Genomic DNA, 144,179 nt, shown 5'->3' with positions numbered 1-144,179 from the left:
ATCAGCATTTTTTTTTCTATTTGCATTTTGAAATAAACTTTTTTTTAAAACTAGATGTTTCAGTTACAGATTGAGTCAAAAAAGAGGCAATGTTGGAAGAATGAGACTAATCACATCATGACCTAAAGTGTTTTGGTGAATTAATAACCATCATTTCACTACCATATGAGCATGCAGAGTAATTATGTACATATATTAAATAACTAGCTGGCTGATGCTCTCAACATTTGAAGAGTTTAATGTTTTGGAGAGTTTAATTATACAGTTAGTTTGTATTATTTATGACAAGAACAGTTCATTTTTTTAAAATATGTTTGGCACTAACCATGACTGTGGATCTCAGTATAGAAAATAATCCAATGAAACAAAGTATCGTAATTCAAAATATGGCATATTTGGCACCCACCTATAAAATGTGTTTTGCGGCGAGGCTCTTTTTTTTTTATTACATTTTGTATTTATTCAAAGCAGGTAAAACTGGTCCACATGGACCCTGACAACATAATACCATAATTAGAAGGGATAAAACATACTTAAGCTAATGTGAATTTCCATTAAAGATCCCAAACAATGTATAAAGTTGCCTATGGTCCCCGTCGGGGACCATAGGCATTAACTCTTGTCATTAACTCTTGTCTCAGTAGAGCTACATAGTAGGCATGTGCATTTCGTTTCGTTCCGAATCGAAATTCGGACGAATTTTTCATTATTCGGACATTCGGATGCATATGAATTCCCGAATTGCAATATTAATGAATTTACCGAATCCGAACGAACGTTTTCGATTCCGAATCGAAAACCCGCGGACGAAATTCGATCGGAATTCGAATCGAATTCCGATCGAATTTCGTCCGCGGGTTTTCGATTTGGAATTCGAAATTTTTTTTTTTTTTTTTTTTTGGAATTCCGATCGAATTTCGTCCGCGGGTTTTCGATTTGGAATTCGAAAAACATTTTTTTTGGAATTTCCGATCGAATTTCGTCCGCGGGTTTTCGATTTGGAATTCGATTTTTTTTTTTTTTTTTCGAATTCCGATCGAATTTCGAAATTATATTCGAAGAGAGAATTTTCGAATTCGACCGGATTTTTCGAAATTCGGTCGAAAACGAACGAGTTCCGAAAATGAATTTAACACATGTAACGAACCTAACTTAACGAAATTAATTAAATAACGAATTAAAACGAAACGAAACGAAACGAAACGAAATTTTCCCTTTTGCACATGCCTACTACATAGGCATCTTTATTTGTTTTCCCTTCAAGTTTAGGGCCAATAGGGCCGGTTCGCCCCGCATTTTACATAGATAAAGTTTGGAAAAGAAAAGAAAAGAAAAAGCAAATTGGGGAAAAAAGAACCAGAGAAGGGGGGATACGCTATTAGTGCTCCACCAATTCAAGGTAAAGGAGGGAAGAAATAATACATAATAAAGAAAAACCAAGAAAGAGAGAAGAAGAAGATAAAAAAAAAGGGAGTGGAAAGCGGGTGCGAGTATGGAACCAGGTAAGGCTCTGCAAAGACACCTCACTACGGTATCTGTCTTTGTATCTTATTCGCCTGGTAGCAGAATAATCTCTCAAGGGTCATCCCGGTTAGCATCCAAAGACACTCCCCTGAGGACCATACCTTCATCAGAATATTTAAAAATATTCCACTTTCTCCACGTCTCTGTATATGTCTCCTGTCTGTGTTGGCTAGTAAGAGTCAGGTCTTCCATACGATCAATGTCGTCCACCTTCCTGAGCCACTGAGCAATGGTTGGCGGATGCTGAAATTTCCAGCACAGTGGTATGCAAGCCTTAGATGCGTCTAATAAATGGCGTACCACTGATTTCATATAGACCCGCGTTGAAAAAGCTGTTGCGTGGAGCAAGAAGAACGCCAGGTCATCCTCTAGTGGATAGTCAGTAAACATCTGAGTTATGCGTCGGACTTCTTGCCAAAAAGCCCGTATTCTGTCACAGGACCAAAACACACACCACAACACACACCACCAGCACAGTTCCGATGATGTAGGGAAAAGTTTGTGTAATAGGGCTGGCGTCCTGTACCATCGGGTCAGGATTTTATAGTTAGTCTCCTGCGTACGCATGCTCACGGACGATTTGTGGGTGAAAAAAAGTATATGTTGTCTCATACTGCTGGTAAAACAACTGTTCAGATCCCTCTCCCATTTACTAAGGAAAGGGATCTGTCCGTCCACCGGGGGATTATTCAGGATGTTATATGTCAATGACAGAGCGTGAGGGAGGATCCCGGATTCAGTGCTAAAGATCTAAAACGTCGTTAGAGGTGGAGGTGGCTCGCCGGGCGGTTGTAGGCTACTTAAAAAATGACTAAGTTGCAGAGCTCTCAGATAGTCCAGGCCATAAGGGCCTGAGGGGTCCATAAATTCCATGGGCCCCTTCCATTTGCCCCCACTACTAAAATGTGATGCCTGGTGTAGCCCAGCCTTCCGTAGTTCTAAAAATGTCTTATCACTCAGGCCCGGTGGAAAGCGAGGATGTCCTATCACCGGTCTAAGGTATGAACAGTGAGTCGAAAGATGTGCCTCAACCAATAACTGTGCGCAAGTATTCAAGGTCGTGCCTATCAAGGGGTGACGTCTAATTTCCGAGGGCAAGTCCGCCTGGCACCAAGGAGCCCTCCGGAGAGGAACCAGGCTCTGGGCCTGTTCTATCTGGGTCCATAATTTATTGTCTGCTTGACGACATCAATCTAAAAATCTATTGAGATGAGTGGCCCGGTAATAGGTGTGAATTTCTGGTAAAGCTATAACGACGTGCATTTTCGGTTTGGAGAGCACATTTCGGCTAATGCCGCGTACACATGGTTGTTTTATGCGATGTAAAAAAACAGCGTTTTCTGTGATGAAAAAAAACTACGTTTTTGAAACGTCATTTTGCAAAACGACGTAGCATACACACCATCGCTTTTGTAAAAAGCTCTATTAAAGCGTGGTTACGTCAAGCACGTATGACGTCACTATAAAGGGTCGTTTCCATGCGGAAGACGGCCTCTTTTGCTGATATTGTGTTGCTGCGTGTTAGTAAAAGTTTGGTGAGAAACGATTCATGCTTTTCAGTGTTTGTGCTTTAAATTTCGTTTTCTGTCGTACAGTTTGTGTATTTGTCGTCGGATCTGTGATACAGTGCTTGTATTGAGGACGTATTTGTTTTGGCAGTGTGTTCTTGTGTGCACGGTGCTGTTTTGCAGGTCGTTCTTCAGAGGCCATTCTGTACTTCAGGGCGTAATTTTGAGTCCGATCTGATTTGACGACCGTTTTCTAGCCATGTTGCGGGTACGTTCTCGTCGTCGAGATCGTGCTGTGCTTGTTGTTAGGATGTGTGCTGCATCCCGGCAACGGTCCATGAACAGGGTGAGGAGGAGGTTGTGGACCAAGAACTGGTTGCTACGCAGGGACCAGTTCTGTCATATGCCTCTGCTGCGGGAGCTCCGAGAAAATAACCCTGATGATTTCAGGAATTTTCTTAGGATGTCTGACCCCGTATTTCAGCAGCTGTTGGCTTTGGTGTCGCCTTAAATCACCAGGCAGGACACCAATATGCGGGAAGCCATCACTGCTGAGCAGCGGCTAGTTGCTACATTGCGCTACCTTGCAACAGGGAGAAGTCTGCAGGACTTGAAGTTCTCGACGGGCATCTCCCCACAGGCTCTGGGCCTCATAATCCCGGAGACCTGTTCTGCCATCATTCAGGTTCTGCAGGAGGACTATGTTAAGGTAAGTGGTGTCCTTTCAATGCCCAAACTATATGTCTATATTGTCTGCTTATTTTTTTAAACAAAAACACTCCCTAATTAACCTGTTTGTAATATGGTGAGAATGTTCACTTTGTCTCCATGTATGCTGTTTTTAGAAATATTTTTTTCCCTACATGTATCTTTTAGTTAGTCAACCTGTCCAGCATTCTATTTTGTGGCCAAACCCACCTAGCCTAGTGCCTATATCCCCCTTTATTTGTGGCCTCCATTGTAGTCCCACCCCCCCTCCCACAATTTTTTTCTAATATCTTGCGAAAATATATATTTTTTACAAATATTTTTGGGGGTTGTTTGTCAGGTCACAAACTCATCTCGGGCCCCCCCCCCTCCCCCTAATGTTTTTTATTGCACATCAGAGGGGGTGATTAATCTTCCAAGTGATCCCATATTCTTTGGGTATATGAAATGACCTTATTTTTTTTATTGGGATCCCTTGAATGTTTTGAGATATTCTGTTTACAATGTTTGTTTGAATGTATTTTTTCTTATTTTTCTATACAGTTCCCCACCACGCCACAGGAATGGCAGACTGTGGCAGCGGACTTCTCCCAGCGTTGGAACTTTCCGAACTGCGGAGGAGCCATTGATGGCAAGCACATCCGCATTGTGCCCCCACCCCATTGTGGATCCCATTTTTACAACTACAAGGGGTTCCACAGCGTTGTGCTGATGGCGGTGGTGTCTGCCAATTATGAGTTCATGTACGTTGATGTTGGGAAAAATGGCCGGATGTCGGACGGCGGTGTCTTTGCGGAGACGGAGTTCGCCCAACGGCTTCAGTCGGAGGACCTAGGATTGCCACCTGCGGAGGAGAACGAAGAGGGTCTGCCCTTCGTGTTTGTAGCAGATGAGGCATTTGGATTGGGTCCCCACCTAATGAGGCCATTTCCCCAATGCACCCTCACCCCTGAGAGGAGGGTTTTTAATTATCGGCTGGCCAGGGCAAGACGTGTGGTAGAGAATGCCTTTGGAATCCTGGCCAGCCGATTCAGATTGTTTTTAACTGCAATCAACCTTGCGGAATACAAGTGGAATCACGTAATATTATGCTGTTGCATTCTACATAATTATTTAAAAAGACATTCACCAACTTACCTAACGGTATTGCCTGATGAGGCAGATGTTGTGGCTCCGGAGGCCATACAGGCTTGGCCCCCCAAACCGCACGTGCAGTGCGTCAATCATATGTGGATTATTTTATGGGGAGGGGGGCCATTGCAATGCCCGATCTTGGTTAAAAAATAAAATCTTCTTTTTTATGGAATAAACAGTGTATTTCTTTGTATTTTTATTTTGTTTTTGAATTTTGTGTATTGTAGCTTTTTCCTAGGTTCTCATAGAGCCATGTGTTTGGGATGTACTAAATACCCATCATTGTCAATCTTTACCAAACAAAATATACCTGAGTTATTTAATGAGTCAGCATTGATACAAAGAACTAGCCACACATTTTTGATCGTACAAATATGTTTATTTTTTACATAGCAAAAATAATTTTTTGTCTTTATTTTTTTGGTCTTTTTTTCATTTTTCAACAATATAATCAATCTTTTTTTTTATTTTTTTGGTCTTTTTTTCATTTTTCTAAAATATAATCAATCTTTTTTTAATTTTTTTGGTCTTTTTTTCATTTTTCAAAAATATAATTAATCTTTTTTTTTATTTTTTTGGTCTTTTTTTCATTTTTCTAAAATATAATCAATCTTTTTTTTATTTTTTTGGTCTTTTTTTCATTTTTCAAAAATATAATCAATCTTTTTTTTATTTTTTTGGTCTTTTTTTCCTTTTTCAAAAATATAATCAATCTTTTTTTATTTATTTTTTGGTCTTTTTTTCATTTTTCAAAAATATAATCAATTTTTTTTTTTTTTTTTTGGTCTTTTCGATTTTTACACATCTAAAATCACAGCTTTTAAACACAAAAAAGAAAAAACCCCAAAAAAGTCCCCCAAAAAATTAAACCCTCCCCAAAACATTGATTAAATTTTTCAGCTGGCGTTCCAGCGTTTTGGCTTTGTGCCGAATTTCGCGGGAGGCAAGACGGATGTCTTCGACTTGTGCCCTGCACGACAAGACCTCTGCGATGAGCTGGGCACTATAGGTGTCAAGTCCCTCACCAGCACGATTTGTTCCTAAAATGTGGGACCAAAACATGTATTACAATTATGTAGGCCTACATCTACATTACCTGAAGCAGTGGTATATAATACTTTACCCGATGTTGTGGCAGGTTCCCCTTCGTCTACATCCATCGGGGGTGTGGCTTGTTGTTGTTGGACCTCCTGCCTTGCTGCTTCATTGTGCCCTACGAGATTGAAGAAAGGGTAAACATGAGATTCAAACATTCTAGAGGCCTGAAAGTCAAAGAAACTAGGTTGTTCCTTAAAAAAAATGTGACTATTGTTGTTTTTAAAAACCCTTCTAAAACCTGAGATCAGTATTTTAGACCTTCACAATGCACTTTAAAATCTCGGTAGATTTGGTGTCGTTTTCTTAAAGGAAGCTAACCAAGTATCCACTGGATCTGCTCACCTCTGTGTGACACCCGACATAGGTTGTTATTGTGACAAAGAATTGTGCTACTGAGTCCACATGTGTAAACAACTGCTGAGCAAATGCTCCTTTTTCTGTATATTAAGGTATTATTTCTGGTTCAAATCTAGTTAGAAACACATCTATATCCATTCCACAATTGATGTCACCTCAAACCAAACAGATGTCACAACTTTCATGTTTGTGGGTCGAATAATTGGTCGTAGGAGTTGTCGTTCGTTCGATCCTAAATAATAAAAAAAGGATCTTTTTGTCTGATACAGTGATTGAATTCCCCTTTGCCCAAGCGAACTAGGCATGATGCCATTTCTCACAAAGATCGTCTTTTCTTATTTAAAGTCAGCGAATGAACGACGACTCCGACGACAAAATCTTGTGCCCACAATCATAATAAAAATTCTGGGCAACCTGAAAGAAAAACCACATGGCACAAAGAACACACCCAAATAATTAATACACATGAAAATTACTTACTTCTTCTTCTAATGACTCTTTGGATTTTTGCAAGCTGCTGGGGTTCTCTTTTCTTGAGGTCTGACCATCTTTTACGCAGTTGCTCTCTGCTCCTGCGTTTACCAAACTTACGATGGAGCCTCTTGATGACCTTCTCCAAAATTACGGCCTTTACTTTATTCGGATGCCTGTACGGGCCATGTTTGGCATCATAGTCCTCCCTCCTAAATATGATGACCATCTCCACCATTTCATGGAATGACATGTTGGAGGCTCTGCACCGCTGCCTGGTTCTTCTGGCTGGTTGGGCCTGGCCTGCCTCCTGGCTTGAGCTAGAAGCCACATTGTCCTCCATTTGATCCATCATCTATCTTCCTCTCCAAACAACAGAGAAGGGGCGTGGAAAAGACGATTCCGAACGTCAGGGGCGGGCTGTTGTGCGGAGCGTCACGCGTGCGTACTGTAAAAAGGGATCCGACGTGGTTGAAAGTGGCGTGCAGAGTCTGTTGAAGAAGGCGGAAGTCACGATCGTTTCAAACGACGGTACGTAACTTAATTTTACACTTTTTTATAGTGAACAGGGAATGAGTTTGTGGGCTAGATATGGTGAGAAAGCTTATTAGTAGTAGTGGCTTGACTGACATTAGGTTTTTGTTTATATGTTTGATTTGCAGAAATAATGGATCCCTTCAAGGATGCAGACTTCATGACTGAATTTATTCAGAAATGGAAAGAACATCCTGTTCTGTGGCAAGCAAAAAAGACAATTAATAAAAACAAAGATGCCAGGGAAAAAGCAAAGGAGAGCATGCTGGAATTTGTTAAAACAAGGGTCCCCCACGCCACAACAGACACAGTGAAGAACAAATCAATTCCATCAGGGGCACCTACAGGGCCCAACGGGTCCAAGTCCTGGCCTCAATGAGGTCTGGGGCTGCAGCTGAGTCCATATATAAACCTACCCTGTGGTACTACAGTCAGCTGCAGTTCCTGGACGACCACATAGAGACCAGGCCATCCCTGTCTACCCTTCCCCCAAGAGGTAGCTCCCAGCTTCCCAGCAGCCAATCCTCCAGTCTTGCCTGCAGACAAGAGCAGGCAAGCTCGGAGGAAGAGCAAGAGTTCCTGGAGGACCCCAATTGTGACCCATGGAGCCAGGTATGTCATTTTTATATGAATTTAGTATATGACAAGTATAATCTAATAATGATGTCAAATTGATGTTACTAGTGTTATAAATTCAAAGGGAATGTCCAAAAAAAGAAAATCATATCAATAGACAGTAGTGGAAAAACAGGATGGGGACAAGATAGAAAAATGAAGGGGTCGGAATGATTGTGTGTCATTTTCTGGTAGGCCATTAGGGGGGGGGGGACGCAATACACCTGCAAGGGGTGCCAGATGTCAAACACCCTTTTTGACACAAATCTATTTGACACAAAATAGACTAGCTTATTGGTGTAAAGGCCCCATAATTCCCAAATTCAGCCTGCAACAACCCCCACAACTCCAGGGGAACCATGTCTGAAGCTGTGTAAGGGGCCACATAATTATGGATGGCGACCCTGTGTGTAATATATATTGACATTCAATTTGCATCTGTCATGATTGTAAAAATGTGTGTGAGTAATGAAAACAATAAATAAACTGTCCCTTTTTTTCATACACAGGCAGAGCAAAGCCAGGGGGAGCCAGGCCCCACAGGGAGCCAGGCCCCACAGGGAGCCAGGGGGAGGCAGGTCCAATTGCAAGGCAGGAGGTGGCAGAACCCACTGGGAGCCAGGAGGTGGCAGGCCCCAGTGGGACCCAGGAGGCACGCCGGCGGGATACCATCTCCCGGGTTCCCTCCACTCCGCACTCCCGCGAAAAGGGCCAGGAGGCTTCGCCAAATGGAGGAGGAGACCCAGGCCCTGCTTCGCGAAGCTACTGCGGCCATCCGAGAGCCACCCAGTGAAGTAGAGGGGTTCGCAGCGCTCATTGCAACCAAGCTCCACAATCTGGAGCAGAGCCAGCGTGTGCGCTGCGAACTCCTCATCTTCAAAGCCATAAGCATGGCATCCCTGGGGCAGCTCGATGACGACACTGACATTGTGCGGATTGCTCCTCCTGTCCTTGCCACTCCTCCTGCTCCTGCTCCTGCTCCTCCTCTTCCTGAGGCTGCTCTGGCTCCTGGCACTTCATCTCCTCCAGGAACCCAGCCCCCAAGGACTCGGGCTACAGGGAAGGCTGCAGGGAAGACTGCAGGGAAGGCTGCTGGGAAGAAAAAGAGGAAAAACTAACACGGTGCCCCTGATGGAATATTTTTTAGACTCACAGCCTGGATTGGTGGCTTGGGGGACCCTTGTTTTAATAAATTCAAGCGCGCACTCAAGTGCTGCCTTCCTTGGCATCTTTGTTTTTATTAAGTTGTGTTTTTTGTTTGCCACCATTTTATTATTTAATATTTTGGCAGAATAAATGCACTTTTGATTTATCATACAAATTTGACCATGTGTATTTTTGAGGAATTTGAGAGATCATTAGTGAGTGGGCAGACCCATTTTCAAAAAGTTTGAGGAAAGATTAACAAGGTAAAAAAAACATCCTTGTGGGTAACTTCCAAAACAAAAAAAAAACGGTTGTTGCAGCCACTTCACACACTCCAAAATCAACCCAAAATAAAGATTTCACCAAAAGTAGGGGCCAAAATAAAAACCCACAAAAAAAGGTTTGCCAATATATATATTTTAAATTTTGTAGATGGAAGATACACCTAAAAAACACAACACAAAACAAAACATTATATAACAAGAAATAATCTAGTTAAAAGCTTGTCATAACTATGTAACAAGATCAGCTGCAACAAACGACCATTTTCGTGTAGCATTTAAAAGCAGGGTGTAAAGAAGCGCATTATTTTCTTCTAGATAAGTTGAAAACGACCTAACGAATGTGCTTAATCCATTCTGAACAGTAGTTTTGAACAGTAGTTTTACCTGAACGAGCTCTGCCGTCTCCTAACTTGATTCTAAGCATGCGCGGGCTTAAAACGACGTTTTAGCCTACACACGGTCAATGTTCATGACCCAAAAAACGACGTTTGGCAAAAACGACACATAAAATTGAAGCATGCTTCAATTTTTTTTGGTCGTTTTTCAGAAGACATAAAACAACGTTTTCTCCCACACACGGTCAATTAAATTGACGTTTTTAAAAACGTCGGTTTTTACATCGCATAAAACGACCGTGTGTACGCGGCAAAAGGCGTGGATGTTTTCCTGCCCAAAGAAAATGGGTAAAGGCTGAATGTGTCTGTTTAAAGAAAGACCCGGGGATACATATTGGAAGGGCTTGCATGAGATAAAAAACTTGGGCAGAATTGACATTTTCAAGATGTTGCATTGGCCTAGCCAAGAGTGTAGGCCGCTATTCCAACAATCCAGCAGCTTTTGCACCTCCTTCAGGAGTGAGTCGGGATAGGGACGTCGGAATAAGCGTGCCTAGATATTTTAGGGCCGTGTCAGTCCACTTCAAGTTAAAACTGGCCTTAAGCCTCTCCAACCTAACCTGACTTGATGAAATTGATCCTTAAGTTTGAGATTTGCCCGTAAACATCTAACTCTTTCATAAGGGCCCGCAGGGAGGTGGAGGGTTTTGTAAGCACGAACATTAAATCATCCGCATATGCCGATATCTTGTGCTGCGACCCCCCAACAGTGACTCCCGAGATGTCCGGGTTCAATCGAACATGGCATAGAAATGGTTTCAGGGTCAGAGCGAAAAGCAGGGTTGACAATGGGCACCCCTGTCTAGTCCCGTTTGTGATCGGGAATGACTCCGACAATACGCCGGGTCTTAAAGCAAGCTATCGTTCAGTCTCCAAACTGGACGCTGCACTGCTCGGGTCTCAGTCAGGGCATAAGCCATCGTGACCGGGGCGTGGTCTGACCATGTTATGGATCCAATTGCCGTATCCTTAATCCTCTGCAGCTGACTGTGAGGGACCAGGAAATAATCGATACGGGAGTATGATTTATGGGGCTTAGAAAAAAAAGAATAATCCCGCTCCCCTGGATGAAAGAGTCTCCAAACATCAATCAGTTGGGCGGAATGTAGTGCCGCTGTGATACGTTTACTCGCGCCCCGTGTCATTGAGGATGTCCCTAATGATGTGTCCTCTGAAGGTGCTAGAGGGACATTCAGATCTCCTCCCACTACCAACTGACCTTCTGAATACCGCATTCGTTTTTCGATGTGCCTCTTAATAAATGTGTCTTGGTGTGTATTAGGGGCGTATAAATTAGCTAGGGTCAACCTAATATCCCCAATAAAGCCTTTCAGAAACAAGAATCTTCCCTCTCTATCCGTCTGCACAGCTACCAAGTTCCAGGGGACCCTTGCTGAAATGAGAATGGTAACCCCCCTGGACTTGGCTTCTACATAAGCCGAATGGTACACAAGAGGGAAATGTCTATTTTTGAGCAGGGGTATTTTAAGATCTTTATAATGGGTCTCCTGCAACATAACTATATCCGTTCTCGAGCGGCGCATGCCCTGTAACAACATTTTCCGTTTTTCAGGTGAATTTAGGCCCTTCACGTTTAGTGAGAGGATGTTAAGACAGTCCATGGTCGCACTACCGCTAGGACCACAAAAAAGAGTAGAGAAAAAAGGTCAAGATAAGGGGGCAAGAGCCCAGATGTAGGAAAAAAAGGGAAAACAAAAATAAACTGAAAAAAGCTGTCACTAGTGTGTGCAGCTAACAAAAGAAACTAATACTGCCTGTAAGGTACTCACTGGGAACTCTTAATGGTTCCCGGGGTATAGAGCACCGTCCTACTTGGGGTGGTGGGTGAGCAATGTCTACAGGCGAGCTCCCAATCCTCCCCCGTCCCTCACCGGCATAGGCCGTACACTATGGCCTGGATTCAAGAAGCAATTGCGCCTGTGTAACCATAGTTACACAGCGCAATTGCTTACTTGCCCCGGCGTAACCAATGCTCCTGATTCAGGAACCTCGTTACGCCGACTGCAGCCTAAGATATGCGCGGCATAAGGCTCTTATGCCCGCATATCTTAGGCTGCATTCTTGCGATGGCCGCTAGGTGGCGTTCCCGTTGTGCTCAGCATATTGTATGCAAATTGCATACTAACGCCGATTCACAACGTTACGCGAGCCCTGAGTACGCAGTTTACGTCGTTTCCGTACGGCGTTTTTCGCGTAAGGCTGCCCCTGCTTTTAGCAGGGGCAGCCAATGTTACGTATACCCGTCGTTCCCGCGTCGCGAAATTTCAAATTTACGTAGTTTGCGTAAGTGATTCGTGAATGGCGCTGGACGCCATTCATGTTCACTTTGAAGCAAATGACGTCCTTGCGAAACTTTCCCGACGGAGCATGCACTCTACGATCGGCGCGGGAACGCGCCTAATTTAAATGATTCCCGCCCCCTACGGGATCATTTAAATTGCGCGCGCTTACGCTGGGCATTTTGCCGGCGTGCCCACGCAATTTACGGAGCTACTGCTCCGTGAATCAAGGGCAGCGCAGTAAATTTGCGGGGGCGCAGGGCAAAAACGTTGCCCTGCGCCTCCGTAAAAAAAGCGCAATTGTACCTGAATCTAGCCCTTTATATATAAAATTACACCGAAAACATATATCCTTCTGCTAGGTAGCTGGCGCTCTTCCTTATTGAAAAATCTAAATACAAAACATAAGCAACCAAAATGATAATTACATAATCCGCATATACAATAAAGCAGAATAAGTATAATATTGAAAGCAACACATTGAGCATATCTAGCATAACCAAATCTTACCCTGTTGATATTAGCCGCAGACACCCCTCCTCCCCCTTGCCAACCCCCCATTCCATCCCCCCAAAACTCATCCCTAAGCTAAATTAGAATTACCAATCATAATTGTGTAAAGTCCCGATGATCCGGGGGGGTCCCCCGCAAAATCATAATGCCAATCCCAAGCCCCCCCTTCTCCTCCCTCCAAGGTTCAGTCTCCCCACAGTCTCCAGGGGAAAATAAGACCAGCTGTTTTCTTAATAGTGGGGTCTCAGATGGTCTCAGATGAAGGTGTAAGGGGGGAGGGGGCGGGATGAGACATCCTCCAGCCAAGCAATATTATGTCTCAGGGGTCTAAGTGGGCTTTTTACAAAAATGCAGTCCCAATACGAGCATCCTCCCTCCCACCCCCCCCCCCCAAACCCAAGCCCCCGCTCAACTTCTCATGGGTATCCATTCAGGTAGATTACCAGCTAGAGGGGGAGTCAATGTCTAATTACACATCAGGGTATCAGGAACAGGGAAAGGGGGACAGGGGCAGGGGGCAGAGGGCAAAGGGAGCGTAGTTGAGCATCTTCCAGGCCATTACCTCATTACCTCTCTCCTGAGGATCAATTCCGCCACCAAATCCTGCAGCCAGGCCAAGCCAGGACATCATTGAGGGCCCACAGGGTAAGATGAAAGGTTACAGAGGGATATTTAACGGGGTGGTATGGCTGGTCTACACGGTGGGCATCAGTGATGGGGAGGCCAAGAGGCCTACTCACGTGGCTCCTCATGAAGAATAGGATGATCCCCTCGGCTTCCTCTCTGTTGCTGTGATGGTCCCGGCCCCCGTCGTTCTGAGCGACCCGATCTGCCGGTCAAGCGAGGGAACAGTTGGAGCCAGTCAGGCACTGGAACCGGATCTGCATTCAGGAACTCGAACAACGTCGGAAGGTCGGCTGAAGTTTGAAGAGTAAAGGAACCTGCTTCCTTACGGAAGGTAACCGATAGTGGGTACCCCCATCTGTATGTCATGCCCTTCTGTCTTGCCAAATCCAGGAGAGGTCGCAGGAGCGCTCTTCGGCGTAGCGTTGCCCTAGACAGGTCTTGGCAAAATCTTGACCTCTGCGTCACCCAGTACTACCGCGCCATGATCCCAGGCGCGTCGCAATACAGCCTCTTTCTGGATGTAGCGATGGAACCTACAAACTACATCCCACGGTCTTGCTGGATCAGTTGATACGAGGCCCAGGACTCTGTGCTTCCTGTCGAGTTCAATCTCAGCCTCTGGTTCTCCCAAGACCTCGCAAAAAATCGATCTCACCGCTTCCCCGAGGTCTCCCACTGGTAAGTTCTCAGGCACCCCTCGGAGCCGCAGATTATGGCGGCGGTGTCCTTATACTGATCCCTTGAGCTTTCCAGGGCTGTAACCCGTGTCTCCAATGCGCTCACTGAGGACTCCCCTGTCGTAACCCATTCTGCAAGGGTAGATACCTCCCCCCTCACCTCTTGAATGTCCCGGCGTTGAGTCTCTTCCAGATGGAGGATAAGGGATTCAATGTCAGTACAGTTCGGGAGCGCTTGCAGCAGAGCCCTGATATCCTTCTCTAACATAGGCACGCCTCCGGGTGCTGGTGATCTTCCATCCTCAATAAGCTTGAGGTCCGGTCTGGGTCGAGTGGTACTGTGTGGCTTTCGGCCCTGGTAGATAGCCCAGTCCTCTATCGAGAGAGGACACCTTTCTGCTGTCTTTTTTTTAAAAGGCACACGGGGCAATACAACTTTAAAGTGAAACTGTGTCATAGCCAAAAAGTGAAGTAGAAGTCAAGCTGTGCTCTGTCATATTCCTGACATAAATGTTGGCAAATCTAAAGGAGCTTGCACAGTTCATTTCTAAACTGCATAGTTGCGCTGTGCACAGGGGTGGACTGACCATTCGGGCACTCGGGCACTGCCCAAGGGCCCCATGCCACTAGGGGGCCCCATCAGGGTTGCCAGCCTCAGTAAAACCAGGGACAGTATGTAAAAATCTGTTTTTTTACATCTGTCCCTGAAATGTCTCTTACCGACATCCTTTTGGTCTAAAAATCCCAAGATTATAGCTATCCCGCCTCTCAAGTACCTTATCAGTGTGTGTATGTATTCTGTGTGTGTATTATGTGTGTATGTATACTGTATGTGTGTGTGTGTGTGTGTGTATACAGTACTGTGTGGCCCCATAATCTATTTCCTGGGGGGCCCTTAATCTCCTATTGCCCAGGGCAGGGGCGTAACTAGAAATCACAGGGCCCCATTGCAAAATGTTGTATGGGGCCCCCCCAGAGCCGCCCTAGTGTCAATGCAGCGTGACCTGTGCCCCATACAGCGTGACCTGTGCCCTATACAGCGTGACCTGTGCCCCATACAGCGTGACCTGTGCCCCATACAGCGTGACCGGCTCCCCATACAGCGTGACCTGTGCCCAATGCAGCATGACCTGTGCCCCATACAGCATGACCTGTGCGCCATACAGCGTGACCTGTGCCCCATACAGCGTGACCTGTGCGCCATACAGCGTGACCTGTGCCCCATGCAGCGTGACCTGTGCCCCATGCAGCGTGACCTGTGCCCAATGCAGCGTGACCTGTGCCCCATACAGCATGACCTGTGCCCCATACAGCGTGACCTGTGCCCCATACAGCGTTGCCCGTGCCCAATACAGCCTGGCCTGCCTGTGCCCCATACAGCGTGACCTGTGCCCAATACAGCATGGCCTGTGCCCAATGCGGCATTACCTGTGTCCAATACAGCGTTGCCTGTGCCCAATGCAGCCTGGCCTGCCTGTGCCCAATACAGTCTGAACTGCCTGTGCCCCATACAGCGTGACCTGTGCCCAATAGAGCATTGCCTGTGCCCAATACAGCCTGGCCTGCCTGTGCCCAATACAGCCTCACCTGTGCAGAGGAAGAGGCAAGCCGGCCGGATCAGCAGAGAGCGGGACTGTCGATCAAAGGTGCCGGACCAAGAGGTGGAGCTATGTGACATGAGCCCCAGGAACACTGGAAGTTCTAATGAAAGCTATTACAGCCGGCAATTCCACTCTCTGCTGACAGCTCACCTCTTCCTCTCCTCTCTCTTCCCCTGGCTGGGAGACCATGCCGCCGGCTCCACTCCATCACAGATCCACCCCCATTACAGACCCCACTCTGCCACAGATCCCCACTCCACCACAGATCCCCCCCCATCAGACACTACTCCATCACAGATCCACCCCCATTACAGACCCCACTCGACCACAGATCCCCACCCATAAGACCCCACTCCATCAAATATCCACCCCAGTACAGACCCCGCTTTACCACAGATCCCTCCCATCAGACCCCACTCCATCACAGATCTTCCCCATCAGACCCCCCTTCACCACAGATCTTGCCCATTAGACCCCACTCCATTACAGATCCCCCTATTACAGATCCCCACTCCACCACAGATCCCCCCATCAGACCCCACTCCACCACAGATTCTCCTTCTACCACAGATCTCCCCCCATCAGACCCCACTCCATTACAGATCCCCCTATCAGACCCCACTCCACCACAGATCCCACTCCATCTCAGACATCCCCCCATTACAGACTCCCTCCATCACAGTCCTTTGCAGAGTCAGCCTGTCCCTTTCATTAACGCAGCATTCCCCCCTTCCTCCCCCTCTCCACACTGTCCTACCTTATTCACAGCCAGGAAGCACGCATGGCAGGTCCAGACAAAGGGCGTGACTTTTCAAGTTAAAGGCGGGTGATTGGTTGCTGGGACTGCCCCATTGTCTCTAGCAACCAATCACCTGCTTTGTAACTTGAAAAGTCACAAACTTTGCCTGGACCTGCAGCACTGACAGGCTTGTGTGAAGCTGTGAATAAGGTGTGGGGAGGGGGAGGAAGGGGGGAGTGATGCGATTATGTAAACAAGAGACCGGCCGCCGGCGTGACGTCACACGGCGCATGCGGGGAATGAACCATCTCTCCTCCATGGGGGGGGCGAGGAAACGCACAGGACAGAGGAAAGGGAGCCAGGAGCGCACTCGGCAGCCAGTGAATCGGCACCGGCGGGCACACAGTTTCTAAAGTGACTGCGCTGTCTGACACACACAACTTGATTTCTACCGGCCCGCAACCCGACTAGCCCACCGGGAATTATCCCGGTTCTCCCGATGGGCCAATCCGGGCCTGCATGCCGGCGATGCTCTTATCCTCACCGGGCCCCTCTGATCCTCACTCAGCTGCGGGCCCCATAGAACCCGCGTTGGTCGCTATGGCAGTAGTTCCGCCACTGGCCCAGGGTCACCATAATCTCCTATTGCCCGAGGGCCCCATGAGTTGTCAGTCCACCCCTGGCTGTGCATCAAGCAGGCCATTATAAGCAGAAAATATACTTTAACCACTTTGCCTAGAACATTTTTTTTTCATTTTTTGCACACACGTACAAATCTGAATTTTTTTTTTTAGCTATACAATTACTTAAAACCCCCAGGACATTATGCTCTGTAGAATAAAAAAAAATGATCGTTGCCATTTTTTATGTTGCATGATATTTGCACAACTGTTTATCAAACACACACAGGCAGGTCCATAAAGATTGGGACATCAACACAAGTCTAATCTTTTTGTCTCTATACACCACCACAATGGATTTGAAATGAACAAAATGTGATTTAACTGCAGACTTTCAGCTTTAATTTGAGGGTATTCACATCCAAATCAGGTAAATGGTGTAGGAATTACAACAGTTTGTATATGTGCCTCCCACTTTTTAAGGGACCAAAAGTAATGGGACAGATTAACAATCATAAATCAAACTTTCAATTTTTAATACTTGGTTGCAAATCCTTTGCAGCCAATTACAGCCTGAAGTCTGGAACTCATAGACATCAACAAAAGCCTGTGGAATGCCCAGGAAAAACCAAGCCTACTTACCAACCAGCTCGCAGACAACCAATTAACCTGTCTAACAGTATGCGTTAAAAACAGGGGTTTTGTCCGCACGCATTTGCAAATTCATGCGTGAGCCACAGAGCCACGTCACGGCACCCTGGAGTCTGTGGTCCTAACACTAAACTATGAGTGTCCCCACAATGGAGGCACATGCATTCTGATGGATAAATGAGGACAGAAGGACTGAAGGGCAGCCCATCCCTTCTTAAAGGTACAGAAGCACACCAAACACCCAGCATGTAGCACAATGGCTGCAAAGGTGCTGGTGCGCTGCTGGACCAGACGCTGGGTTTCATCCCTGGTGATGCTCTGCCAGGTCTCTAATGCAACTGTCTTCAGTTCCTGCTTGTTCTTGGGGCATTTTCCCTTCAGTTTTGTCTTCAGCAAGTGAAATGCATGCTCAATCGGATTCAGGTCAAGTGATTGACTTGGCCATTGCATAACATTCCACTTTTTTCCCTTAAAAAAATCTTTGGTTGCATTTGCAGTATGCTTCGGGTCATTGTCCATCTGTACTGTGTAGCGCCGTCCAATGAGTTCTGAAGTATTTGGCTGAATATGAGCACATAATAGTGCCCGAAACACTTAAAAATTCAGTCTGCTACTTCTGTCAGCAGTCACATCATCAATAAATATAAGAGAACCAGTTCCATCGGCAGCCATACATGCCCACACCATGACACTACCACCACCATGCTTCCCTGATAAGGTAGTATGCTTTGGATCGTGAGCAGTTCCTTTCCTTCTCCATACTCTTCTCTTCCTATCACTCTGGTACAAGTTGATTTTGGTCTCATCTGTCCATAGGATGTTGTTCCAGAACTGTGAAGCCTTTTTTATATGTTGTTTGGCAAACTCTAATCTGTCCTTCATGTTTTTGAGGCTCACCAATGGTTTACATCTTGTGGTGAACCCTCTGTATTCACTCTGGTGAAGTCTTCTCTTGATTGACACACATACACCTATCTCCTGGAGAGTGTTCTTGATCTGGCCAACTGTTGTGAAGGGTGTTTTCTTCACTGGGGAAAGAATTCTTCAGTCATCCACCACAGTTTTTTTTAGTGGTCTTCCGGGTCTTTTGGTGTTGCTGAGCTCACCGGTGCATTCTTTCTTTTTAAGGATGTTACAAACAGTTGATTTGGCCATACCTAATGTTTTTGCTATCTCTCTGATGGGTTTGTTTGTTTGTTTTTTTCAGCCTAATGATGGCTTGCTTCACTAATAGTGAGAGTTGACAGCAACAGATTCCAAATGCAAATAGCACACTTGAAATGAACTCTGGACCTTTTATCTGCTCCTTGAAAATGGGATAATGAGGGAATAACATGCACCTGGCCATGGAACAGCTGAGCAGCCAATTGTCCCATGACTTTTGGTCCCTTAAAAAGTGGGAGGCATATATACAAACTGTTGTAATTCCCACACTGTTCACCTGATTTTAATGTAAATACCCTCAAATTAAAGCTGAAAGTCTGCAGTTAAAGCACATCTTGTTCGTTTAATTTCAAATACATAGTGATGGTGTATAGAGCCAAAAAGATTAGATTGTGTCGATGTCCCACTATTTATAGACCTGACTGTATTTTCATGAAATTATATAATAAAATACATTTTAGTGCACACAAACATATTATAATACCCAATTTCTGGTAAAAAATTTCAAGATGGGGTTAAAATTGAGTAAAACGACACCAAACATGTCAAATCTTAAACTGTGTGCTCCCGTGATATTGTGAAAAATTATGGCATCCAAAATGCTTTAAAATCCTTTACTCCACATCAGTTTGGAGTTAACCATGAGCTATGGTGTTAGGCCCCGTACACACGGCCGAGGAACTCGACGTGCCAAACACATCAAGTTCCTCGGCGTGTTCAGTCCTGGAGCCGCCGAGGAGCTCGGCAGGCCGAGTTCTCCCATAGAACAACGAGGAAATAGAGAATAGAGGTCCTCATCGGCTTCCTCAGCCGAAAGTGTACACACGGCCGGGTTTCTCGGCAGAATTCAGCTCTGAACCGAGTTTCTGGCTGAATTCTGCCGAGAAACTCGGTCGTGTGTACGGGGCCTTAGAGTTATTGCTTTCACTCTGCCTTTTTTGGTGACACCTCACCAAAATTGTTTACATACAAGTTAGCACCCGGTGGTGCATTTGTGGGTGTGTGCAGGGCAATGGCAGTTTCGGTTAAATTTTTTTTTTATTTTAAAATTGTATTTTTATTTAACTTTATTGCTGTCACAAGGGGTTAACAAACCCCCATGTGATAGCACTGGGCAAGTGACAGGTACTCTTTATGGATACATTGGGGTCCTGTTAGAACTCAATGTCTTCCCTGCCCTCAAAAGCAGAGCAGGAAAGTCTGGTAACCACAGAAGAGGGTGCCTGCACTGCCTGCCCTTTATAAATGATCAGGTGGCTATACAGCTGCCCGAATCCTTTTTATCTTACAACCAAGATCTGGCTGAAGAAAACTAGTCCAAAGAGCTGAAGTAGATTAATTAGGGGGGTGGTTCTACAAGAGGCATATTATTAACTCATCACACAATTTAATTTTAAATTACTGTATATGCAGGAAGATTTATCATAGTAAGGACATATCCGAGAAGTTCATTATTACAATTATTTATGTATATAAAAGTGCAGCAACACAAAGCTCTTCAAGAAAATATAGTGATAAAACACTGATTACAAATCACTTTTTTAACTTGCAACATACAGTAGCTTATTGTATATGGCTATATGCCATATGGCTAGCTACCATAACCCTGGAATCCTCTTCTTCAGTGAGCGGTCCAGTTTCTGATAAAAGTGATCTTGTGCCACAGAGACCACTTTTATCGGCAGCGGGAGGGGGGCCGTCGGTAGCGGCAGAGACGATCGGGTCCTTCTTCCTCTGTGGCATGGAGATAAGTGAGGGGAATTTTGAAGCGTGACATGTTGGGTATCAATTTACTCAGCGTAACATTATCTTTCACAACTAACTTTACTGTTGTCTTATTTTTTCATTCAAAAAAGTGTATTTTTTTCCAATGCTTTGTGAGGCCATAGGCAAAACTTGACATGGGGCCCCACTCACACCCATGGTGTGGGGGTTTGCGGGCAGGGGGCTTATCGGAATCTGGAAAGCGGCCCCCCAGATCCTGCTCTTTAATAACTAAAGGGCGGGGGCCACCCGGTGAGGTCACCTGGTGAACCCGCCCCCTTGTGACATCATTGACTGAGGGCATGCTGGGTCATTGACGTCACAAGGGGTGGTGTCACCGATATTCACTGGTTGTATGGGACGCTGGCGGCCCTGGTCCTGAGTCAGGGCTCTTAACGCTGCCTGAGCACAGCAGCGTTAAGGTCTCCTGTCTCTCAAAACTGGGGTAATGCATTGGGTAAATTAGGCGGCCGCGAGGCCCCTGTGAGTGCGAGGCGTCTCTGCTTGTAAGACCGCTGCTCAAATACCATGTGACAGAAAGTATTGCAACAACCGCCATTTTATTCTATAGGGTGTTAGAAAAAAATATATAATTTTTTTGGGTTCTAAGTAATTTTCTAGCAAAACAATTTTTTAACTTGTAAACAAAAAATTCTCAGAAAGAGGCTCGGTCCTTAAGTGGTTAAAAAAAAGCACAAAATACACAGGGCAACATCCAGGAGTATGTAACATAGTGCTGCTTGTGGGTCAGGTCTGTAGCCATGTGGGTATGTTGGCTGCTAATGTAATTTTCCAGAGAAATGTACAGCAATTTCCATTAGTACACAGAAGAAGGTGCCTATTCAATAGACTTTACTGTAGTGGATCTTGGATGAACATTAGTAGTTTTGCACTGGTCAGGCTGCATTGATGGGCACTCATCAGGCTGCATTGATAGTAGGGTTGCCACCTTTCCTTCAAGCCAAACCCGAACACTTTAGCGGCGGCATTTTTTTTTTTGGGGGGGGGGGTGTTATACGCTAAGTTCTAAAAGCCCTGGGACACTTTTGGTGGCCTGAAAGTGTAGTAATGTGGTGCATAGCTCGTCGCAGCAAATAGTGTGTGGCTGAATTGTGAGTGTTCTGCACATAATGCAGGGGTCAAATATGTCCTGGGGAGATGGCGAGTGCTAGCAGGGGAGTGGAGAGAGATAGATATGTGCTGGGGGGCAGTGGTGGCCAGGGTGCAATTTTTTTTGGGGGGGGGCGCAAACAAACTGATTCTGTAAAATAAACATCAATTGCAGCCACTGTGCCCATCATATGCAGCCACTGTGCCCATCATATACTGCCAATGTGCCCATTAAATGCAGCCAATGTGCCCATAAAATGCAGCCTATGTGCCCATCATATGCAGGCACTGTGCCCAACATCATATGAAGCCTCTGTGCCCATCATATGCAGCCACTGTGCCCATCATATGCAGCCACTGTGCCCATCATATGCAGCCAACATGCCCATCATATGCAGCCACTGTGCTCATCATATACAGGCACCGTGCCCATCATATACAGCCTCTGTGCCCATCATATACAGCCACTGCGCCCATCATATACAGCCTCTGTGCTCTGTGCCCATCATATACAGCCTCTGTGCCCATATGTGCTTCAGGGGTCAGATATGTGCTGGGAGGGGCACTTTGTGAGAGAAGAGGGCCAGTGCAAGGGGGATGGGTAGGGGGTAGGATATGTGCTGGAGGGGTGTTTTGAGAAGGAAGAGAGGGGTTGCCAGATTTCAAATCTAATCCACACTTCTAGCATTGCCTCCCCCCTGCCAAAGTCCCCCCCCCAGCACATGTCCTCCTAACCCCTCGATCACTCATATTTTCTACCTTGTCCTCATTTCCAGACACTCTCTCCCCCTCCCTCCTCCATCTACGGAACATAATACAAACTTGGCGCAGACCTGAGATCAGAGCGTCCCTGCTTCCCCCTCCCCCTGTACAGAACGAAGAAGGAGGGAAGGAGCTTTGATACACTGACACTCTGCTCTGCTGAACCAAGCTGCTGTCAGTGTCAGGCAGAGGGGAGACTTGTCACTCCCGGTGCAGTCCATGTGAAAGATGTGTCCGGGTCTGGTGCAGTAGTAAACCCTAACACATCATTCAAAAAACGGACTGTCCGGGAGAAAACCCGTACAGGTGGCAACCCTAATTGATAGGCACTGATAGAGCTGCTTTGATGGCCACTGATCATTCTGCACTGAGGCTCACACTGGTGTGACACGACAACCGTCCTACTTTGGATCCGACTTTTCCCTGCAACTTGAAGCCGACATAGGTCCGACTTTCAATGAACGGGGATCCGACTTGGATCCCCGCCAATACCAGGCACTGTGTTTGGTATGAATCTTGAGGGGGAACTCCATGCCAAATTTTAAATAAAAAAACAGCATGAGTTCCCCCTCCAAGGGCATACCAGGGCCTTCGGTCTGGTATGGATTTAAAGGGGAACCTCTACGCTGAATAAACAGCATGGGGGTCCCGCCAAAATCCATACCAGACCAAAGGGCCTGGTATGCTCTTGGATGGGAAACCCATGCCGTTTTTTTTATTGAAAATTTATCATGGGGTTCCCCCTCAAGATCAGCAGAGCACAAGTCGCATGCCAAAGTCAGATCATGCAAGATGGTGTTCTGACTTTGATCCAACTTCAATGATATTCAATGGGCTGAAGTAGGATCAAAGTCTGACCAAATTAGTACAGGGAGCATTTTCAAAGTCAGACCGATATGTGTCGGACCAGTTAAGATGGCTCCCTTAGGGAAACATTGATTTTCACACGTCATGGAACATGACCTTTGGTGGCCAGGGTGTCGTCCAACAGGAACATCCACACTTTGTTTTATATATATTTGTGGAGGTGATGGTTACGGAGTTGGCAATGGGACACCTGAATATACTTGTAATATTCTGTGTTAGGTAAAGAGTAAGATTTTTGTAAGGAAGTAAAATTTGTTGTCTATTTTTAAAAGATATTTTTTTTTTTACTGATGTAACAAAGTACTAATACCTAATAATTTAAATTTTTTTTAGTTTCTTGTCATAGTAAAGGGCCTTAAGAAATGTGTGGGATGGAGTATGCAAGCTTCAACACTAACAGGGAATGATGAAGCTTTGCAGGTCAGAATGTCTCAAGATTCAGGAGTAGTGATGTGAACATGCAGATTGCCGAATGTACTGTATGTACAGCACATCTAAGGGTTGTGTGTTTTTTTTTTTACCTGCCAGGTTTACTTTAGTGGTAAACACTGCAATAATAACTCAAAGTATGTACCCGGTGGAGATGCATTTTACTGGGTAGAAGAGCAGAGGCAATTGCCATGCCACATCTTTGCTTATTACTCGAGCACCCAGCTGAAAGGGGGAGAGGGCCTATTTAAGATGACTAATTGCTTGAAAAAATAAGCAGGCATTGGCACTTTTTCCTTTTCACTAATAAGAGGCTCACAGGGCACCTGATTTAACTCAAGTTTAAAAAAATTCTCTACACGGAATAGCATTATTATGAGCAATTTGCATCCTGGATTTTAATATTCAGCAATAATGAAAAGAAGTACTCATTATCCTTTTGCATATATGAATACACTAAGCACTGCTGTCAAGTTTCTAATAGTGTACAAAGGTAAAAATGGAAGAAAAGCACCACCAAAATTAAAGCATTGGGAAAAAGTGACAGATGTTAAAAACAACAAGTTGTGCTAATCCTTGTGGCAGCAATGTAATGTGTCAGAATGTAATCCAGTAACTAAATGGTATATTTAAAGAGCATTTTCTGGCTATTATAGCAAACCCTCGAAGGAGCTGCTTTTGTTTGTTCAGTCCATGAGGCCCCTTTCACATTGAGGAGTTTTTCAGGCGGTACAGCGCTAAAAATAGCGCTGCTATCCCGCCTGAAAAACTCCTTCACTGCAGACTCAATGTGAAAGCCCGAGGGCTTTCACACTGAGGCGATGCGCTGGCGGGAGACAAAAAAATCTCCTGTCAGCAGCATCTTTGGAGCGGTGAGAGGAGCGGCGTGTATACCGCTCCTTCACCGCTCCTTCCCATTGAAAACAATGGAAAACCGTGGCAATACCGCCCGCAATGCGCCTCTATAGAGGCGCATTGCGGGTGGTATTAACCCTTTATCGGCCGCTAGCGGGGGTTAATACCGCACCGCTAGCGGCCGATTCCCACGGCAATCCCGGCGGTATATCGCCGCTATTTTTATGTCCATGTCCATTTTGCTTGGGGCCCCCTAATTCCTTCAAATGGCCCTGGATGTATCACAGCAATGTCTTGATGAATAACTGTAGCCCTAGGTGGGTAGTCTATGCTCCCTGTTTAGCAGACCCCCTATGCTGCTAATGGTGACAAACAGACTGGATGAGTATTAGAGGGAAGCAAGTCCACAGATAGACAACCAGGCATTGTACCAAAATAATAGCAAGAAGTGTTTCCAGACAGGCAGCAGACAGGGATGTGGTTAGACAAGCATCCGATAACAGGGTAACCCAAAGTGCAGGCTGAATTCAGATCTAGGAAGCAAATTCAAATGGAGTAGCCCGGCTGGCACAGTAAAAAATTAACCTGTTAATCAGGTAATACATGAAAGTTCAGAATACAGGTAGTTAAAGTGGATGTTTTTTTTTTATGTCACAATGTAGAGAATACGATTTCCTATCATCTGTGCCCAGTCTTGCCACACAGAGTTAATCCAGTGCTGAGCAATCCTCTTTTTATTGTTCAGTGAAATAAAACAAACTTCCAGATAAAGACCAAAGTCCTTGCTTGAGTGACAGGTTATTTACATATCGTGTGTACTAGCTTGCAGACATGCACAGCTTCTTGTCTATGTATATTCTGATGGCTGTTTACACTGAACTGTGGATCACCCCATATTTTGAAAACATTTAATCAAAACACAGGAAAGACAGCCAATCTTGGAAGAGCTGGACTGGATAGGAGAGGAGGAGGGGGATGTGAATTGTGCACTTTACAGAAGCTGTGCATGTCTGCAAATTGCACTTGAAATTGCACTGAAAGTGCACTTGGAAGTTCAGTCGCTGTAGATCTGAAGGGGACATGCAAGGAAAATAAAAAACAGCATTTTAGCTTGCACATGATTGGATGATAAAATCAGCAGAGCTTCCCCTCATTTCAGATCTACTCCTCAGATTTACAGCGACGGCACTTTCAAGTGCACTTTCAGTGCAATTTCAAGTGCACTTTGCACTTGTAGTTTGCATTTCTAGTGAAAAGTGGATTTGCCTTTCGCAAATAACCCCCATAGTTTTAGACAAAAAGAAACTGCCAAATGGTTGAGAAAATAATAATAAAAAAAGGATACTCAAGAACATTGTTAGAAACAGGGCTAAGAGCAATATTGGATAGAAAACAGGGGGCACAAACTGAATGAATACAGCCAAAAATGATAGCATTTGCTACTCAGTATCACCCGATAAGCAGAAAAGTATCTTCTTAACCTGCCGGACCCGCTCATAGTAAATATATTGCTAGAGGGTGGCAGGAAGAGATGGGAAGAACCCCCCCCCCCCTGGTTTGGTTTGCACCAGAATTCTTGAACATCACAACAGTTTGCATCTGAACCACTGACCCTATTAAAGTCTATGGGACACGAACTTGAAAAATCAAAAGTCCCCATTTTGAAGGGTTATACGCAAGTTATTGACCATTAAAAGAGTATGGGGGCCCAGGTACAGCCCTGGGGACATGTACCAATGCAAAAAAAGAGCAGTGATTTTAACCACTTCAGCCCCGGACCATATTGCTGGTCAAAGACCAAGCCACTTTTTGCGATTCGGCACTGCGTCGCTTTAACTGACAATTGCGCAGTCTTGCGACGTGGCTTCCAAACAAAATGTCCTTTTTCCCCACAAATAGAGCTTTCTTTTTGTGGTATTTGATCACCTCTGCGGTTTTTATTTTTTGCGCTATAAACAAAAATAGAGCGAAAATTTTGAAGAAAAAATATTTTTTATTTTTTGCTATAATAAATATCCCCCAAAAATATATTAAAAAAATATTTTTTTCCTCAGTTTAGGTCGATACGTATTCTTCTACATATTTTTCGTAAAAAAATCGCAATAACCGTTTATTGATTGGTTTGCGCACAAGCAAGTTATAGCGTTTACAAAATAGGGGATAGTTTTATGGCATTTTTATTAATATTTTTTTATTACTAGTAATGGCGGCGATCAGCGATTTTATCAGTACTGCGACATTATGGCGGACACTTTGGACACTTTTGACACATTTTTGGGACCATTGGCATTTTTATAGCGATCAGTGCTATAAAAATGCATTGATTACTATAAAAATGCCACTGGCAGGGAAGGGGTTAACACTAGGGGGCGAGGAAGGGGTTAAGTATGTTCCCTGGGTGTGTTCTAACTGAAGGGGGGGATGGACTGACTTGGGGAAATTACTGATCGCTGTTCATACATTTTTTGAACAGACAATCAGGCATTTCTCCCCTGACAGCACCGGGAGCTGTGTGTTTATACACACAGCTCCCGGTTCTCGCTCTGTAATGAGCGATCGCGGGTGCCCGGTGGTGATCGCGCCCGCCAGGCATGCGCGTCGGCGTCAGGGGCAAGCGGGGGGCGCGCGCGCCCCTATTGGCTGCTCGGGGAGATGACGTAGATATACGTGATCTCGTCCAGCAGAGCCGACCTGCCGCCGTAAAATGGCTGGTCGGCAAGCGGTTAATGATGCTTAACGTGGAACTTCCTCCCTATTTACAGACTCCTCTTCTTACTTCCTCCTGCACACACTTGGTTCCTCTATCTAGGCTTACTCTTGAGGGAAATGGCAGTATATTGTTGGTTCAGCAAAGGCCTTATGCAATCAGGGACTCTCAGCCCTTTTGGCAAAGTACAAGGTTGGAGTGAACAGCATAACACATCTCCCTCTGCTTTCCTGTGACCACTGATCCCAGTTCCACTTGCGTGCAGAATGCTAGCTCATCTAACTGCCACCAGCCACAACTGGCTGATTCTTTTCCCAGTCCTTCATTACTCTCTGCATCAGTCCTGCCCAACTGACGCACACAAATGGAGATTCCTCAGGGCAAGGTTGGATGAAGACTTGGCACACCTCAGTCTTCAAGAGAGCACTGCTACAGTTGGCAGTCTCTCCCCTTGTCTGTCCCTGCACCATGCTCATCTACTCACTGTCTCCCCTTGCTCACTCTGCTGCCTCTCTGGCTTAAATCCCTCCAACTGCCTCTTGTGGTGAGATTCTTCCAGGCCAGCCTCCCGAGCGCCAGCCCAGGGTAAACCCCCACCCCATTTGGGGTCCCTTAAGGGCCACCGACAGCCTCTCCTCAGCACTACTTCTTCATCTTCCACCCAAGCCCTTGCTGGCATGGCTCATGTCTATTTATGGACTTCCTCAGTCGTCCCCTGCCAGGCCCACTTCTGGGGATTAGCTAAGGGCCCATAAATATTCAAGGCAACTCCTCAGCTCCATCCAATAGTTCCAGAACATTCTCCAATATTTTAGAAACAGGGGGAGGCACCTGATTGCTGCCAGGATGAGTAATCCAATCTGGCCTCTAGTAACCCTGACACAGACTTAATGAGCCAGCTATGTTTTTCCTTCTCTCACTACTAGTAGCACACACTAGAGCAGTGATGGCGAACGTGCGGCACGAATGCTGCTCCCGGCACGGCAAGCCGTTTCGGTGGGCACGCCATGAGACTGTAGAAATGTCATCTAAAAAATAATGAAATCGTACACCGCACCTACAAACTACATTTCCCACACTTCCCTGTGCTAGCGGTGACGTGTCCGAGTGGGCGTGAGCGCTCGGAGGTCACGTGCTAGCTTCCTAACCAATCAAAGCGGCTGATACACACTGCCAAAAAAAAAAAATATCAGCGCTGGCTGACGTGCTGGACGTGATTAGGAGCATGAGGAGAAGCCGTGCGACAGGAAAGAGCTGCAGCAGCAGTCGTGAAGCCATCGTTCTTCTTTACCAGACGAGCATATTTTTTAGTAAGAATACATGTTTTTGGGGATGTACAATGGCCAAAAAATGTTTTTTTATTTATGAAGACCTCACACTAACATTGCTGTTCATGTGCCTCATTAAATATAGTTGTCATTGGGAAACATATTGCCCCCCTCACAGGACTAAACATTGCGCCCCATCATTGCTGTTATTGGGCCTAATTATTGACAATGATGGGTTGCAATGTTTCCCAATGACACCTATAATGAGGCACATGAACACTAAGGAGGGGGGCAATATGTTTCCCAATGATGCCTATATTTAATGAGGCACATGGACAACAATGTTTCCTAATGACACCTATAATTAGGCCCAATAACAGCAATGATGGGGCGCTTAATCATAGGTGTCATTGGGAAACATTGCACCCCATCATTGCTGTTATTGGGCCTAATTATAGGTGTCATTGGGAAACATTTTACCCCCCTCATTGGTGTCATTGTGCCTCATTTGGAAACCTTGTGCCCCATCATTGATGTTATTTGGCCTCATTATTAGTGTCTTTGGGAAACATTGTGCCTCATTATTGGTGTCATTGCATGTGTCAGGTAGGTGAGTGCATCTGTCAGGTAGGTCAGTGTATGTTGCACAGTGCATTCTGAGGACAATGCATTCCTGAACCCTGCATTCTGAGCGAATCTGGCAGAATCTTACGTTTTTGGTCTCTTAGGACTTATTCAGAAAGGGATGTTCAGTCCCATCCTCTGTACAGAGCCGCTGGTAGGTTTAATTCTGTGTTGGCACTTTAAAAGAAATACGTTGGTTTTGCGTTGCGGTTTGGGCACTCGGGCTCAAAAAGGTTCGCCATCACTGCACTAGAGGGTGTTACACTTACATCCTAACAATCTCAACAGAAACTATGATCTGCATTTTTTTCTGTAAATCAGTTTTAACTGTACATGTTCTTATATCCATCGTCTGTGGGTGCAGGCGCTGGCATCTTCACTAAGGAAAACAGGAAGTGAAGCCTCCGGCTTCAAATCCAGTTTCCTGCTGTGTATGCGCTAGTCGCTCTGCGCTTTATGAATGGCCCGCTGTCTTCTGAGACCTCTGTGTCTCCCAGAAGGCAGTGGGGTGATGGAGGAGGGGCCATATATTTTGTAGATTGCTGCAAACGTTGTGCGGTGATATTACCAGGAAGTGGGAGCTTGACCTGGTTTTGACAGGTATCAACCTCCCCAAAAAGTGCCAAATGTGGCAGTGGAGGTTGCGAATAAGCAGAGCTTCCCCTTTTGGGTGGAGCTCCGCATTAAGAACTTACCAACTAGCAGCTGGATTAAAAGAAATTAACATTATTGTTTGCACTTTAAATTGTGAAACTGTCATGGCAGCGCCTTTCCACCTCATCCAATCAGAGAACCCATTGCATTTGCTAAGGAAATGCCCGATATTCTCTGAATGACACCTACACCAAGTGACCAACCTACTGTGTTCCCAATGCAGCAGAACAGCTGCTCAGCACAAGACCCAGAAGCTAGTGGAGATCTATTTACAGGGGGTCCCTGACTTACGAACGACTCCTACTTATGAAGGGGCCTTAATGCCCGCTGCTTGTGCTCCACGATGGATGGTCCTGGATACCTCTGAGCAGATCTTGCTTCATTCCACACATTTCACACTGCAGTACTTCATGTACTGCATGGCCAAAAGATCCCCAGAAGCGCCCAGTACATGCCACATCCCTGAACAGGCGAAAGCCGGAACATCTCTCATCCCTGTACAGGCGGAAGTTACACTTACATGCAGTGTTCCGACTTACAAACAGATTTCACTTATGAACAAACCTACAGTCCTTATTGTGTTCGTAAGTCGGGGACCCCTGTAGTATCAGTGTCTACTTTAGTAATTTCCAGCTTATCTAGTACAAACAGATTGCCTCTCAAGGGTTTCGGAAATGTTTTTGTGTTTTTGTAACCCCTGCAATCCTTGACGGCCAACTGTGCAGTCTATCTGCAATAGATCTAGTATTGTATTTGAGACATGATTCTCCCTTTTAGAAAAAAAAAGCACATACCTGTATAGTGGTCAGCAGAATACTGTACAGAAAAAACCTTGGATTGCGAGCATAATTTGTTCTGGAAGCATGCTTGTAATCCAAAGCACTTGTATATCAAAGCAAATTTTCCTATAAGAAATAATGGAAACTCGGATGATCCACAACCATTTATTCATAAGTCCTTCAGTTTATAGTCCATGTAAAAAGATCATAGCAATGTGATTTCATGGTTGTGTAACCATAAAATGTCCATCCACAAATGGAAGCCTCCCCAAGGGGATTATAAGCAAAATCCAGCAGGAGCTGCAGATTATAAAAGAGAAGAGAGGTGCCTCTAAGGCCCCGTACCCGCGGACCAGTTTCAGCAGACATGTTCGGTCGTGTGTATGGCCGATCGGACAGGATTCCAGCATACATTTGCCCGCCAGACCGTTTTCGAGCGGGCAAATGTTTCTAAACTTGCTTAGAAACATGCCCGCTGGAATCCTGTCCGTCGGACATGTTCGGTCGTCTGTACAGACTTACCGTACGTCCGAGCGGCCGCCATCCCTCGCATGCGTCGAATGACTTTGACGCATGCGTGGAAGCATTGACCTTTCAGCGTCGCGCACGTCACCGCGTCATCGTCGTGGCGACGGCGCAAACACGTCACCGCGCTGTCTGTCCACGTGGATTGACTCTCATTTCTGTATGATGGTGTGTACAGCCATCATACAGAAATCTCCGGGCGGGCATGTCCGCTGAAAACGGTACGGCGGACCGTTTTCAGCGGACATGTTTGCCCGTGTGTACAAGGCCTAAGTGTAGCAATATGATTACATTTAATGAAGGTACAACATTTAGCAACTCACATGGTTGATGATTAAAAGAGGCACATCTAAGTATGCAGACATTTGGGGTAAAGCTGTCCACATAGACCATCCCCCGCGCCACCACCTCTCACCGCTGTCAGTCTGCAATCGTGATCGGGAAGACTACCCTGCAGTAGAGCGATCTGAAAGCGAGGCTTAAACCACTCGTGGTAGGGACGACATCAATGGCGGTGCGAAGGACGGTCTATGCAGACAGCTTTACCCCGGATCCCTGCATAATTAGATGTGCCTATTTTAATAATCAACCATGTGAGTTGTTAAATATTGTACCTTCATTAAATGTAACCATATTGCAACACTTAGAGGCGCCTCTCTTCACTTTTATACTCAGTTGTCACATGATGCTACTCTTATATCAAGACACCGCTTGTATATCAAGTCACACTTTATTAAAAAATGTTTCTTGTCTTGCAAAATGCTCTCAAACCAAGTTACTCTCAAAACAAGGTTTTACTGTATACTGAAACAATTCTTTATCCGAGCAGCAGAGCTGGAAATATGAATCAAATTGTAATCTTGTAAATTTGTCTCACTGCTCCTCTTTTGCTTTGTGCAAATGGCAATAACTCTCCTCCCTGTGGTGTAACATAGTCAAAAGCGTTACATATTTAATTTTTTTTATTTTTTTATTAACGCACTTGCTCTTGCTACTACAATCTTTTCACAGTTGCTATACTTCTCTTGTTTTTATCTGCTTCAGCGTATTTCAAAATGGGTTTATAGCTGTGAGCATAACAATGAAATGCGGGATGTGACAACAGATACTTGAAGGGTGGCTGAGCCTCAGGCATGTCATGCAAAACCAGTGTTAAATAAACAAAGAAATTATAATAAGTTTCATCATTTTCCTGCATATTTTCACAAAGGGAACAAAAAGCAATTATGGACAGAATTACAACGTTTTTGTTTACCTCGAGAACGCCAGTGTTATTGCATTGCTGAGCAATGGGGATCGCTCAAGGAATACCGCCTTGGGAACTCATTTAAGTGTAGTTTACATCCAAAACTGCAATGAGCTCGATCTTTCAAGCAAAACTTATTCTAAGCTGTGAGCGCATTGGCTTTTGCAAGAAAATATGTCTAATTTAGTAGTGGTAATCATTCGAAAAATACCGGATTATATATATATATTCAAATTAGATTTTTCTAGTTTAAAATGTTACAAAGAAAAGTAGCAGCACATTTCCCAGATAACTGTCAGAGCTGGTTCACACCGGTGTGGGAAAGGAGCATTCCGTGCACCACTTTCAAAATGCATTGCCTCTGTGATCTGCTGCATGTGCCAATATATGGTTAGCGGCACCCCAAACGCAGATCACTAATGCAGTGCGTTTACGGGCACCAGATCACAGGGTATCACAATACCATAGAATTTGTTGTGGCTCATTTTTCAAACGGAGTGCATGCACTACTTTTTGTGCGGTCTGGTGCGACTTATAACCCATTTGTAGGCGGAACGTACAGAAATCGCACACAAATGTGGACAGCATTCCTGTGCTGTTCTGGTGTGAACCAGCCCTCAGTGTTATAAAAAGTATCAGTATCAGTAAAAACATCAGTCAGTCAGACCTCAGATGTGTAATGTGCTGACCTATACTGAGCCAAGTATGGAAGAGAAGGAGGGGGGAACAGGAGGAAGGACAGATAGAGAGAGTCACTGAGCAGGAGCAGAGCCATCCACAGAGACAGACGCCCTCCTGTCCACAAAGCCTCTGATCCCTGTACCATGTGCGCACACCGCACAAGCTCTGACCCCTGTACCATCATGTTCGCACAGCCTCTGACCCCTGTACCACCATGTCTGCACAGCCTCTGACCCCTGTACCATGTCTGCACAGTGTCTGACCCCTGTACCACCATGTCTGCACAGCCTCTGACCCCTGTACCATCATGTTCGCACAGCCTCTAACCCCTGTACCATCATGTTCGCACAGCCTCTGACCCCTGTACCACCATGTCTGCACAGCCTCTGACCCCTGTACCATGTCCTCTGACCCCCTCCTGTACCATGTAAATGGATAAATATGTTTTTTGACTTTTGTTTAACTAAAACACATTGCTAATAGCACTATCTACATGTTTATAGTTTAACCACTTGAGACCCGCGCTATTGACAAAAGACGTCAACAGCGCGGTTCTCAGGTGCCAACTGGACGTCTTTTTAAAAGCATTACCCACGCGTGCCTCTGGGGGGCACGCAGCGGGTAAACACTGTCCCGGTGCATCGCTGGGGAGCCGATGCGTGTACCTGGCCGCCGCGATGTCCGCCGGGTACACGCGATCGGCAGTGACACAGCAGGTAACAGCAGGGACGTGGAGCTCTGTGTGTAAACACAGAGCTCCACGTGCTTTCAGAGGAGAGGAGATCGATCTGTGTCCCTTGTACATAGGGACACAGCATCGGTCACCTCCCCCAGTCACCCCCCTCCCCCCACACAGTTAGAACACACCCAGGCTACACATTTAACCCCTTCCTCACCCCCCTAGTGTTAACCCCTTCCCTGCCAGTCACATTTATACAGTAATTAGTGCATTTTTATAGCACTGATCGCTGTATAAATGTGAATGGTCCCAAATTTGTGTCGAAAGTGTCCGATACGTCCGTCGCAATATCGCAGTCCCAATAAAAATCGCAGATCGCCGCCATTACTAGTAAAAAAATAAATAATAATAAAAAAATCATAATTCTGTTCCCCATTTTGTAGGCGCTATAACTTTTACGCAAAGCAGTCGCTTATTGCGATTTTTTTTTACAAAAATACGTCGAAAAATACGTATCGGCCTTAACTGAGAAAAAAAAAAGTATTTTTTAAAAAAAAAATTGGGATATTTATTATAGCAACAAGTAAAAAAATATATATATTTTTTAAATTGTTGCTCTTTTTTTGTTTATAGCGCAAAAAATAAAAACCGCAGAGGTGATCAAATACCACCAAAATAAAGCTCTATTTGTGGGGAAAAAATGACGTCAATTTTGTTTGGGAGCCACGTCGCACGACCGTGCAAATGTCAGTTAAAGCGACGCAGTGCCAGAAGCTGAAATTTCGCCTGGGAACGAAGGAGGTTTATGTGCCCGGTAAGCAAGTGGTTAAATATTGATATTTGCACTGTTTAGCACTGAAAACTGGCATTTTAGAATCTGTGCAGAAATCTGTGCACAGACATTGATCTGTTTGTTTTTTCTCCCTGAATTCAACTTTGAGTTCAGGAAAAAAAAGCAGACAGATATGTTAGTTAAAGCAGCACACATTACACACATTATACTTGTTAGGCACACAGTTAACCCCTTGATTGCCTTTTGATGTTAAACCCTTCCAGTGCCATTAGTACAGTATACATTATTATCATTGTGTCACTAGTGATGTCATTGTCAGTTAGCATCCCTCCCAGGCCCAGCCAGTGCCTGTTAGCGCTACTTTGCCCGCAGTCACAGTCACACTATAAGTCGTTGATCACGATTACTAGTACTTTTTTTTTTCTATCTACTGACAGAAATTCCTTCATTCATTTGGGTAGTTGCATCATGATTCCTGGCTTACTGACAGAAATTCCTTCATTCATTTGGGTAGTTGCATCATGATTCCTGGCTTAAATTGGTTCCCCCAAAGTAAATTTTTTCAGCTAAGATGAAATTGTTCCAGTTGACAGGGTTTTCAGACTTAAGCGGATGTCCTTAATGATAGATGTTTGGACAAGGCATATGACAAGGAAACGTTAAATGCTCCAAAAAATAAAGAGGGATATTTTGCTGAGGGGCAAAGAAAACGGGTCCACTAGTTCCCTGGATTTCTCGTTGTTCTTAATCACTAGTTCAGCACTATGCTATTAGACTTTAGGGTCAAGTGGAACAAAGGGTAGTAGCTGTTGGGGATGATCAGATGGACAAGATGAAAATACAGTTGGTAGGTGTGGGTAGGATAGGCTTCTATGAAGAGAAGGGTTTTCAGGGATTGTCTAAAAGCTAATAGAGTAGGAGATACATGGACAGATTGGGGTAAGGCATTCCATAGGCTTGGAGAGGCTCTGGAAAAGTCCTGAAAAGCGAGGGTGGGAGGAGATGATAAGAGAGCTAGAGAGCAGGAGGTCTTGAGAAGAACGAAGAGAACGATTAGGTTGGTATTTTGAGACTAGGTCAGTGATGTAGCTGGGGGCAGAGTTGTGGATGGCTTTGTAGGTAGTCGTTAGTATTTTGAATTTAATTTGTTGGGTGAGCGGAAGCCAGTGGAGGGATTAACAGAGAGGAGTAGCAGACACAGAGCGATTAGTAAGGTGGATGAAGCTGGCAGCAGCATTCATTCATTACTTGTGCTGCCCACAATAATATACTATAGTTTACTTATTGCAGTACCCTTGTGGCCTGTAATATGTTAATAGAACTACTCAAGCTCTGCTTATTTGTTTGAAGGAGCGCATGGGAAATATTAGCCAGGGCTTCCGAGGACATTCACAGCTGCACCAGATTTTAGTAAATCTTCAGTTTTAGCAAATCAATGCCAGTGTGTCGAAGCGCTATGCACTGGTCCACAATTAAGACCCAACTGGGACTCTATTCCTGGGAATTGAAAAATGTATCCCACACTGCAGGGAATGTTGCATCAAAAGGGAAATATGTAAAATAGAAAACAGATGGATCTACTATCTATGTGTTTTAAATATTGAATGGGATGTTAATACATTTAACCACTTAAGCCCCGGACCATTTTGCTGGCCAAAGACCAGGCCACTTTTTGCGATTCGGCACTGCGTCGCTTTGACTGATAATCGTGCGTTTGTGTGACGTGGCTCCCAAACAAATGTTATGTCCTTTTTTCTAACAAATAGAGCTTTCTTTTGGTGGTATTTCACCACCTCTGCAGTTTTTTTTTTTGCGCTATAAACAAAAATAAATCAACAATTAAAAAAAAATGCAATATTTTTTACTTTTTGCTATAATATCCCCCAAACATAGATAAAAATATTTTTTTCCTCAGTTTAGGCCGATACTTCTATATATTTTTGGTAAAAAAAATGCAATACGCGTATATTGATTGGTTTGCGCAAAAATTATAGCGTCTACAAAATAGGGGATAGAATTATGGCATTTTTATTATAATTTTTTTTTTTACTAGTAATGGCGGCAATCTGCGATTTGTATCGTGGCTGTGACTTTATGGCAGGCACATTGGACACTTTTGACCAATTTTTGGGACCATTGTAATTTTTACAGCGATCAGTGCTATAAAAATGCACTGATAACTGTGAAAATGACACTGGCAGTGAAGGGGTTAACCACTAGGTGGCACTGAAGGGGTTAAGTGTGCCCTAGTGAGTGCTTCTAACTGTAGGGGGATGGGCTATGTGTGACACGACAGTGATCACAGCTTCCGATTACAGGAAAAAGTGATCACTGTCCTGTCACTAGGAAGACTGGGGAAATGCTTGTTTATATCAGCGCATTTCCCGTTCTTCCTCACCGTGAGGCGATCGCGGGTATGCCCATGGACATTGAGTCCTTGGGACCCACGGTCAGAGTCACGGAGCTTGCAGCGGGCGCGCGCACATATCTACGTGCCATGCCACAGATGTATATATCTGCATGCGCCGGACGGCAAGCGGTTAAGAATAACAGTTAAACTAATTTTTTTATATATTTTTGTTTACAAACTATTTATTATAAGTATGTATAATAAATAGTATCATGACAATATATAAGAAAGGATATATGTCACAAATAAAAAAAATTTAACATAAAGCAAACAACAATTTAGAAGCATACAGAAAATCTCCAGAGCATCTGAATCAGTAAATTTACAGAAATAGGCAAGTAGAAAAAGTGTTCCCAGTGGCACTAAGCATTTAACCTATGGCAACATAAACATGTATACATTTAAGGTCCAAGTATATGAAGGCATCTTATCCTGTAAGGTATATGGATCCTTTCCATTAACATGATACCATCAACTCAATCCAAAAGTGTAGATAAGGGAACCATTGGGGACTTCTAGTGTAGAGCAATGGACCATACAGTTGACACACACATAGTGTGAATTAACCTTTCCTCTTTACGTAAAACCCTCTTTGGGGCACCAATAAGGCACATCAGAATTGTAAGATTTAAAGAAGTGCCTGATATCGCTGAGGCTATAGCGGATATCTTGCTCCATACCGAAGAAAGTTGCTCGTATTACCAAAGTGTACGTTTAAAGGAACCTAATATAGGACAACCACGAAAACATAATCCTGAGGTTCCAGGAAAGGTAGCTTGGAGTTTGGAGGGGTATAATACCACCTGGTCAATACTTTAAAGGCGGTCCCTCTAATTGCAAGTGATTTAGTACATTTGCGCAAATTATCCAGCATAATATCCCAGTCCTCCGGAGTAAATTGTGTAGCGCAATTAGCCTCCTATTTTCTCATATAAGGGAGCATATTGGCAAAATTGGAAATTATAGCTGATTTGTAGAGATCCGAAATGAGACTCTTATCTCTAGGAGAGTCACAGCAAAGCCTTTCAAAAAATGTAATTGGGGAGGTTGGGGAGAGGCCATAGCGAGTGGTATAGAAAATTTCTAATCTGCAGATAATGGTAGAATTCTCAGTGTGGGATTTGTTTCTGCGTGCGTAGAAGCTCAAAATTAGCAAATGTTCCTATTTGGAGGTCAGCTAAAGCAATGGAGCTGGTATGCCACCATGAAAAGCTCTATGGGGAGGTAAAGGCAGGAATAAAAGTGGGGGTCTCCTAAAAAGGATGAACTTGGGGGAACATGTTTTGTAAGTATTAACCCCCTTGTCTATTCTGCTTTCTTCTATCTGGACTATTGTAATCATTTTTTTTTTTTTTATGATTTTACGTGAATGTTTATAAAAATATGTATTGAAGCATTTTTTATTATTTTTTTTAATAAAGTTGCAGCCTTTGTAAGGAAGAAAAACTGGAAAAAAAAATGTGGGTTTGTGAATTATGCCTGACTTTTACTACTGGGGGTTAGTGGGGGAGGTAGTTCTAGGCAGACACTTACCTATGCTGTAGACCTATTACTCTCTAACATGACAGACACACATGGCACATATCATTCCCTATGACGCTCTTTTATGAAGCAGATTGCTGTGTAATCTGCCACTTTATTAGAAGGTTAAGAGGTGTGAAGATGTGAAAAGACAATCTGAGCTCCTCTAACATTTTTTTCCAAACCCCAAAGCCACATTTGCTTGATATACCCAACACATTACCTTGTATACACTTTTAACAAAAAATAATTTGGGAGCTGACTTTATTATATGTGTTAAATGCTTTTTCCATTACATTGTAATTACCCAATATGTCCAATTTTTCTGCTACAGCAAATTCATTGTGACTGTTTAGCTCTGAGTGAATGAATACAAAAATTAACTTTGACAACATGTTGATTACGTATAATTTCATGCTCTGGTAGAATCTTTCCGAGGGATGTAAGCCTACCTAAGGTTATTTGTCTGAATATAATAAGACCACCTTCATACATATATGGTGTGTTACATTAAACACATTGGGCCGGATTCAGAAAGAGATACGACGGCGTATCTCCTAATACGCCGTCGTATCTCAGAGTTCGGCCGGTCGTATCTATGCGACTGATTCAGAGAATCAGTTACGCATAGATATCCCTAAGATCCGCCAGGTGTAAGTGTCTTACACCGTCGGATCTTAGGCTGCAATTCCAGGCTGGCCGCTAGGTGGTGCTTCCGTATTTTTACGTGATGAATATGCAAATGAGGATTTACACCGATTCAGAAACGAACGACAGCCCGGCGCTTTTTTTTTACGTCGTTTGCGTTCGGCTTTTTCCGGCGTATAGTTACCCCTGCTATATGAGGGGTAGCTAATGTTAATTATGGCTGTCGTTCCCGCGCCGAGTTTTGAAATTTTACGTTGTTTACGTAAGTCGTTCGCGAATAAGGCTGGACCTAATTTATGTTCACGTTGAAAGCAATGACGTCCTTGCGGCGGAATTTCGAGCATGTGCACTGGGATATTTTACGGACGGCGCATGCGCCGTTCAAATAAAACGTAAAAAACGCGGAGTCAACACACATTTATATAAAACACGCCCCCTACATCCCCATTTGAATTACGCGGCCTCACGCCGCAACACATACGTTACGCCGCTGTAACTAAGGGCGCAAGTTCTTTCTGAATAAAGAACTCGCGCCCAAAGTTAGAGCGGCGTAACGTATCGGAGATATGTTACGCGGGCCGGACAGATACGCTCAGGTATCTGAATCCGACCCTTGATCTCCGAAAGATTTACACCCTTCATGACCAGGCTGTTTTCTTACTTTTTGGCACTGCATTACTTTACCTAACAATTGCGCGGTCATGTAACACTGTACCGGGCGTGGCCTGGACATGAAGCGGTAGAGACGTGTCTCTTTGGAGCTCCAGCGCCGACATTTCTAAAAGCTATTATCGTTGCTACTTTCCAGACCCTTACACCCGATAGCCATGAGGAAGAAGTCGGGTAAGACTTTCCCTAAGCCTGGGACACCCTCGGGCTCCATTAAGAGATTTCTCTCCATGGAGTCGGGAGATGCGGAGGTCGCGGACGGCCTAGGCCGCATTACACGTAGCAATAGCTCCGGGGCGGGATCTGCCCCCCACCGCAAGACGGAGCACAGACATCATTCGCCTGCCTCGACGGTCTGCTCGGAGGGTGAGGAGAGTTCCCCCGGACGGTCAGGCATCGCAGCACTCGTGGAGGATTTCCCGACCAAAGCCGAGTTTGCCTCTATGTTCCGAGGACTGGAACGCTCGATCAAAAAGGATCTCTCCGCGGTGAGGGGAGACTTGGCACTGGTGCTGGGAGGAGTCTGAACTCTGTTTGGATCGCCACGCGGCCGCCATTAGAGACTTACAGTCCACAACAAGGTCCCTCACAATTGCGCACAGGATGGCCCTGTATAAAATCGAGGACCAGGAGAACCGCGCCAGAAGGAACAACATTCGTCTCATGGGGCTCCCAGAGGCGACGGGAGATGATGACCTCTTACACTCGGTCCGCGGCATCTTCAATGGCCTACTAGGCCTCCCGGCAGACCATCCACTCAAACTGGATAGGGTTCACAGAGCCCTGCGTCCCCGCAATCTGACCTCTGATACCCCAAGGGACGTGATCTGCAGGCTCCACTATTTTGAAGAAAAAGAACAGATTATGCGGAAGGCCCGAGAAACTACCACCATAGATTTTGATGGCGCGACAATTTCCCTATTCCCAGACCTAGCCAGAGAGACCCTGGAACGCCGTAGAGCGCTGAAGCCTCTGACGGAGAAACTTAGAGCCGCATCCATTTCCTATCGCTGGGGCTTTCCATCGGCTCTCATTGCCCATCATGGAGGTAAGACTGCTGTACTCCGTTTTCCTGAAGACCTGGAAAAGTTTTGCACGGACATTGACATTTCCCCTCCGGAGCTACCTGGCTGGCAGGATGTCATCCCCTCCCTGCCCACCGCCCAAACCCCCCAATGGCGAAATGTAGGCCGCGGACGCCGTTCCGCTACACTGGAGGCCCCTCCGCAGCAGAAGTAAAGTATATGGGATCGACAGAGGCCTCTTAGTTCCACCTTTCTTGTGCTTTCATCATACTCGTCTGGGGGTCCCAGCATGGTCGCTTTACTTTTTCACCGTCTTCCTGACAATGTAAGGCCCCGAGCGCCGTGTTGTGCTCCCCCCCCCGTGATGGCATTGATTTGATACACAGGATAGGGTTCCCGACCGGGGACCATCTAAGCACTTTTTCTTTATTTTTGGAAATTGACTATGTGTTTCCTTTTGCACAAATTGCCATGCGGGTTGCTTGACCAGGTTCCTAAGCTCCGATGGAGATCCCACCTCTTTATCTCGCTTAAACGGTTTAAAGTGGTTAAGTTTATGTTATGTTATTGTTGCATTGTGTTAATTGTCAGCGCTGGGATTCCCCGGCGGCGAACATGACTTTTTCGACGCTGGCCGTCGGATCCCAGTATGGTTCCGCCCCTTTCCTGAGGGCGTGCGGCGCGTTCCCACACTCCTATGGCGTGGTCCCCTCGGGGGCTGAGGCCGTGGGGGGGTCGGCTCGCTCGCATTGCCCTCCTTTGCACTGCATTCACTTGCGTGCACTTGCAGGTTGCTCCCCCTCGGGGGCTAGTAAACTTCTCTATGTTTTCTATGTTGTTATTTACTGTCTCTCTCTTCTTTCTCTTTCTTTGAATCTATGGCTTTTCCCTTCTAAACACACCCCCCCCACACCCCTTGTCTTTTCCCTCCGCTACAGGTACCCCCTTCCTTATGATGTTGGCCCGCTACCCCGATGTGGACTCCAATGGCCATGCTGAATTTGATCTCCCTGAACGTTAGAGGTTTGCACTCCCCAGGTAAGAGACATAACCTATACAGGGAGCTGGGTCGCTTGCATGGGGACATTGTGCTTTTGCAGGAAACCCACCAGCTTACGTCTTCTCAGTTCCCACAATGGTATTATAGCCTATCTGATGTCTCCAAATCCAAAGGTGTGGCCATTGGATTTCACAGGGGAACTCCTTTTATGTTGGATGCCATGCTCAGTGATGACCTGGGTCGCTTCCTATTCTTGCGGGGTAGCCTGGGTAACATGCCGTGTACCATAGCCACTCTATACGCCCCCAACAGAGATCAGGTCACCTTTATAGCCTCTACCCTTAAAAAACTAAGCGATTTTGCACAGGGCTGTATTCTCCTCGCCGGGGACTTTAATGTGCCCCTAGAGCCTTCTATTGATACATCCCTGGGACAGTCATGTATTTCACAGAGGCGCCTGTCGTATCTGCGCAAATGTTTACATAATGTTCAATTGATGGACGTGTGGCGGGTAATGCATCCACGTACGAAAGATTATACTCATTATTCCCACTTGCACCAGTCTCACTCCAGGATAGACCTTTTCTTCATAGATCACCACCATCTTCCCCTCACTACAGCCTCGAAGATAGCTGCCACTACTATATCAGATCATGCCCCGATCATTCTCACGCTAAAGGTTCCCTCTATCCCCTGCAGATCCACGAATTAGAAGCTCAATGACAATCTTCTCCCGGAAGAAGTTGACAGGAAGGTGCTTCAGAGCGACCTTTCTTGCTACTTCACTGAAAATCGATCTCCAGAAGTCTCTCCGGGTACTCTGTGGGAGGACCATAAGGCCTTTATGCGGGGGAAATTAATTGAATTGGGCTCGAGAAAGAAAAGGGAACGTACCTTTCACCAGTCAGAACTGATCAAATCCATTGAAGATTTGGAACGTCAACACAGGTCAGGCCGCGCCGCAGCGACCTTTCATGTTTTGACCCAGAAGCGTGAGGAGTTGAGGGCTTTGTATCACCTAGACCAGAAACACACCTATCGCATAGTGGCTCAACGCTTGCACGAATGGGGCAACAGACCAGGCCTGTTGGCTCGTTCACTGCAACAAAAAAAGTCAGCCGCTTTCGTAGCGCGGATAAAAAATGCCCAAGGCTCCATGACACATGATACACCCTCTATCGCACGTGAATTTCGCTCGTTCTACCAGGCTCTGTACCATGTTCACAGTATGGTTGGAGATGGAGAGGTTAAGTCCCAACTTATTAATGAATATTTATCCCAGGCTAACCTTCCTAGACTGTCGGCGGATAAATTAACAGCTTTAGATGGGGAGTTCACTGCCTCGGAGATACGATTGGCATTAAAATCTATGGCTTCTGGTAAAGCTCCGGGACCCGATGGGTTCACGGTATACTACTACAGAACCTTTGCTGACTTACTGATCCCACATTTGACCGGCTATGCCAACTCTGTCTCGGAGAACAGTGCCCTTCAACCTGAAACTCTTCACGCTCATATCACAGTCATCCCCAAACCGGGTAAAGATCCCTGCATTTGCGGGAGCTATAGTACCATCTCCTTGTTGAATATTGACGCCAAGCTTTACTTAAAGGTCATTGCGAATAGACTTCTCCCGTTGTTACCCCATTGGGTCTCTATGGACCAGTCAGGCTTTATTCCTGGCAGGGAGGCACGGGATAACTCCCTCCGCACCCTTTCATTGATGTTCCATGTTCGCCGATTCTCCCAGCCCACCCTTCTCTTGTCCACAGATGCTGAGAAAGCGTTTGATAGGGTGGACTGGGGGTATCTTATGGCGACTCTATCTTTTCTTGGCATAGGCCCCGTCTTATTGTCCCGTATTTCGGCCCTGTATGCCGCTCCCACCGCACAACTTCGCGTAAATGGCACCCTGAGTGAATCATTCACGTTATACAATGGCACCCGGCAGGGATGCCCCCTTTCCCCTATTTTATTCGCCCTATCCCTCGAACCCTTCCTCTCTACGATTAGATCGAACCCCAATATTCGCGGAATCACAGTTGGCCACACCGAACATAAATACGCCGCTTACGTGGATGATATCCTCTTCTATGTACAACAACCTCTCACCTCCCTCCCTAACCTGATGTCGGCCTTTTCGAAATTTTGTATTATCTCAAACTTTAAAATTAATATGTCCAAATCTGAAATTTTTAACCTTACTGTTCCGAACACTCTCGCCACCCGGTTGAAGGAATCTTTTCCTTTTAACTAAATCCCTTAAATACCTAGGCATTTTCTTGACCCCAAACCTTTCCTCCCTGTTTCGAGCTAACTACATCCCTTTATTGAACACTATTAAAGCTGACCTACAACCTACAAAAATGACCTACAAAAATGGACCCAACTTGCTCATTCTTGGTTGGGGAGAATTAGTGTGGTGAAGATGAACATATTACCCAGGCTACTGTTCCTATTTCAAATGATCCCTTTTAAAGTACCAGTAGGCTTCTTTAATTTAATTAGATCCCTCTTATGTAAGTATATTTGGCATGGGAAGCGACCCAGGTTAGCTAGATCTACCCTAATCAGATCTAAGTCCGATGGAGGCCTTGGATTACCAGATGTTAAAGGTTACTTTTTATCTACTGAACTCACCAGGATGCTGGACTGGAAATACCATAAGCACTCTAAACTTTGGGTCTCTCTTGAGGAAACCTTGTGTGCTACTGATCTTTCTTCTCAGATGTGGATCCCCAGTAAATGCAAATCTCTAGCAGCATCCACTTCCTCTTATACGTTCTCAACATTGATGGTATGGGACTCACTATGTCGAACTCACAACTGGGTTCATAATTTCCCATTGATGCCTCTAGCTGGTCACAACTATTTCCCCCCAGGGAATACGTACAACTCAGGGAAATCTTGGTCCTTGGGCTCTGCGAGGTTTCTTCACCAAATGCTCACCCCCACTGGAATTGCACCTCTGTCTCAGATGCTGGGTCCCCCCCCTATACCTCTTATGGAACAATGGAAGTACCACCAAATATCTGCCTTTGTAAAATCACTGCCGCGCCCACTCCGAGGCCTTACGGATTTATCCACTATTGAACTCGCTTTTAGTGAGCAACAACCCCCTGAAAGACCCCTCTCGTATTTTTACAAGGCTCTCCTTCCTCTGGCGACTAAGGGCCAGCCCATCTTTTTACATAACTGGGAACAAGATCTCAATAAATCCTTCTCGGAATCCCAAAAGTCCAAGATCTTGTGCCTAGCCCACACCTCTTCCACCTCCTCCAGGACAGCAGAGGTTAACTACAAAGTTCTTACCAGGTGGCACCTTACCCCTGCAACCCTCCATGGGATATTCCCTCAGACCTCCCCCCTGTGCTGGCGAGGCTGTGGGAATTGTGCGACACATGCCCACGTGTGGTGGAATTGCCCGGTTATTCGCCCGTTCTGGCGCTCAGTTCTAGACTGTATGAAGGAAATACAGGGTTTTGAGACCCCTAGTGATCCCTGGGTTGTGTTGCTACATTGTACAGACAGACCAGTTAGCTCATATAAAAAATCCTTAACGCCGCATTTTCTCAATGCGGCAAAGTCCCTAATTCCTAGGTTCTGGAAGTCACCTACAGTCCCAACCCTACGGCAATGGCTGGAGGAAGTTGATAGTACATATCACATAGAAGACCTTACGCTATCTAATAGAAATAAGGCCGACTTGGCGACTAAAATATGGGCTGACTGGTTTGCCTTTAAATTCACTTCTACATATGCCAACCTTTTATCTTGACCCTGAAATATTAATGTTAATACTCAGTATGCTTTTTCATAGCGTGTCTACTCTACCCAACTGGTTTTGGTGGTTACCTGTGGTGGACTACTTCCCCCCCCTCCCCCCCTCTCTCCCATCCCCCCCACCCCTTCTTGATCTCTTGTCCCTTTCTGGTCTCTTGTCTATTTCTTAGTCTCTCACTTTTCTTCTTGTCTTTTTCTGTCATTTGATACATCGGTGTCTTACGGATCCAGTGGGTACTTGCCAGGAGTACTGGGGAGGGGGGGGGGGGTTGGTTTGGGACTGGCACAGAGAGTGTTATTTGGATGATTATGATCGCACATTACTCGATTCATCTTGGTGGCTCTCTGGGCTCGGTTGCGCTCCGTCTCCCCTACCCCTTCTCCTTTTTGTATTTAACGGTATTGCCCTTGACCTTGTATATGAAACGTTACTTGTATCCATGTGTCCAAGTGACTTTTGTCTTTTTTCTTTCTTTTTCATTTACTTTTGTGTATTTTATATCCTAATAAAAACTTATTGAACAAAAAATGTAACACTGTACCCAAATGAAATTTATAAAATTATTTTCATACAAATAGAACTTTCTTTTGGGGGTATTTGATCACCACTGTTTTTTTTATTTTATGCGCTGTAGATGAAATGTTTAGGGGGAACAAAAAAACAATACTTTACTACTTTTTGCTATAAAATATATCCCATAAAAATGTTTTGTCCAATCTGTATTCTGCTACAAAGTTTTGGTAAAAAAATACCAGTAAGTATACAGGTGGTTCTCAAAAAATTAGCATATTGTGATAAAGTTCATTATTTTCTGTAATGTACTGATAAACATTAGACTTTCATATATTTTAGATTCATTACACACAACTGAAGTAGTTCAAGCCTTTTTATTGTTTTAATATTGATGATTTTGGCATACAGCTCATGAAAACCCAAAATTCCTATCTCAAAAAATTAGCATATTTTATCTGACCAATAAAAGAAAAGTGTTTTTAATAAAAAAAAAGTCAACCTTCAAATAATTATGTTCAGTTATGCACTCAATACTTGGTCAGGAATCCTTTTGCAGAAATGACTGCTTCAATGCGGCGTGGCATGGAGGCAATCAGCCTGTGGCACTGCTGAGGTGTTATGGAGGCCCAGGATGCTTCGGTAGCGGCCTTAAGCTCATCCAGAGTGTTGGGTCTTGCGTCTCTCAACTTTCTCTTCCCAATATCCCACAGATTCTGGTCAGGAGAGTTGGCAGGCCAATTGAGCACAGTAATACCATGGTCAGTAAACCATTTACCAGTGGTTTTGGCATTGTGAGCAGGTGCCAGGTCGTGCTGAAAAATGAAATCTTCATCTCCATAAAGCTTTTCAGCAGATGGAAGCATTATGTGCTCCAAAATCTCCTGATAGCTAGCTGCATTCACCCTGCCCTTGATAAAACACAGTGGACCAACACCAGCAGCTGACATGGCACCCCAGACCATCACTGACTGTGGGTACTTGACACTGGACTTCAGGCATTTTGGCATTTCCCTCTCCCCAGTCTTCCTCCAGACTCTGGCACCTTGATTACCGAATGACATGCAAAATTAGCTTTCATCCGAAAAAAGTACTTTGGACCACTGAGCAACAGTCCAGTGTTGCTTCTCTGTAGCCCAGGTCAGGCGCTTCTGCCGCTGTTTCTGGTTCAAAAGTGGCTTGACCTGGGGAATGCGGCACCTGTAGCCCATTTTCTGCACACGCCTGTACACGGTGGCTCTGGATGTTTCTACTCCAGACTCAGTCCACTGCTTCCGCAGGTCCCCCAAGGTCTGGAATCGGTCCTTCTCCACAATCTTCCTCAGGGTCCGGTCACCTCTTCTCGTTGTGCAGCGTTTTCTGCCACACTTTTTCCTTCCCACAGACTTCCCACTGAGGTGCCTTGATACAGCACTCTGGGAACAGCCTATTCGTTCAGAAATTCCTTTCTGTGTCTTACCCTCTTGCTTGAGGGTGTCAATGATGGCCTTCTGGACAGCAGTCAGGTCGACAGTCTTACCCATGATTGCGGTTTGGAGTAATGAACCAGGCTGGGAGTTTTTAAAAGCCTCAGGAATCTTTTGCAGGTGTTTAGAGTTAATTAGTTGATTCAGATGATTAGGTTAAGACCTCGTTTAGATAACCTTTTCTTGATATGCTAATTTTTTGAGATAGGAATTTTGGGTTTTCATGAGCTGTATGCCAAAATCATCAATATTAAAACAATAAAAAGGCTTGAACTACTTCAGTTGTGTGTAATGAATCTAAAATATATGAACGTCTAATGTTTATCAGTACATTACAGAAAATAATGAACTTTATCACAATATGCTAATTTTTTGAGAACCACCTGTATATACTGGATGTTTTTTAAATGTTTTTTATACTAGTAATGGCAGTGATCAGCAACTTATAGCGGGACTGTGATAGTATGGCGGTCAGTCTGACACTAACTGACACTAATACAGTGATCAGTGCTAATGACACTGGCTGGGAAGGGGTTAATTTCTAGGGCAGTCAAAGGGTTAAATGTGTGCCTAACAGTACTTGGTGCATTCACAGTGTGCTGTTTTTACTAGGGGATGTGCTGGCTCTGAGGCCCCGTACACACGACCGGATCTATCCGCTGAAACTGGTCCGACGGACCAGTTTCAGGGGACAGATCCGGTCGTGTGTAGGCCCGAGCGGACAATTGTCCGGCGGATCGGACAGTTTCCAGCGGACAAAAATTGCTTAGCATGCTAACCAATCTGTCCGCTGGAAACCTGTCCGTCGGACGTGTTCGGTCATCTGTACAGACTCACCGGACACGTCCGACCGACCGCCATCCCTCGCATGCGTCGTACTGATTCAACGCATGCGTGGAAGCTTTGACCTTCCAGGGCCGCCCACGTCGCTGCGTCATTGTCGCGGTGATGGCGCGGCCATGCCCAGTGTATTGTTTTCGCGTTGATTTCTGTCTGATGGTGTGTACAACCATCAGACAGAAATCCGGCAGCGGACGCAGCGGATCTGTCCGCTGAAAACGGTCCGGCTGACCGTTTTCAGCGGATAGATCCGATGGTGTGTACGGGGCCTTATTCTCTGCTTTGCAGGGAAACAAAAACCGGAACATCCCCAGTGAAATAACATAGCTCTGTATTGTTTACACTCACAGAGTGTCCTGTCATTCTCTTTGCCGATCATCGGGTGCCAGCTGTCAACCGTTGACTGGAACCCGCTGATCGGCTTGCACTGCAAAATGCTGAATCGCATGTCTAGTACATGATCCAGTGCAGGAGAGCAGCTTTGCCAACATACTCCTACAGGAGGCGATTGGCAGGTGATTAAGGCAGCTCATTCATATTTGACTGGGATGCTTAAAGGCAAAACTTTTTTTTTTTTATTTGGACAGAACGGAGAGGGATTAGAACACCTGACAGTTTTTATTGTCATCTGTGCCCCCATTAGGGAGATTCACCCTCTCTATTTGCCCTGTTGTTATCATTGAAAGTTCAAGCAAAAGAAAATCTCACATTTTGGGTTGTCCCCAGAAAAGTAATAGAGGGTTAATCTTCCAATGGAAGTACAAGTTCTGGTGATCCGGGGGCCCTAAAGGCCCTTAATTTGCAGGAATTTTTTCTCGAACTTCGTGTTTTAGCTATGGGGCAGGAAATTAAAGTAAATCCCCTCAATAAGACATAAAAAAAGTTTTGCCTATAGTTTGACTTTAAGCTTGTTGTCATTGTTTTTTTTTTTGGTGTGTTTTTAGTGTTTCTACAGGCATTTTACTTAAGTTTTTATTTTTAAGCCAATTGAAATCTAGTTACTAGATTTTGATCTTTAAATTGCTTTTTGTGAAGCTAAATGGAACCTCAGGGGCTGTCATATTTGGCAAGAAGTATCATGTGCCTGGGATTAAACTTGGGTCCTGTTGTCTTTGGGCTGTGGCTCTGTTCCCCTTTGCCACTGGGGAACCTGAGTCATGCAGTATACACCTTCCATAGTACCTCTGCCCCAAGTATTCTCTAGCCCCACCTGCCTTCCAGCTGCAATCAATTCACAGTCAGATCAGCTTAAATTGCAGTACTTCCTGTGGACTATGTCCGTTTGTTGGATCTGTTTTCCTGGGTGTGTGACATACAGTAAATGTCACAGAGAATGTGTTTCCAGCACGACGGCATCGCGCTGATTCTCGGCGACATGGTGCCGACATCTCGTTGGAATAGGAATAGCACATTCCAGCTAGCGTGACATAGAAGCGACGGGGATCCGACTTGGATTCCCGCCAATTCTAGCCGCAGCGTTTGGTATGAATCATGAGGGGGGACTCCACACCAAATTTTAAATAAAAAAACTACATGGGTTCCCCCCCAGGGGCATACCAGGCCCTTAGGTCTGGTATGGATTGTAAGGAGAACCCCTACGCCGTCCATACCAGACAAAGTGTCAATAAAATAAACACACAACACAGGGTTTTAAAATAATTTATTAGTCAGCTCCGGGGGTCTTCTCCACTCTCCGGGGGGTCTTCTCCGCTCTCCGGGGGGTCTTCTTCCGTCTTCTCCGCTGTCGTCTCGGCACTCCCTGGTTCTTCTCCCGCTCGCTCTCCGGTGCCTTCTTCGGGGCTGTCCGCCGCTATCTTCTTTGAAGCTCTCTTACTAGTGGCGGCCAGCCCGGTCTTCTTTGCCGCCTTCTGCTTTCTTCTTTTCTTCTTTTCTTCCGATGTTGACTCAATGCTCTCTCCCGCTGTAATGCCAGGTGTGCGGTGAGCAGCGATTTATATAGGCCTCTTATGACGTCACAGCCCCAGCATGCTCCGGGACCCACAGAGCATGCTGGGGCTGTGGGCTGTGGGCAGGGCAGGGATAAGCAACCTCAGCACTCCAGCTGTGGTAAAACTAGAAATCCTATCATGCCTCTACCTCTAGGAGTCATGCCTGTGATTGTCAGGGTCTTGCAATGTCTCATGGAACTTGTAGTTTCAAAACAGATGGAGGGCCTAGGTTGCCTACCCCTGTCCTAGTGTATCTTACACATTATTTTTTTGTGTGGGGTGCCCCCCTTAAATATGATACCAAACTCACAGGGTTTGATATGCATTTTGTGTGGGGGTATTCTATACAATTTTTTATCCGATTCTTTCTGTATGAAGAGCTATAGCAAAACTGGCATTTACAAAGAATAAAATATAGTTTTATTTCATTGTCGACTTCTTTTTATTTTAAACTTAAATTAGATGGGAAACTTAATTTTCCATCAGTTCAAAACCATTTTTCTTTGTAAATGTCAGTGCTTTAAAAAAAGACTGCTCATGCACTCATACATGTTCCAAAAGGCAGTTTTTTTAGGGTATTGATTAGGTTTTCTTTGCAAAGTGAACCGCCATAACCTTCAAAAAGCTCAGAGGCAAATTCCCTTTCATGATGTAGTTTCTCTTGCAAAGTGAACAGCCTATTTTCCTTTAGTAAAAAAACCCCTATTTTTCACAAAACATTTAAGATAAAGGTAAATATTCCAGGGTCCTCCTTAGGTGTTCCTAGATGTCATATTATCTATAACCAAATCTTAACTTTTTAAACCCAGGTTCTCTTTGAAGTATACCGTTGCTGAACTTTACAGAAGTATAAACTTATTTAAAAAAGTTGTAACCCTAAAAAAAATAAAAATAAAGGAAGAGATCCCGTTCCCTTATACTGGGTTAAACGGCACAGTGCTTGTTCTGTCTAATCTGTCTCTCTCTATGCTGTAAAAAAAAAAGCCTGCTTGATCCTGCCTGTTCCTGTGTCCCTCCTAATCTGCTGACCCCAGTAATCATGGCTGCTGATTCAAGATTACCATGGTCAGGTTGCAAGCCTCCATCATCCCGCTGCTCTCCTCTCTCCTCCTCTCTCTGCCTGTCAGCTCCTGTGTGGGGGAGCTATCTCCTGCGCAAACCCCCCCCCCCCCTCACTCCTGCTGCTATTAGAAGCTGACAGTAAAGTTAAATAGAGATTACTATCAGCCCCTATGTTTTACTTCCTACACTGTGTACATGTTTTTATAAAATTGGCCCTGTAAATGCCTTATTTTAGATCAGTTCTGGCAGGTCATTTGACCTCTGGCCGCTCTAGGGCTACAGAGAGCACAGCTGTTGCCCTTAGATAGGAGGAGGAAAGTGGTTGGAGGTCATATGACCGGACAGAACTGATCTGGAATATTGGGGCAATTTTATACAAACATGTACACAGTGCATAATCACTTAATAGAACAGAGGGACTGGCAGTAATGTTTATTTGACTTTACAACCACTTCCTGCCTGGCTTATAGCAGAATGATGACTGGGCAGGGGTTCAGTTATCTTGACATCGTCATATGACCACCAGCAGGATAACATGCGGGGGCGTGCAGCGTGGCGATCAGTGGTGCTTGTGTCAGTCTGACACACTGTATCATTGATCGTGGTACGGAGCCTCTGATAGAGGCTTCTTACCTCGTGATCAGCTGTGACCAATCACAGCTGATCATTGCGTGAATCAGGAAGTGCCAGTAGATGGCTTTCCTCGGGTTCACGCTGACAGGGAGAGCCGATCAGCAGCACTCCGTCAGAAGGGGAGGGGTCTGTGCTGATAATCAGCACATTAATTATCGGCACAGCCCCCATGAGAGGTGCAGATCTGCTGCCAGTTAGTGTCCCATCATTAATGCCAGGCAGTACCCATAAAAGTGCCAATCAATGCCAATGCAAGTCCCAATCAGTGTCCACCACAGTTCCAATCAGTGCCAATCAGTGCCCATCAGTAATACATGTTAGTACCTCATCATTAGTGCTGCCCATCATGGCCATCTATTAGTGTACATCACTGCCACCTGTCAGCGCCCATCAGTTCCGGGGAAGGAAGTAACCGCTCCAGGTGGGTATGTTGAACAATCAGCAACGGTTCAGGAAATCAAGGGTGTCGGCAATGCACAAAGCAATTGGTAGAGGAAAAAAGGGATGGACAGCCGCACTCCAAAAAAACATAAGGTTGTCTTTAATATAAAAATGGGAAAATGCACTACAAAAACAAGCAGAGAACAGGAATAACAGCCTACGCGTTTCACACTACAAATCAGTGCTTCACATGTGTGCATAAAGATAACCTAAACACAAAATTAAACTCATATTCGAAAGACACGCATGAATAGATATAGAAGTGAAAATTTTTAAATCTATATGTGCAAGTCATTCCCCTTATTCGAATAGATAACTGTGTGTAAAACATGGTGTATAAAACCTTCACAATTAAGTCGCATCGCCCATGCAACAATATCAAACTGTGATGGTATAGAAAAAATTTGTTATAGTATATCGAAATGCTGAGGAAATGGCTCTGTGTAAGAAAAAAGTATTTTTATGTCTGAAGAATGTGTTGTGAACATATATATATATATGTCCATAGGTGTAGTGAATAGAAAAATTGAATAGAAAAAAATATTTTTACAGTATAGTGGTCATGTGGATGAACCAATGGACATGATATATGGTTAGTAAGAAAATTATCGTATAGGTATTTATGTGTGTGTGTAAACAACCACATAAGATGCAACTATGAAGAAAGGATTTACATTCATATTGTGGATAATAATTGTGTGTCGGAGAAAATCCGACGTATCAAAAATGTGTTAACCCCAAATGAACATGAGTGAAAATACATAAAAAAATAAATAGTACCGAATCATAATATATATGTAGATGTATATATGTAAAAGTAGACATACTGTAGAGAGAGATACTTGTGAACGCATAAATGTATATATTTGTATATATTGTTTAGTGACTAGATACGAGTGTATTTAGGTGTGAACCACGTATATTTTTCTCTGCTTGCAACAATATATGAATCTCTAAAAAAGACATGTACCCATCCATCGAGTAGTAGTAGTAGTTAATACTCTAAATAAAAGAATAAATGCTTAAAAAAATGCAAAAGAAAGATATATGCATGCATGTACAACATGCTCCAGAAGTAATTGGAGCATGTATCTTCAATGGTGGAAGGTTGGTTACACACTGGATCTAAAAAGTGAAATTTCTTGAATTAATGTACCATACTACAGTGTAAACGAAAACACATTCCAACCTACAATATTATAAAATAATATATATCATAAAGTATATATCACATAATACATCATACATAAAAAGAAAACATTTTAAAAGACAGAATCCATCATGACATGTACACTTCGTCGGTGGTGTTGTGGAGACTTCATAAAATAATAATAAAAGATGTGTCCCGTATAAGAACAACCAGACGAAAAACAATTTTTTCCTTTTCGAATATAACTGAAAAATATTTCCAAAAGAGTAAAGAAAGGAAAAGAGAACATGAGATATATATCAAATAGATGGATTCAGGTGTGACCTGAACGCAATTAGCAAGCATATATATACCCGGCGTGTGCAATCAGTCCTCGCCCTGGTATCAGTCTACTTACCTTGATCCTGAGCCTGTTACTTTGACCTGAGCCTGCTTTCTGAACCCGATCCCTATCCGACCCGATCCTTGGCCATCCCTCCGCTCCCTGCTCCGTTGTGTCCCGTCCTTACCCATCTTCTGCGATCTCCCGGTATATGACCTTGGCTTGGCTTTTGTTTATGATTACGGCTTTCCCCTTAGGATTGTATATACATTTGTTGTTTATGTGTGCACTGGTTATCTTCACATGTTTTGTTCACTTATTTGTAAATAAACACCTTTATTTCACTGCATACAGTCTTGGTCTCCTCTGTGTAGGCACACAGTACTGGTCTACTAAACTCTCCTGACAGTATACCAGGGCCTACCTTGACCAGACGTGCCTACATTAAGGAACCATCCTGTTGTGGTGCGTTTTTTGAAACATGGATTTCAATGAAATCACTTACCTTTCTCTGCTGGCAGAGGAGGATGAGGAGTACTGTCGCCAGGTTTTTAAGGGATGGACAAGTGACCAGCTGATGGAAGCCATCCGATCAGCCCATTCCATGGTGGATCAGGGCTACATGTCCTTTGATGACATTCAGCCATTAATTTGGTTATGTGTTAAACCGGCCCTGTCAGTTATCCCAGATGGTAGTGATGACTTCTCTCCCCCCTTCAGTCGTGACCAAGTCGAATCCTTGGTGTGGTTAATGGAGGATGATCCGGCTTATTTTTATGAGCATTATTTCTCCTGTCCCCAGCAAAAGTTGTCTGAGTGCATTTGTTCTGTGCAGTCTCTAATTAGACAGGGTGTGTGTGAACCTGCTTTTGTTCAACCTGTGCTGCAGGCATGGTCAGATCTCCTGATTTCAGCCAAACCACTACATTCCAGCCCTGCCATTAACCACCTGCCTTCCCAAGGATTCATCTGTCCATCACCAATGGCAACCCCAGCCCAGATAATTCCGCATCCAACCAAATATTACTACCCAGTCTCTACCTGTTGTTCCTACCCCGCTTTCAATCCACCTGCCTCTTCCCTTCCACCTGTAACAACTCCACAAAAATCTCCTCCAGTCACTGTTCCTGTGTCCCTGCCGCATTCCAACCCTTCTTCCTACACAATTTCATCCTTTTCATACGTCCCTCCTGTTAACAAGTCTGCAGTGACTAAATCCAAAAAGAAGCGGAAGTACTTTCCGACCCACACCATTGTGCCAATTGCCCAGCCTGTTGTTCCAGTGCCAACTGCCCAGCTTGTTCCAGTGCCAACTGCCCAGCCTGTTCTTTCAGTGCCAACTGCCCAGCCTGTTCTTTCAGTGCCAACTGCCCAGCCTGTTCCAGTGCCAACTGCCCAGCTTGTTCCAGTGCCTACTGCCCAGCCTGTTGTTCCAGTGCCAACTGCCCAGCTTGTTCCAGTGCCAACTGCCCAGCCTGCTGTTCCAGTGCCAACTGCCCAGCCTGCTGTTCCAGTGCCTACTGCCCAGCCTGCTGTTCCAGTGCCAACTGCCCGGCCTGCTGTTCCAGTGCCAACTGCCCAGCTTGCTCCAGTGCCAACTGCCCAGCCTGTTGTTCCAGTGCCAACTGCCCAGCCTGTTGTTCCAGTGCCAACTGCCCAGCCTGTTGTTCCAGTGCCAACTGCCCAGCCTGTTGTTCCAACGCCAACTGCCCAGCCTGTTGTTCCAGCGCCAACTGCCCAGCCTGTTGTGCCAGCGGTCCAGTCCGTTCCGGTGCCATCTGTTCAGCTTGTTCCAGTGCCATTTGCCCAGTCTGTTCCAGTGCCATCTGTTCAGCCTGTTCCAGTGCCAACTGCCCAGCCTGTTCTTTCAGTGCCAACTGCCCAGCCTGTTCTTTCAGTGCCAACTGCCCAGCCTGTTCTTTCAGTGCCAACTGCCCAGCTTGTTCCAGTGCCAACTGCCCAGCCTGCTGTTCCAGTGCCAACTGCCCAGCCTGCTGTTCCAGTGCCTACTGCCCAGCCTGCTGTTCCAGTGCCAACTGCCCAGCCTGCTGTTCCAGTGCCAACTGCCCAGCTTGCTCCAGTGCCAACTGCCCAGCTTGCTCCAGTGCCAACTGCCCAGCCTGTTGTTCCAGTGCCAACTGCCCAGCCTGTTGTTCCAGTGCCAACTGCCCAGCCTGTTGTTACAGTGCCAACTGCCCAGCCTGTTGTTCCAGCGCCAACTGCCCAGCCTGTTGTTCCAGCGCCAACTGCCCAGCCTGTTGTGCCAGCGGTCCAGTCCGTTCCGGTGCCATCTGTTCAGCTTGTTCCAGTGCCATTTGCCCAGTCTGTTCCAGTGCCATCTGTTCAGCCTGTTCCAGTGCCAACTGCCCAGCCTGTTCTTTCAGTGCCAACTGCCCAGCCTGTTCTTTCAGTGCCAACTGCCCAGCCTGTTCTTTCAGTGCCAACTGCCCAGCCTGTTCTTTCAGTGCCAACTGCCCAGCCTGTTCTTTCAGTGCCAACTGCCCAGCCTGTTGTTCCAGTGCCACCTGCCCAGCTTGTTCCAGTGCCAACTGCCCAGCCTGATGTTCCAGTGCCAACTGCCCAGCCTGCTGTTCCAGTGCCAACTGCCCAGCCTGCTCCAGTGCCAACTGCCCAGCTTGCTCCAGTGCCAGTTGCCCGGTCTGTTGGCCAGTTGCCCGGCCTGCCATGCCAGTTGCCCGGCCTGTCGTGCCAGTTGCCTGGCCTGTCGTGCCAGTTGCCCAGCCTGTTGTGCCAGTTGCCCGGCCTGTTGTGCCAGTTGCCCGGCCTGTTGTGCCAGTTGCCCGGTCTTTTGTGCCAGTTGCCCGGTCTGACGTACCAGTTGCCCAGCCTGATGTGCCAGTTGCCCAGCCTGATGTGCCAGTTGCCCAGCCTGACGTTACCATGCCAACATACCAACTTGTTGAGCCCCTGTTTGCTGCCCAGCCGGAGGTGTTCCTGTTCGCTGCCCAGCCGGAGGTGTTCCTGTCAGCTGTCCAGTCCGACGACCCGGAGCCTGCTGCCCAGCTCGACGACCCGGAGCCTGCTGCCCAGCTCAACGACCCGGAGCCTGCTGCCCAGCTCGACGACCCGGAGCCTGCTGCCCAGCTCGACGACCCGGAGCCTGCTGCCCAGCTCGACGACCCGGAGCCTGCTGCCCAGCTCGACGACCCGGAGCCTGCTGCCCAGCTCGACGACCCGGAGCTTGCTTCCCAGCTCTATGACCCGGAGCTTGCTGCCCAGCTCGACGACCCGGAGTCTGCTGCCCAGCTTGATGTACTTTTTGCCCAGCCTAAGATTTCTTTACCCACTGCCCAGCTTGAGCTGCACTCTGCCCTGTTAAAGGTCATGGACCTTCCTCCGGCCCAACTTGTTGTGACTTTATCTGCTGCCCAGCTTGACACCACAGACTTCCCCCAGCAACATCTAATTGGAGCGTCCGGAGGCCGCTCCTTTGGGGGGGGGGTACTGTCAGTGAAGGTTCCCCCTGCTGGTGTTACTGCCTGGTATTTGGCGTGCAGTACTGTGGCCCACCACCAGGTGTCTCCCGACAGTCTTGGACTGTCGGGGGAGTTCTTCCCTGGTGGTGTTATGTTATCCTTGGGCTGCAGTACTGGCGTCCACCAGCGGAGGATTCTTGGCAGTGTGGAGCATAAAGCCCTTCCTGCGTTCAGGTGTGACCTGAATGCAATTAGCAAGCATATATATACCCGGCGTGTGCAATCAGTCCTCGCCCTGGTATCGGTCTACTTACCTTGATCCTGAGCCTGTTACTTTGACCTGAGCCTGCTTTCTGAACCCGATCCCTATCCGACCCGATCCTTGGCCATCCCTCCGCTCCCTGCTCCGTTGTGTCCCGTCCTTACCCATCTTCTGTGATCTCCCGGTATATGACCTTGGCTTGGCTTTTGTTTATGATTACGGCTTTCCCCTTTGGATTGTATATACATTTGTTGTTTATGTGTGCACTGGTTATCTTCACATGTTTTGTTCACTTATTTGTAAATAAACACCTTTATTTCACTGCATACAGTCTTGGTCTCCTCTGTGTAGGCACACAGTACTGGTCTACTAAACTCTCCTGACAGGAACGGGAACATCTAATGAATGGATGAATTAGATTACAGGTAGAGAGACTCGGGCCCCGTACACACGACAGAGTTTCTCGGCAGAATTCAGCGAGAAACTCGGTCAGAGCTGGATTCTGCCGAGAAACTCTGTCGTGTGTACACTTTCGGCCCGATGGAGGCGCCGAGGAACTTGTCGAGAAAATAGAGAACATGTTCTCTATTTTCTCGTTGTTCTATGGGAGAACTCGGCCCGCCGAGCTCCTCGGCGGCTTCAGGGCTGAACTCGCCGAGGAACTCGATGTGTTTGGCACGTCGAGTTCCTCGGCCGAAGTTGGGGTCTATCGCCCATGATCTAATCATTGTATGAAACCTCGCATACATAGATTGCCCGATAGAAATTGTGTGAAAATGGAAAAAAGGATCTAGATGGAGCAAAGATACATCTGACATAAAATACGAAGCGAGAGAGCAAGGTAAAAATGTGTATCATCATTATTGGAGGAAAGAAGCATCAAAAAATAAATGAGTAAATGACTAAGAAAATATTAGGCGCGAGCGTCATGGATAGCCATCTCACTCATAATAGTGAGAGACGTCCCACTCGAAGTTTAACCCTATGGGTATTCTCGTATTTAAATGGACAATCCAATAGACTTCACGTCTGCATAATTGCCTGAATTTATCCCCTCCTCTAGTTGAAATAATGATCTTCTCTACACCTTGTATGGACAGGCTGGATATATCTTTACAATGTATTGTATTCCAATGTTTAGCTACATTTGTATTGTGATTTTTCTGTATATCGTATAAGTGATCGCTTAGCCTGTCTTTCAGTCTCCTAATAGTTCGACCCACATATTGGACATTGCATTGGTTGCAGTTAATTACATAGACTAGAAAAGTGGTGTTGCAATTAATAAATTGTTTTATTTCAAAGCCTTTATTAGTGGCATACGAGCGTACGTGCTGTCCAGTCTCAATGAGACAACAGTATCTGCACCCTTTGATTCCACATCTAAAGGTTCCTGTGAAATGTAAATAGTTTTCTTTCACTGCTTTGGTGGAAAATAGGCTTGGTGAGAGAATGCCTCCTAGTGTGGGTGCTCTGCGACTAACTGTTTTAATGCCTTTAGTTCTGCCTGTCAGTGCCCATCAGTGTCACCTATCAGTGCCCATCAGTGCTGCATATCAGTTCCACCTATCAGTGCTTCCTTATCAGTGCAGATCAGTGAAGGAGAAAACTACATTTAATAACAGAAACAAAGAAAAACTTTTTTTATTTAAAAAATGTCGGTCTTTTTTAGTTTGTTTAGCAAAAAATAAAAACCCCAGTGGTGATCAAATACCACCAAAAGAAAGCTCAATTTTTCAGAAGAAAACAATAAACAAAATGTAGTTTGGGTACAGTGTTGCATGACTGCGCCATTGTCATTCAAAGTGCGATAGCACTGAAAGCGGAAAATTGTCCTGGGCAGGAAAGGGGGAAAGTGCCCCGTTCTAAAGTGGTTAAAAAAGCAGTTTTAATTTTTTTTATTATATTAGAAGGCCAGTATGGTGGCCTGAATTTGGGGGAGGTCCCGGGGGGGGGGGGATTTAAGCAGCCCACTCACCTGTGTTCCCTGTTGGTCCCACTCTTCCCAGCTCACTTCGTGTTTGTGTGTTTGTGTGTCTGTGCATTACAAGTGTGTTGCGGCTCTCCATTTGTGGTCTTTGGCGGCAGTTCTCACTTTCTGTTGCAGGAAGGATTCGAACCTTCGCACAGGCGTAGTAAATTTGTAGGTTCCCTCTGATTTGTTTGACATCCCATCTACAAACATATGATTTGTTTGTAGATCCAAGCCTCCGAGCTGCTGACGGTTGTTGTCTGATATCACTCGACACAGGTTTCGCTGGTTATAGGATTCACAGCCTATGGGGTTGCCGTCTCGTCCATTTGGAGATGAGCATGTATTGATTTCATGGGTTCTCTCGCTGGTTGAGGGGGTAATTAGACTCACCTGGTGCCTTGTCTGCATTTTGATAAGCCTTGGGGACTGGGTGATTGGCATGTGTCTGATTTTGGGGCGAGGGCGGCACCCTAACACCCTACGATGGCCCGATTTGGATCCCGGTTGCGTCGGCACGACACATGTTGTTTCCAGTTGTCACACACATCCCAAGTTCCCTGCAGCTCAGTCTCTCTCTTGTGAGGCACCTATCACAAGCAACTAGAAGTTACTCAGACCATTCATACGGTTGCACTTACTCACAAACACATATGATACTCCAGCTTCATAACTCTGACCCAAGTCAGCACCATGTGTCCTTGTTTTTTCCTCTCTGGTGAGGCTACTTTCTTGCAATCATTGCAAACATGTCTCCAGTGGCACACGATCCGACCACTCATTGTCTCCAGTGGCACACAATTTGACCACTCACGTTTTCTTGTCTGTTGTTTCTCCCTTAGGTCAGTCATGTTCAGGTTGTTCCATCCTGCACAAGGTTGGACGTGCTTTCTAAAATAAAATAAAAACACGTAAAAAAAAGACAAACAAAAAAGAAATAATTAAATTAAATGAACGAAAAAAAACCCCATAAAAATAATATATATACGGTATATATTCTTCTTTGATCGACCATGGCGAGGCCTATTCTGAGTGGAACCTGTCCTGTTAAACCGCTGTATGGTCTTGGCCACCTTGCTGCAGCTCAGTTTCAGAGTCTTGCCAATCTTCTTATAGCCAATGCCATCTTTATGTAGAGCAACAATTCTTTATTTCAGATCCTCAGAGAGTTATTTGCCGTGAGGTGCCATGTTGAACTTTCAGTGACCAGTATGAGAAAGTGAGAGAGCTAACACCAAATTTAACACACCTGCTCCCCATTCACACCTGAAACCTTGTAACACTAACGAGTCACATGACACCGGGGAGGAAAAATGTCTAATTGGGCCCAATTTGAACATTTTCACTTAGGGGTGTACTCACTTTTGTTGCCAGCGGTTTAGACATTAATGGCTGTGTGTTGAGTTATTTTGAGGGGACAGCAAATTTACACTGCTATACAAGCTGTACACTCACTGCTTTACATTGTAGCAAAGTGTCATTTCGTCAGTGTTGTCACATGAAAAGATATAATAAAATATTTACAAAAATGTGAGGGGTGTACTCACTTTTGTGAGATACTGTATATACACCTTTATATATATATATATATATATATATATATATATATATATATATATAGCGGATTGCTGAAAACTTCTGTCATGTCACTTTTTTTTGTTATGTCGAAGGCCACATTGGGGAGGCCCTGTCACATTTTCACTGATTCAGGAACTAAGGTCAAATTTCCCCACAGGGAGCAGTGAAACTGATAGAGTCTCTAACTCCTCCCCACATTTGTAGTTTCATATATACCCCAATGACTGTATCACCACCTAGGGCGAATAGAGGTGTAAAAGAATCTAGAACCTATGAGCACTGGCTTGGTGTTTTGAGAATCATTCCCCCTATTTACCCGTCATAAAGCACCCTCTAAATAATGAAAGACAAAATGGCTGGTATTTGCATGGTGTGTGTCCACATTCTTGCTTTTCCTCCAGCCATGGATATACCAGACTATATGCCTGATAGAGGGTAGAAGGAAACCTTGGCATTTCCTTCATAGGAAACTAGATCAGATAAACAATATTAATTAACAAGTGAGCGCTGCTGACGTTTTCAAATATTTCAGGACCATGGACAGTAGAGTGTCTTATCACTATAGACACCAACATTGCAATCTTGTATTAAATGAAAAAATGTAAGCCATAAACCAGTTCTTAAATCCAGGAAATATTTAAAAGGGCATTTCAAGTTTCAGACTCTTTAACCACTTGGCGACCAGCACTGTACCATATTTTTCAGCTGGTAATTCTCTATACTGTAAAAGTAATCCCAGCGTCTGACAGCAATCTGGGAATTCATCCACTTCCCCGAAACTGAGAGAAACTGTTCTTGTTCCTCTTAATGTGTGATGTCACAAATTACGAGGATTTCGCCACTTCCGGTTTCAGTTGCTTTGTTTACAAGCCTTTGCTGGATTATGTAGCAGCAGATCAAACCGATCTCGGTTTGATCTGCTGCTTCTGTCGGAAGGACAGCTGTGCACATGGTCCAAATGTTGGCCAGTTCCTGCTAAACTGGGTGATATGCAGGCCTTGTGTACCCAGCTTTAGACTCTGTGACTCAACCCTCTTTAGGGTCTTTATTCGCCTGGTGACATAGAGGGGTTGATTTACTAAAGCCAAACAGGTTGTTAATTTTTCAAGGGAATTTTCACTATGAGAGGGAATTTACCCTTAGCTTAGGGAATGAGGTGAAGCTCTTTCCATCAGCCAATCGTGTTCGGGAAAAAAAACAAATTTTATTTTTTAATTTTCCTTGCATGTGATTAGCTGTTCTTTGCAAAGTGAATTTTTACCACATTCACTGAATTTCCCTGCAAAGTAAACAAACTATTTGCCTTTCATAAATCAGCCTCAGTGGCAAAGGGTCAATGTCAATGGGTTTTTGATCATGCCAGAAGTGCTTTTGTCCCTATTCAAGTTTAAATGAATGCAAAAGTGTCTTGAAGTAAGTTGAATACATAACAGGAAGGTTAAATGCATCAGTTGATGATATCTGAATGATCTTATAAGTGTTTTAAATTGATGTTGCAAGTTGCAATGTCCATTCAAACAAGCTCGAAATGTGTGGTTCTGTAAATTAGAACCAGATCTGAGTTGTAGAAAAGTCCCACACAACGTGAAGGACTGCGTGAGTCTACAAATCCTTTTCGAATTGTGGAAATGTTCTGTTGTGTTTGATGTGCCTTGTTCGAAAATATTTTTTATTATTGTTTAATGAATAAACATGAGTTTTCATGTGGACTTACCTGTGTGTTCCTGTGCTCAAGGTTTGTTCCTGGATTCTTATGAGGAGTTCCCTCCTAGTTTCCTTTATCATTTGATGCCAATCCCTCACAGTTGCCAGCAGTTAAAGATACCTGAAGGGCCCTGCATGACGATGAGGTTCTGTATGTTGCTGTCAATTCTTGTGGGCTGCTCACATTTACTTAGCCCTGGTGAAATTTAATAGAGATATAACTGTAGCCACAACTCAAGACCATATTTTTAGCGGTCAGCAGACGAAGAAAACTTCACTAAAGAGCTAAGAAGGAGAAGAAGCCAGCGGAATGAGAAGAGGGGGAAGAAACACGGGAGGGAGAATAAATCACCGGAGAGAAAAGAGGGAGAAGAAATACTGGAGGGAGAAGACACAGTTTTTAATGAAGGACTTGTGAAAAACCATCTCTTGTTTTGTAACACTTATTTTTTTGGTGAATGAGTAGGGGTACAATGTACCCGTACTCATTTGCATAGGGGGGTGGGATCTGGGGGTCCGCTTGTTAAAGGGGGCTTCCATATTCTGATAAGCCCCCTGCCCACAGACCCCCACAACCACCGCCAAGGGTTGTCGGGAAGAGGTCCTTGTCCACAACAGTATGGGGACAAAGTGCTTTGGGGTGGGGAGCAGAAGCTGAAAAATACTGAAAAAAACCCCATCAATTGCAACCCCTGTGCCATCAATTGCAGCCATTGTGCCCATCAAATGCAGCCACTGTGCCATCAAATGCAACCACTGTGCCCTTTAAATGCAGCCACTGTGCCCCATCAAATGCAGCCACTGTGCCCCTCGCCCGCCTGCTGTCTCCCCGGCACTTACCCCATCTTGGTGGTGGGTCAGACAGCAGGTGACAGAGGCGAGTTGTGTTGGACGAGCAGCAGGTCCTCCATGCCGTCCTCCATGTTTCCTTGCATCTCTTGTTCCGTTCCCATAGGTGTCCAATAGAATCAATGTGAGGGGATGTGTTTCCGCGCCAAAATTAAATAATTAATACCAATTTCACAGAGTGAAAAAAATGGTAACTACTTAAATACCAAGCAACTCCTCTGAGTCAAAATATTAGAAAATATTGTGCAATGGAATGGTGGTGTGAAAGAGGGCGCTAGAGAGATGGTTACCTCACTGTTTAGGACTCCCTCACTGGGAGGGACCTCACAGTGGGTGTGATATATTAAATAAATTAAACACTCCAGTGACAAAATCAAAAAGTTGTATCACAATACTGAATAGATATATCAATAAAAAGACAATATAATGAATATAATATGCCAGATACTGTGAAATGGTAAACCAAAGAATATAAATATATGGTTCACGAGGACCGTGAACATGAATCGATGCTGTGACAAAAAGAGAGGTGATAGAGTGTCTCTAAATAACACATTCAAAATTGCAGTCCATAATGTGTAGTCTTCCCAAGAAAATTGGTAATCATGCGATGAAATGTGAGTGATATTGCAGCCACCACCAACTGTTAAAGCTTCACCCGATGTGCTCTGGTCAAGTAACGCTCTTACCGGAAAGTGTGGACCTCTTTAATTAAAAAGAAAGGTCTGCTGAGCGAGGGAGAGCGCCTAATTTAAATGGGACTCACCCCATTCGATTGGGCCTGCCTTGTGCCGGGCGGATTTAAGTTACACCGCTGCAAATTTCCAGGTAAGTGCTTTGTGGATCGGGCACTTAGGCAGAAAATTTGCGGCGGTGTAACTTAAATCGGAAAAGTTAAGTTGCGCCCGCTGGCTGTGAATCTGGCCCTAAATGTTTTGGTGATTCACGTCATCTCTTATTTCATAGTAAGGCTAAAATCAGACCTTTATGATTGCAGTAAATTACAAACCATAAATAACAATTTGTAGAGTGTGCTAAAGGAAACAAAATTTTGTACAAAGTTTGTCACTGTGTTAATGAATAAAAGGAGTAGATTTGTAAAAGCCAACAAAAAAAAATACATAAACTTATCTTATTAACAAACGTTGCTCATGCAGTAAGCATGCAGATTACACAAACCATCTGTTCAAATGCTGATGGTTAGTAATGTAAGTTTATGGACTGTCCTACTGGAGTCTCCATAATTTCTAATAAACTGTTGAACTGAGCCAACGAAAATGCTGTAGAAATGAAACATGGAATTATAGGGTTCACTTTGTAATGTTAAATATTTCTGTTAAATCGTACTTGGATGTACCTGGATGTTTTTACAGTTTGGGAAATAAATACTATGTATGCCAGACATTTCTGATTAAAAAGAGTTAGGTATAACTCCCTTCTTTCCATAGTCCTAAATCTTTCTACAACATCTTAAGGTCTGGTTCACATTCGGTACGATTTGAGATGCGATTTGACATGTCAAATTGCATCTCAAATCGGCGGCAATTGTCGGCAATGGCACCGTCCTAATCGGTGTGACGCCGCATCTGCGGCGCTCCACTGATTTCAAAAAGTAGTTCCTGTACTACTTTTTGCGATTTCGGGCCGCGATTTCCATTGACATCTGTGCAGAAACCTGCACAGATGTCTCTGAAATCGTGGCCGAAATCGGGACTGCCAGCGGGAGTGAAATCGTGCGAGTTCAGCTGAACTCGCACGGCTTTACTCCCGTAGCCCAGTGTGAACCTGAGAAATTTTTGCTAATGCTGTAAGAGATAAAAAAACTATGAGCTATCATAGAGACAAACACAATCATAACATAGATAGGTTCTTTGGCAAAAGATAAACTTTTTTTATTTAAACACAGTCAACGTTGTTTAATCATTTGCAGCCCACTTCTCGTTAGCTTCTAAAGGACATTTGGTTGGAGATTGGGAGATTGGATCTGAGACCCAAAGGCTCCTTTCACACGGGCTTGTCCATTTGATGTACTCTGCTTGCTCAGTGGAGGATCCATCCGCTAATCTCCACTGAGCAGACGGATGACAGGTCCATCTCCACTCACTGTGCATAGGCGGACCTGTCAAAGCCCCGCTCTCCTTTATGGGGATTGGATAAAAATTGACCACCTGTCCATTTATGTCTGATCCCATCTGATCGAATCTTTCGATCTGTTTTTTCATTTAGCCTGCTCTGTTTAACAAAAAAGAACTGATAGCATTTATCAGGAGGGTGCAACCATTGATACCTATGCAGTAAACAACACTGCCTAATTTTAGATAAGGGTACAGATCGTACATAGCCCTTATATCTCCTGTGGTAGTTAATTAAGTACAGCCTACAAATGAATGTACAGACCCAGTTTTTTGGCTTCTAACATTGATTGTGGCTTGTCAAAGGTCTGTGAAACTGGGCAACAAGTGGAATAGCGTCCATGCACTTTTGGCCATATAATGTATGTGTGATGGTGTGTTTTGCACAAACATTTTGTCATATAGGGGTTTCATTTTTGCTGGATTGCTAGTACATGTAAGGCTGGGCTTGCTTATATGCAGTGTGGGACAATATGTAATTCGGATAGGAATCTCACCACATTCCTATTCAAATCACTTGCGATGTCTGTGCGGTGCAATTTAAACCATTAATTTGTATAGCTCAAATCTCACCAAATCCACACAAAAAAGGTGCAGGGCCCTTTTTTTCAAATCTATGCGATCTGATTCCTTCAATCGCACTGCATTTTGCAAACTGTTTTGGGGTGTTGTTAACTTAACATTGACACACCAAGCGGTTCACATGAATGATTTCAATACGGTGTGGAAACGCACAGGATTCACTGCATTTCCAGCACTGCATACATGTGAACCAAACCTAACCGTTTATAGGTTTTCAAAATGCTATTGTGGAAAAGAAATGATGTTAAGAAAAAAATTGACCTACAAAAAAAATGTAAATAAACTCTAAATTCCTTTTCTCACAGTAGACCAGTAAAGGAGGAGATAATACAGTATCTGGTTTATATTATTCAATAAAGCACATGAAAAATGTAATCAAGTTGGAAGTAATGTAATGTCAGGTTTAAATGGCACTTTTTTTGTAAATAGGCAATAAACATGAAGCTATACCAGAAAATATAAAGAAATGTAATCATAAAATTATTTTCAAATAAAATAGATTTTTAATCTGCTGTTGTTCCTAGAATGACCTGTGGTTGATAGCAGTATGTAAAAAGGATAAATCTAATAAAGTAAAATAAATGAAAACAGTCTTATAACCTTTATTGTTTACAATTTGTGGTGTATTTGATTTTCTTTGATTAATCATGCCTCAAGATTCCAAAGTTCAGAATATATCATTCAATCATATGCAATTTTAAATCAGTAGCATATGCCATATTGTTTAGAGTCATTGAAAAGACTGAAGATCCACAAGTAGGGTTAATAGAATCTAAAATATGGTGAACACCATATCAACAGTGAATATAAATGCTTCACAAATTGGAAAACTAGGCTTTAAAGAGGTTGTAAAGGTTTGTTTTTTATTTTCTAAATAGGTTTCTTTAAGCTAGTGCATTGTTGGTTCACGCAGAGCCCATTCACACAGGGGCAGCACGACTTCTAGCATGACTTTGGGAGGCAACTTGGACACGACTTGAGTATGAATCATCAGGCAACTTACATTCAACTTCAAGTTGCCTCCAGGACAGTACAAGGCAACTTCAAGTCGCCTCCAGGACAGGAGGCTTTCCAGTGGCCAATCAAACAATCGGCTCTGTGGGAGGGAGGGGTTTGCCTGAGAAATGTATGTTATCTTCCTGTATTGTTGCTTCAGTTAAGACAGTGATCCGACTTCTGAGGCTACTTCCATTGAAATTAATGGGTACAAGTTGCCTACAAGTCGGATTGAAGTAGTACAGGAACCTTTTCTGAAGTCGGAGCGACTTCAGTAGTGTGCATTAAGACGACTCCCATTCACTTCCATTCATTTTCTCGACCACGGGACTTGGGGGAACTTGGGGCAACTTGAAGTCAGATCTCAGGTCGCCCCAGTGTGAACCGGCTCTTACCTTTTCCTTTGATTTACCTTCTAAATTTTTTTTGTTTGTCCGAACTTCTCACTTCCTGTTCCTCATCAGTAAGCTTGCCCCATCATCCAAGCCGTTCTAGCTGGGGGTTAGTCAGCATGCTCGCCTCCTCCCTTGGGACTACATCCCTCAAACAAAGGTTTATAAAAAAACATTAATTCATATCTTATCACCTATGTTTTACACAAATTACAAATTATACATACAATAGTAGTTTTGTCATCAAACTGTGCCAAAAAATAACCTCTTTTTGGGGCAAATACAGGGGCAAAATGTGGGAGAAAGAATCATTAGAATCACTATTTAATATTTTTTTTACCTTTATGCATTCTATGTATGAATGTAAAAAAACCTTCTGTGTGCATCAGTCTCCCCAACCCCCTAATACTTACCTGAGCCCCATCTCAATCCAGCAATGTGCACGAGAGCAGCAAATTTGCGGTGTTCGTGGCAAATTCGAAAGCCGCGGAACACTGTTTAAAAGTCTATGGGAGATTAACATGAAAAATCAAAAGTAATCATTTTAAAGGCTTTTGGTATTGTCAAAAAAAGTGTTTGGGGACTCGGGTCTTGCCCCACGGGACATGTATCAATGCAAAAAAATAGTTTTAAAAATTGTCTTTTTTTTGGGAGCAGTGATTTTAATAATGCTTAAAGTCAAACAATAAAAGTGAAATTTTCCTTTAAATTTCATACCTGGGGGATTGTTCCCATGTTTAGAACAGTCACACAGCAAAATGACATTTCTAAAAGGAAAAAAAGTAATTTAAAACTATTCGCGACTGTAATGAATTGTTGGGTCTCTGCAATACAGATAAAAGTCATTGAAAAAAACGGCATGGGTTCCCCCCCCCCCCCAGGCAATTACCGGCCCTTTGGGTCTGGCACGAATATTAAGGGGAGCAACAAACCAAAATTGTTTAAACAAATTGCATGGGGGTCCCCCCCAGGGCTTTTTTTCTGGGGGAACTTGGGGGAACTCAGTTCCACCACCTCTGGCTCAGACCCTTTGGTGCCTGCTCACTACAATCACTTGTAAACACATAAGTCTGGTTTCTGTGTTTACAAGTGACAGCTCTGCACTCTGTGTGTAACCCCCTGAACTCTGCACTCTGTATATAATTCAATTCTGGTATTTAATGCCCCTTTAAGACCCTTCTACTGTTTTTGAAATCTGAACAGGGTCGTGATTGAGTTCCTGCACCTATTTTCTGAGAAAAAAAGCTCTGGTCCCCCAAATTCCATACCAGGCCCTTACTGGTCTGGTATGGATATTAGGAGCAACCCTGCGCCAATTTCTTTTTATCCATTTATTGATATTAAGGGAAACCCTGTGTTAAAATGAAAAAAAAAAATGGCGTAGGGTCCCCCGAAAAATCCGTACCAGACCCTTATTCAAGCACGTAACCTGAAAAGAGGTGGGGGCGAGAGAGCGCCCCCCCTTCCTGAACCGTACCAGGCCACATGCCCTCAACATGGGGGGATGGGTGCCTGCACCCCCCCCACCCCAAAGTACCTTGTCCCCATGTTGGTGGTTGTGGGGGTCTGCAGGCGGGGGCTTATCGGAATCTGGAAGCCCCTTTAACAAGGGAACCACCAGATCCCAGCCCCCCTATGTGGATTGGTAACATGCATGGGCGTCCACAGAACTTTTTCCAGGGGTGGCATAATTTTACGGTCACCTATGCTCCGCTTCTCTGACAATGTCATGAAGGGGAGGGGCTTAGTCATTATCCCATAAAGCGCAGGCATGTGCCCATGATATGCAGTCTCACTGTGCTGATCAAATGTACAGTACAGAGGGTGTACAGTATGTGTATATAGAAGGGGTGGATGGTATTGGTATATAGAGGAAGGAAGGTGGGTATATACAGCTCTACATACAGGATAGATTATGTATATCTGCAGTCAGTGATGATGGAGGAATACAGGAAGGAAGATGGGTGTATATAGCTGTATACAGGACAGGACAGATGATATGAGCTGCCCCCCCCTCATCTGTATATATGTCAGCCCCCCCGTACAATAAACAGCCTTCTTCCTTCACTTGTACTCACAGCCCCCACTTGTAAGGTCACGGTGGTCTTCCTTCTCCCTGTTTCCACATGTCCCTTTGAAAATACATTACAGACAGCAAAGCAAACACGAGGGTGCACATACATGAAGCAGCCAGAGGTGGCAGTAAAGAGCTCTGTAACTCAGTGACACTGATCTTGCAACAGCTGTGGAGCTGACTGCACAAACACAGAGAGAGTCAGCACAGCTACAAATGCGAGCATGGCAGACCCTTGCCGATTCCAGGGGGGTCACTCGTCCCCCCGTTACCCCTATGAGCAGATGCCCATAGTAACATGTATATTGTACCCCTACCATTTCACCAAAAAAGTGTAATTTTTTTTTAAAAAAAGACAAGAGACAGCTTGGGACAAGTCCTTTATTAAAAAAAAAATAGTCCAGCAATGTAAATCCATCTCACGCCGCCGATTGACGCGTCTCCAGCTATGACAGCTGTTATACAGCTGAGGGTGAGGCCACCCGGTGACGTAACCGGGTGACCTCGCCCACCTCTGACGCCACGAGGAAACCCCTGTGGCGTCAGAGGGGGCAGGATCACCTGGTTACATCACCGGGTGGCCCGCCCTCAGCTATATAACAGCACGAGATGGATTTACATCTCTGGAAATTTTTCTTTTTTTTCTTATTTAATAAAGGACTTGTCTGAAGCTGTCTCTTGCCTTTTTTAAAAAAAAAATACACTTTTTTGGTGAAATGGTAGGGGTACAATGCACAAGTTACCAATCCACATAGGGGGGCCGGGATCTGGGGGTTCCCTTGTTAAAGCCCCCCACCAGAAGACCCCCACAACCACCAGGCAAGGGTTGTGGGGATGAGGCCATTGTCCCCATCAACATGGGGACAAGGTGCTTTGGGGTGGGGGGGCAGAGCCCCCTGCCCCCAAAGCACCCATCCCCCCATGTTGAGGGTATGTGGCCTGTTATGGTTCAGGAGGGGGGCACTGACAGGTTGCCAGATTGCGTGCTCGAATAAGGGTCTGGTATGGATTTTTGGGGGGACCCATACGCCTTTTTTTTTAATTTTGGCGCAGGTTTAACCTGAAAATCTGAAGGGTCTGGTATGGGTTTTGAGGGGGACCTCTACGCCATTTTTTTTAAATTGGCGCTGAAGGGCCTGTTATGGAATTTGGGGGGACCCCCACGCATTTTTTTTTATTTTGGTTCGGGGTTCCCCTTAATATTCATACCCGACCCAAAGGGCCTGTTATGGACTGGGGGGGAACCCATGCCAAAGGGCCTGTTATGGACTGGGGGGAACCCATGCCTTTTTTCTATGACTTTTATCTGTATTGCCGAGACCTGACAATTCATTACAGTCGTGAGTAGTTTACCTTTTTTTCCTTTAGAAATGTCAATTTGCTGCAGCTACTGTTCTAAACATGGGAAACATGCGCCACTTTACAGGCATACTATAGACACCCCCCCAGGTACGAAATTTAAAGAAATATTTCACTTTTATTGTTTCACTTTAAGCATTATTAAAATCACTACTCCCAAAAAAACTGAAGTTTTTTAAACTTTTTTTTGCATTGATACATGCCCCCTGGGGCGGGATCCGGGTCCCCAAAGACTTTTTATGGCAATAACTTGCATATAACCCTTTAACCACTTAAGACCCGGACCTAAATGCAGGTAAAAGACCAGGCACCTTTTTGCGATTCGGCACTGCGTCGCTTTAACTGACAATTGCGCGGTCGTGCGACGTGGCTCCCAAACAAAATTGGCGTCCTTTTTTTCCCACAAATAGAGCTTTTTTTGGTGGTATTTGATCACCTATAAACAAAAATAGAGCGACAATTTTGAAAAAATTGCAATATTTTTTACTTTTTGCTATAATAAATATCCCCCAAAAATATATAATTTATTTTTTCCTCAGTTTAGGCCGATACGTATTCTTCTACCTATTTTTGGTAAAAAAATTGCAATAAGCGTTTATCGGTTGGTTTGCGCAAAATTTATAGCGTTTACAAAACAGCGGCGATCGGGTCCGCGAGTCCCGCGGTCCCGGAGCTTCGGACCGAGTCGCGGGAGCGCACCTGTGACCCACGACTGGGTACTAGTACAGGACGTACCTGTACGTGGATGTGCCCAGCCGTGCCATTCTGCCGATGTATATGTACAGGAGGTGGTCCTTAAGTGGTTAAAATTAGCACTTTTCATGTTCGTGTCCCATAGACTTTAATGGTGTTTGCGCGTTCTAACAAATTTTTTGCCTGTTAGCAATTTCTGGTGCGAACCGAACCGGGGGGTGTTCGGCTCATCCTTACTCCCAGGTCTCTTCCTCCTCATTGGCTGAAACAGCAGTGGGAGCCATTGGCTCCTGCTCTCCCCTCCTGTCAGAAGAGCGTTGGTCTATACAGTACAGGAGACCGGATCACTCTTACTGTAGATCGCATTGCACTGTACACACACTGCCCCCATCTCTTCTCTGGGCATCACTGATTGGCAGGCATTGTTTGGCACTGATTGGCATCCATTAGTACAACACATACGTTAGGGCCACCTATCAGTGCCCATCTATGCCCATCCGTGCCACCTATCAGTGCCCATCCTTGCCGCCTATCAGTGACCATCCGTGCCGCCTATCCGTGCCCATCCGTGCCGCCTATCAGTGCTGCATATTAGTGCCCATCATCAGTGCCCATCAATGCCACCACATCAATGCCACCTCATCGGTGCCCATCAGTGCCGCCTTATCAGTGCCAGTCAGTGCAGTACCATCAGTGCCCCTCAGTGAAGAAGAAAACATACTTACAGTATTTACAATGTTTTATAACAGAAACAAAAAAAACAGATTTTTTTCTAAATTTTCAGTATTTTTTTTGCAAAAATAAAAATCCCAGAGGTGATAAAATACCACCTAAAGAAAGCTCTATTTGTGGGTACAAAATTATAAAAATGTTGTTTAGGTACAGTGTAGCACGACCCCGCAATTGTCATTCAAAGTGCAACAGCACTGAAAGCTAAAAATTGGTCTGGGCGGGAAGGTGTATAAGTGCCCTGTATGGAAGTGGTTAAACAAGGTTATAAACATATACATATTATTTGCATAGATCACTCTTTGCACCATTGGAACAAGCTTTCCAATAAAAATTCTGCAGTGGTTTTCCTCTCACTGCAGTGTCATAGAAGGGGGCATGTGTCTAAACGACAAATGCTCCCTTCCAGCCCAGCCCTCTTAACTACAAGGAAAAAAAACATGTGTTTATTAGCCAGATTCAGAGAGAGTTACGCCGGCGTATCAGTACCGTCATAAATGTAAGTGTATTCTCAAATTGAGATACACTTAAATCTAGCTAAGATACGACCGCGGGCGACGTCGTGTCTTAGCTGTCTATTTAGGCTGTCCGCTAGGGGCGTGTACGCTGATTTACGCCTAGAATGCGTAAATCGGCGAGATACGCCTATTCACAAACGTACGCTTGCCCATCGCAGTAAAGATACGCCATTTACGTAAGGCGTTTTCAGGCCTAAAGTTATTCCACCAAAAGGATGGCGCAGCCAATGTTAAGTATGGACGTCGGAACCGCGTCAAATTTTTACATTTCTACGTCGTTTGTGTAAGTCGTCCGTGAATAGGGCTGGGCGTAATTTACGTTCACGTCAAAACCAATAAGTCTTTGCGGCGTAATTTGGAGCATGCTCACTAGGATATGTCCACGGACGGTGCATGCGCCGTTCGTTCAAAACGTCAATCACGTTGGGTCACGATTCATTATCATAAAACACGCCCACCTCTTCACAATTTGAATTAGGCGCGCTTAGGCCAGCACATTTACGCTACGCCGCCGTAACTTAGGACGCAAGTGCTTTGTGAATACAGCACTTGCCTCTTTAACTTACGGCGGTGTAGCGTATATGAGATACGCTATGCCTGCCTAACGTTAGGCTCATCTACGTGAATCCAGCTATAAGTGTATAAGATTTATCCCAAATCCCATGTTTTTCCCACACAGTTAAGAGGGAGAATGAGAATCTGCTGTTGTTGAAAAGGTACAGTTTTAATCAAGCTAAATCATATATTATTATGTTATAACATAATTATTTATTATTTATCTATTTACTGTGAAATATATATTGTGACAGTATGCAAGGTGAGGTAATGGATAATCAATATATTTCACCTCGCATGCGTTCTGTTGTAAGAGAATGAAGCGGAATCCGGCCCAGGTTTTTCCAGCCTCTGTGGCATGCTTGGTCCGGATGTTGTGGTCCACTTGAGTCCACGCTCAGGTGGACTTTAAATGAGCAGGAAGAGAGCACAGGAGAGCTCTGGCCTTAGATTCAGAAGGGAATCTGAGTGAGAGAGAGAGAGAGAGAGAGAGCTCTGTTCGGATTTAAAAATAAGGTTTGCTTTACCACATATTTTGTGGGTGACGGGGACCAGCCCCACACTGTATAGAGAGGAGACTACTGTATAGTTTAGCGCCGGATAGCAAGGTTTCGCTTTACTATTTTTTTTGTTCGTTTTTATTACTTTGCAAACCTCTTACTAAATAAACCTGGCAACCCACCTGATTTTAAAGAAATTGCCTGCACGCTGACCTTGTTTTCCAGAAAAGGTGATCCCCACAAGCTAATCTCCCACATATATATATATATATATATATATATATATATATATATATATATATATATATATATATATATATATATATATATATTTGTTTTTCATTTGTGAATCGATGATCTGGAACAAGCATGCAGGTGAATGACAACCCTGGAGTTTGTGCTACATAAAAATCTTGGTGATTTCTGGACCTGGCAAATTTATTGCAGGATCTCCAAACTCCAGCACTATTTATGTACTAATATTTCTAAACACAGAACCTGCTCTATGGACAACTGGATCTGCACATTCACAAATAAGCCATCAATGGCACTTCCCCTAGTTCTATCTTGATGGGTATACTGACTTTGAATCTGTAAATGGGAGGCCATTTAGATCACTGGATCTGAATAATACTTTTTTCAGAGAAAACATAATCATGTGAACAGAGATTAATGTTTCACCCGTAATCACTGTGAAAATATTACCGTCTCTCATTGTGCTGCATCAATACTCCTCAAACCTATTTAGAGTTTCTTACTTCGGCATGGCTGATATTGAATTACGTCAGAAGTTTACTGATTAATTTTTGCATTGCCTGAAGATATTTTTATATTAGAGGATCTATCATTTAGAACGTACAATAATGGGCAAGTTGTAGAATTGTTTTTCCGACATCTAAGCATCTAAAATCAATTTAAATACCATATTTAAAACTGAGTCTTGTATAATAGTATTTCTTTATAATTTCATTTTCAATATTTGTTTCATGCCAAATCGGCTTAGAAAAAATAAGTTGTTTATTTCAAAGGAAATGCTCCGCACAATTCCTGCTATGTACCTTTCAGAATGGTTTAGGAATATGTTGCAGGGAACCAGGGGATTTGGAGATTTAATAGAGTTTTAGGAAATCAGTCCTAATACAACTATAGAAGGTGACTATTTGTGTTCCTGAAAATGCTAGCTGCCTGGCTAACATACTGATACTCTTATTTAACTTTGACTTGCTAAACCAAAAGTATTCATATAAGTATTTCGATTTTTGACAATCTGCATATTTGTTACAAATCAGTGACTAAGACAGTACTGAAGCTAAAGGATTACTATAATAATTAAGAAACTAGCAATTTTTCATATGTAAAAAAGGAAGAGGTTCAACTCTGCTAAAATAGTGGCCACATCCCTGATAGATTGAGAGAAAAAGAAAACTCCCCTCACATATGGAACTTTAAGGGCTCTAAGGAAGGTGCAAACAATCAAATTAATATAAAAAATATATGTTTCGTTCAGTAGTAATGTTGAAGATTAATACAGAATAGCTCCTTCTTCAGGGAAGGTTTTTTATAATCTTGATAAATACATTCTATAAAACAGAGCATATATTAGAGCATTCATTATTGGTTGTTGATGACAAAACAGGATAGAGGGGAGTGAAGAATGGAAAAGCAAAAAAATAAAAAAATGCATGACAGCAGCTACTCACTATGTCTGAGCAGGGGAACAAAGCACAGGGTTGACCAATGGTGAAACTAATGTTTGTAATAAATTCAACCAGAATAAAAACAACAAGAAGAAAAAGTGTACAAGGCCTTCTTGGCTACTGGACAGCCCTGTGGGGTGCACAGGGATCATCTCGTATGGACAGGGGGAGAAAGAAGAGGGGGAGGTACGGTATATGTATATATGTGTAATTATTTTTAAATAAGGTGGAAATGTATTAGTTCACCCTTACACTTTAAAATATAGAAAATTCACCTGTCATAGATGGGGAAAGCCTCAGCCAGAAAGGTAGCTAAGGAATCTTAGTTAAAATCCTTCATCAGCGGAGGGAGAGTATTTATTAATTACCCCTAGTGAGGAGGCCCTCTACGGTGTAAGGCCTCCACACATAAACAGTATCCAGACACTAGTTGTGTAGTTGAGGGGCTCTGAATAAAAGAATTATATATATATAATCTATATATGTGATTTGTATGCAAAGTTCTATACATATATGCCGCAAATTAAATGAGGTGTAGTGGTGATATGGTGGTATTGGGGGGTAAAAAAGGCAGGACAAAGATTCCTTCAAACTCACCACTCCATCATAAGTTCCACTCACCATCGTAGTAACGAAAAATAAGGGAGCCCAAGAGTAAATGTGTACCTGCCAGGAAAGCTCCTCACCATGGAGTGCAGCCTGATGACAGAGGCCAGATCACATGCTAGGAGAGGAGACTGTCCATATATACATGAGGTAATTGAGGCCACCGGTGATGGGGGGAGGAGTAGCAGGAATACCTAACCCAATCAATTCACTGAGGTGATTCCCCCGGGAACAGAGCTCTGCACAGCGTTTCCCTGCAATGACCCCACAAAGGGGGTGTGGTATACATGGCGACGTCATGCGCTCAGAACCCACTGACACAATGGCTGCCCAAGCCCATGGACGTGGCCAGCAATGCCAAGGATGAGGCAGGTGGAAATGATGTAATGGGGTCTTGTGAGTACAGGAAGAGCAGTGCACAGGGAAGCACAGTTTGCTAGGAACTGAGATGAGATGAGCTGGTCGCCACGATGTAGCAGGAACAGGCTGGATGAACTGTAAAGCTGGTGTGCTTGCGGAGTACCAGGTAAGCTTGACAGAGTAGTGACCGGAGACAGAAACGAGAGCCAGACTGGGGGTCATACATGGTAAGATCAGTTCAGATTATGAGATTGGATAGCCTGGGTCATACACAGGAAGATGGATCTGTAGCAGAGTTGATAAGCCAAGCTAAGGTCAGAAGGTAAGGTAAGCAAGCCAGAGAGAAGTCAGAAGTACAAGCCAAGGGTAAATCAGGAGATCAGGATCATAGGTCAGAGCAAGCTGGGTCAATAACAGAAGTTCAATTAGGATACACAGGATCAAGGAGAAGCTGAAGATAATCCAGCAATGAGCAGCTCCAGCAGCAAGCTTAAATGGACCAGGAAGTAAGTCATGTGATCTTTTCAGGTTACAAGGAGGAAGTACCGCCCACATTAGTTACACTGTGCACAATGGCGGCCATGATTGTCTTGGCCGGAATTGCCAGTCCTTCTTCAGGCCATTTCGCTGACAATAGGTCTCCCAGGTGAACTGACAAGACTTTTGTGAACTTTAATGAAGAAAGAAAGGTGGAAATATCCTCACATGTAGTGTACATGTGGATATTTAATCATAAAAAATGTGCCACGTCCTAATACGTATGAACAAAGAAATAACTGGGGGCGAGTTGTTGGACTTTTCAGGCACTATTGACTGGTCAGGATATAGTCACACAGAGAAATTTCTCTCTTAAAAAAGTTTAGAATTTATTAAGACATAAAAATATACAGTACATATTAAAAAGAGATTGCCATTAGCAGCAAAACTATCTGGTAAACCAACTTAACAATGCAAGAACCTCCAAAAATATACCAGGAATGTAGAAAGTTAATGGTCATAAATGAAAACAACAAAGTTTTAACAATAGGGTCGAAGGCTTTCGTAACATAACGGACAACCCGTTTAGAAATTTATAGTCCTGTGTAGTGATGGAGGTGCAGACAGGAGTGTGTCTGAGATGGTAAGGCTTGCAAAGTTAGCTGACTCGACCGGTTTTCGCGCTTGTTACAGCGCTTCCTCACGGAGTCTCAGTATGGTTAGCTGCAGAACAATAATAAAAGAACACAAGAAAAACACAAACAGGTACAAAAGTAAATTAATTAGACCATGGATATATTTAATAAATATATAGAGAACACACAAGTGGGCGTGTAAATAGCATCAATCACCCTCATGGAGAGACAGGAGGGGGGGGGGGTAGGGGGTGGTGTGGGAGGGAATAGAAAGGAGTGAGAAAATGGTCCTAGAAAGCGGGCCAAGAAAATGGATAGAGGGTCCAGTGTAAAGTCATCTCAAGAGCATTCACTCATTAGTATAGTGGAAGCGGGGGTATATAGTAGTGATGATGAATAAAGGAGAGGGTGGGAATCATAAAATGAGAATAATAAACTATGGTTTCTAATAACAGCAAAATTCAATTTGAAAACATTTGATATACTCACAGATAGTATTAAAGCATGTTAGTAATCCAATAGTAGTGAGTACAAAGCATAGGAAAGGTAACTTCCTAGCAAAAGATTGAATAGCTAAGTCCGGGCTGCTGGACGTTAGGTAAATGTAAAACAGACCCAAAAAGGGGCAAGAAATCTAAGGAATAATGAATAATTAATTATCAGTATATACAGTGAACAAAGTATATATTAAAGAGTGAATATTCAGAGTATCTGTAAATTACCTTCAGTGGAGAGTATTGGTGCCAAAAAGGGAAAAAGACAAAAAAGGCATCCCTGGTGAAGGGTATTTGGTATTTAGGAATTATAACAGTGCCTTAGTATCAGCCTTCAATGGCTATTGGGCACTGAGAGTCCTGGTGGGTAGAAAGGAACAAGACAACTTTAGGGAAGTAGAAAATGGGGACCTTGGGGAAATCGGTGCATACATAATCCCATGTCTTTTTGGTAATGGTGCCATTGGCAAGGGCATTGTTGACGAATTCATAGAATTGAGTGTTGAATTTGTCAACCAGTCTAGAAGAGATGGGTCTATACCATTGGGAATTGTCCAAAATCTTTCTATACAGTACATATGTACATATTGTTTATTGTCTATTACCACAATACCACAATAACCAAGGTCCTTAAGGGCTTGTTGTTGCTCATAGGTTAAATTGTGTTCATATTTGGATTGCACTTGTAGTTTGTCAATATCCCTAGAGACTAATCTAAAAAAAAAGCCACCACATTTGGGTGAGGGAAAGCAGTCAGATTTTTTTGCATTGATTCTGATGGAGGTGGTAGATCTGTCCTCTGGGCACATTTGTCCAGAAGTTTATCTATGTCTAAAAAGTCTATAAAATTGGTCTGGTCATTTTCTTCCAAAAGTGAGTTGATCAATTGTCTTTTGTTCCTCTTTCGTTTCGAGTGTGATCTCATTCTTGTTTGTAATTTTGCGAGAACACATTTGTAAATCTTTGAGATCAAACTTGTCCAAGGTGGTATGTGTTTATGTATTGTATTGAGGATACCCTTTTAACAGTTTTTTTTTTAACATATATTTTTAATAACAATAAAAATACTATTCATATAAATGTGTCTGTTTGCACCATCCTTAAAGCCCTTAAAGTCTCATATGTGAGGGGAGTTTTATTTTTCTCTCTAGCAATTTTTCATAAGACGGTCAGGAATGGCCCCTTGCAGGCATTTCACGGGAAAAATAACTTTTTAAAAATTGGGATAAAAAAAATGATCAAACATATTGATTTAAAATAGCATTCCATTGACAAATCACTCCTTTAATTTAAATTATGTTTTTTAAATCATACAAATCCTAAAAAATAATAATAATGCTCCGTGCATTCTCAGTCATGTATCGATGATCTAATGACCTGTACACACGATCGGTCAATCCGATGAGAACAGTCTGATGGATATTTCCATCAGTTAACCGATGAAGCTGACTGATGGTCAGTCGTGCCTACACACCATCGGTTAAAAAAAACGATCGTGTCAGAACGCAGTCACGTAAACCACGTACGACGGCACTATAAAGGAGAAGTTCAAATCCACTGGCGCCACGCTTGGGGCTGCTTTAGCTGATTTTGTGTTAGTAAAAGATGATTCGCGCTTTTCTGTCTGTTACAGCGTGATGAATGTGCTATCTCCATAACAAACTAGTTTTACCTGATTTAGTCTGAGCATGCGTGGATATTTAACCGATGGACGTGCCTACAAACGATCGTTTTTTTCCTATCGGTTAGGTATCCATCAGTTAATTTAAAACAAGTTTCACATTTTTTAACGATGGATAAATAACCGATGGGGCCCACACACGATCGGTTTGGTCTGATGAAAACGGTCCATCAGACTGTTCTCATCGGATTGACCGATCGTGGGTACGCGGCATTAGCTTCTCTGTACATAGAGCAAGTTTGCTGTCAGTTAAACATCTTTTATTAATCACATTAAAGTGCAACTCCATAACTCCCCGGGATAAAGTGCGAAATAACCTTAAATTAGTTTCACCTTTTTAACCCACTCAATCATCTATTTAATAACCCTGTGAAAATCTGGTTAAAGATAGTATAACCCTCCAAGGTCTCTAGGCAATTCCAACAGTGTTCAGTAAACCAGTGTTCTCCACATGTAAGAATAAGTGCTTGCAATAGTGAAGTACTGTAAAACCATTTATTAAAACGGCACACACAAAATCTCCAAATATTGCACTCACATCCTCCCAAGAAAAACAAGGCACTTCAAACAAAATCCTTTTTCAGAAGCAAGAGACTAGCAGCGGTGCATGCGATATATAGTAGTCACGGCAAACCCGGAGCTGAACCTACTGATCTCACCCTCGCTTGCTTGTCTCTCTGCTCCTAGAACAATTTCAAACGCTGTGATCGTTAAATTCAGACGCTAAACACCACAGTTGATTGCCGTGTTGCTCAGCCCAGACATGTTTCATCAAACTGATTTCTTCAATGGGATTGGCTACACGGCATAGCTGCCTTCCCTTTATACCCCGCCCGCCACTTAATGTGGACATATTGAGATTGTGCCTGCACTCGCTCTGTGTCTCCTTGACCGCAATACATCGGGTCTGACCCCATCTGCTGTGATCATACAAGTATTGACAATGTATCAATTATATAAACAGGTACATTTACGTGCGACATTAATTAAAAATAATTAAAAAGAACATAATCCAAATAAGTGGCTGGTGGTTAGACTAATTGGCATATATATCTAGAGTAATTAGCATATATAGACCAATCTATACCGAATAGTCTAATATAGGCCAAACAATATTAATGAATGATAAATAACATCTAAAACGTATCAAATACTTCCTTATACAATAATGTAGCACAATTAAAAATATATTTTAAAATTAAATAAAATACATTTAAAACAATAGGAGCGTCAGTAGTAAGACTGTTCCACAACTACATTAAATAGTTATATATTACAAAGAACTATATATATCCTATACCCATAAGCTTTACGGATGGGGGACCCCACTTTTATTTTTATTCAGCCTAAAGGGGAACCCCACTGCTATTTTTATTCATCCTAAAGGGGAACCCCACCCCATATGAAAGTGGATGTGATTAGTTATGTAGTTCATTATATATTACTAATGGAGCAGTTCAAATCAAGTTCGATGTTTAACCCTCTCAGGTGGAGACTCTTAAAGAGATCTATTTCGTCTCCCTTTGAGACAGCTCCCTAACTCGATTTGAACCCCTCCATGATGGGGAAAGTACTATCAATACCACAGAATTGCAAAAGGGAAGGGTCCTGGTTATGTTTCTGCATATATATCATATATATCATACCTTTTAAGTAGCAGCTTTAGGCATATATATATGTTGTATATATATTTGCATTTATTTTTCCTGTGCGCAGTGGTGGTTTGAGAAGGTAAAGGGGCACGTATACTATCTTTAACCAGAGTTTCACATTTGTAATTAGTTAACCATGTGCAGCCATGGAAGCCATCAATTTTTTAACCAATAGACAGATGGACCCAGAATGTATCTTTTTCTCTAATCAAGAAATGACAGAATGTGAGGAAGATGTAACAGGGATATTAAAAACACTTGAGACCCTCCTGGAAAAACAAGTTAAGACCTGGTGGGACATCTTTACATTTGAACACTATAAAAATGAGTGGCTTATCTTTAGAAGTCTCAGATGGGAGGTGGACACACAGACTGGGAAGATGGTCGCACAGAATCTAAGTATATGGACGAGTGGTTAGAATTTTTTAATAGGGTAGGGAAGGAGCTTCAGGATTTAGTTTTAAAAAGAAAACGCATCAAGTTAGATACAGTGAATGAAAATATCAGTGCTCTGCAAAGTCAACTGTTATCTATCAGTGAATCTAATCAGGTTAAGGATTTTAATACCAATATGCAGAAACAATTTGAGAAAGTGGATAGAGAGACTCAGAAAAAGGAAAGTCAAAAAATATAATAGGGATTCTAATGATTTTAAGAGTAACACTACATATGTCTGGCAATATGTTAATGTGACCAATGTTGATGATGGGGAGGTTAATAATGAAAAAAGAATCTCCAGTAGAAATGGCAACTTCAAAAACAGTTCAAGGTAGAGGTGATACGACTCAGAATATAAAAGGAAAAAATACCCGAAAGGGAATGTTGGCCAGAACCCCAGGACCAATAATAATAATGGAACTTGGGAACAGGGGGGTAACCAACATGGTGGACGTCAGTATAATGGTAATTTATCAACTCCCAAATATCCACAGTTAAATAGGGGTGGAGACTACACTCCTTACCCCCACCTGATTATCAACAATGGAACAAACAGCCGTATAATCAGTATGTTGATCCAAGATACCAGATTCCCATTCAGAATAGGTATCAAGCCTTAAGATATGATGAATATAATGGAAATGATGGGCAACCCAAGTCTTTTTTAGATCAACGGGGGGGGGGGGGGACCCCACGTGGATACCCCCACCCTGGGAACAACAGAGGGGGAGGGGAACCCTACCCCATATTACCAATACAGGGAGGCAGTAGCATTCTGAAGAGAAGGAGAGGGTGCAGGGCAGGGAAACAAGTTCAATCCCAAAAAAAGAAGGAGGGTCAATTAAATATTGGGATTTACAATTTGAGTAATATTGAGTTAAATCCTAATGAAAATAATATTTTGAATTTGGGTTTAAAATGTGCACCTAGGAAACGGATGAACAAATTTTATGTGTACATAAAAAACATAAATTTATTCACACATTAAACATGAAAACATTTTTTTTAGCTCATCCAAGTGATACATTCAAGCATACAGTTAACAATGTAACTAATATAGATAGTGGCCTATGGAAATGATCAGTTTTCAATCCTCAAAATGCTAACAATCTTTTTGTTGCAGTATTTAAAAACATGATACCCAAGGATATTGAGGAACTCCCCTGAAAAAGCAGATTAACCCAGAGTACATCAAAGATGGAATAAGATCCCTGGAAGATAGAAAGGGGATTATAATACGACCAGCGAATAAGGGGGAGGGGTATTGTGATATTGGAGAAATCCTTTTATCATAGTCAATTGAGGAAACTTTTAAGTGATCAAGAAACATATAGAAAATTACCAACTGAACCTTATAAGGACCAGCTAAATTTGCTGGTAGAATAGGGTTTTAGAAATAATGTCCTGAATGTGAAGGAGAGTAAGTATCTTAATACTGGTAATTTATACATTGCCCAAAATTCATAAGAATGCAGAGATACCTCCGGCACGCCCGATTGTGAATGGTATTGGGTCGGTCACTGCAAGGCTTGGGGAATACCTTTACAGGTTTCTCCAACCAAGTGTTAAAACAACTAGAGCCTACCTTAAGGATACAACTGATCTTCTGCGGCTGCTGGATGAGGTTAAGCTCAATCCAGCTACTACAACCTACCTAGTAACCGCGGATGTCTGCTCTTTGTACACCATTATACAGCACAATGATGCCTTGTTTGTACTCAACTGGGAATTGAGTAAACGTGAAGACATACCGTACACACAGAAATGTTTTTTGGGGAAGGTGCTAGACTTCTGTATGGCCAGAATTATTTCTGGTATCAGGATCAGTTTTTCTCCCAGCAGGTTGGTGTGGCAATGGGAGCGAAATTTGCTCCCAGCCTCGCCCACCTGTGTATGGCGGAATGGGAGGACAAACATGTTTTCACGAACAGAGACTGGAGTTGAAACTTTACCGGAGATTCATTGATGACCTCCTATTTATATGGGAGGGATCCATGGAGCCTGTGTTGGAGTTTTTGAAACATTTAAATTGCAACTCTAACAATACTGTATTGGACCATGTTATCAGTGATGAGAAGGTAAACTTCTTGGATCTGACTATCATGAAATCTGAAGCCACAATTAGAACCATGGTATATTTTAAGCCGACGGATAGAAATAGCTATTTGTCCATTGGGAGTGGACACCATCCGGCTTGGATAAAAAATATACCCAAGGGACAGATCAGATTAATATTGCACTGGGGCCTTATTGCCCTTGGTTTAGGATGCAGAATCAGACTCACACTGCTGGCTTGGCGCATTGTAGCACTCTAACCACTGGATGCTGGAGAGGGTAGTTGGTGACTTTTGTACCCCCTCTCCTCATTAAGCCTCATTTGCCCCCCCACCCACGCGTCTCCTCCCCTTCCTCACCCCCTACCACTCTCCTTTCCCTAACATACCTCCCCTCCCCCTGGTCCCCCCTTTTTTTCTCTTTTTTTCTTCTTTCTTTTTCTTTCTTTCTTTCTTTCTTTCTTTCTTTCTTTCTTTCTTTCTTTCTTTCTTTCTTTCTTTCTTTCTTTCTTTCTTTCTTTCTTTCTTTCTTTCTTTCTCTCTTTCTTTCTCTCTTTCTTTCTCTCTCTTTCTCTCTCTCTCTCTCTTTCTCTCTTTTTCTCTTCCTCTCTCTCTCTCTCTCCTCCTCTCTCTCTTTCTCGCTCTCTCTTTCTCTCTCTCTCTCTCTCTCTCTGTCTCTCTCTCTCTCTTTATGTATATATTTTTCTCTCTCTCTCTCTCTCTCTCTCTCTCTCTCTCGCATTCTCTCTTTCTCTTTTTCTCTCTATGTGTCAACTCTTCTAAGATATGTTCAACAAATAAATCATTTCACCCAGGAGGCTAGTTACTGTGTGGACTTGTTCAGACATATTATTTGATGTTTTGTCGAAATCTGCCTGTACGACTTCTCATGGAGCCGTTCCAACTTATGTTATCTGCAAATATTTTCAATAAAATTCTTCATGGATAAAGAAAAGGGACAGATGCTAAGAGTCCGTCGGAATTGCCCCTCATTAACTGACTATTCCACTCAGGCCAATATACTTGGAAATACATTTTTACAGAAGGGATATAAAGAGGAGACAATTAATAAGATTCATACTGAAGTAGCAAAAATTATGAGAGAATAATGCTTGAAGGAGGATGGAGTAAAAAATTACCAACATATGTTGGGTTTCGTCTCCAATTTCCATTATCAATATAAGGAGATTGAGGGTATATTCAGAAAATATTGGCACATTCTATGCAGGGACAGACACCTGTGTGAGATTTTACCATTTATAGGAAGGCCCCAAATTTTGGGGATCGGGTAGTACAAAAGATTCTGGATCCACCAGATAAGGGCATCTCGAGAATAGACTTTAAAGGTTTTTTCTCTTGTCGCAAATGTATCTGCTGCAGAACAGTGAAAGTGAACAATAGAGGCACCACTAGAATACAAAATATAGGTCATGAAACATTTTAAATTGATCAGTTTATTACATGCAATTCAACCTATGTGGTGTACCTTTTATGGTGCCCATGTGGGCTTCACTATGTGGGAAGAACAAAACGCCACAAAAAAATCTGGATAGCCGAACATTTGGCAAATATCAGGAAAGGGTTTCGATATCATAGTGTATCATTACACTTTAGGGAGAAACATAACCAGGACCCTTCCCTTTTGCAAATTTGTGGTATTGATTGTACTTTCCCATCATGGAGGGGTTCAAATCAAGTTAGGGAGCTGTCTCAAAGGGAGACAAAATGGATCTTTCTCTTTAAGAGTCTCCACCCGAGAGGGTTAAACATTAAACTTGATTTGAACTGCTTCATTAGTAATATATAATGAACTACATTACTAATCACATCCACTTTTGTATGGGGTGGGTTCCCCTTTAGGATGAATAAAAATAGGAGTGGGGTCCCCCATCCAGCTTATTGGTATAGGATATATAGTACTTTGTAATATATAACTATTTAATGTAGTTGTGGAACAGTCTGTTACTACTGATGGTCCTATTGTTTTAAATGTATTTTATTTAATTTAAAATATATTTTCTTTCTCGTACATCACGGGACACAGAGCGGCATATTCATTACTATGTGGGTTATGTGGAGTACCTTCAGGTGATGGACACTGACAATCTCAAACAGGAAGTCCCCTCCCTATATAACCCCCTCCCATAGGAGGAGTCCCTCAGTTTTTTCGCCAGTGTCTTAGGTGTTGGTCACGAATTAGCTTGGCCCCACGTCCTTGGGACCAGGGCAGGCTAAACGGATCTGTCCAAAGGGCCTCAGTGCTAAGGTGGACAGTACCCGGGCCCCAAGTCGTGGGGTGTTGCCTATAATGCTTCTCCTAGGAGGGCTGGACCCTGGGCCCAGGACTTTGGTTTTTTCAAAAATCAAAAAGATCCTGTTGCCAGGGTGCTGTATAGGTCCAGGGCAGAGGTGTTCCCTGGGACCCCAGTACCTGAAGGTCTAGTACGCTACCCACGGAGAAGGGAGAAGATTGGACCACTTGCTATGCAAACTGTCCTGCAGCTTGGAGCAGGTAAGGGGGGGGTTTGCGGGACTTGGTCCGTCGGCAGTCCCCCCGGGGAGAGAGTCTGGTGGGTCAGCCTGGGTATGCTCTGCATGGGCAAAGAGGTCCACTATGTCAGTCTAAGTGACAGGATGGTCTAATGTTACCCCAGTACCTAGCCCCCCTTGTTTTGGTTTGTGTGCTTAGATTTTTTTCTGCTGCTAAACCCTGGCTGCCAGGACATCAGGTCTAGGACCAATATTGTCTTACCTCCAGGGTTACTTCCAGCGGCTTATTATACAGGGGCAGCGGGGAACGTGCGTTCTATGTCCCTGGGCACGCATGTGTGGAGGGGAGGCGCCGATTGTCAGGAGGAGGGGGGCGTCCCCTCCTCTCTGTTATCTTCAGCTCAGTGAGTGAGCTGAGGTGCTGCAAGACGGATGCAGAGCGCTGGAGCTCCTAGGGTGATGCTGACACCTAGTGGCATGGAAAGGGTATTGCGGAGTTCTCTCCCCAAGGACTGATTTTCTCTTAAAGCCTAGACCCTTGCAGCAGCTGGCAAGCACACAAACTTGGGAACAGTAAAAAAAAAAAGAAAAAAAGAAAAGGGACTGTCTTTTCCCAGTAGCAGGGATATTAGGTAACCTATTTACCCTAGCTAATTTATTATTTATTCCTTGCTACAACAGTGGGTTGTTGTTTCACTGAGTGCCTCAGTATTGTATCATGGCTCCCAAGGGCTCAGGAACCAGGGCGGCAAAAGCTGCAAAGAAACCTAAGGGTTCCCCCTCTGGTTCTGAGGATCTCACTCAGGCTATGCCAGGACTATCCTTGTCTAATAATCCAGAGGAAGTCGCCTCGGATGAGCCATCGGGTGCGTCTGGTGCTTCGGCTGGCCCTAACCCGAACATCCCTGTGTTAGTCACAGAGGAAAAGCTAGCTGCCTCTCTAGGAGGGCTAGAACAAAGACTGACAGCTATGTTCAACAGTACTTTCCCAGGCAAAAATTGGGCTAGATCCCCATCGCCTAAACTTGCATCCTCGGATGCTGAGGTTCTTTCTCCTGAGGAATATGAATCTCAGGAGGATCAAGGAGAGCAGAACCTGGAGGGTTCAGATTTTGAGGAGTCCACCATAGAGGAACCATTTTCAGCCTCCCAAGCGGAGAGTCTGTGGATCCAGTCTTTGACAGACATGGTCCGTTCGGCATTTAAACTGCCCCTGATAGGGCCTCAAGTCCCTACGGTATCTTCTTTGGGCTCCTTAAAGGCTCCACTAAGTAATGCTCTGTTTCCAGTCCATCCTCTTTTAGAGGATCTGCTATTTAAGGATTGGGTACGACCGGACAGAATATTCATTCCCCCTAAGAGGTTTGATGTCCTCTACCCTATGGAAGAAAAGTTTTCCAAAAGATTGGCGCTCCCAGCTGTGGACACAGCCATTTCCTGCGTGAATAAGTCATTGACTTGTCCAGTAGAGAACATACAGATGTTCAAGGACCCTGTCGATAAACGACTGGAAACTCTCTTGAAGGCTTCTTTTACCACGGCTGGGGCAGTGGTGCAGCCGGCTGTGGCTGCTATTGGCATTTGTCAAGCATTAAAGAACCAGACAAAGCAGATGTTAAGGGATATTCCGGCCGAGCAGGCACGAGAATTAGCCGACCTTCCCAGAGCGCTGTGTTTTGCGGTGGATGCGATTAAGGATTCCATCCAGCAAGCTTCCCGTTTGTCGCTTTTCCTGGTACACATGCGAAGGCTCTTGTGGCTAAAGAATTGGTCGGCTGAGACTCCATGTAAAAAGCTCTTAGCAGGCTTCCCCTTTCACGGAGGAAGGCTTTTTGGTGAGGATCTGGATAAATATATTCAGACAATATCTAGTGGTAAAAGCACACTTTTGCCGGTCAAGAAGAAACCCCTTGGCCCCGCGTTTAAGCGGCAGCTGTCACCAACTCCGGGGTCTTCAAACTTTAGGCAGTATCGATGGCCTCCTGCACGATCAAACTTTGGTAATAAGTCGCAGGGACAGGCCTCAGGAGACCATGGGCTCGTAAGCCAGCAAAACCAGCCCCCAAGTCAGCTCAATGATGGGGCGCCCCCGCTCAACCGGGTGGGGGGAAGGCTTTGGTTCTTTGCAGAAGTTTGGGGAGCCAATATCCCCGACAAATGGGTTCTTTCCTTGGTCACCGCAGGGTACAAGATAGAGTTTCTGGAGTTGCCTCCTCTTCATTTTCAGGAATCAAGGATTCCAAAAGATCCAGTAAAGAAAGCATGTCTGCTGGCAGCTTTGGATCGTCTACTACTCCAGGAGGTAATCATAGAGGTGCCATCCCAGGAACGGGGGCTAGGCTTTTACTCCAACCTATTTATCATTCCAAAGCCCAACGGCGACGTCAGACCAATCCTGGATCTGAAGGGTCTGAACTCTTACCTAAGGGTACGCACCTTTCGGATGGAATCCGTACGGTCGGCGGCAGCTGCCTTACAGCAAGAGGATTATTTAGCCTCAATAGATATAAAAGATGCATACCTACATGTACCAATCTTTCAGGGGCATCAGAGGTTCCTGCGCTTTGCAGTCGCAGAACGCCACTTCCAATTTGTGGCTCTCCCCTTCGGGCTAGCTACAGCCCCCCGGGTTTTCACGAAGGTCCTGGCTCCCGTCTTAGCCAATCTAAGGACCCAGGGAGTCTCGATCCTAGCCTACTTGAACGACCTCCTTATCATAGACCACTCTGCTTCCAGCCTAAATCAAGCAGTAGCCCTTACGGTCCTATTTCTCGAGGTATTCGGCTGGGTTCTAAACCGAGAGAAATCAGCCTTGCAACCCACAAAACGGTTGGAATACCTCGGCATGCTGCTAGACACGGAACAACAAAGGGTGTTCCTTCCTTTGGCAAAGGCCGAAGGTATCAGATAATTAATCTGGTTGGTTCAGAGCAAAAGAGAACCAACAATTCGCTTATGTATGCGATTACTAGGCAAGCTAGTGGCCACCTTCGAGGCGGTACCTTATGCTCAGGCTCACACTCGAGTTCTGCAGGCGGCCATTCTGTCAGCTTGGAACAAAGATCCAACAGCCCTGGATCTTCCCTTGACCCCCTCGTCAAAGGTCCATCAAAGTCTCTGCTGGTGGTTAAACCCTCAGAATCTAAAGAAAGGGAAATCTTTCAGTCCAATTATCTGGAGTATAGTGACCACAGATGCCAGCCTACGGGGCTGGGGAGCAGTTTTGGACGGGCAGACTCAGCAGGGGACGTGGGCAGAGGCAGAGAGACTTCTGCCCATCAACGTTCTGGAAATCAGAGCGGCACGGTTAGCTTTAAAGGCATGGACATCCGAGCTACAGGGGTCTCCGGTGAGAGTGCAGTCTGACAATGCCATGGCTGTGGCATATATAAATCACCAAGTGGGCACGAGGAGTCGAGCCGCCCAGAGGGAGGTGAATAAAAATTTTCTGTGGGCAGAGGCGCATGTGCCATGCATCTCAGCAATTTTTATTCCCGGAGTGGACAATTTCCAGGCGGACTTCTTAAGTCGCCAGCAGCTGGTTCCAGGGGAATGGTCACTCCATCCCCAGGTCTTTCAAGAGATCTGCCAGAGGTGGGGATTGCCGGACGTAGACATCATGGCATCGAGGTACAACAAGAAACTGAACAAGTTCATGTCCCAGACAAGGGATCCTCTGGCCTGTGGAACCGATGCGTTGGTTTGCCCTTGGCATCAGTACAATCTACTGTATGCCTTCCCCCCGTTGCAGATGTTGCCCCGCCTGCTGCGCAGGATCAGGGGAGAAAACAAACCGGTAATTCTGATAGCCCCGGCTTGGCCCCGGAGGTCGTGGTTCTCACTAATCGTGAGAATGTCAGTAGGGGAGCCTTGGACCCTTCTTCTTCGTCCAGACCTACTCTCACAAGGCCCGATCCTCCATCCTGCCTTACGGCATCTAAATTTGACGGCCTGGCGGCTGAATCCCTGATTCTCAGGGGTAGAGGTCTATCCAGCCAGGTGATTTCAACTCTGATTAAGGCACTCACCATTAACCAGGGGTAGAGGTCTATCCAGCCAGGTGATTTCAACTCTGATTAAGGCACTGTATATGTCATTTTACAGAAGAAAGGTTTCCTGGATTATGCTCAATGAACAAATTACTAGTGTGGTCAATGATACTACTAAGCATTTTGAAGATATCTGGAGCCCTTGGGCTGACTATGTACATGTGAAGCTCTAGGGGTGGTGGCTAGCTTGGGCTCACTCCCTATGCGCTTCATGCTGTACCCCTGTATCTGGGTTTATGTCTCTTTCTCGCTACACTCTTCTATCCTTTTACATCTCTCTCTTGTTCTCTTTCTCTTGTTCGCCATTATCTTCTCCATGGCCCTTGGTAGTAAGGGTTGTCTCTTTCAGTTTTGCCATAGTTACAGTTCCTGGCATAATTATGTAGCATCCCCAATGATGTAATGACTTGTCATGACTAATTGTCTTTCTGAGATGGTCACGTAGACATTCTATATGGTTCTTTTCCAAAATCTTATTTTAAAGGGATACAGACTGAGATTACTTAGTCTTCCTTTTTATGGTTTTGCAATTTGAAGAATGTTTTTTTTTTTTTTGCTGTTTGTGAAAGCTTGCACCAAGGCTCTAGTTGTCGAAATGACTAATGTGTGTTTTATCTCTGTTTCATGTAATATTTTCAATAAAAATCATTGAAAGTAAAATGCAACTCCAGCCAAAACATTTTTGTTTACTTTTTGATAGGTTCTAACTCTTTCACGTACTATGTCAACTTAATGATGTCTGTTTCCTAACAAATTAGGTTTCAGACTAAGTAAGGGGGAATCTTTGCATTCCTTGTCTATTGGGTGCTAAGCTATTCAGGAAGGATACACACAACAAAAAGAACACATTTTCCATAGGAGTTACCTAGGAGATGGGTGGGGAAAATCAAGAGATATCTCCTCTATGGGGGAACAGGCACCATTTAAATCCAGACAATTGCCCTGCTCTACACAAAGCTTACATTTTTTTGGCTGTAGTTGGGCTGAAGTCTTGCCAGGGAAACCCATCTCTCCATACAATACTTTCCTGTTCCTCTAAAGCTAATCATTTTATTTATATTAAAAAAAAAAAAGTCAAATGCCCCAGATACTCACCAAAACATATGGTAATGAGATGTGTCAGGTCCTGAGTCGTTGTTGCTTCTTCATTGCAGAACGGGTGGGTCCATTTTAGTTAACCATGTTACTGCTTATGTGACGTGAACGCTTCCCATTGGGTCCAATGACTGAATGCTAACATAGGTCTGAAAACTCCAGGCACACCCTGGTGATGGTAGAATGAGTGTCAGGCCCAGGCTGCAGTGGTGCATTACCATTTTTAACTCTTAAGGATTCAAGTGAGTAACAAAAAAGCTTAGGAGTATTTTTTTTTTGTAGAAAGTCAAAGGGAATGTTAAAGCCATGAAAAATGGAAGATTGCTAAAGATTTTAATTGAACTGTTGCCATGTGTCATTTTTTACCCCGAGTTTAATAATTACTTTTTGGTAAGTGGCTATAGCTGGAATGGAATTCAGCCGGTTCAGCAGGGACCATGTACATTTGACAGAAGCTGATTGTTTTATTAACTTTTGTCAAATGGGCTTCTTGGAACATTTCTAACACGGAGCATCCCACTGTGAGAATTCTATGTCTCAGAGGGGAGGATTCCTCTACCCACTTTGTTTGTGCTGGCTAAACAAAAAAGCAAATCATCTATGGCCAGCTTATCAATATACTTTAATAGAAAAGGGAATTGGACAAATGATCAAACAGGGAGTAACTGTAGTTTACTAAACATATGTGAATTTAGAAGCAATAATGCAATACAGTTTCAGTTTGGCAAAAAGCATGCATGCAATGTGAATAATACAGATCAGATTATGATCCAAAACATGGATTCAAATGGGGTAATGTGGCTGTATAGCATAATCTCTATAGGACTATATAATGCCTGCATCTGAGCACATCAAGTAAGTGGGCACTTCTCTACAATATTACACTTTTTTCTTAGGTTTGGCTGTTTCTGCCTTTACTGCTGCACTGTTTATGTAATTATGTTGAGCATGTAGTGCTAGTTTTAGACATGCAGCAAACAATTGGTTTCATAAGAGATCTCTATTACTGCTGCTAACAAAATCAGGACTTACATTTTTAGTGAAAAAAGGCACACGGGATTAATTAATCCAGCAGAGATGTACAGAGATGTAAAGACAAACTGTAATGTTTTTAACAGATCCACGTGGATTTTCTCAAAGATTATAAATAGTTGCCATTGATGCCAAAAAAATTTCCAGAGAGTACATTTATTTCAAAAAGAATGAGTCAAGCAGGAGTGCCTGGCATGATATTTACATCTATTAATCTACTAAATTAACATTTTGAGTGACTTCAGAGTTATGCACTAAAGTAAAGTCTTCCAGAATTTTTTTTTATTATTTAACCTCAGATTGCTTCTCCCTCTGGCAGGCTATAGATTACAAGTAAATGAACAAAACAGTTGAAAGGATATTGACAGTGACCACGTGGACTGTAGTGGGAAACATTAAATGAGAATTCCATTCAGTGGCAGCCCGTCCATAGAGCCAAAAACCCCAAATTCAGTATCTCAGAAAATTAGAATAATACACAAGACCAATAAAAAAAAAAATATTTTTAATACAGAACTGTTGGCTTACTGAAAAGTATCTCCATGTACAGTATAGTAAAAGTGAATTACCTTTTATACGGAGAGCACTAGATTTTGCCTTCTCATACACATCCCATTTAGTGAGAGGTTTGGGGTTCTTCAGAACTTATGAAAGAAGGTGTTTAAGATGGGGGAGTGAAAGTGTCAGTACCACGCCAGTTATTTCCACTTCTACTCCCTGGCAGCGGGGGTTACCCAATGACATGGGCGGGTGACCCCGCCCCCTCTTACTCATCATGGGTAGGAGTGGAGACTGGAGCATCGATAGAGAATGGATTACGATGCTGGAAAGTTTTTTTTTATTTTTTTTTTATTTTTAATAAAGGATTTCTCCCAACTCTGTCTGTGTGTTTTTTAACATTTTTGTCACTTTTCTTTTGTAAAATGGTAGGGGTACAATGTACCCCGTTACCAATTCACATAGGGGGAGCGGAATCTGGGGGTTTCCCTTTGTTAAAGGGGGCTTCCAGATTTCGATAAGCCCCTCCGCCCGGTCAAGGGTTGTGGAGATAAGGCCCTTGTCCCCATCAACTCGGGGACATCCTTCGCATGTTAAGGGGAATGTGGCCTGGTGCGGTTCAGGAGGGGGGGCGCGCTCTCTCGTCCCCTCCTCTTTTCCTGCGGCCTGCCAGGTTGCGTGCTCGGATAAGGGTCTGGTATGGATTTTTGGGGAAGGAGGTTCTGATTTCCCAAAATAGATCTTTAGTTAGTCTTGATTTAGAATTCAGTGTCCAGTTCCGGAGACCTCACGTACACAAAGATATTGATAAGATAGAACGAGTCCAGAGACAGGTAACAATAATGGTGAAAGTTTTGAAAGATCAAGTATATCAGGAGAGAGTTCTAGAACTAAATCCTGATACACAATATACGTTTTTATTTTCAACCCAGCGAGCTGAACCAAAAAAACTGAAGAGCTCAGGAGAAGCCGCTGTACTATGTGATGTTAGTACAGCAATACCCCTGCTAAACTATTGTGTTCTGACAGCGGGACCCCCCCCCCCACTAGAACACACCGGTCAGCGCTCTCAGCCATTGGATGCCGATACCTTTTCGATCATGTCTCTTCAACGGAAGCTGGCTGCCATACACACAGGCTTTCTATTGAACCAGCTGATACTGTCTGATATTCGCCCCATGTGTACTATATATACACTGATCAGCCATAACATTATGACCACCCACCTAATACAGCCCTGACCCATTGAGGCATGGACACCAAAGTAACTTTCACATGAATGGCAGGACCCAACGTTTTCCAGCAGCACATAGCCCAAAGCATCACACTGCCTCTGCCAACTTGTCTTCTTCCCTGGGTAAGTGACACACATGCATCCGGCCAGCCACATGATGTAAAAGAAAACATGATTCATCAGACCAGGCCACCTTCTTCTATTGTCCCGTAGTCCAGTTCTTATGTTCATGTGACCATTGAAAAGCTTTTGGCTGTGGACATGGGTCACCATGGGCTTCACAGCCCTATACACCACAAACCGCGATGGTCATGGAGAACATGTTCACTTGCTGCCTAATATCTCACCAATTTTCAGATGCCATTGTAACAAGATATTTCCTTTACCTCACACGGCTAATGTGTAAAATAGGGTCTATAGGATTAGAAATATCAGTTTGTAAATGGATAGAAAACTGGCTAAAAGACAGAATTCAGAGCGTAGTGGTTAATGATTCTTAAGCCGCATACACACGACTGTTTTTCATGACGTAAAAAATGTTTTTTTTTTAAATGGTCATTAAAAACGATCGTGTGTAGGCTCCAGAGCATTTTTCATGACGTGAAAAATGGGCATTAAAAATTTAGAAACATGCTCTATTTTTTTCTCGACGTTTTTCACGTCGTGAAAAACGATCGTGTGTAGGCTTTAACGACATGAAAAAAAACGGGCATGTTCAGAAGCAAGTTATGAGACGGGAGCGCTCATTCTGGTAAAACTAGCGTTGGTAATGGAGATAGCACATTCGTCACGCTGTAACAGACTGAAAAGCACGAAGACTGAAAATCGCGAATCGTCTCTCACCAAACTTTTACTAACACGAAATCAGAAAAAGCAGCCCAAAGGGCGGCGCCATCCGAATGGTACTTCCCCTTTATAGTGCCGTCGTACGTGTTGTACGTCACCATGCTTTGCTCGAGCATTTTTTTTTAACGATAGTGTGTATACAAGGCAGGCTTGACAAGAATCACATCGAAAAAAACTTTGTTTTTTCTAGACCATTAAAAATGGTCGTGTGTACGCGGCATTACTCTGAATGGTCTAAGATTATCAGTGGTGGGACCCTTACTTTTTAATATCTTTATAAATTATATTGGGTCTGAGATCAAAAGTAAAATTTTGTCTTTGCAGATAACACCAAGATATGCAGTGGAATAACGTCCTTACAGGATGTCCCCAATTTACAAGCCGAACTCAATGCTCTGTCTAATTGGGAGACTATGTGGCAGATAAGGTTTACTGTTGATAAATGTAAAGTTATGCACTTGGGGGCTAATAATATGCATGCATCATACATACTAGGGGGGGTACAACTGGGGGGATCTGGAGAAGGATCTGGGGGTTTTGGTAGATCATAAGCTCAATAATGGCATGCATTGCCAAGCTGCGGTTTCCAACGTGAGCAAAGTCTTTTCTTGTATTAAGAGAAGTATGGACTCCAGAGAGAGTGAGATAATTTCGCCCCTGTTCAAATCATTAGTAAGACCTCATCTGGAATATGCAGTTCAGTTTTGGGCACCAGTTCTTAAAAAGGATATTGTGGAACTGGAGAAAGTGCAGAGAGGGGCAACCAAACTGATAAGAGGCATGGAAGAGCTCAGCTATGAGGAACGATTAGAGGAACAGAATGTATTCACTCTTGAGAAGAGGAGATTCAGGAAGGATATTATCAATATGTACAAAAATAAAAGGGGTCCATATAGTGAATTTGGTGTTGAGTTATTCACTTTACGGTCAACACAAAAGACAAGGGGGCACTTTTTACATCTAGAGGAAAAGAGATTTCATCTCCAAATATGGAAAGGTTTCTTCACAGTAAGAGCTGTGAAAATGTGGAATAGACTCCCTGCAGAGGTTGTTCTGGCCAGCTCAGTAGATTGCTTTAAGAAAGGCCTGAATTCTTTCCTAAATGTACATAATAGAACTGGGTACTAACATTTATAGGTAAAGTCGATCCGGGGAAAATCTGATTGCCTCTCGGGGATCAGGAAGGAATTTTTTCCCCTGCTGTAGCAAATTGGATCATGCTCTGCTGTTTTTTTTTTGCCTTCCTCTGGATCAACTGTGGGTATAGAATTGGGTATATGGGATTGTATGATATTATTATTTTTTTTGTTTTTTTTAATGTTTTTTTATGGTTGAACTGGATGGACTTTTTTCAACCTGACTAACTATGTAACCTGTCAATGGTCATAATGTTATGGCTGGTTGGTTTATATACATAGTAGGTGAGGTTGAAAACAGTCCATCAAGCCCAACCTGTGTGTGCTTTTATGTCAGTATTACATTGTATATCCCTGCATGTTGTGGTCGTTCATGTACCTATCTAATAGTTGTTTTTAAATTATCGATGCTCCCCGCTGAAACCACTGCCTGTGGAAGAGAATTCCACATCCTTACTGCTCTTACAGTAAAGAACCCTCTACACAATTTAAGGTTAATCCACTTCTCTTCTAATTTTAGCAAATGGCCACGTGTCTTTTTAAATTCCCTTTGGCAGAAAAGTTTTCTCCCTATTGTGGGGTCACCAGTACGGTATTTGTACATTGGAATCATATCCCCTCTCAAGCGTCTCTTCTCCAGAAAGAATAAGTTCAGTGCTTGTAACCTTTCCCCATAGCTAAAGTCCTCCAGTCCCTTTATCGGCTTTGTTGCTCTTCTCTGCACTCTCTCCAGTTCCAGCACATCCCTTCTGAGGACTGGTGCCCAGAACTGGACAGCATATTCCAGGTACGGCCAGACCAGAGTCTTGTAGAGTGGGAAAATTATCGTTTTATCTCTGGAGTTAATCCCCTTTTTAATGCATGCCAATATTCTGTTTGCTTTGCTTGCAGCAGCTTGGCATTGCATGCCATTGCTGAGCCTATCATCTACTAGGACCTCCAGGTCCTTTTCCATCCTAGATTCCCCCAGAGGTTCTCCCCCAAGTGAGTAGAAATTCAATACCTACGCCATCTCTCCATCCTTAGTAACCAGATTCCCTTCATCATTTTTTATTTTACTCTCCTCCACTATGTGCCTTTCGTGTTCTATCTTAGCTGCCCTGAGTGCACCCTTATATTTCTTGTTGCATTCTTTGTGAAGTTGTATTTTTTGAAGGCCTTCTCCTTTGCTTTTATATGCATTTTTACGTTGGAGTTAAGCAATCCAGGACTTTTATTATCTCTTTTAAATTTATTTCCCATTGGGATGCAGTGGCTAATACCCTTATTTAGTATGCTCCTAAAGCATACACATGTTTCCTCTGTTTTTCTTTGTTCCTAAGATTTTATCCCATTTGGTATCTTATAGCAAGGATCATAGTTTAGGGAAGTTGGCTCTTTTGAAGTTCAGTGTCTTTGTATTCCCCTTATGTTTCCTATGTGTGTGATTTATATTTGTTTACATGTACAGTCTAGGGGAAATAAAGAAAAGAGGAAACATTATTGAAATCTTTAAATACATCAAGGGGGTTATTAAAGGGGTTGTAAAGGTAAAAGTTTTTTTACCTTAAAGGGTCACTAAAGGATTTTTTTTTTTACCTTACTGCAGCCCTGGTTTCATGTCCTCATTGCTCGTTTTTGCTCTGATGTTGCTGTAAAACTGCTCTGTTCTGGACACTTCCTGGTTGTCTGGCTCTGTATGAAAAAAGTCATGGGAGAGTTTAATTTCGTTTTTCTAGCCATGACTCTCTATGGCACTGCCCAGCACAGAGGCATAAAATAACATGCAAAGACTAAACTACTTTCAGTTTCGTTTTTGCATCTAAGAGGCACATTATATGATTGATTTTTTATCTATTTTTAATCGTTTTTAAAAGGAATCAGTTAACTATTATGTCTCTATACCCTGTAAACAGTCATTTCAGCAAACAAAACTGTTTTCCTTTAGTGATCCTTTAATGCATCCTATGCATTAAGGTAAAAAAACATCTGACAGCACCGCCCCGAGCCCCCGTTTTACTTACCTCACCCCTCGAAAGTCCCGTGCGCGTTCTCGTCATCGTGTTCGGTTCCCAGCCTGGCCGTTGATTGGCTAGGCTGGGCGGATTGATAGCAGCGCAGCCATTGGCTGGCGCAGCTGTCAATCACAGCGGATGACGCGGCATGCCGGGGGGTGGGGCCGAGTGATACAGTCGACGGGTATGGTCGCCGCTGTATCACAGGAGCGCGCTCGCAAAAGCTTTCCACCATGCGAGGGAGCTCGCATGAACGTGGAAAGCTTTTGCGAGGAGGAGCAGAGACAGCCACCGAGGGACCCCAGAAGACACAGATCGGGGCCACTCTGTGCAAAACGAACTGCACAGCGGAGGTAAGTATAACATGTTTGTTATTTTTAAACCAAAAAAATCTTGCCTTTAGTGTCCCTTTAAGGTTAAAGAGGGTTTTCAATATGAAATCAAATTCAAGAACACGGGGACATGACCTCAAACTAACTGCAGGAAAGTTCAAAACTAAGAAACTTAGAAAGTATTAGTTTACGGAAAGGGTAAATGATGCTTGGAATAAACTTCAACAGTAAGTGCCTTTAAACATGCTTGGGACAAACATAGATCTATACTCGGACAAAAAAAAGTAAAAAAAAAAAACATCAAAAGAATAAAAAAAAAAAGCACCAATTAAGTTAAAAAAAAGGAAGGCTTGATGGACCACTTGGTCTATTTTCTGCTGTCATTTACAACGTTGTCCTTTATTAGCAGTTCAATGTCCCGGCATTGGATCAGTGTTCCATCTATCACAGGATGGAGCCAGGTTTAGGAGGCGGGACTTTGTTACAGCGGCCACTGTTCTGTTTGACAAAACACCACTGAACACTCCGTGACACATTGCCGCTGTGTGTGACACTGCCTCAGCCTGCGGCACCAGGATCAGCCCTGAATCCGATCCCTGATTCCGGGGGGGGGCTCTTGCAGACACCCATGGTCTAGCACCTGGCTACAGTACTCTTGTGCAGTACATAAATGTAGTAATACAATTGATCTGAATATATAAATATATATATATATATAGAGCACACTGAAAAATATGGGGAAGGTCATCATGGAACAAAGGCTGTTGTAGTCACCACCGTGTTGTAATCTGTATTGAAAAATGTGCATTGATGTTGTTGAATGTATTATGAAAGAAGTGGAATAAAAACATTGATAAGGGCTAAAAAAAAATCACATGTTCTGGATAAATTGGAAGACAGATCTAGCAGAAGAGTGTCAAACAACTTAAAAATGTTATAAAATGAGCAATGGAAATTCAGTACAGAAGTGTCATAAAGGTTGTAAAATAGGAAAGGTTAGGATTCCGGGTGGATATGCTCTGTTTTTAGCATGCAGGTAGCTGTAAGTTTTGGCTGCAGTAAAGGGGAGGTGTAATGTGTAATTCAGCACATCATACAGTTTACTTTTTTAAATTTTTCCGTCAGCTTTATTTGAAGTGACACTTCATTCATATCTCTGCAGAGCACTGTGATGTGTTGTGCTGCTGTACAGTGACAAGGGGTGCCTACCTGTGAACTGCCCTAAAATATAGCATGTCTGCATTTTTACTCCAAGCTGCATTATGGTAAAAACAGGGCACATATTTAGATAACAACTGTTTCTAAAAATGGGCTGCTACAGTACCACCTAGCTGGCAGATTTTCAGAAGATGCAGGTAAACTCCACACTGCCACCATGAATCTGGTTTTTATACACCAAGCTCCTATATCATACTAGCAACAGTCATGTACTGTAGAGCTTCAATGGTATGTTGGCAGGTGCAGTGTGCGGCCACATAAAGCAGAATCTCTGCACAGGCAAAGACAACCAGAGTGATCTACTGCTTTCACAGGCACAGCACAACAACGTATTTGTCAGCACTAAACCCTGGAACTCATCCTTGCCATGTCCTGAAAGCAGAAATACCATGGGAGACCCGGAAGACTAATAGAAGATTAATAGTTCTGTGCAGACCCAGCAGCCAAGATGGCGGTGTCGGTGGCAGCTCCCAGGGCTTCACAAGCAGCAGAACCTCTGCAGCAGGGATCACACAGCAAGACAGGTCAGATAGCCCCTCTAGCTACAATCATCATCCTGGGCTATCTTCAATATCCTCCTCCACCACTCCAAGCACTGCTAAAGCTGCGTAAAATATGTCTGAGCTGAGGTGAGTTGAGTGATGATAACTTATCCCTGAATGACAAAAGAGAGCTGCAAGACTCCATATTAGAATTCCTTACTAACAACCTACCCATGCTTGACACAACCCTTGAAGACATGTTGATGTTCCTGTTCTATACATGCAGACAAGTCTTTAGTAAACCAGTATAAAACAGATGTCCAGAAAGTGGGTGCCTATGTTATTCATATTGAAAATAACATGGGGGAATTTGTAGCCACTATTAACAAGCTAGTGGACAATAATAACGTCAGGGAGGATGAAAAGACCTGGTTTAAAGCAAAACTGGCAGATCTTGAAGATGGCTCCCGATGCAACAATGTCAAAATAAAGGGTATTCTGGGGTCTGTGGGACCATTTGAATTAAAGGCGTTCCTTTTTAAAATTCTTCATGAGGCCCTCCCAGAATTCCAACAGAGTAATGTGTTATTGACCGTATCCATAAAATCCCCAAACCTTCTCACCTTCTGCAACATCGCCCGGACGAGACTATATATTGCATACATTTCTACTGTGTAAAAGAAAAATTTATGTCACTGATTGATGAGAAACCCGGACACAGTTCCACTGTGTCTGCAAGGGCTTTCACTTTATGCTGAACTGTCTGTCTACACCTTGCAACACAGGAGGAACCCAGAAACAATTACCAAGTCACCTCATAATCACCCATTTCCATATAAGTGTGGGCATACCCTTCCAAGTTTTGATCACCCTGGGGTCACCATTACGTCAGTTAAAGAAGGCCTCCACTAATTGAAGGAATGGCACATTTTGGATGGGAGAGCTGGAGCTAGCGATAATTCGCCTATCCACTCACAAAGAGCCTCTGACCTGCAAAGCCATGAAGAGGGTTGACTTAAGCAAGCCTGTCAGGCTATTCACATATGTATAGCAGCTCCGACAGATCTTGTATGTGTATTTCTAATGGTCAGTTGTTATTACACCCATAAAAAAGCAGTGTTTTAAGCTCTCAGTTTCTTATAAGGAATCATTATTTTTATCTCAGGTTTGAATTCTGTGTCACTTGGTCCCTGAGACTGACTGTTTTTGTTTCTTCTTTTGTATGTCCAGTTTTCATTTTTGTTTCTTTCATTTGCTGATACCTTCCAACAGGTAATGTCTGTTCCCATCTCAGACTTGTATTGTCTCTTTCATTTGGTGCCCAGGGCTATTTTAGCCAACCCATAACACAATCCAATTTACTATATCCTCATTCAACCTCAAAGGCCTGAACAGCACCGTCAAAAAAAAGTATGCTATAGAGGACATCTTGAATCCTCATAGCAGATATCCACTTACAAGAGACACATTTTTTATGCACTAAAAATCCCCCCACATTTTGCAATAGACAATATCCATACATCTACCAATCTAATGCTCCAACAAAGAACACTGTGTCATTTAGACTTTTGTCTATGACAGAAGATGACCTGGGACATTACATAATCTTGGTGTGTGAAATTAATAACACCATTACACAATGACAAATGTGTACTTTCCAATTCAAAAATGCAATGGTGTGTTCATTTAGGTGTCCACAGGATAGGGCAGTCCAGAAGGAATTTGCAACAACAATAGTAAATCAGGAGCATTGTGTTCTTTGATTGCTACAGACTTTTAATGCAGTTTATCCTAATTATAATACAATCATATTTATCACATCACCTCAAATTCATATAATTTTATTGGTAATCCCATACATTTTTATATATATATATAGTTATGTTTTTACATTGCATAATATACAGTATGTAGTGCTGCCTCCACAGGAGCCGCTTGGTAGATTGGGTTCTGTTCTTTTACTTCGGCTCTGTGAAAACCTTAGCCCCTCTGACACACCAGATTAATTAAAGAGGATATTGCACAACAGGTAAATAGATTAGGGGAGTAGTGTGATCTTATACATAATCATATTGGAAGATATCATCCCTAATATAGTGCAAGACCAAAGTATTTCATATATGAAAAGGGACTTTAAATGTATCTCCAATGGTTTTATACACAAAAAATAAACATCATTAAAAATACATATTACATTTTTTATCCAATCTTTTAAAAAATCTATAAATCTGCACCCATTAGAGCTTGCAAACGCAAACTGGATTCAACGTATTCACCTGAAAAGCCACAAAAAGTATAAATTATTGGGAACTTACCCAAAAGATACTACTGAGATGGTACCTGACTCCCTATAGGATGTCTAAATTCTCACCACAATTAACACCACTATGTTGGAGACAGTGCGGAGCTGTAGGCACTCTCCACCACTTATTGTGGACCTGTCCCAAAATATCAACTATGCATAGCGGTATTTCGTCTAATTAATGAGATATACATGCTTATACTTACCATCTCCCCTGCCTTATTTTCACTAGGCCTAGCTAACGTACCAAATAAATTAAAATTAAGAGGTCCAATTATACATATATTATTGGCAAACTGTTTGGCACTAGTTAGGAACTGGGGAGATTCCCATACACCATCTATAAATGAAATAATTCAAATAACGAATACTCATGCCACATACAATGTTTTATTTGCTCTATCAGTGGGCAAACTGTGGGCCAGATCCTCAGCCAGCGGTGCAAATTTAGTTTGTCCTAACTTATGTGATTTAAGTTACGTTGCCCTAAGTTGGTGTCGTAAGTGCCGTATCCACAGCGCATTTGCGTCTAAATGTGCGCCAGCGTAACTTAAATTCAGAGGCGTAAGGCGGGGTTTTTGCAAGTGGGAAGGAAGTGGGCGTGCTTCATTGTAATGAGCCGTGACCCCATGCAAATGAGGCGCCGGCCCTACTGCGCATGCGCGCACGAATCGGGACCTCACTGGGCATGTGCAGAACTTATCTCGGCGCAATCAGTGAGATAGGTAAAAGGCCAAGTGTACTTAGTTTGAGGATCGCCCTGTGTCTAAAAAGCACCACACACACACACTTCCCTTGCTAAAGTATATCCCATTGTTCCCCTTCCATGAGCAATTTGCTTCTGCTCTGTTTGTTTGTGTGTTGGTAAGTTGTGTTTGTGAGAAAAGTGTTTGAGGAGTTGGAGAGTCTAGTTGTTGTTTGTGTTTGAGAAGTGTATTTATTTAATTTGTTTGTTATTGTTTTTGCTGATTGTTTTTTGGTGTTTGTTTTTTGGTGTTTGTTTTTTGGTGTTTGTTTTTTGTTTGTTTGTTGGTGCGTGTTTCTTTTTGAATTACTATTAGCTGTGTCCTTGTGTGTTTAGATTTTCTTGATTTTTTTGTGGTATAGATTTTTGTCAGGTTTTTGGGTGTGTATTGTCGATTGTTTGTCGGGTGTGTTTGTTGTTGCTGGGTGGTGTATGAGATGCCCCCTAAACGCAGGAAGCTTAATTTCACCCTGGGAGAGAAGCAAATTCTTGCTCGGGGCATTGTGAAATATGGGCGATTTCTGCATGGCCCTGAGAGCCAGAACACCACCCCGGCCAGGAGGAGGCAGCTTCTTAAAAAGATAACGGACCAGATCAATGCGGCGGGGGGGGGGGGAGACTAGGACCCCCGCTGGCATACAGAAAAAAATAAACGATCTGAGAAGCGTCGTCCGGACTAAGATGGCAAGGATCGACGCCCATACCAGGGGCACTGGAGGAGGGGGACCCTGCCCAGTCAGACTGACGGAGGAGGAATGGGCAGTGGCCCAGTGTTTCCACCCACAGCAGGTGGTGGGCCTGCCTGGCTATACGTCAGATGTTCCTAGGAGGACAGGTATGTTTTTTGGTTTATTCTCTGTTGATTAGCATGTGTGGGTGGGGGAAGGGAAGATGTGCCAAGTGTGTGGTTCCACAAACATGTGATTGTTTTGTGTCCTCCACAGATGGCCAGGAGGTTACACGCCAGGAGGTTCCACGCCAGGAGGTTGGAGGCCAGGAGGTTCCACGCCAGGAGGTTGGAGGCCAGGAGGTTGCAGGCCCATCGGGCCAGGCTGCAGCACCACCCCCAAGACAGGCAGATGATGAGTCCCAAGAAGGGCAGGATTCCCCAGGGGAGGGGATTGGCCAAACCTACACTCATGAGGAGGTTGAGGGGGAGGAGGTTGAGGTTGAGTGGGAGGAGGATGATGAGGGGGAGGAGGAGGAAAATATGCAGATTGGCCGGGAAGTCCTCCTGGCCACTGATATGATGACCTTTGAGTCTTCCCCTGAGACTACCCCTGAGGCTGGCACCAGTCAGGCCACCATCAGGGGTAGCCCCTCCCACTTCTCCCCCAACAGGCCTCCAGTCACCAGGGTCACTCTCTCCCCTCCTCCAGGCCCGCAAGACTCAGCGGCAGCCAGGGGGACAACCCAGGAGACCGTGGCTGTGGGCGAGCGTCTGTCGGCCAGTGTGGTGAAGGACAATGCCCGGCAGACCCGCATTCTTGGAAAAATTCTGGAAAAACTGACGCAGATGGAGCACAGCCATGGTGAAATGATGGAGGCACTCGGTGATGTGGCCACCAACTCAACGGCGGTCATAACATGTTTGAATGACATACAGACCGCCACAACGCGCGTGGCCCATGAGCTGAGTGCCCTGACCCAGGCTGTGCAGGACAATACAAGGTCTGGCCAGGCCAATGCGGCTGCCCTCACTGCCTGTCTCACTCGCATTGCAGGGGCCATGGAGGGCAGGCCAGCAGGGGCGGCTCCTCCTTCCCCAGCTCAACCCCCCCAGGAGGCTCCTCCTTCCCCAGCTCAACCCCCCCAGGAGGCTCCTCCTTCCCCAGCTCAACCCCCCCAGGAGGCTCCTCCTTCCCCAGCTCAACACCCCCCCAATGGACATCCTCTGCGACGGCGTGGCCGTGGCCGTGGCCGTGCCCCTGCTCGTGCCCGTGCCCCTGCCCGTGCCCCTGCCCAGCCAAGGCGTAGCAATCGCCGCCGCTAAAAAATTTGCTGGGATACTTGTTTTTTTTTGTTTATGCATTTTTTTTTTTTTTTTAATTTTGTCTTCTGTACTTATGATTTGGTTTATGTGTGTGAATGATGTGTGAATGTGGGGGGGTGGCATTCCTAAGAAATTAAGGTTGTCACCCTCAGTTTTGGTGGAGAAGGGATCCCCAGGACCAGGGAGAAGGGCAATCCCAGGTTCCTGAATGGTGTATGAATGCACAGTGACATAATTGGAGCCGTGGCGTGGCGTTACTGCTCCCAAGTCCCAAGGGGGGGGGGGGGACTTGGATCTAATCCAATTCGATGTGCATGTGATGTGTCTGTGCAAGGAACCACAGTGGTGTGCATTCATGCATTATCATTGTGACTTTATTGATGTGCATTTACAGTGAAAAAATACATACTTATTGTGACATTAATCATGTGCATTTACAGTGAAAAAAAACATACTTATTGTGACATTAATCATGTACATTTACTGGGAAAAAATGCCTTCTGCAAGGCGTCTCCTAGCTGTTGTGCCCTCAGCAGACCGGGTAGAGTTGGTTGGGATAGTATTGCCTGGGTCAGGGGTCAGGTCATTACATAAGTCAATATGCAGTCCCCTTCTGAGGGCAAAGTTATGGAGTATGCAACATGCCCCAATTATTTGACACACAAAGTCAGGGGAATACAGCAGGGTACCCCCAGACTTATCCAGGCATCTGAAGCGGGACTTCAGAAGCCCAAAGGTCCGTTCAACCACTCCCCGGGTTCGTATGTGCGCCTGGTTGTAGCGTTGCTCTCCTGGGGTTTGGGGGTTCCTGAATGGGGTCATTAGATGAGGTCCCAAGGCATATCCAGAGTCACCTGTAAGGGAAAAGACAGGAGGATATTAGTCATGCATGTGCCCCTTGTGATGTCAGCATCATGGGGGGGACATACCTGACACACATGTCACTCACCAATCAGCCAGCTGTCTCCATACATGTTCTGGTCAAAATCTCTTGAGATCTGTGTCTGCCGGTAAATGTAACTATCATGGCAGGATCCAGGAAATTTAGCACAGACATGCCAGATGAGGCCATGGGCATCAACGATGACTTGCACATTAATGGAATGCCAGCCTTTACGATTCCGGAACATGTGCTCAGTATCATGGGGTGGTTGTAGTGCCACATGGGTACAATCAATGGCCCCGATGGTGCGTGGAAATCTGGCAAGGTTGTAAAAGTCGGTCATTGACTTTAAACGCTGATCCTCCTGGGTGGGTTTCTGAAACTGATTTCCCATGCGCAGCAGGATTGCAGGGACCACTTGGTGCACACACCTGCTGATGGAGGATTGTGCCATCCCAGCCACGCCTCCACTTGTGCGTTGGAATGAGCCAGTGGCCAGAAAATGCAAAGTGGCCAGTACTTTGGTGAGTGGCTGCAGGGCATGGGAGCGTTGGGTTGGGCTGGTAATATCATCCTGAAGTATTGATGTTAATTCCAGGATGGCCTCACGGGTAAATCTGTAGGTGCGGTAAACTTCACAAGCAGGCATGCCAAACAAATCTTGCCGTGGGCGGTAGACCCTCTCCTGTGCCCTCATCCTCCTCCTCTGTGCCCTCCTCCTTCTTTGTGTCTCTATATCAACTAATGCAGCTAGTATCATTGCTGGTCCTGGCATTTTGGCAGAGAGATTTCAGTCCTGAACGTTTGTGTGCTGAGCTCTTCCTGAATGGTGTTGCTTCAGCAGACATTCAGACGGCATGTGTAAAATTAGGGCTGCTTTTATAATGTGTAAAATCCCACCAAAAAACTAACAGGTGCGCACAGGGCGTAATCTACGGCGCACACACTTAATTCTGTGGATCGCCCTATCTCCCTCATTTGCATCTTTGCCTATCAAATAAAGCGGCGTGCCTAGCGTAATTTGCGCACGAGAATGCGCCGGCGTAATATTTTTAGGTAGGACGGAAAAGCCCGAATTTCAGGCGCTTCTCGTTTTGAGGATCGGGCGCAAAGATACACGCCGTGTAAATTTAGAAAAATCTAGTTAAGTCGGCGTATCTCTTTTGTGGATCTGGCCCTGTATTGCTGAAATCGCATTTGCACCAAAATGGTGCAGGACCCTTTTTTTGGTTTGCACTGGAATCAGAATGGATGGGTGTTTACATCTATGCAATCCGATTCCTGCACCATTTCACAGTTCTCACTGCAATCTGCAAATCGATATGGGGGTGTCATTAATTTTACATTGACACCCATAACAGTCTGCAAAGGGCAGTGTGAACGACCGACAAGCAACATGCAATGCAGGAATCCACACTGAAATCGCACTGATTCCTGCATCGCATATATGTGAACCAGGACTCAAGTGGGTTCACACTGATGCACTGTGGTTCAGTTGCAGTGCTGGTGTATACACAGTTTTTCTGCATTTACCTCCATTTTCACTACAGTCCCACAGACTTCTATTAGATTACACATTTTTGCAACATTTTCTGAAAGTGCACCAAATGTTCTCTATACTGAATCTTTGGTGTGCTTTCAGAAAACACAGTAAAATTACACAAGCTAATGGAAGTCTGTGGGACTTCAGCTAAAAATGGGGATTAAATGCAGAAAGACTGCATATACCCCTGCACTGTAAAAAACTCCAGGACATCAGTGTGAACCCAAAGGCTTAGGATGCTGTGTAATGTAACGGCGTCCAGAGGTACAGGGGGTTGTGTAATGTAAAGGAGTCCAGAGGTGCAGGGGGTTGTGTAATGTAAAGGGGTCCAGAACTGTGGGGTGCTGTGTAATGTAAAGGGGTCCAGAGGTGCAGTTGTGGAGAGGGGGTACACAGTAGTGACAAAGAGATATTGAAAAATGCAGGGGGCACAGTCGGGTGTTTTTACATTTTAACGTGGGGGGGCGCGCTTTTAACCTCCGCTAGCGGTCGAAGAAAGGGTTAAATGCGACTGCGTATCGCCGCTGCCGAAGCGCCCCCCCCTGAAAAAATTTCAGCGGACGCCCATGGTTAACACTAGGGGGCGATCAAGGGGTTAACTGTGTTCCCTAATGTGTGTTATAACTGTAGGGGGATGGGACTCACTATAGGAGATGACAGATCGTGGTTCCCAGCTTGTAGGAAATCACGATCTGCATCTCCTCTTCTCTCAGAACAGGGATTTGTGTGTTTACACACACAAGTCCCTGTTCTTCCTCTCGTGCCTGTGATCGCTCGTGGCCGGCGGTCGCGAGCATCGGCACCTCCACTGTGCAGCGGGTGCACGCGCCCGCTATCCCTGCTTAAAGGGACCGACGTACAGCTACGACGGTCTGCGGGAACGAGTCGACCTGCCGCAGTATAATGACAGTGGCTGGTTGGCAAGCGATTTAAAAAATGTCAGCTTTTAAATTATCCACTGCTTTGTCTAAAATGTTTACGCAAGCAACAGTTTAGATGATGGCAACTTTGTGCACACATATAGAACCATTTGTAGCATCGTGAAGAACTACAAAAAAGTAGAGCTAAATCTCAGAGGGCACATGTAGTTAAGAATAAAGTAAATGGAATGAACTGCTGATCAAATTTTCTTTTCAACTGTGTTAAAACTGAACTCTAGGCAGAAATAAAAGACACAAATTAATGCAACTCTGTAATCATTAATACATCAATAAATGCAGCTTAGAACTTAGAGGAAGGCAAGGATCTTACCAGGCAAGCTGCAATCAGGGGTGTAAGGGATTCATTAGGACAGCTGTACTAAAGGCACATATCTTGTTTAAAGTAGCACATTAAAATACAGACCATTTTTTGTGGGGTGGGCCACAAATTTTATAAAGTTTTACTGTTGCTCAGGGCTTGAGAACACTTTTGATCAGTTAAGTTCCGGGAGGACATGGCCCGCTATGTTGTGTGCACAGGGTACTTTAACCCTTTCTGCAGCAAATAGCAAGTAGAAAGGAATATGCAGCACATTTTTTTAAAATATGTAAAGCATGACTGCATTAAATTAATAAATACAAAGGGTTTAATTGGGTTTTAAAGAAGTACCCAGAATGCTAGTATGTTAGCAACTTTGTTATGGGTCTTTTATTCACAACATTCATAACATTATCAGCAATCAGTGTGCCCTGTTCTGACAAATGAGCAGAGTAAGTGTTACCTGTTACATAGATACATAGGTCCGGATTCACAGAGAGCAGGTGCACATTACGCCGCTGTAGCGCAAATAAAATACGCTACGCCGACGCAGCGCAGAGAGGCATGCATGGAATTCACAAAGCCACTGCTCCCAAAACTGCGCTGGGTTTCGAAGGGGTAAGTTGGCGTAGGTGGAAGTGGGCGTGAGCCATGCAAATGAGGCGTGACCCCATGCAAATGATGGTCCGAGCCCCAGACAGATACGCATCACGAATTGCGCATGCGCCGGGACGTGGACGCATCCCTCTGCGCATGCTCAAAACCACGTCAGAACAACTGCCTAAGATACGCCGGATCACTGCGTACGCCATGAACGTAACCTACGCCCAGCCAGACACACCAACGTAAACAACGTAAAATACGCCGGCTTGAGTTCCCTGGTGCAGACCTTTGCATGTCTGCTGCTGAGTTACACCTGCTTTATGGGGCTTAACTTTACACCGGACGCACAACTTACGCGCACATCGCGTAGCCTGCGTCAGGCGCACTTAGGTTTGTGAATCGCCGTATTTCGCTCATCTGCATATTTGAATGGCTAATCAATGGGAGCGTCCAGCTTAAATGTGCGCCTACGCTACCCGGCGTAGGCAAGTTACGTCGGCGGGTTGAAGCCTGTTTTTAGGCGTATCTTAGTTTGTGGGTCCGGCGCACAGATACGACGGCGCATATTTGCACTTAAGCGGCGTATCTAGAGATTTGTGAATCCGGGCCTAAGTTGGAAATGAGATTGGTTCTACCTTTTGAAACTTGAACCGGAGGTAATCCTTATGTGTGTGTGTATATATATATATATATATATATATATAATTTTTTTTTCTCCTCTTGATTTGGTATAAATCGGAAGTGGTTTTGATTAATGGATTTTCATTGAAAAAAACCAACGTTAGACCTACCGGTAACGGTATTTCTATGAACCTTCCAGGACGGCACCCGAGAGATGATGGCTCCTCCTGCAGGAAACACAATCACATGACAGTTTAAAAGGCCCCGCCCTTCCCCTTGCTCCTCAGTATGCAATAGAGTAATCCTGAACTGGTTCACAAGGGACGTAGTCCTTATAGGTACTTACCTTTTTTCCTCCACATAGGGTGGGAAGTAGGCCTGCCGTCCTGGAAGGTTCATAGAAATACCGTTACCGGTAGGTCTAACGTTGGTTTTCTCTTACCACCTTCCAGGACGGCACCCGAGAGGATAATTGAGTAATAAACACAGGCCTACCTTCAGGGTGGGACCACAGCTTGTAGCACCTTTCGACCAAAGGCTAAGTCTTGCTGTGACAACATTTCCACACGGTAGTGCTTCAGGAATGTATGATGGCTGGACCAGGTGGCCGCACTGCGGATTTGTTCCCAGGAGGCCCCTGCTTTCTCAGCCCAGGAAGTTGCTATGGCTCTGGTAGAGTGAGCCTTGATCTTTTTGGGAGCTGTTGCTCCAGTACATACATAGGCTTTGGATATTGCTTCTCTAATCCATCTTGAGACTGAGGCTTTTGATGCCTGCAGTCCCTTCCTGGGCCCAGCGTGTAGAACTAGTAGGTGGTTAGATCTTCTAAAACTTTTAGTTCTCTCTAGATAAATGAGAAGACACCTTCTCACGTTTAACAAATGAAATTTCTTTTCTTTTTCGTTCTTTGGTTCAGAACAAAAAGACGGCAATATTATGTCTTGCGTCCTATGAAATAGGGATGCCACCTTCGGCAGGTACAGGGGGTCTGCTCTGAGGGTGATCCTATCTGGCTGTACCCTCAGGAAGGGTTCTTTCATGGATAGCGCCTGCAAATCCCCTACCCTCCTGGCCGAAGTAATGGCTAACAAAAAAGTCAACTTTAAGGTTAGAAACTTAAGGGGAACCTCTTCCAGAGGTTCGAATGGGTGTATAGATAACGCCTCTAACACCCTAGTTAAGTCCCAAGGCGGACAATTATATTTTTGGACTGGAGAAATTCTTTCTCTAGCTAACAAAAAACGTTTTATAAGGTCCTCTTTCGCCAATCTTTTATCCAGATAGACTGAAAGAGCCGTTATTTGGACCCGAAGGGTACTGACTTTTAATCCTAACTCTACCCCATCCTGGAGGAAGTCCAGGACAACCGGGATAGAAGTTGAAGCTACCTGTCTTTCCTTACGCCAGGAACAGAAGGTCTTCCATACCTTTTGGTAAATCTTTTGAGTTACTGGTTTTCTGCTCATGAGAAGGGTATCTATGACCCTCTCTGAGCAGCCTTTGCGTTCTAGAATCTGGCGCTCACTAACCAGGCTGCTAGCTGGAAGCATTCCGGCTTTGGATGGAGTACTGGGCCCTGCCTGAGGAGATCTGCCCTGTACGGGAGCTTCAGAGGCTCCACCATTGCCATGGCTCTTAGGTTTGCGAACCAAGTTCTTTTTGGCCACCATGGTGCTATCAGAAGAATCTGGCCTGGAGACCTGCTGAGTTTCTGAAGAACTCGCGGAATGAGCGCTACCGGCGGGAAGGCATAGGACAGCCCGAAGCGCCAGGTCTGGGATAGCGCATCCAGACCTTCCGACTGTAGTTCCCAGGAAATCGAGAAATACCTTTCTACCTTCCTGTTTAGTCTGTTGGCAAACAAGTCTATTTCCGGTTCCCCGAAATACTGGACTAGGTGTTGAAAACACCTCTGGGTTCAGTTCCCATTCCTCCTCCCTCAACTTGTGACGGCTGAGGAAGTCTGCTTCTATATTGCTCGTCCCCTTTATGTATATGGCTAAGATAGAGAGTACTCTTTCTTCTGCCCAGGTTAGGATTTCCCTGGAAAGTTCTAGTAGGGGACTGGACCTGGTCCCTCCCTGGTGACCTAGGTACGCTACTACTGTAGAGTTGTCTGAGCTTACTTGGACTTCTCTGCCTCTGATGTCTTCCTGGAAGGCTATTAAGGCTTCCCCCACTGCTCTGAGTTCTCTGTAATTGGATGACCTGCGAGCTAGTGAGCTGTCCCATTGCCCCTGCGCTTTTTTCCCCTCCAGGTGGGCGCCCCACCCCCAGGAACTGGCATCCGTGGTAACCTTCACTGGGTTCCACTGAGCCCACGGTCGCCCTCCCCTCAGGTTTTGGGGAGATGACCACCACTCCAGGGAGGACAGAACCTGGGGGGTGAGTAGTATATCCTGATCTAAGGACTCTTTCCTTTTGTCCCATGAGGACAGGAAGAAGAAGTGTAATGCCCTTGCATGAAGCTGAGCCCAAACCACCGCTGGGATGCTTGCTGACATCAGGCCTAGAACTCTCAGAACATTCCGTCTGGAGAGTTTGGGGTTTTTGATAAGGTTCCCGACTGCTGAGGCTAGTTTTAAAACTTTTTCTTCTGGTAAGAAGAGTCTCTGCTGCCTGGTGTCCACTACGTATCCCAGGAAGGTCTTGACCTGTTCTGGGTTGAGGGAGGATTTTTCTATGTTGATTATCCACCCTAGGCTCTCTAGGAGTGCCATTGCTTTGTTGGCATCCAGCGTGACTTGGGCGGCTGATTTTCCTGAAATCAGCAAGTCGTCTAAATAAGGTATAAGGGATATGCCCTGAAGGTGCAGGTATGCCACCGCTTCTGCTAGGACTTTTGTAAAAATCCTAGGGCTGGAGGTTAGCCCGAATGGTAGTGCTCTGAACTGCCAGTGGAAGGTTTCTCCTTCCACCACGACCGCAAACCTCAGATATACCTGGTGATCCACGTGGATTGGCACGTGGAGATAGGCATCTTTGAGATCTAGGGTCACCAAGAAGGCCTCCTTCATGAGGTTCTTTCTTACCGAATAAATACTTTCCATAGCAAACTTTTTGTATTCCAGAAACTTGTTCAGGTTTCTCAAGTTTACTATTAGACAGTATTTCCCGGAGGGTTTCCGTACTACGAAAATATGGGAATAAAATCCCTGGTACTGCTGAGCTTTTGGTACTGGTACTACCACTAGTTGTTTGGCTAAGTCCTGTATGCCCTCCAAGAGGGCAGACCTTTTCAGGGTATCCCTGGGAAGGTGAGTAATGGTGATCATGGTGGGGGGTGTAGCCAGAAATTCTAGGCGATAGCCTTCTTGAATTATTTGGCAGATGTAATGACTGTTCGAAATTTTCTCCCATAGGGGAAGGAATTGAGATAGTCGACCCCCCACTCTGACTACGTCGTCACTTGGACGGTTTGTCGCTGGGTTTTGGAGGAGGGAAAAGGAGGTTGTTCTTCCTGTTCCCTTTGCCAAAGTTCCAACGCCTGAAAGGTTCCTTTTTGGCTTTTTGTCTACCCTGCCCCTGGGGGCCTCGAAAAGTTTTCTTGAAACCTTCTTTTTTGGGTTTAACTGGGAATTTTTTTACCTTTTTCTGATGACCTAGCCAGGACATCATCCAGGTCTTTCCCAAACAACAGGGAACCTTGAAAGGGGATGCCACAGAGTTTTCCCTTGGATGTAGCATCTCCTTCCCAGGCCTTGATCCAAACTGCCCTCCTAGTAGAGTTAATGAGGGCTGCTGTCTTGGCTGCTGCCCTTGCAGATTCCGTAGCTGCATCTGCTAGGTAAGCAATCGCCTTCCTTACCACTGTAAGTGACTCAACTACCTCCTCCGCCTCTGAATTCTGGGCGAGGTGGTCGGTGAGTGTCTCTACCCAAACATCTGTATTCCTAGCTACACATGCTGCTGCTAAGGCTGGGCTTAGTGCTGCCGCATTGGCCTCCCAGGCTTTCCTAAGGAGAGACTCTGCTCTACGGTCCATCACATCCTTGATGTTACCTGTATCCTCAAAGGAGAGATCAGACAATTTAGTGACTTGCGACAAAGCCGCATCAAGTCTAGGAAGCTTAAAAAAGACTTCCTCATCTTCCTGGGAGAAGGGGAACCTTCTTTTCCAGGTTTTTTGTTTGATTATTCTCCTTTCAGGGTCTCTCCACTCCTGAAGGACTAACTCCTTGAGGGATTTGTGCAGGGGGAATACTTTAGATTGAGCGTCACTCAGGCCCCTATAAACTTTATCCTGTGCTGAGGTAGGTTTAGGGGTCTCAGGAATTTCCTCTGTGGCGTAGATAGCCTGGAGGAGACTCTCTAGATCTTCTACAGCAAAGAGGTGTTTTCTTGGACGTGTGTCCTCCTGAGACTGACTAATGGAGTCTCCATCTACCTCCCCTGAGCTGTGCCTAGACCTGGGTAGACTGGCTACCTCACTCTCTTCACCATCTGCTTCCCCCAAAGGGGGATTTTGTGAAGGTGTAAAGAAAACACTTGGGCCCTTAGAAAAGGGGGTCTCCTGAGAGGAAGTGCCTTCCTTAGGGGTAAGTTCCTCTGTTTCAGTCTGTGCCGACTGCCCGGCTGCCTCCCGAAAGGCTTTAACTGTTGCTAACATTTCTGTTTGCATGGATGAGAGAAAACTCTTCATCATGGCAGCAGCCTCCTTTCCCGCCAGTATATTAATACATTTGTAGCAGAAAGGTTTTGTGTAGGACTTGGGGAGCTTCTCTCTACAATTCCCACATTTTTTAGAGGAACTATGCCCTGTAGCGGAGGGAGACTGAGCTGAGGCCTCCTGGGGTCCGCTGGGGGTTTCTGAAAGACATGAAATATACATTTAAATTGTCTTTTTTTCCCCCAAGACTGCTGGCTGTACTGGGGAGGGGAGGAAGTGGACGAGAAGGGACCAGATCCTGCTCCGGTCGTTCCCTAAAAGTTTGGGAACTCTCACCACTTCCCCCCTCCCTTTCCAGGGGGATTGGTACTTACCGCCCCCCGACCTGGATCTGCCAGCGGTCGTGTCGGTCTTTCCGTCCTCTTCCATGAGGAGGGTGACTCGGTCCTGGCTGTCGGTACTCCTGTACTGGTCACCGCAAGCCGACCCGTCCACCACCCACGCTGTCTCCTCGCTCCACTGGGAACTTCCGGGTTACGCCGTCCGGAACCGCCCACTTCCTGTGATGCAGTTCCTGTCTCAGAATGAGGCCTGGAGCGCGGCGTTTTTACGTCTGGAGACCCGGGAAAACGGCGATTCGAATGGTGGTGGATTCGATAGCACGCAGTGATGGCTCACCTCCCCGCAGCTCAGAGCACTGGTGCTTCCATAGGGCGACCTGTGAGTTTGGACCGAAGTCTACAGGTAAGTTCAGCCCTCCCCGGCCTCCCTTAAACCTGTCTCACAGGGGTACCTTCGACCCTCCCCGGTCTCTAGGTTTCCATAAACAAAACAAACGTGTCGCTGTGTTGGAGAAACACAATCAATACTGAGGAGCAAGGGGAAGGGCGGGGCCTTTTAAACTGTCATGTGATTGTGTTTCCTGCAGGAGGAGCCATCATCTCTCGGGTGCCGTCCTGGAAGGTGGTAAGAGAAACTTTACATTTCAAAAACTCTACCTTCCCTTTATGGTTGCAAATGTGGTCTCCCTCTTATAATCCAGACTTCAATTTAGGAACTAAAACTTTATTGCCCGTGTGATTAAAGACGTACGGTAGGCATGCACCTTCAGCTCATCATTATGTATTACTCTGTAATTGAATGTTTAATACATTTTTGGTCTATTTGTATATGAATATTTTTGACAGTTTTTTTTTATCAAAAATTGTTAAGTATAATCCCTTTTATGCTTTTTGTTTCTTTTGTAGTATTTAATCTTCATGCGACACTTCTGAAAACTCCTGAGAAAGCTCTTCTGAGCGAAACATGTAGAGTGAGAAGTGGTTGTACATGTTATTTGGATGATGGATCTATATGAACAGCTATTAACCAGTTCCCGACCCCCGCATGTACATATACGTCCACAATATGGCACGTACAGGCACATGGGCGTACACGTACGTCCTCGCCTATTAGCGGGTGGGGGGTCCGATCGGGACCCCCCCCGCTACATGCGGAGGTCGGGTCCGCTCGGGGAGCGATCCGGGACCACGGCGCGGCTATTTGTTTATAGCCGCTCCGTCGCGATCGCTCCCCGGAGCTGAAGAACGGGGAGAGCCGTATGTAAACACGGCTTCCCCGTCCTTCACTATGGCGGCGCATCGATCGCGTCATTCCCTTTATAGGGAAGACACGATCGATGACGTCATTCCTACAGCCACACCCCCCTACAGTTGTAAACACATACTAGGTGCACCCTAACTCCTACAGCGCCACCTGTGGTTAACTCCCAAACTGCAACTGTCATTTTCACAATAAAGAATGCAATTTAAATGCATTTTTTGCTGTGAAAATGACAATGGTCCCAAAAATGTGTCAAAATTGTCCGAAGTGTCCGCCATAATGTCGCAGTCATGAAAAAAATTGCTGATCGCCGCCATTAGTAGTAAAAAAAAAAAAATTAATAAAAATGCAATAAAACTATCCCCTATTTTGTAAACACTATAAATTTTGCGCAAACCAATCGATAAACGCTTATTGCGATTTTTTTTACTAAAAATAGGTAGAAGAATAAGTATCGGCCTAAACTGAGGAAAAAAAATGTTTTTATATATGTTTTTGGGGGATATTTATTACATAAAAAAGTAAAAAATATTGATTTTTTTTCAAAATTGTCGCTCTATTTTTGTTTATAGCGCAAAAACTAAAAACCGCAGATGTGATCAAATACCACCAAAAGAAAGCTCTATTTGTGGGGGGAAAAAGGACGCCAATTTTGTTTGGGAGTCACGTCGCACGACCGCGCAATTGTCTGTTAAAGCGACGCAGTCCCGAACTGTAAAAACACCTTGGGTCTTTAGGCTGCATATTGGTCCGGGGCTTAACTGGTTAAAAGAAACATGTTATAAAACTGAGATGTTTTTCTATTTTTGGTACCTTTAAAGTCCCGCCTTCCCATTTCAAAACATAGTTGGAAAGGTTGAATAAAGAGACAGGCTTGTGTGTGTGTATATGTCCGTACTATTTTCAATATCTCTGTACATTGTGTCCTCTAAAAAAGACATCCAAAAATGTTTTTGAACTTATCTTCACTCCCCACTGACACCACCAACTGCGGTAGGGAGGTCCACATCCTTACTGCTCAAACAGTAAAGAACTCCTAATATAGTTTAAGATTCAACTGATTTTCGTCCAACTTAATTGTGTGACCACAAGTCATCTTTAGAGACCTTATATTGAATTGACTTTAAAGCTTTCACCTTTACAGAAAAATGTGTAAGGTGAACTTACACAGAACCCCCACCCTGCTGACCTGAATGGTGGGGAACACCCTTTCTGAGCCCTGGTGTAGCCACCTCATGGCTCTGGAGCTTAGTCTCTCAAAGGTACCCCATCAGGAGGTACGTTTAGGAGCATTCTAATTTGTCAGCGCCATCACATCGGTGGCACAGACTAGGGATGAGCCAAACACCCCCCACCCCCGTTCAGTTCGCACCAGAACCGCCGAACGGACAGAACGTTCGCGCAAACTTTTAGAACCCCATTGAAGTCTATGGGACTCGAACGTTCAAATTCAAAAGTGCTAATTTTAAAGGCTAATATGCAAGTTATTGTCATAAAACGGGTTTGAGAACCCGGGTCTTGCCCCAGGGAACATGTATCAATGGAAAAAAAAGTTTTAAAAATGGTCGTTTTTTCTGGAGCAGTGATTTTAATGATGCTTAAAGTGAAAAAAAAAATTGAAAAATTCCTTTAAATATTGTACCTGCTGGGTGTTACTATAAGAAAAAAGTAATTTAAAACTGTAATGTCTGGTCCCTGCAATATGGATGAAAATCATTGAGAAAAATAGCATGGGTTTCCCCCTCCCCCCAGGTCATTACCAGCCCCTTTGGCCCTTTATACTTTGAACAGCAGTATACAGGTGGTGCAAACAAGACAGGGATTGTAGGTTTGTTGTTAAGTAGAATCTGTTTGTCATTTTGAACTGGTACTTTTTTAAAGTGTAGCTCCAGCCCAAAAATAAATTTTTTAAGCTTTTTGGAAAACATAGAGCAGTGAGTGCGCAGTGAGGTAGGGTAGTACTGTAGTGACATTGTACAAAACAGCCATGCTATTATCAGCTTTCACTGCTGTGGTTTTTGATGCCCCTCAGCCTCCGGACTGTGTTTTAAAGGTTCAACTTCACATCTATGCAATGCTTTAGAGCATGTGCCTTGCTGCAGAACAGCCTATTAATTTGAGAATGAACTGCCTGCCACCTCTCAATAGCACCAAATTCAGCGTCATCATCGCGGCGACGGCGCGACACGTCACTGTGGTGTGAATTCGGCGCGGATTTCGATCCCATGGTGAGTACAATCCAGCGGATCGAAATCCTCAGAGGATTTATCCGCGAAAAAAAGGTCCGGAGGACCGTATCCGCGGATAAATCCTCTCGTGTGTACTAGGCATAACTGACTAGCCTGCCTGCTCTATCTAACTCCAAAAAATGACTCTCTCTCTGTAAACCACCAACACACTACACAAGTCCGACTTCCAGGCAGCTTTATATAGTGTGGGGCGTGTACTAAACCCCCTGAGCCATAATTGGCCAAAGCCACGCTGGCTTTGGCTAATTATGGCTCACCGTTTTTTGCGGGCTGTGATTGGCCAAGCATGCGGGTCATAGTGCATGCTTGGCCAATCATCAGCCAGCAATGCACTGCAATGCCGCAGTGAATTATGGGCCGAGACACGCCACTCGAATTTGGCGCGAACGGCCCAAAACGTTCGTAATTCGATGTTCGAGTCGAACGTCTAAAGTCTAAAGTCTAAAATAAAGTTGTTAGTTTTCACTGCATACAGACATATATGCCCTGGAAACCCCTAATATCTCAGGGTTCTGGTATACAAATGGTCCTTTCCCCCTCAACACTACAAAACTTTACATTTAGATTAGGCCTCAAAGCAGAAGAAACAGAATACTTAGATTTATTATTGCCAGTGAGATTTTATTGTCACCAACCAACTTGTCAGTTTTTAGTACATTTGATAGTGTAGCCATAGCAATAGTCGGTTTCAGGAAAACAAAGGTTCATCTTTGCCAACTTAACTCTATTAATAGCTTCTTTAAAAAATATGTTTAGATTAATTGAGCTAAAAATGTGGCTTTCTGTCTGCAGAGACAGAATACTCTATTAGCAGAGAATACAAATATAGGATCCACGTACCCTGGTGCATATTTCCGTTGGGCATAGCGTATCTCTGATACACTACGCCGCCGTAACTTACTTTTTTTTGTATCCTCAAAGAATGCGCGCCGTAAGTTACGGCGGCGTAGTGTAACTTTGGCGGCGTAAGGACGCGCAATTCAAATGGATGTGATGGGGGCGTGTTTTATGTAAATACGTCTTGACCCGACGTAAATGATGTTTTTTTTCAACTGCGCATGCGCCGTCCGTGGGGGTATCCCAGTGTGCATGCTCGAAATTAAACCGGAACAAGCCAATGTTTACGACGGTGACGTCATTCTACGCAAAGCCCTATTCGCGAATGACTTACGCAAATGACGTAACATTTTCAAAATTTGCTGCGGGAACGACGGCCATACTTAACATAGGATATGCCTCATATAGCAGGGGTAACTATACGCTGGAAAAAACAGAACGCAAACAACGTAAAAAAAATGCGCCGGCCGGACGTACTTTCGTTGGTCGCCATATCTAGCTAATTTGCATACTCGACGCGGAATTCGACGGAAACGCCACCTAGCGGCCAGCGTAAATATGCACCTATGATCCGACAGCGTACTAAGACGTACGCCTGTCGGATCGATCCCTCATTCAGTCGTATCTTGTTTTGTGGATACAAAACAAAGATACGACGCGGGAACTTTGAAATTACGCGGTGTATCAATAGATACGCCGGCGTAATTCGTTTGTGGATCTGGCCCATATTCTTTATAGATTTGACTCAGTTTTCATTGAACCAATAGCTCTTCACAGTCACTAGTCAAAGCATTTAATCTTGCAGTAGTGTTTCACACACATTGGCTCCCTCCATCTATTACTTTTATTTTATATACAATATACCCATCTCACAGCACCATTTCTTAGCATATTTATAATTTGTAAATTGTACCTATGACTCTCATTTTCACCCCCTAAATAAATATTTTATGTACTCAGCTTACACAGTTCACTCCTTCGCTGCTCATTGGACTAGGTAAAATTCCACAGCACCTCTCTCATCATTTATTGTCAAGCCTTGTACACACAACCGTTTTTCTCGGCAAGAAAGCTGCAGGGAATGCTTTTGCAGTGAAAACCGGGCGTGTGTATGCTTTCTCGATGAGAAAACTGCCGGGAATCCCGACGAGAAAAATAGGGAATCCCTTGGGGACCCCCAGGTCACCAGAACTAGTGCCCTCATTGAAAGATTTCTATTACTTCTCTGGGAACAACCCAAAATTTGAGACTTTCTTTTACTTTCACTTTCAATGATAATGATATACAGGACAGATAGAGAGGGTGAATTTCCTCAACAGGGGCACAGGCAGCAATAAAAACTGGCAAGCATTCTAATCCCCCTATCTAAAACTAAAAAAAAAAAATTTATTTAATTAAAAAAGATAATTACGAAAATTGTATACAACTAATTATCTTTTTTAATTATTTTATTGCATTTCCTTCTATATAATCTAGATGCATGTATGCATTCATATCATTGGATGGTACATCTGAGAAATGAATACAGATTCAGTATGAAAATGCACGATAATTCTGAAGAGGGATTGAGCAAAAGGGGCTATGTATGATTATTACTATAATTAATCTGTAACCTTAGGAAGTGTGCGAGATGTGGAACTTTTGTGGCATCCCAATGACGGTCCAATGTCTATCTTTATTGATATACAGTGATGTACAATATACAAGATGGACAGTATGGATAGCGTATTGTAAGCAGTAGCCAGTGTATCCTATCAGAGTGGTTTGTCTAGATCTGCAAGAAAGATGGTAATAATGTCTACTGTCAGGACAATCATATATAAAAAAAGTTACGTGCAAATGTTGTGGTAAAACATTAGATGCTGCACAGTAACTCGATTGATTTTGGATGTATTTGTTGTTTTCCCATATAATGTTTAATAATGAAAAGCATGTAAATGATTCCGGGTGATACAAGTGTCTGCTCACACAGCAATAGGGTGACAGCCTTTTATAGTGTCACCGGTATTTTTAAACATGTACTTTTAAACATGTATTTTTAAACATGTACTTTTAAACATGTCTTTTTAAACATGTAATTTTAAAACATTGTTCCTCTGTTTACCTTGAGGATAAATGATAGTCCGAAAGGAGGATCTGGGTCTGAGGGGTTAACAAGGGGAGAGATATGGCTCCTCAGTCAGCGATGTGCTGAAGGAGAAGTTATAGCTAATTGCTGACATGATACAGCAGCCGACGTATGCGGAAGCAGGACGTGGGCTATGCTGTACCTTTGGGCCGTACGAGCAGCAGAGGGGGCGGACTCCCGCTCGGGCTGGCGTTGTGCGTCCAATCGGTAAGGCAGAAGGGCGGGAACTCTGTTTCTCCGTCCCCGTGACCAGCACCGGCCAATCACCATAGAGCGGCTGACGTAAGGACAAGCAGGCTCGTAAGGACGGCGCTACAGCTGATGGGGAGGTTCCTCATGGATCTGTCAGCGCGCGACCAATAAGGCTGGGAGAGGGGAGGAGACTCAGGAATGTTCCTCAGTATATATAGGACTCATTAAATACGTGTAGCCACGCCCTCTGAAGACGTGGACCTATCATGAAACGCATCAGGGCGTGGCTACACGACGATCCAGCTTGTGAGGCAGCTTGCTTCTACCCGGGACTTACGAAGGGGATACTGTGCTAAAACCTTGAAGCCATATTTCTGAGTGAGCAGAGGCAGCAGCCCATATGACAAGCCTTTTATATTTTTAACTGTGTAAGCATGAGCGGGTAGCAGGGGTACAATATTAAAATAAAAAGGGTTTTACACTATGCAAAGTTTCTTTTGCTTCCCTGCATGTCTGCCGAGCTACACATTTTACAGCATAAGATCACTACCACCATACACCAGAGGAGGAGTGCCGATGTGTGATCGCTGCAAGTGGTTGTATCCAATGCTTTGAACTTACTACATTCTGGTGAGTACAAAATCTTAAGGGGGATATCACAGAGAGATCCTTTCAGCATTCGAGCAGACCAGTGCCTACACCTTGAGATTTCTTCCAATAGGATTGAGCAAATCGTTATTTGAGGAAGTGTATGGACTATTGTCAATGGGACTTTTAGGATCAGGAATCCTTTGAGTACTAATCATTGATTTGGGACATCTACCATTATATATACAGTCCAAATTATATCTATTATATAATCAATATTTGCAGAATATGGGTGATTGACTCAAGAGCCACATTTAAAGGCTCAATTTAGCGCTGTTAGTGTCTTATTAATATTTTTTAATAATACATTGTTTTTTAGTACTTCTTTGTTATAATAGCTGCTTTTTACTGCGTTAAACAGTTTTTCCATTGAGCGCTCGGATCAGAATAATCCATCGACTATTTCTGATATATTTTTTTCAGTATACATTGATATTATGAAAAAAGTTATCATAAATAAATTCAGCTTCCCAACCCATACTTGAAGAAATCTTTGAAATAGACAAAACTATTTTTTTTCTCACTTAACCAGCACACCATTTTGTTGATGTGATGTATCTAACTTGTGCCCATTCTATTAGGTGGCCTCAGAACAAACTTGGAAAACTTTTTTGTTCATTTTTGTTCTGTGTTTAATTTTTTTTTTTTCATTTTTGGCATCCAGTTTTTCTGGCAATTTAATATTTATAATATCATTGATTATGTACTTTATGTATATTCATATGTTTTGGCAACTTTGTTGGGACATATAGTTGAACTATTGGAAGTTGTTTATATTACTCTCATCCATGAAAGCTATTTTATTGAGTTTTCATTATTTGTTATGATTTTTTTGTTTTCCAGGTGTGCACTGGTGTGCAGTCATGTTGGAGCAGGGAGGAGCAATATCCAAACTGTTCCCACAAAGTTGGGAGCATGAAATTGTTTAAAAGTTCCCTTCACTATGGCTCCCCCACATACACCACGCCCGCTATGCATGGCAGACTTGCAGCAGGTAGCCCTGGACATTAAAAATGCCATGTTTGCAGCAATTGCTGACCTGAAAGGGGAGATCAGATCGATCGCAACACGAGTGGAGCACGTGGAGTCAGCCGCCATGACACATGGAGCAGCCATACAACAAGTACAGAGGGCCTCCAACTCCCATGCTCAACACCTCATGGACATGCATAGACACCTTGAGGACTTAGACAATAGGGGTCGCAGGCGGAACCTGCGTGTCCGGGGGCTCCCGGAGTCGGTGGAGAAACCCCAACGTGTACAACAAGCGGTTTGGGCCATTTTCAACACTTTACTGGGTAGGCCACCTGATGCCCCTGTAGAGATGGTGAGGTGTCACAGGGCGCTTAGACCCAAAGGCAGAGACACAGACCCACCCAGGGATATAGTGTGTTGTTTGTTGAACTTTGTTCAAAAGGAGGACATACTGCGCCTAGCACGCAACCAGGCTAACTTGGAATACGAAGGGGCTCGCATACAATTGTATCAAGATTTGTCGGCTATTACATTGCAACATAGGAGAGACCTGCGCCCCTTATTGCAATTGTTACGTGACAGGCACATTCTATATAAATGGAAGTTTCCATTCTGCCTTCAAGCCACAGCTGGAAACAGAACAGCCTCGCTGAGAACACCCGCAGACTTACAACAGTTCTGTGATACACTAGGCATCCCGGTAGCCAACGTTCCTGACTGGTACAGTACCTTCTTCCAACCTGAACCCTGGATTCCCACCAGGATGGATGACACCCCGAGATCACAGAGGAACAGGCAAAGACGATGCAGACCTTCTGATGCTTCTCCACCTAGAGTCCGAGGAGACATGGAGACTGAGGAGAGCCCCCGGGCGTCGCCATCCTCTGTACGGCGACGGACGGAGAACTAGGAACGCCTTGCGGACTATGGTAAGCTGACTTCTTCCACCTGCCATGTACCCCCCCCCCCCTGTACACACTGGGGCCTTACTGCACTGACTGAACACATGGTCACCCCAGCTCTGTTTCACATTGAACTCCAGTCTACTCCTGATCTTCTTACCTTGATGGTATGGCCTGGCCTGCCGCCTATGCGGGCGGGCGGAACTTTTGGGGAACGAGTGATGGACTTACCCCGGGCTCTGGGGCACGGACTGGTTGCAGGAATGACTTTTCCCCCTTCTTCATGTACAATATAGCCCAGTAACAGGGAGGTAAGCTAACACCTTCCGTACTCTTGGTCCCCTCTTGCTGCAATGTTGTGCTATTTGGGTGCTTGAGACAAAAGCTTCCTGGAGGCATATTATGTGACTGTTTTCTCCCCCAGCACCGCTATTGTGTCACCATGAAGAACGTCTTTACACCTGGATAACCACCGCACACCTTCATCACTAGCACATAGGCCAACTTGGGTACATAATTGTACATGGCTGCCATACTGCAGTATTTAATAGCTTGTATAGGAGTTCTCTGGGTTCCCCTCCCCCACCCTTAACTTATCCCCCCTCCCTCTACATTTCCCTGATACTTCCCACCCTTCCCCTTCCTATATTCCTTTCCCCCCTCCTTTTCCCCTTCCCATTTCACCCTTCCCCTTTTTCCCCACCCCCCTTATATAGTGACCGTGTCCTGCCTATGCTAATGGGGCCTTCATGTTTTTGCTTATGGTATATGTGGGATAAGGGGAGGCTGAATATCTGTTGATATTGTATTTGAATATTTGTGTTTTTATAGTTGCTGAAGGGTACACCCGCTGTGACCGCTCGGGCTCCGCCTAGGTGGAGTTGGGGGGTCCCGGGGGGAGTCCCTGAAAGGTAACTATGTGTTAGCATAATGTATAGTCATATAAGGTCCTCTGGGGCCACTTAGACATGAATGTACTAATGGGGATCCATATCTGCGGCAACGCCCCTATGGGGGCTAAATGTAGAAGCTGGTACAAAATGAGGTTGCTTTCAATGTTTTGTTATACAATTGATTTATAGTGCACTGCTGTTATGTGTGCTGTCCACTCTATGCGAGTCCGAGAAACCGGTTAGGCTTCCTCAGTGGGAAGCATTTTGGAAATGGAACTTGCGTTCGAGAATTCCATACAGTGGCTACTTTCTTAGGGGTTGGGTCGACACGCAATCAAGTGTCAGGCAACACATGTTGACTTCAGGTGGTTTTTCCAGATTTTTTGGAAAACAGGAAAACTTAAACTTAACCGTTCCTCCTAGGATGGGTTTAGCGGGCCACATAGGTAAACGGGGGGGGGGGTTATGGGGAACCCATCACTCTTAGAGGTGGGTGTTCCCATGATCCAACCCCCCTACCTTGGCATTAGCAGGAGGGTTTCTTAGGTCAGGCACAACTTTACTGGGGTCTGGGAGGTCTGGACGGTGGGACTGTTCGGACAGTTCGGGTACAGGTTCACTTCCCCACCTCAAGTGGGGCTGGATCCCTCTTGTTCCTTTCCGGTATAGGATCGGGGTCTTTCTTTTTTGGGATTACCCTTTACTTTTTATAGGTAGCTCAGCAGGCCTTAGACTACCTCCGGTTTGTCCCCTTTTTTTTTTCTGCCCCACAATAGGGGTCTCTTTCTGTCTCTTTTCCTTTCTTCTTCTGTCCTTCTCTCTATAACTGCTTCTTTCCTCTGAGTGGACACCCTAGTGCTCTGTTCTTATCATATCTTACATAAGACACAGATAATCTCTGTCTCCCTCCATTTTCGGGGAGTGCCGCCCATTTCTTTTTTCTTTTTAACTTTTCTTCTCTATCCACCCTCCCTCTCTCTCTCCCCTCCCCCTTTTTTTTTTCTCTCTCCTCTTCGCCCACTTGCCTACTACCCTCTCCGTCTACCACCTTGAAAAGTAGGTGTTAAATTCTCTACTTAACGCTCATGGCTTCCATAATGCAGTCTTCAGCTCCTCTATCGCTCAAGGTTTTCTCGGTAAATGCCAGGGGCCTGAACATTCCCGAGAAGCGTTCAAGCTTTCTCGCAGAAGCACATAGACAGAAGGCGCATATCGTCTTTTTTCAAGAGACGCATTTCAAATCAAACAGTATACAGCGTCTTACCAACAAGCGATACTCTGAGGTCTTCCATGCAACCTGTGCTGAGTCTAAAACGAAGGGGGTAGCAATTCTGTTCGCAAAATCTCTTGCATTCCGTCTCACTGACCAGATGGCTGACCCGGAGGGCAGATTCATCTTTCTTAAAGGGCTTTGGAAAGATAAGCTGATGACATTTGCTAACATATACTGCCCTAATTCCAAACAGGTGGCTTTTCTGAAGGATACGCTTACGAAACTTACCGCTTTCAGATCGGGTCTTCTGATTCTCGGAGGGGATTTTAACATGGCTCTAGATCCGACTCTCGATACATCTACAGGTCACTCATCCCTCCCCTTCTCAGCATTGAGGCAAGCGAAAATAGGACTGGCCTCTTTGGCCCTTCACGATACGTGGCGCACCTTGAATCCCAAAGGAAGGGATTACACGTTTTTCTCGTCCCCTCACCAACGATATTCGAGGTTGGACTATATTTTTCTTTCCCAAAAAGATCTTGCGTACCTACACGATGCGACAATCGAAACTTTAGTATTATCAGATCATCATCCGGTGACCTTAACCCTACGATTCCCGCAGAAGGAGCCCTTCACGAAGGTCTGGCGGCTTGACGCCTCCTTACTTACAGATATTGCAGACGTGGCCACTCTTAAACAGGCAATTGGAGAATACTTCCTACATAATGATACACCTGATGTGTCGCCCATGACCCAATGGGAAGCACATAATTGTGTTGTGAGAGGTCACCTACTATCCATAGCAGCGAGGAGGAAAAGAGAATATATGGCTCTTATCCAGGAGCTTACTGATAAAATAGCTAGACTAGAGGCGCAACACAAGGGCTCCAAGGCCGTGGAGATAGCGGTGGAACTAGCGGAGATTAGATCACGCTTGCGAGAGGAACTGTACAAAAAGGCACGCAAACGTATGATGCTATCACAAAAACTGTTCTATGAGCATGGAAACAAACCGGGTAGACTATTAGCGAGGTTCAAGCAGAAACGTGTCCTTGCCTCCACTATTCATCATGTGAGAGATAAGCTGGGTAAGATCCATACTAAGACAGAAGACATTGCTCGTCAATTTCGGGAGTACTACAGCACGTTGTATAATATTGGAACAAAGGAGAAAGGGGTAGGCCCAGCAGATACTAGGGAATTCCTGATCAAAGACTTTTTAAGTAAATATTGTCCTCGGGCATTGTCCATAGAAGATCAGCAAACCTTAGAATCGCCGTTGACCTCTGAAGAATGGGTAGAAGCCCTGAAGGCCACCAAACCGGGCAAGAGCCCAGGCCCAGATGGCCTAACGGCACAATATTATAAATGCTTCTCTGAACTTTTGGTGCCGGGCTTCCTCAAAGCCTTCAATTCCTTGGCGAGCTCCCCACCTAATTCTAACACCTTGTTGGAAGCCTATATCGCAGTAATACCGAAAGAGGGCAAGGATCCCTCAGACGTGGCGAACTATAGGCCGATTTCGCTCCTAAACGTCGACGTAAAAATCTTCTCAAAAATCTTAGCGACGCGGTTTGCCTTTTATGTTTCAGCTTGGGTAGGTCTTGATCAGGTGGGTTTTGTCCCTGGCAGGGAGGCCAGGGACAACACCATCAAGGCCATTAATTTACATCACTGGCTTACTTCCACAAAAACTGAGGGGTTCTTTCTGTCACTGGATGCGGAGAAGGCCTTTGACAGGGTGGCCTGGGACTATATGCACTCGGCCCTGGAATCACTTGGTCTTGGGACCAGACTGAGGGCCCTTATTGGAGCGTTCTACACAACTCCACGAGCCAGGGTCCGAGTCAATGGCCACCTGTCAGAGGCCTTCTCCATCCACAACGGCACCAGACAGGGGTGCCCCCTCTCTCCTATACTGTATATCCTCACACTGGAACCCTTACTTCGCTGTATTCGGGCCAATCCTGATATAACAGGAGTTCAAATTTGCCAAAAGGAATACAAGCTAGCGGCCTTTGCCGATGATATCTTGCTTTTCCTTTCCTCCCCCCTGATAGCCTTACCTAATTTACTAGAAGTGTTAAAACAGTTTCGATACATCTCGCACCTGAAAATTAATTATTCCAAATCGTTTGCGCTAAATGTCTCTCTGCCTCCATCGCTAGTGCTCCGCTGCCAGGAGAATTTCCCTTTCCGCTGGAAATCTGATGATATAACTTATCTGGGCATTCGGCTCCCAGGTAAACTTTCAGACCTGTATGAGAAGAACTTTTTGCCTGAACTGAAGGCTATACAACAGGATATGTTACAATGGGAGTCACCTGTGATCTCCTGGTTCGGACGAGCTGCTATCTTGAAAATGACGATACTTCCCCGCGTGCTCTATAAACTACAGACGATCCCGATTGCACTCCCGCCTTTCTTCTTCGCAACTTACAAAAGAATATGCAGGAAGTTTCTGTGGGGATCTAAAACACCCAGAATTAGCTGGGCGAAGTTAGTATTGCCCAAAGTAGAGGGGGGTATTGGTCTCCCGTATTTGCAACGATACTATTGGGCTACACACCTAACACGTGTAGTGGATTGGCGAATACACACGCGCTGTAAAGACTGGGTACATTTGGAAAATCAGATCACGGGAGCCCAACTCGAGAAAACACCTTGGATCTCCAAGAGGCATTGGACGCCTGACGTCCTGTCTCATCCAATGGTTGGAGCAACCTTATCGGCGTTCACGAAAGCTTGTGATAAGTTTGAAGTATCAAAAACAGAATGTAGACTGACCCCTCTGAGGGGTAACCCAGATTTTGTCCCGGGACGAGATGATGGCTACCTGGTGGCCGAATGGCCACATACTGATATGTTGGCCAAACATTTATTTTCAGGAGATAGGTTCCTATCTCTGAAAGACCTTGAGAAGATATCCCTAACAAAGAAATTTCCTATGTTTGCGTATCTCCAATTGAGACACTTTCTAGATGATCCAAGGACCAGGGGTGGTTTTACAACACCACCCACGGTACTTGAGTCATTGTGCGCTAGTAAGTCACCTCAGAGACATATCATTTCGATGCTGTACGCCTCCTTGTACAAAGCGCCCTTTGTGTCTGTGCAGGTGGAACAAGCCTCCTCGGAAACCCAGCTGGGCAGAACAATTGAGATGAAGGAATGGGAGAAGATCAACTGGTTTATCTTTAAAGGCTCAGTAAGTGTGAGCATTCAGGAAAATGGATATAAGATTAGGACGCGGTGGTACAGGACACCGGATGTTGTACACAAGTTTGCCCCAGCCGTAACAGATAGGTGCTGGAGGTGTGGACAGGCCTTAGGCACCTTCATCCACATTTGGTGGGAATGTTCCCTGATTCAGCCATATTGGCAAAAGGTGCATGACGTGACGACAGCGGTCTCTACGCTTCCCCTGGAGTTTTCACCAGCACAATACCTTCTTCATCTCTCAAAAATTGCCCAAAAGCGATATCGCAACTCAGTAGCAATACATATGGTCAATGCAGCCAGACTGTGTGTTCCTGTGCACTGGAGAGCCACGACACCTCCCACTATCAAGGAATGGATGGCACGCATTGACCGCATTGCATCGATGGAGGAGCTGATAAGCACTGCACACGATAGAATTTCTGACTTCACTTCCATCTGGACTGTGTGGTTCGATTTCCGGAACTCAACAGAGTACCAAGCCCTTAATTGAGATCCTGAAGGATATGTTCAACTGACGACTGATGTGTGACATAGCTAACATGTGGAGCTTCCACTGTACGGTAGACGGCGGGGGTGGTGGGCCTCCCCACTTACCTTCTAAAGAGTATTGTGTCCGGTAATATGCTCCCCCTCCCCTCCCCTGTGATGAGTCCACCTCCATCCCTCCCCCCCTTTTTTTTTTCCTCTTTTCTATCTTCTCTCTCTCATTTCTTCTCACCTTTTCCCTTCTTCCCTCCCTCTTCTCTCTTATTTTTTCGCTCTTCTCTTTTGCCTGTATACTGAGGTTGGACATTGGGATCGAACAGGGCGACCTCGAGTCGATCCCCACACCCATCCCACCTATACCGAGAGGATCCACGTAGTGAATAAGGGACGAAAGACAAGTGGACAAGGGTTATGGGTTAGCTGTTGTCCTTAGGAGGACATAGAGGCCTACTGAATAGCTGCAAGTAGAAATATTGCCTCTAGATCGATTTACTACGCACTTCCCCTACGAAATATATGTGAATGAGGTAATTCACATGGAATATGTCAATGTTTTATGATACTTGTCTCCCTTGCTTAATCTGTACCGTTCCCCCCTCATGTGAACACGTTGCTGTGAATCCTCTTGTGAGGACATGTTATGTTTGTTGACGTAAAGGTTGTATATGCAACATTGTCCATACCTTTTTGCTCTTAATAAAATCTTTATGGAATAAAAAAAAAAGTTCCCTTCACTGGAACTAAGAGGTCAAGCCCAACCCCTGAAAAACAACCCCACACCATAATTCCCCCTCCACCAATTGATTTGGACCAGTGCACAAAGAAAGATCCATAAAGATATGGATGAGCAAGTTTGGGATGGAGGAACTTGACTGGCCCTCACAGAATCCTGTCCTCAACCCGATAGAACACCTTTGGAATGAATTAGAGCGGAGACTGCGAGCCAGGCCTTCTTGTGCACATAGTTACAAAGTTAAAATTTAGGAACATTTAAAATTAGGAACAATGGTTCCTTAACCACTTAAAGACCGCCTAACGCCGATATACGTAGGCAGAATAGCACAGCTGGACACAGGCACGTACAGGTACGCCGCCTTTAAGAGCCCAGCCGTGGGTCGCACACATGACCTGGTCCGAAGCTCCGTGACCACGCCCGCGGGACCCGCCGACCCGATCACCGCCGGTGTCCCGCGATCGGTCACAGGAGCTGAAGAACGGGGAGAGGTGTGTGTAAACACACCTTCCCCGTTCTTCACTATGGCAATGTCAGTAGTTGTCTGTTCCCTGATATAGGAAAAGACGATCACTGACATCACACGTCCAGCCCTGCCCCCCGACAGTTAGAAACACATATGAGGTCACACGTAACTACTTCAGCGCCCCCTAGTGGTTAACTCCTAAACTGCAATTGTCATTTTCACAGTAACAGTGCATTTTTATAGCACTTTTCGCTGTGAAAATTACAATGGTCCCAAAAATGTGTCAAAATTGTCCGGTGTGTCCGCAATAATGTCGCAGTCACGAAAAAAAGCGATTTAGTAGTAAAAAAAAATATTAATAAAAATGCCATAAAACTATCCCCTATTTTGTAAATAGGTAGAAGAATACGTATCGGCCTAAACTGAGAAAAACGTATGTTTTTTTATATCTTTTTTGGGGATATTTATTATAGCAAAAAGTAAAAAATATAGAATTTTTGTTTATAGCACAAAAAATAAAAACCGCAGAGGTGATCAAATACCACCAAAATAAATCTCTATTTGTGGGGAAAAAAGGACGCCGATTTTGTTTGGGAGCCACGTCACACGACCGAGCAATTGTCAGTTAAAGCGACGCAGTGCTGAATCGCAAAAACTGGCCAGGTCCTTTACCTGCATAATGGTCCGGGTCTTAAGTCGTTAAGGACCCTCGGGTGCAAGCCATCTGGTCCCGGTGACTTATTCATGTTAAGTTTTTCAAGTCTAATTCTAATTCTATTCTCTGTTAGTCACGAGGGTGCTTCCTGTGATGTGTCATGAGGATAAACATTGTAGTTTTGGTTACTGAAGCCCCCCGTATTCCTCGTGAAGACTGAGGTGAAGAATAAATTCAATAACTTTGCCATCTCTCCCTCCTTAGTAACCGGATTCCCTTCATCATTCTTTATGGGAGCAATACGATCTGACCTCCCTTTCTTACTATTTTTACTCTCCTCCGCTATGTGCCTTTCGTGTTCTATTTTAGCCACCCCGATTGCACCCTTACATTTCTCTTTGCATTCTTTGTAAAGTTGGAAAGCCTTGTATTTTTTAAAGGCCTTCTCCTTTGCTTTTATATGCATTTTTACGTTGGAGTTAAACCACCCAGGACTTTTATTAGCTCTTTTAATTTATTTCCTATTGGGATGCACTGGCTAATGCCCTTTTTTAATATCCTCTTAAGGCATACCCATTTTTCCTCTGTGTTCTTTGCTCCTAAGATTTTATACCACCTTCTAGCAAGGATTGTAATTTAGGGAAGTTGGCTCTTATAAATTTAGTGTCTATGGGCCAGATTCAGGTACAATTGCGGCGGCGCAACGTACCCCGTTTACGTTACACCGCCGCAAGTTTTCAGTCTAAGTGCCCGATCCACAAAGCACTTACCTGTAAACTTGCAGCAGTGTATCGTAAACACGTCTGGCGCAAGCCCGCCCAATTCAAATGGGGCAGGTACCATTTAAATTAGGTGCGCTCCCGCGCCGGACGTACTGCGCATGCTCCGTTTGCAATTTTCCTGACGTGCTTTGCGCGAAATTAGGGCGGCGCGACGTGTTTGTGAATCGCGCCGTGCGTAACGTACTTACGCCGAAAAAATAATAATTTAAAAGCGACGCGGGAACGACGGGCATACTTTAACATGGTGGAGTAATTTTAGACCATGTTAATAGCAGCCCTAACTTTGCGACGGGAAACTAAGACTTGCGCCGATGTAAGGGCGGGAAAAACCTTTGTGGATCGCCGTAACTGCTAATTTGCATACCCGACGCTGGAATACGACGTGAACTCCATCCAGCGGCGGCCGAGGTACTGCATCCTAAGATCCGACGGTGTAAGTCAATTACACCTGTCGGAACTTAGGGCTATCTATGCGGAACTGATTCTCTGAATCAGCCGCATAGATAGAACAAGAGATACGACGGTGTATCAGGAGATACGCCGTCGTATCTGTTCTGAGAATCTGGCCCTTTGTATTTCCCTTATGTACCCTATTTGTGTGATTTATACTAAAAATAATAGACCTGTGATCGCTGTTTCCTAAATTGCCACGTATTTCCACATCTGCGATCAGGTCTGTATTGTTGGTAATCAGTAGGTCTAGTAACGCTTTGTTTCTAGTTGGTGCATTTACCATCTGACCCATGAAATTGTCCTGCAAGACATTTAGGAAATGGCGAGCTTCAGATGAATGTGCAGTTCCTTTTGCCTAGTCTATGTCTGGATAATTAAAATCCCCCATTATAATGAGATATAGATATAGATATATTGTGACGGAAGGTCCGTCTCCCCGTCTCCCCCTCCTCCCTCTTGTTACGGGGCCTATAGCATACTCCCAGTATTACTTTCCCCCTATTAGTTTCCTCACTTTGTAGCTCTACCCATAGGGATTGCACCTCCTCCCTTGCTCCCTTAGTGATGTCGTCTCTCACATTCACTTGAACATCATTTTTGATATACTGTACAGGCATACCCCTCCCCCTTTTTTACCCTCTCTGTACCTGCTATATAGGTAATACCCTTGAATGGTTGCCAGCCAATCATGAGAGCTGTTGAACCAGGTCTCTGAAATCCCTACAAAATCTAATACTATCACCTTATTGGGTGTTCTGAGGTTGCAAATAGGACTAGGTGGTTTAGTCAACCTAACAATAATGCCCCCGATACTATCCTCTGGAATTTGATCCACGATGACTATCTCTACCTCTGGGCCTTCCCCCTAGTTTAAAAGACCCTCTAACTTGCCGGCCATTTTCACTCCCAGCAGATCTACACCCTCCTCATTTAGGGTGCAGTCCATCCCTGCTAAAGAGCTGTTAACCCACTGAGAAGTCAGCCCAGTTCTCTAGGAACCCAAACCCCTTCTTTTCCACACCAGCTCCTCAGCCACTTGTTTAGTTCCCTAATCTCCCTCTGTCTTTCTGGTGTGGCTCGAGGTACCGATAGTATTTGTGAGAATACTACCTTGAAGGTCCTTTTCCTCAATTTAACTCCTAAGTCCCTAAAATCGTTTTTTTAGGACACTCCATCTTCCTCTGACTTTGTCATTGGTGCAATTGTGCATTATGACAGCCAGGCGTTCTCCAGCCCATTCCAGTAATCTGTCCACCAGATCCGTGATGTGCCGAACCCGAGCGCCCGGTAGACAACCGCGCTTCAGGTCTTTGTGACAGATTGCCCTCTCTGTCCTTCTGAGAATTGAATCCCCTACAACCAGAATCTGTCTTTGCTTTCCCTTGGCTTTACTCCCAACCTCACTGGAGGAGTTATTTCCCTGGCAGCTAGGGGAATCACTCAGCTCCAGCAATGCTGGTCCCTGACATCAGTGCCTAACCTTGCAAATGCGCTTCTGGAAGAATGGTCAAACATTGACACATTCTTAAACCTTGTGGACAGCCTTCCCAGAGGAGTTGAAGCTGTTATATCTGCAAAGGGTGGGCCAACTAAATATTGAACCCTACGAACTAAGACTGGGATGCCATTAAAGTTCATGTGCGTAAAAACAAAGTTCATGTGCGTGTAAAGACAAGTGTCCCAATACTTTTGATAATATAGTGTATTTTACTAGTGACTCCCAACACTCCCCTTTATGTGTACTCAGTGTTTATGTGTTTTTTGGACATGTGAGTGGTGTTATTGTTCATAATACAATTATAACAATGTACATAGTTCAACATTTTAATTGTTTTTATTTCTAAGATTCATTATTAGTGCTGATTCTTAAGAACACATCATCTGCTGAACCTCACAGGACCAATCACACTGCAGACGTAAGACCAGTACAAGATAATGATAGTTGGTTGCTATTGGTTACAGCACCTTCAAATTAAAACGCTCTATTGAATACGACTGTACGTTTTCGGAGATAGAAACTATACTACTGAAGGCATTGTGACAAATTAACATTCTCACCTAATTTTTATTTTAATATCACTGAGATTCCCAAGCTATGCTATAAAATGAAACCAGCCCGAAGCTGCATAACTGCCAAATGTTCTAAAAATCAAACTATCTGTATAATTTATATAATAAAATATTAAAAAATATAAAGTTTCAAAAACGTGTTCATTTTGACACTCTGGATAGGTAACTGCAATGTAGCTAGAATAGATGTCTTGGAGCATCTCGTCTTAGAACTTCAAGCACAACTCTGGGAGAACTAAAAGTCCTTCTTTGCATTGGGTCTGTGCCCACATTGCAAGGGTTAACTGCTTGTTTTTTCGTCTAGGCAGCAAAAAAAAGCACTTTTACTGTAACGTGGACGAGCATACAGGAGTGGAGGATTGGGTAAGTTAAAATGCTGTACCCATTCCCCCTAGACATAAATGAGCAGTTAACCCTTGCAGCATACACACAGCCCGACTGAAAGGGAGGACTTTTAGTTTTCTGAAGTTTAGCTTTAATAACATAAAGCAGTAGGTTACACTCAGCACCAATAACTATTAACCTGACCATGTCACGTAGATATACTGCGGCAGAATGGCTCCCTTGGGCGAAATCGTGTACGGGTACCCTTTTTTGGCCACCAGAGGGCACCCCATGGGAGCTGCACGGCGGGAATGATTGTGTGTAAACACACAAATCCCTGTGCTGTCAGAGGAGAGGAGCCATATCGTTTGTTCATACTAAGTAGGAAAAATGATATGTATCTTCTCCTCAGCAATCCCATCCCCATACAGTTAGAACACACTGAGTGAACACACAATTAAAGGGGTTGTAAAGGTAATGCATTAAGGTGAAAAAACATCTCAGTATTAGCGGCCCCCCTGAGCCCCAGTTTACTTACCTGACCCTTCAAAAGTCCCGCGCCCTGAACGCGCAGGCTTCTAGGTCGGCTTCTCGGCTCATTGATTGGTTGATTAAAAGCAGCTCAGCCATTGGCTGGCGCTGCTGTCAATCACATCCAATGACGCGGCGCGCCAGGGCAGGGCCGAGTGATACAGTGAGTGGCTATGGCCGCTGGCTGAATCACAGGAGCGCGCCAGCAAGAACTCATAAACAAAGCTTGCTCGCTCGCATGAAGGTGATGAGTTCTTGCGAGGGGGAGCCGGGACAGCTGCCGAGGGACCCCAGAAGACCAGGTTCGGGGCCACTGTGACATTTCCACATTAATAAGTGCATTTTTATAGCACTGATCACTGTGTAAATGCAAATGGTCCCAAACAAGTGTCAAAAGTCTCCGATCTGTACGTTGCAATGACGCAGTACCGCTAAAAATTGCAGATCACCGACATTACTAGTAAAAAAGAAATAAAACATGCCATAAACCTTTCCCATAGTTTGCATAGGCTATAACGTTTGCGCAAACCAATCAATATACGCTTATTGTGATTTTTTTATTACCAAAAATATGTAGAAGAATATATACTGTATTTTTCTTTCCCTTAAAATCAGGGAAGATCACGTGTGCGTGTTATACGCCGATCCCTGCTGTCTGAGGGAAAAGGAGCGAGTGCCCCTGAATTACATAGAGCCGTGATCTCCTTCCTGTGTATCCGGCGCTCCGTCATGCACAGCCACGCCTCCTGGCCCCGCTTTGGACCACTACACTGTCGTGGCTGTGAGTGACGGAGAGCCGGGTACACAGGAAGGAGATCGCAGGTCTATGTAATTCAGTGGTGCTCTCTCCCCCTCTTCCCTCGGAGACAGCAGGGATGATCTGACACTGAAAGGTGAGACTGCAGATGGGCACTGAACAGGCAGGGCATTTTGGTAAATTTATAGGCTGCAGATGGGAACTAATCAGGCTGCAGTAAGGAGCAATTCTGCAGATGGGCACAGATCAGGCTGCACTGAAGCTGCAGATGGACACAGATCTGGCTGCATTGAGGCTGCAGATGGGAACAGATCAGGCTGCATTGATGCTCAGATAACATTATTTTGCTTCAAAGTGGTTTATTAAAAAAAATACATTTTTTTCCTGAAACTTCCCTCTTAAATTGGGGTGCGTGTTATACGCCGGCGCATGTTATACGCCGATAAATATGGTATTTGCCTAAACTGATGAAGATATTTTTTATTTTTTTTTAATGTTGGGGATATTTATTATAGCAAAAAGTAAAAAATATTGTTTTTTTTTTGTTTTTCAAAATTGTTGGCCTTTTTTTGTTTATAGAGCAAAAAATGAAAACCGCAGAGGTGATCAAATACCACCAAAAAAGTGCTCTGGTCAGGAAGGGGGTAACATCTTCCAGGGCTAAAGTGGTTAAAATGCAGTAGAGACAGTTAACATACAACACTGACTGGAGGCACTCTACCCAGTAGTGCACCATCACGATGATGCTCATTACATAGATACATAATCACTAGTAATGTTATGGCATGTACAGTATATATGATACTTATTGCTTGCAACCAACCCAGACCCATTGCAGCTATGCTACCTAATGTTATCAGATAGTAGTAATTGGGTAGCTTATTGTCCCGGTCTGTTCCAACCTTTGCATGGTTAAATTTGAGGCAGTGGAGAGCTCTTCTATTAGCAAATTTGAATTTATTTAGCTCTTTTAATGACACTTTTAGTACTGACAAGCTAAGACAGGAAGATTATTTTTAAGTCTGTTCTAATAGAAGTTAAAAGACACAAATCCATTTTACACTCTGTAATGGAGATTGATAACCTACACAACTCTCTTTCTTCACTTGTCAAGTACCCAGCATGTGAATTGCATGGAAGCATTGTCCCAGTTCTCACAAGGAGACCCAGGAACTTTAGTGTGAAATATCTCAATGTGATGCATTTCATTTAAAGTAGATGTAAATTATAACTGAATGACGTTTTGTTTGCCAAATCACTATGTATCATACACAATTGCTATGTTATTTTTCTTTTAGAAAATACTGTTTTCATGTTTTTCTTTATTGTTTTTTGCATCCTAGTGCTGCTGATCTATACCAGCCTCTTTGCATCCACTTTCATGCCCTGCCCACATATACAGGTACATCTCAAAAAATGTGGATATCATCAAAAAGTAAATTTATTTCAGTACCGTATTTGCCGGTGTATAAGGCGACCGGGCGTATAAGACGATTTTTTGCCTGTACTCACCGTAAAAGACGACCCTCCTTCCGAGGCTTCCGACACTTCATATTTCTTCCTTCTGGAGCAATATTCTTCTTCATTCTTGCTGGAGCTGGAGCCATATTCTTCTTTCTTTTTGCTGAAGCTGGAGCCAATCACGGTGAGCAATGTATTATATTAATGAATACAAAGCCTGCTTGGATTGGCAGAGGCTGTAAGATGATCAGCCCACGCCTCTCTGACTCTCAAAGTCAATCTGAGCAGGCTACTGTATTCATTTGAATACATCGCTCACCGGGATTGGCTAAGCGGTATATACTGTATGTAGCCAAAGCTACATACAGTATTAACGCACATCCGGCAGGCATCCGAGCAGCTAACCCGGTGTATAAGACGACCCTTGCTTTTTTACCATTTTTTTTAAGTGTAAAAGATAGTCTTATACACCAGCAAATACAGTAATTAAATTCAAAAAGTGAAATTAATATATTATATACAGTGCCTTGAAAAAGTATCCATACCCCTTGAAACCCCGTAAAGGTATTTTATTGGGATTTTATGTGATAGACCAACACAAAGTGGCACATAATTGTGAAGTGGAAGGAAAATGATAAATAGTTTTCAAAGTTTTTTTAACAAATAAATATCTGAAAAGTATGGCCTGCATTTATTTTTCAATGCTTTGTAGAATCACCTTTCACTGCAATTACAGCTGCCAGTCTCCTTAGGTATGTCTCTACCAGCTTTGCACATCTAGAGAGTGCCATTTTGCCCATTCTTCTTTCCAAAATAGCTCAAGCTCTGTCACATTGGATGGAGAGCGTCTATGAACAGAAATTTTTAGTCTTGCCACAAATTCTCAATTGGATTTAGGTCTGGACTTTGACTGGGCCATTCAAACACATGAATATGCTTTGATCTAAACTGTTCCATTGTAGCTCTGGCTGTATGTTTAGGGCTGTTGTCCTGCTGGAAGGTGAACGTCCGCCCCAGTTTCAAGGCTTTTGCAGACTTTAACACATTTGTCCTGTATTTGGCTCTATCCATCTTCCCATCAACTCTGATCAGCTTCCCTGTCCCTGCTGAAAAAAAGATGGTGTGTTCAGAGTGATGTGGCCTAAAAGAAAAACAAATAGCGTTTTTCTTTTAGGCCAAAAAGTTACATTTTGGTCCCATCTGAGCAGAGCACCTTCTTCCACATGTTTGCTGTGTACCCCACATGGCTTCTCGCAAACTGCAAACGGGACTTCTTGTTCCTTTTTTTCAACAATGGCTTTCTTCTTGCCACTCTTCCATAAAGGCCAGATTTGTGGAGTGCACGACTAAAAGTTGTCCTTTGGACAGATTCTCCCACCTGAGCTGTGGATTTCTGCAGCTCCTCCGGAGTTACCATGGGCCTCTTGGCTGCTTCTCTGATTAATGCTCACCTTGCCCGGCCTGTCAGTTTAGGTGGACGCAGAGGCGTATCTAGTGAAAATGGCGCCTATGGCAAACACTGAAACTGCGCCCCTGTCAAAAAATTTGAAACCCATCTTTCAGATAACCCTAACAAAAAAAACAGCTAACAAAACTACCTTCACACTGGGAAATCGAATCTAAAGATGCAGACTGAGATGTAGTTGGGTCTCTGATGAGAGGGGGGTCTCTGGTTATCACAGAGTCCAGAGATTTCACTTACATCAGCGTTCCCCTTTACCCCAGAGTCTGCAGAGTTCCCCCTTAAAGCAGTGTGCCAGACAATAAGTATTTCTAGACAGGGGTCAGGTCAGCCATGGCAGCCCTGTAACAGCACAGAGCCTTTAACTTTATATGACTAGCCCCACCCCCTTCCCAGTATGTGTGAGCATTTCCCCACCTCCATGGGACTACAAATTCCAGCATAGTAGGCTGTTCTCTTATTTCTCTGCTGCTCCCCAGTGCCCCGCACACACAGTGTGACTGAGACTGATGACTGCACTGATATACAAGAAGACACCCTCTCTCCCTGTCTGCTGCAGTGCTTCACATACACAGCCACTGCCAGAGTATGTGCACCACTACCCCCTTACCAGAGACCAGGGCCGCTGTTAGATATTATGGGGCTCCCTACAGCCTACCTGATTAAAAAATAATTCGGCTGTCTTCAAGTGATATTTATCATCCCTTGTGATACCTTGGGTAGTGACATATCCTGTTTATGGAGAAATCTGGGGTTTATTAGACCCCTGATCCCTCCTCTGCCCTCCAAGGCATATTGGCTGCTTTCTTAGCTGGTACCAGCCAGGTAAATGCAGAACCGATACTGGAAGTGATGAAATCTTCATAAATTATGGCCTCAGTTGTCACAGAGGAGAGGGAAAAACTGATGTTCCTCCTTCTTCTTTGTGCGCTGCCAGTCTGACCAGATGGAATGGAGAGCCTGGGAAAACGGGGGGAGGACTGTGGCTGAATGCAGTAGGGATAATTTTTGCTCTGCAAAGCGCTTCATGGCCACAGCATATATTATCCACCCTTGGCTGATTTGCAAAATAAGGGGAAGTGGTTGGGGACAGTAAAAAGACACACATGACATTTTTACTACGGTCCCAAACACAGGTGTAAGGGCACATTCACAGAGGGCATAGGTGCCCATGTCTCATGCAGAGACTTTCACTGGCACAATGTTGTGTGCATCCTCATGCCGATGTTCCATTTATATTAGGACATGCACCCTCAAGACATATTGGGACACAGTGTCTGTGTCCATACAGCCACGTGTCCCAAAATAAATAAATGGGACAGTGGCATGAGGATGCACACATTTGCTGTGTATAATTCAGTCATGGGCAACAAGCCAGGGCATGGCATGGGTGAAGGGGCTTGTGTGCACTGAGCCTTGACAGTGACTGGACCTTTTGAGGGAAAAATAATCCTCTGCAGTCTGATGGTTCCCACTTCAGTTCCCTCACTCAGTAGAAACACTGTGCTGTGCTGTTACTTTCTGTGTTCACACAGACACTGCACTGATGATGATGATTACAGCCACTGCTGCTGATTTCCCCTCAGTCCAAGCCCGCCATCTTCTCAAACTTATTTGCTGGTGGAGTCAGGCAGTGAAGTGGCATTTAGATATCACTCCACCCGGCTGGAACTTTATTGCCATTAACTGCATACAAGCGGGTAAAAGTTGATATGCCAGCAAGCCGAATTAAAAAAATAATCCCTCCATTTAAGAGCCTCCTGGGCCCCTGAGATTGATCTCTTGGGGCCCCAAAAAATATCATTTAGACTACAAAGGAACCATGGCCTGCAGGGAGAGAGAAAAGCATGAACAATTTGCCTGCAGCTTAATCAAGAGGATCAGTCTCCACATAAGGCACTGGCAGTACAGCCGTCCCTATTGCTGGGCAGGTTGCTGGGCTCTGCTTTTGCACTGATAGGACCCCGAGCGAGAAGATCTGCTGAGACATCTCCTGACTAAGTCCACAGTCCTGTCAAGAAATACACCAGCCAGCCCCAATGCCACTGCTATAGTCCTGGCTATAGCATCCCTGACAGCACGTGGCGGAGTGATATTCCGCTGTCAGGGCTGCTGTAGCCAGAACTATAGAGGTAGCATCGGAAAATGCGGCACAGGCTTACTCCGCGACCAGTGACTGCAGTTACAGGAGTACGAAATGAGAAATAGTCCCACTTGCAGCTCTGCCATTGTCCATGAGCAAAAGTGCTGAAAAGTAGATTCAGCCTAAGCTTGGGAGCCTGGAGGAAAGAAGAGACCATCAGACCCCGGTAAGTGTCTTGCTGCCCAGCCACTCACCAGCGCCCCCTTCATATGGCACCCATGGCACTTGCCATGGCTGCTATACCCTGGATAGGCCACTGGGTGGACGGCCATGTCTTGGTAGATTTGATGGATTGCACAGTGCTCGGTGAGATGTTCAAAGCTTGGGATATTTTTTTATAACCTAACCCTGCTTTAAACTTCTTTACAACTTTATCCCTGACCTGTCTGTTGTGTTCCTTGGCCTTCATGATGCTGTTTGCTCACTAAGGTTCTCTAACAAACTGCTGAGGGCTTCACAGAACAGTTGTATTTATCCTGAGATTAAATTACACACAGGTGGACTCTATTTACTAATTAGGTGACTTCTGAAGCTAGGGGTATCAGAGTAAAGGGACTGAATACAAATGTACACCACACTTTTCACATATTTATTTGTAAAAAAAAATGAAAACAATTTATCATTTTCCTTCCACTTCACAATTCTGTGCCACTTTGTGTTGGTCTATCACATAAAATCCCAATAAAATACATTTACCTTTTTGGTTGAAACATAACAAAATGTCGAACATTTAAAGGGGTATGAATATGTTTTCAAGGCACTGTAGGTATCTATTTACTCGGTGTAACATCATTTTTAATATTTTAACAAACAAGTGGGTATTATGTGGTGTTATTGTGCATTAAAATTAATTAAAGTGTATTTTTACCAAATAATTTGCGTTTTTTTGCATGTAGGAAAGAATTGGCCCTGGCTGAAACTGGTTAACCGCTTGCCGACCAGCCACCGTCATTATACAGCAGCAGGTCGGCTCTACTGCTTAAACCGCCGTAGGTGTACATCGATCTTTGTACAGGATATACCAGTGACCTGCGATCGCGGTGTACAGGGACAAAATGGGGAACTGCCTATGTAAACAAGGTGATTCCCTGTTCTGCCAGATGACATGCCAGAGATATTCTGTTCCCAGTGAACGGGAACAGTGATCTCTGTCCTGTCCCTGGTAGCCCATCCCACCTTCAGTTAGAACACACCCAGGGAACACACTTAACCCCATTGATCACCCCCTAGTGTTAACCTTTTCCGTGCCAGTGTCATTTTCACATTGATCACAATTTTTTTTATAGCACTGATCAATGTAATCATTGGTCCCCAAAAAAGTATGTCCGCTTGCTAAAAATTGCAGATCGCCGCCATTACCAGTAAAAACAATAAAAAAATAATAAAAGTCCCTAAGTCTTTTCCATAGTTTGTAGACACGATATCTTTTGCTCAAACCAATCAATACATGCCTGTTGCGATTTTTCTTACCAAAAATATGTAGACTTTTTTTGGGGATATGTATTATAGTAGAAAGTTTTTTTTTTTTAACTTGTCAGTCTTTTTTGTTTATAATGAAAAGAATTAAAACCACAGAGGTGATCAAATACCACCAAAAGAAAGCTCTATTTGTGGGGAAAAAAAGGACGTAAATTTTGTTTGGGTACAGTGTCACACGACCACGTAATAGCGACGCAGTTTCGTATTGCAAAAAATGGCCTGGTCATTAAGGGGGCAAATTCTTCCAGGGCTGTAGTGGTTAAACACATCTATATCTATTTTACTGATCACTGCACAGGAGCATTTC

This window comes from Rana temporaria, chromosome 2, assembly GCF_905171775.1.
Source record: "Rana temporaria chromosome 2, aRanTem1.1, whole genome shotgun sequence".
Lineage (NCBI taxonomy): Eukaryota > Metazoa > Chordata > Amphibia > Anura > Ranidae > Rana > Rana temporaria.
The sequence above is the reverse complement of the archived record's forward strand: the minus strand, read 5'-3'. Positions refer to the sequence as shown.